The following is a 144,179-nucleotide window of genomic DNA, read 5'->3' as shown; positions in this document are numbered from 1 at the left end:
AAATTTAAAGTATCAATACACCCTTCCAGTACATTGGACTGTATTGAAATTTTGAACTTTGCTAGAGAATCCCCCCAGCCACTCGTACTAATTATGGGGCCAATATTCTACTATTTTTTATTTATGTATTCTAAAAAAAAAGTGTGAGGCCCATTTTTTATATTGTAAATTTAGGTTATCATTTTATTTGATATATAAATTTGTTATTTATTTTAAGGGATCAAAACGAGTTTTATTTCTAAATAACAACCCACTTTAAGGATCCTACAGTAATTGAAATGAGTTTAGTTTTTTTTTTTTTCCTTTTTAGTGGAGGTAACTACCACTAACCTTTTTGAAAATGGAGGTAACTACCATTTCAAGCTCATACTTTCTTTCTTTTTTTTTTTTTTTCAAGTGAGTAAAGACATGTATGAGGAAGTAAGTTTTGTTTGTAAGTGGAAATATTCACTTTTGAGATTCTTTCTTGAGAAAATAAGATGCCACTTATTTAGGGGTCAACCTTTCTATTATGAGTGGTGGACTTAGGTTGTGTGTTTACCTATAGGAGAATGATTCTTTTGGGTGTATCAAGATAGCTATACTTTGGTTTTTGTTAGTAAACATAACAAAACAAATTCATGTTTCAAAATAAGGCCTTGTCTCTTTGGCTCAGTTTGAAAGGAGTACAAATACAAATATGTACAATACAAATAGATATAAAATAATAAAAAATACAAGGTTTTGCACTATACATATTTGTACTCCTTCCAAATGGAGCCTTGGAAGAGAATAGGAGGGTAAAATTGGATTTCTAAATTTTTTATGTGTTTAATTACGACCTTTCACTAATGGAGGGTATGCTTTAGTCCAATGGGGTTAATCCACAAGGTGTATTTAAGTTTATTTTAAAACCTTGGGGTATGTTCAAATCAATTTTGAAAATTGACGGTATGTTTAAGTCTTTTACCCTTTTTATTTAAATACCTATTTTTTGAGCTAGTCCTACAGTTCTTACCCTTTGATCACATCATGGGTTGATCCATTTGACTTGATTGGTTGAATTGCTTAGCTGCCACTAAATGAAATAATAATTCCATTTTTTTGATTGGTTTAAAAAAACATGAGTTTTATATTGTTAAAAGTATTGTACATAGATATAATTAATAGAATTTATTGGTGATAAACTACATTAAATATAAGATTTAATGAGAGAAAATAGAGATTAAATACCTTAAATATAAAACTTATGAGAGGGAATTGAATGAGGTATGTAGTAGCTCAAATTACAATTTCTTTCCTTAATTCAAAAATAGGGGTATTTTGGCCAAGATGTCAAATGCTCATTCGTACTTTTAATAATAGTGCTAATATAGATATAGATCGTATCTGTGTCATCAATTGTTTAAGGAAGGTGGTGGATCCCGTGTGGAGACCAAAGATTGTGCTTGATGAATGCCTTCAAGGTTCAAAGTATTGACACAATATGCTTGAAATAGGGTGTATTATATTGTACCTTTGAGTGTTGATACACCTATTTACAAGTGTTGTCAAGAACTCATTTTTTATTTAATAATATATATATATAATTATAGTTAAAGGTGAAATTTGAAAAAAAAAATAATAAAACAAAAGGCACATCAATTAAAGTATTGATACACAAAAGTGCATAAATACTTCGAACCATGCCTTCATCTATGCAGCCTCATGGATCGTAGAGTGATTTATTGTCATGTTGTCCACGAAGCCAATCAAGTAGTTGACTAGTTGGCACATGTCGTCTTCATTGAGTCTTTGTTGAGTGTTTCTAGGTTGACTTGGTATTAGCACCCGATTTTTGCTTGGTCCTCTGTCATAACCCCCAATTCACCATCAAACACCAATCAAACCTTTCCAACCTTGCCAAAACCTAGAGAATCCAAAGAACTCAAGTCTCAACCACCCAAATCTTGAAATTCCACTATTGATCTCACCAAATACTGAAGATGCACATTTTGGCAACTCCTGGCTGGAAAGTGACTTGGATGCTTGGCTGAATAATCCAAAGAACTCAAGTCTCAACCACCCAAATCTTGAAATTCCACTATTGATCTCACCGGATACTGAAGATGCACATTTTGGCAGCTCCCGGCTAACAAGTGACTTGGATGCTTGGCTGAATAATCCCTACCTGGAATGTGGCTTGAACGCCTAGCTGGATGGTGACGAGCTAGAGAGGTGGCTCAGATGCCTCGTTGAATTGTGATGAGCTAGAGAGGTGGCTCTAATGCCTAACTGAATGGTAACGAGCTAGAGAGGTGACTAAGATGCCTAACTGAGTGGTGACGAGCTAGAGATGTGACTTTGATGCCTAACTGAGTGGTGACGAGTTGGACCAAGCTGCAAGTCAGAGGACTAGAGAACCCAGGGTGGCTAACCCAGCAAGGTCGTGCATACCCTGTGTCATTAAGGTTGGTGCCTTTATATAGGCATTGTTTGGTGTAGGCTTCACACACCGCATCCAAGGTTTTCAAGAGATTGTGCCTTACTGGTCCAAAATCCTCGTAGGTAACCACTATGCATGTTGACCATCCTCCGGAATATTCGGTACGTGGGCCAACTTCAAAGAAACCTAGGAGTATCAAGGTATGCATGCCAAATTTGTTGGCGAGCAAATCTATAGGTCACCGCCTGGTCCTCAGTTAGGTCGGCAAGCCCTCGAGAGAGGTCACACCTTGCGTCGAGGTCACTTCGGTCAGGGACGAGGTGCTACATGTTGGCCCTGGATGAGGTGTTGCAAACTGACCTAAGTTGTGGTCAAGGTCGCCAGGTCGGGGCGAAGATGAACTACAATCTAGGACTCAAAATCATCGCTTAGGTGGCATCTGGGTGTCATCCAGCTGTTTCAGGATGCCATGTGTCATGAGATTTTTGGAGGGCCAAATTCGCCCACATCAATTGCGCCCCACTCCCGAGCTGAGGTCAGCTCGATGAAGGGAGTAGATTGTTCCTTTGGCCCGAAATGACTGTTTGATGAGCTCGTAGTCGTTGGCATCAGTCCAATTTGTTCCTCAGGTCGGAAGAGTACAAGTGTTTGCAGCCTTATGCAGGACCTCGCAGTCTTGATTACTGGGGCACAAGAACAAGTACCCCAAGTACATCTACCTTATTAGGGATGCGACCATCAAGGGGTTTTGTAATCCGACTAAGTACCTCAAGAGCAAAGCTCATCATGCCATCCTCAAGAAGAGGTTGTGTGTGACTGCTTTATCAGGTTGCTCCACCTAGGTAGATGTTGTGCAATTTATGCATAGTTAAATAAGGCAAATGTACCTTAGTCAAATGTGCGTATAATGATGAGAAAAGTATCGATCCCACAGAGACTAGATCACAGTACCAAATCAATTTTAAACTAACATAAGTTGAACTCGTGAATCAATTGAATGAATAAAAACTAAAAGAATTAATGAAAATCCAAGAACTTAATAAAAACTGGATTGATGGATGAATGCGGTTAAGGTTTAGATTTCATTAAATCAATGTTACATTACCTATTTAATCCAACTCAATACCGAAATTATCCAAAGATATGTTAAAGTTATTTGCATGTGTTGGTGGATTTCCCTAAATTAATAAATAAGCTTTCTCAAATCATATTAATCCTTTATTAATCAAATTCTACCATCAAATTTCTAAGTGGTTGTCAAAAGAAAAAATAAGCACTAAATTCTTTGGAAAACTCTAATCGTAAAAGGAGATTTGACTCACTAAGCTTCCTTGATTCCCACACATGAGCTAATCATCTTTCGATATCATAGTCTATCAGGCGATTTTTATTGCCTAGGAATCTAATTCAAAACAATCATTTGGTTAGTCATGCATGAATCATCAAATCATTAAAAGATTGGCTAATTCTTTTAAATCATTAAGCGTAGCAATAAAAATTCATCATGCAAATAATAAATGTATTGAATTGAATTAAACAAATAATTATATAATCTTAAGATCAAAATCCATATAAACCCTAGCTAAGAGAATTTAGATAGACATCGTTAAATTCAACATTCTCAAAAAAATTTAAGGGAAAACACAACAAGAACACATCAAAGAATAAATAAAATAACAAGCAAACTTTAGCCTTTAAAGGTAGAAGACAAAGTGCAACAACTAAGCCTTTCTCCCTCTTGAATTTGGATTCTTCATCTCATTCTCTGGCATGTTGAAATTGCTTCCTCTTATCTTTTGATGTGTTGGGACTGCTTTCTCTTCTATTCTCTATTGAATTCTCTCTAAGGATGTGCCCCTTTGCCTTGAGTCTATGGTCCTTTTTATAGTGCAGACTCTCCTCAATTGTCTTTCAATGTTGACTCCTAATTCAACACAAAATGGGTCTCTTAGTCTTTATCTCAGTTGAATTCCTATCTCTTCTACACTGTCAATTGTTAGACCCAAAATTTGTAGCTCGAATTCCTCTTGGTTGGCGAAAGAATTAGGTTAAGTGATACACATAATAGTTATAGCCCTATCTCTTACTTTTAATTATCCATTTGAATCACCTCAATCCGAGTAGTAGGCAGAAAGTTATGCCCAAAATATGGAAACTATATCAAAACAGGAAATTTCTCGATTTTTATGCATACATATCAAATCCGATTTCAATGGATTCTCTCCTTCATGAAGCCACTGGTAGTGTCGCCGGTCATCCACTGGTACTACTGAATTTATGTCACCTACTCGCACGGGGAGCCTTGTAAGGCTTGACCTGCAAGGGCGTCCATGCTGTTCGTTGATTGTCGGCTCTCGTGGGAGCCACAAAGAGCTCAACTTGTAGAAGCGACCTCGCAAAACGGGGCTGATGAGGCCTCATCCTGGATGATTGTTAGTGAGTATGAGTTGAGGTTGTTTTGCTGCTATCTACATCGGGCTTCTCCCATGCTCAAATCTGGAAATTCATGTTTCGTCTCATAGAATTTCCATGCTTCAATTCCGACAAGAACCGTTGATAACTCTACCGCGGGAAGAGGGGCGTTCACATGCGGTAGCGGTATATTTATCTAAGGCACTAGGAATGCTGGGTTCGGCCTGAATATGTTTGATTGTCACAGGGGAGTTCTCAAGGTTCGTCACAGATGTTATTGCCCCCTAGTAATTGATATTTGTTTTGGATGTTGGTGCTGCTAAAAAATGCTTTTTTACTTCATAAAAATGGAAATTAGAGAGTGAAAACTTAAATTTTTAAAAGGCGAGATCTTAAGTTTCTAGAAGATGAGGACTTAGCTTTTTAGAAGGTGAGAACTTAGCTTTTTGTAGCATTTCCCACAGACGACGCCAATTGATGATGCACGTTTTGGCAGCTCCCGGCTGGCAAGTGACTCGGATGGTTATCTCAATAATCCCTACGTAGAAGGTGTCTTGGACACCTAGTTGGATGGTGACGTGCTAGAGAGATGGCTTAGACGCCTAGCTGAATGGTGATGAGCTGGAGAGGTGGTTCTGATGCCTAACTGAATGGTGACGAGCTGGAGAGGTGACTTTGATGCCTAACTAACTGGTGACGAGCTGGAGAGGTGACTCTGATGCCAAACTAAGTGGTGACGAGCTAGACCAAGCTGCAAAACAGAGGATTAGATAACCTTGGTGGCTAACCCGACAAGGTCGCTCCGATGCTTAAGTTAGTACTAGGTTGTGCAAGCTAAAAGTTTGTATGTTAATAAGCTAGTAAACAAATAATTGCACGTACCCTGTGTCATTGGGGTTGGTGCCTTTATATAGGCATTGTTTGAAGTAGGCTTCACACACCACATCTAAGATTTCTGAGAGGTCGTGCCTTACCGGTCTAAAATCCTCGGATGTAATCGCTATGCACATTGACCATCCTCCGGAACATTTGGTACGTGGGCCAAATTTTGAGAAACCTGAGAGTGTCGGGGTATGCATGCCGAATTTGTCGGTGAGCACATCTCGCAGGTCACCGCTTGGTCCTCAGTTAGGTCGGCAAGCCCTCGAGAGAGGTTACACTTTTCGTCGATGTCACTTCGGTCGGGTGACAAAGTGCTACAGGTTGGCCCTAGATGAGCAAGCCAACCTAAGTTGTGGTCGAGGTCACTAGGTTAGCGATAAAGGCAGGTCGCCAGGTCGGGGCGAAGACGAACTACAATCCGAGACTCCAAATCATCGCTTAGGTTGCATCTAGGTGTCGTTCAATTGTTTCAAAGTGCCATGTGTAATGAGGTTATTGTAGGGCCAAATCCACCATCCAATTTTTGCTTAGTGTTAGCACCCGATTTTGGCTTGGTCCTATGTTCAAACCCCCAATTCACCCTCAAACACCAATCAAACCTTTTCAACCTTGTCAAAACCTAGAGAATCCAATGAACTCAAGTCTTAACCACCCAAATCCTGAAATTCCACTATTGATCTCACCTGATACCAAAGCTACTAAAATTCTCATTCTTTCTAAATACCCAAAATACCCCTATGATTGGAATTACCAAAGTACCCCTTCTTCGAAATTCCCAAAATACCCTTTCTTTCAAATTCCCAAAATATCCCTTAACTAGATTACCAAGATCCCACTGCCCAAATCCCCCAAAATGCCCATTCTTCCAAATTCCCAAAATATCCCTTAACTAGATTACCAAGATCCCCTTCCGCCAAATTACCAAATTACACATTCTTCTAAACTCCCAAGATATTTTTCATTCCAAATTACCAAAATACCCTTGACCAAACTACCAAACACCCCTCCTTCCAAACTTCCAAAAATACCTATCATGTCAAATGTCCAAAATGCCCTTCATTCCCATAAGTATCCATTTACAAAATTACCAAAATACCCTTTAGACATAAAATTACCAAATGCCCTTGTGCCTCAAATTACTTGAATGCCCCTCTAAGCTTGCCCTTCAGACCCTAAATTACAAAGTTGCCCTCTGAATCCAAATCACTAAATTTTCCTTTTATCCCAAATTACCGAATTATCCCCAAAAATTATGAAATTACCCTTTGGACCCCAAATAATTGAACCCTCCCATCCCTTTAAACCCCACTTGCTAAAACCCCTCTCTCATTTTGAGAGTTGTCTGAACCTCCCCCTCCCTCCTATTATAAAAATGAGGCTTCATTCCGAAGAACAGAGGTCGTTAGGAAAAGGGAGGAAGGGCCCGAATTGAACCGATGAGAAGGGTCTTTAAGAAGGCTTTTCAAATAGAAGGGGCTCGAGAAGATAATAGAGAGGGGAGAGACCGAGGAGAAGAGAGACACTTTTCGAGAGAGAAAGAATTAGAGAGAGATCGTGAGAAAAAGGTTCTTTGAGGAAGAAAGAATGGCGAACCAAGGTTAAGGGAGTTCTGCTCGTCATTTCTTCCTCTAGGTTTTCATCAAACCCTAGAAAAAGAGCCCTATAATCGAACGCTTTAGTGGAAAAAGGGATTATTCTCTTCTTCATTTTCTTTTCTCTTGCTGCATCTTGCTATCGATGGCTCGATGGCTCCATCTACACAGCTATTTTGTTCGAACCCAAGCCAAAGTTCACTACTGAAAAGAGCTCACCAAGAGACTAAACTTTCCAAACTATTATGTAGCATTGTTATTTGTTTTAGGCCACATGAGGTAAAATCGATTACCTCATATCCCCTTTCGAAGATTGATTTAGCCGTTAATATTGTAGTTATTTCTTTTTCTTTCTTTTCTTTTTGCTTATCTGCTTTTTTATCTCTTTATATTTCACGGTTGCTTCTTGTTGGTTTGATCGTGTTTGGCCACTTGATTCGAATATGAGGATTGTTATGTTCTTTGAGGTTTGAGGGGCTAAGTGTTTTTTCTATCTTCAGACCAATCAGCTGAGTTCGAAGGTGGGGGGTTTTGATAGAAAAGGGATGGGATCTCTCACCTTTTTGTTTAGACCCCTGCCTCCAAAAAGGGATTGGTTTGGATAGGAGCACTTATGTCCTTTCGAACCATTGGAGAATCAGCATTTTCCAATTTGAATCCAAATCCAAGAAGGCAATCCAGTACCCACACGGACTAGAGAGAGGGGCTCTCTCCTTACCCAAATTAGTATTGTCGTGGACAAGGGTTTTGGAGTGGCTACTAATTTTAAATATTTCACGAAATGCAAATCCGAGATGCCCATCGCTCCTCCTTATCTATTTTGACGGGTGGCGACTCCATCTAATTGGCCACGAAGTAAATCGTCGAGATTTTTCCGACGTTTACACATGGCCTCTTGCTTTTATTTGTTTTCTGTGATGTTTGGGTCATGCTACCCCAATCTTGTGTAGCACAATTTTTGGTTTTACAAAAAAAAGGATTGTATTTGTGTGGGTGCAAAATGGTCAAGTTAATGCAATGGACCTTTGACAATCTAGGTTATTTTGCGCTTAAGGGCCAATAACGAAAAGGGTTGAGAATGGCAACATGACTTTGGTAGTTTCGTTATATTACACTTCACAAAATTCTCTCTCTAGTGGGTGTATTTATGGTCTTATTTGGTGCTGTTTGGAGAAGATCTCATAACAAACCAGTAAAAACACCGTTTGAGAATTTCTTAGACCAAACCAAATCGTTTTCATATAAAAATCAAACCAAACCAAAATATTTTATTATAGTTTAATATAATTTCTAATAGAGTTTGGGCCATTTTATTGGACTTAACCTAATTAGAAAGTCCAAACAATATTTTTGCATGCATAAATAACAAATATAGTGTAAGTCATTGGATCATTGTTATTAGTATGTTATGTAAGAATCAAATTTGGTTAGAATAAAATATTTTTATGACCTTAAGGTCAAATCTAGACCTAGCAAAAAGTTGATCCAACCTTAAAAAATAGGGTTAGGGTCTCATATTTAGCCATGTGAATTTGAGAATGACCTGACCCAACCCAACGTGAAAAAATTGGGTTGGGTTGGGTTGGGTCATGGTTCAACCCAATGACCCAATTGTCAGGTTTAATTGAGACACTTTATGTATTGTTAGAAGTTTCCACTATTCTAACCTTTATTATTTAGTCTTTAGTCTTTACCATTTACTATTTGAATTGTTGAATTTTTATTTTTTTAATGTTTGGAACTTTAAGGTTAATTCCTTTAATTTTGATTTTTTTTCATATTTTTTCATTATTTTTTGAAGTTCTAGTTATCTTTAGGGATGACTCGAAATGACCCTTGGGTCAACCCTGATCCGAACATTAGCATTTATCGACCAACCCGACCCAAAATGTATTGGCCCAGCCCAACCCAACCCATCGAGCCCAATTGCTAGGTCTAGTCAAATTCATTAATCATCAAATATAGTTTAGAGAATTATATATATATATATATATATATATATATATATATATATATATATATATATATATATATATATATATATATACATATTGTTCGGGTCATGGCTGAGCTGGTCCTGCGATACACGTGGCCGCCTAGCTATCACCCTGCCACGTTGTCCTAACTTGGCCATGTCGGCCTAGTTTAGCCGAGCTATACTATTTCTATGCCCCTTGGTCTTATCCTTTCAGTCACGTCAACTACACGTCATGCAAATGAGCACAACTATAGATAAGGAGGAGTAAGGAAAGACGACTCCGCTGGGGAATAAGACTCTATCCCGAGTACCTCGGCGGCTAACCCCATTTCGACAACCCCAGAAGCCCAATCCAACAAGGACATGGATCTTCAGTTATAAAAAGACACTCCATGCTCAAGGTAAGGGATCCAACTTCTGACACCCATATTGTTACTCTGTTTGGACCAACATCCTTATAGTTCGGCCCGACCACCCACCATCTCTATTGACTTGAGCGTTGGAGTATTTACCCGGGGAGAACTCTTTGGGCCTCTGACTTCTTTCTTGATCACAGGTCTTGAAGCGCAGTCTCATCTTTGTAGTTTGGCCTCGCCCTATCAGCAAGGACTATCTGGTTTCTCTCCTTAGTTCATGCACCATCTCAGATTGAGCAGCATCAGATTGGTGCCGTCTGTGGGAACGCACAAAAAATCACCCTAAAAATCTTTCCTTACCGCACAGTCAAGAAAGCGATCAAGATGCCCAAGAACCAGTTCAAGCGTTCAACAGGCCGATCCCCGTCTCGGGAGTCTCGCCACCACATTTCTCTACATGGCCAAAACAAATCTGCACATGGAGGAATTGCGACCGTAACTACATTCAATATGCTGTGGTCGGTCTGTTGTAGAGATCATGGCTACGACACAGAGAACTGTTTCAACTTGCGCAACCACATTGAAGACCTAATCAGGCGTAGATACCTTGATGGATTCATCAAGAGCGAGAAGCTGACACAAGTAGAACAGTGCATGAAGGATGCTCGACCGTCGCCCCGAGCTCCCCCTGCTGGTGTGATCCACGTCATATCAGGTGGAATTGCCATAGGAGGGGAGAGTAGCTCGGGTGCAAGAAGAAGCGCGACCAGACCATTACATTCACCGATGATGACCTCTGGGGGGTTCAGACCCAGCATGATGACGCCTTGGTCATCACGGCTGAGGTGGCCAACCTCGAGATAAGACGGATCCTGTTTGACACAGGTAGCTTCGTCGATTTACTCTTCGAGGACGCGTTTGAAAAGCTCGGCATCGACAAAAAGCACCTCATCCCCCATCAAGACTCCCCTAATGAGCTTCTCTAGGGAATCCCTCCTGCCCACTAGGAGAATAACTCTTCCCTTACTGATTGGAGACGGTGACGTTATTGTGACAACCATGATGGATTTCATTATGATTTGTTGCCCTTCTTCATACAATGCCATCCTTGGTAGGCCGACCATTAATGCTCTACAAGCTGCAATCTCTACATTTCATTTCGCTATGAAGTTCCTCGCCGAATATGGTATAGGGGTAGCACATGGATATCAAAGAACTGTGCGGCAGTGCTACTTGCTCTCCTACCGAGGACCATGGTCGGCCACAGAAAAACTAATGACAAAAGCTTATGACTTCCGAGATGAGGTGAGGACACAGTGCGGCCAACCTGTTGAAGACCTCATCCAGGTACCGCTTAATGAAGGAGACCCCGAGAGGACAGTCTAGGTTGGCTTTCTCTTAAACGACCACCTCCGGGAAGAGCTTATACAACTACTGAGAGACCACGACGATGTATTTGCCTAGTCGGCAGTAGATATTTCAGGGATCGACCCCGAAGTCATCACACACCGTTTGAACGCTGACCCCCGCTACCGACTTATCAAGTAGAGGAAGAGAATTTCGCAACAGAACGATGATAGGTGATTGCAAACAAAGTACAAAAGCTACTAGACGCCATCTTCATTCAGGAGGTCAAGTATCTGGCTGGCCAATGTAGTAATAGTGAAAAAATCCAATGGGAAGTAGAGAATATGCATCGACTTCACCGACCTGAACAAGGTCTGCCCCAAAGACAGCTTTCCTCTACTAAGGATCGATCAATTTATCGATGCAACGGTGGGCCATGAACTCCTGAGCTTTATGGATGCCTTCTCAGGGTACAACCAGATCTGGATGCATCCCAGTGGCCAAGAGAAACAACCTTTATCATTGACCGTGGCTTATTTTGCTACAAGGTCATGCCCTTTGGCCTCAAGAATGTCGGTACTACTTACCAATGGCTGGTGAATGAGGTGTTCAAAGATCAGCTCGGCCGAAACGTAGAGGCATACATCGACGACATGCTAGTGAAGAGCAAGAAGGCCGATAAGCACCTTGCCGACCTAAAGGAAGTCTTCAATACCCTCATAAAGTATAAGATGAAGTTGAACCCAACAAAATGTGCTTTCGGGGTCGGCTCGGGTAAATTCCTCAGGTTCATGGTGACGCAATGGGGGATTGAGGCAAACCCAGAGAAAATACAGGCCATCATCGACATGCAATCCCCCCAAACCCACAAAGATGTACAACGGCTCACCGGTAGAATAGATGCCCTTTTTCAAAGCCTTCAAATGACCGAATGACTTCCAATGGACTGAGAAATGTGAACGATCCTTTCAATAACAAAAGCGGTACCTAAGTTCGTTGCCTCTCCATACTAAGTTGAGCCTAGGGGATGAGATATTGTTTTACCTCTCAACCGGGGATGAGGTCGTCAGCTCGGTACTAGTCAAGGAGGAAGACCAGGTATAGATGTCGATTTACTATACCAATAAAGTCATTGGCAACATAGAAACCCGATACTCCAACTTGGAAAAAATGGCTCTGGCTTTGGTCACCTCGGTCAAAAATCTTAGACCGAACTTTCAGGCCCACACTATTTGAGTGTTCATCGACCAACCGCTTAGGCAAGTCCTCTAGGCCGAAAGCATCTGGCTGCTTAATCAAATGGAGTGTGGAGTTAAGTGAGTTCGACATTGAGTATTCACCCTGGCCTGCGATCAAAGCTCAGTCCCTAGCCGACTTCATTGCCATGCACGTTCACCATCGATGATCCTCTCCCGCCACTGCAAATATGAACCCTACACATGGACGGCTCATCCAATCAGCAAGGCAACGGAGCTAGTCTTATTCTCCTTGGCCCGGATAACATGGTGTTAGAGCATGCCCTCAGGTTTGAGTTTAAAGCGTCCAACAATGAGGTTGAGTATGAGGCTTTGATCGCCGGCCTACGCCTCGCCCTAGACCTGGGAGCTCGGAGAATAGAAGCCTTCATTTACTCTCAGCTGGTAGTCAACTAGATCCATGGACAATTTGAGACGAGAACACCCACGATGGCAAGTTACCTACAGAAGGTGCAGGAACTCATCCACCGACTTGAGCACTTCAAAATCTAGCATATTCCTCGAGCCGAGAACATAAGAGCCGATACACTATCCAAGTTGGCCAACTCCCCGAGAACCGACCTCGGCAAAACAGCATGGTTGAACACCTTGGCCCAGCCGAGCATCACGCAAAAAGCTCTCCTCGTCCTCCCGGTATAGCATGACCCATCCTTGATGGACCCTATAACACAATACCTTCGCAAAGGCACACTTCTAGAAAATCAAACAAAAGCAAAGAAGCTCCAACACAGATCAGCCCGGAATTGCCTTATCCAGGGTCAACTCTACCACGGATCACATACTCTCCCCTACCTGAAATGCCTCTCCCATCTGAGGCAGACTACGTCCTCAGGGAGATCCACAAAGGCATTTGCGGAGACCATCCTGGCGCACACACGCCGGCACACAAGGCACTCTATCAAGGTTATTTTTGGTCGACAATGAAACAGGATGCGGCCCAGTTGGTTTGAAGATGCGACAGTTGCCAGCGACACTCCAATCTCCACCACCAGCTTGCAGTGCCCCTAAAGCCAATCACCAGCCCATGGCCATTCGCACAATGGGGGATGGACATCCTCGGCCCCTTTCCCATTGTGGTTGCTCAGAAGTTCCTCCTGGTGGCGATGGTTTATTTCACCAAATGGGTAGAAGCAGAAGCTCTAGCACGCATTACTACGCATAATCCCGAAACTTTTTATGGCAAAGTATTGTTTGTTGATTCGGTATTCCGCCCATCTTCATCACAGATAATGGGACACAGTTCATCGATCGAAGGTTTGAAGCCCTATGCTTCGACCTGAAGATCGACCACTGGACCACGGTTGTACACCGACCCTAGAGCAATGGGCAGACCGAGGTGACCAACCAAACCTTGTTACACGGCCTGAAAACTCGACTGGACTATGCCAAGGGGAGGTGGGCCGAGGAACTTCCGATCATACTTTGGGTATATGGGACTACTCCGCAGGCAGCCATCGGTGAGCCCCCCTTTAGCCTGACCTATGGAGCCGAGGCTATGGTTCCTGTAGAGATTGGCTCCCCAACCCTCCGGATTGAGCTCTTTGATGAGGACCAGAACGACGAGGACCTCTGCACAGAGTTAGACCTGATCGAGGAAGCCTGGGACCGAGCATATGTTAGGATGGTAGCACGTCAACAGAGGATGGTGAAGTACTACGGCACTAAATTCAGAAGACGCGAATTCAAGACTGGCAACCTCATCCTCCGCAAAGTTATCCTACTCACGCCCAAAGAAGGAAAGCTCTGACCAAACTGGGAAGGGTCGTATAAAGTCACTAAGGTCTTTGGCCCAGGCACCTACAGGCTCGAAGACCTGGATGACCGACAAATATTGAGGAGTTGGAACTCAGGAAATCTCAGGATGTACTACCAGTAGACTTGCAAGCAATATAAGTTTCATTTCTTTTAAGCTACAGCTCTGACCCCAAGGCGCGCACACGTCCACTGAACACACCACACATACACATGTTGGGTCACACTACCAACTGAGTTGACTCCGTCAATCCCCGAACGGATGAGCTCATTTTGCCTAGCTCGGTAGTGTATCACCGACTAAGCTACACGACTCAATTGACAACGACTGAGCCTAAACGTGGAGGAAGAACGCCCCCGCCCACCAAGGCCTGAGGGCGGTCGAGGAACTCCGCACAACTGCCGACTTAATGATTGAGCTAGCTGGGAAATGGCTAGCCCTAGAAGGGACCTCAAGGCTCCCGAGACCGGAAACTGAGCGTCCCATGGCTGAGAACTTGGGAACTAAAAGATCTCAGCCAACTACACCTTGGTCGGGACAAGACTGGGGATGTCGAGGCATAACCCGGCCGGCTATGCCTCGGCTGACTACACCTCGGTTGGCACAAGACTAGGGACGTCGAAGTGTAGCTCGACCGACTATGCCTCGGCCAACGAACTAAAATCGCACAGGTACAAAGAGGTCGCTCAAGGGACAACCTACCTCGGCTTGCACAGTAGCCCGGTTGGCCACACCTTGATCAATAGAAAATTGTACAATAAAATGTTGAGGCATAGCCCAGCCCGACACACACAATAGCCCGACCAAACATGCCTTGGTTGGGAAAAGGAAAAGGCACTAGGATAGCAACACATGGGCAGACAAAAGAAACACTAAATATTCAATTTAAAATCATTCATTACATCACTTAAGGCTTGGCATACCGAGCCCAAGAGAAAAAAAAGAGATAGAGAGAGAGAGAGAAGGCAACTGCTTAATCCTCGGCAACAAAGTCAGCAACACCATCAACGGCTTCGACCTCAACATCAGCTCCCTTGGTGGATCCTTGTGGAGAATCTGGATCGAAAGCACCCCAACCCTACGACTCATCGGCCAACTCCGGATGGCGGTGAAGGACCCTTCGAAGAAAAAGGTTGAACCCAGCCTCAAAGGAAGCTTTGGCGTATTCGTCCATTTGTAGCTGCATCTCCTCCGACGCCTTGTACTGGTTGACTACCTCTTTGACAGCCTCTTGCCTCAACCTGTCTCGCTCCGCCTTAAGCTCGGCGATCTCTCACTTCAGCTCCCGGACAAGGCTGGCTTGCTCGACCAGCTGTACCTTTAGCTCGGCCACCTCCCTTTTAAGAGCGGCTGATCTCTCCCCAGTAGCTAGTAGCTCGGCCAGCTGGGCCTTCTACTGCAGATACCTGGAGTGTTCTTGTTCGTACGATGACTGAAGGTCTCGAAGACAATCAACCAGCGCGACCCTCGCACAAGCATTCTGTAGACGAATATGATAAGTATACCAAGAAAGAGAATGAAACACAAGGAATAAGAAGAGGGGACTTACCTGGGCCATAGTCTGTAGCAGCGCACACTCCAGGGCTCCGCTGCTAAGCCCAATTGATTCCCGAGCTATTGACACTGTCATGATTCCCTGCAGTAACTGCTCGGGTACCCCAGGCGAATCTAGATTGTCGTCCACACGAACCAACCACCTTAGCATGTGCAGACTCGAGCCGCTGCCTGCCTTAGTTACCGACACACCTACAGGACGATGAACCCCTTCAGGGTCGACCACAACAACGTCGTCTCCTCAACATCCCATTGCGGAATGTGGCCGCTCTCCTATCTCGGGAAGAGCTTCCAGTTGCACACCGGCTCATTCCTGCCTTTGTCGAAGTGCCTTCATCCAATGAACAATCTCTTCCTCGATGGCCATACTTATACTTGCAACACAAGATACCCAAGGTAAGTAAAAGGCAAATAAGATAAATTTAACTCGACGAATGAATAGTAAAGGAAACAGACCATCCACCCTCTCGGTCAGCCTGACGAGCATTAACATTTTCGAGCATGTGTATGCGATAACGTCGATTTCATGGATCATGCTCATGGCCGACCTCTCCTCCCAAGTGAGTGCCGATCATTGGGGTTGCGGCAGAGTCCTCCTCTGCAGGAAAAGGGGAACCCCCTGGAATGCGCACGAAGAAGAACGACTCCTTCCAATGCTTCACAAAGGAAGGGGCCTCGACCAACGATCGAATATTCCGTAGAGTGGATAAGTAATGGTTCCCCTACTGGCGGTGTTTCAGCTAGAGCATAAAGTTCACCATCCCTAGGGTCAGCTTGACATCGTGGACGACACAGAAGAACATAAGGCCGAGCAAGAACCTAAAGGAGTTCGACATCAATTGCATTGGCAACACCCTGTACCAGTTTAGCACCTCGGCGAACCCCTCGCTCAACAGGAACCTCATCCCAACCTCCAAGCTGTGCTCATAAATGCATAGTTCATCGGTAGACCTGTTCATGGGCCGGGTAGCCTGACTGGCCGGCCCAGCTTGGCCCAACCCCCGAACGGGCTTGCACATGAAGTTTAGCTCGTGGGCTTGACCTTGGGACTAAAAGCTTGAGCCCGACTATTTTTCGGGCCGGACTCGGGATTTGTCACAAAAGCTGGCCCGAGCTCGGCCCGACCCGACATTTTGTATTTTATTGTCAACCTTAGCCAATTAACCTTTCCTATTCCCTCTTTTCATCTTTTATCTTTCTCTCCTCATTCTCGCTCTCAATAACCAGCGCAAATCCAAGCAAGCAGCCACTGTTCTCAGTCTTAGAGGTGACAAGCAAGCTCAGGCACCAGCAGACTCAAGCAGTAGTTGTCTCTCTCTCTGGCGTTGAGTCTTCTCTCTCTCTCTCTCTCTCTCTCTCTCTCTCGTCTCTCTCACAGTTCTCACTTGCATGCACTCGCATATTCTCAGGACTCAGGAACCAGCGAACTCAGGCACCGGCGCCAACCGCGCAACTAGTGAACTCAGTCGCCCCTCTCTCCAACGGTGAATCTTCTCTCTCTTTCCACCATTCCTCTCTCTCGCAGTTCTCATTCTCATGCATTGTTGCATATTCTCAGGAACCAACGAACTCAAGCATCGGTGATGGCGAACTCAGGCACCGACGCCAGCCGCACCACTAGTGAACTCAGTCACCCTACATTTCAGCCTCTGTTAGGTCGAGCTTCAAGCTCGGGCCCGAGTTGTAGGCCCGTTGGTGGAGCCGGGCTTGGGCTCGGGCCTAAAAAAATCTTGTTAATGTAAAGCAAAAGCCCGACCCGAGCTCGGCTTGGCCCGACCCATGAACAGGTCTATTCACCGGTTGAGAATCAATGGCCACCTCCCTGGGAAGCAGATACCTCATTTGGTATTCTACAAGAATGGCGTACATAGCTCGGATCCGAGCCATATCTCTGGGCACCAAGACGCTGGGCGTGGTGCCAAACCGGAGACCTACTCGTAGAGGAAGCTCCGCCTCCATCCCGGAGGGACCAACCTCAGCCTCCTCAACTTCGACAACCACAAAATCTCTCAGCTCAGGCTCGTAGTTCGAGCCGTGAGAAGAGCTGGAATCGGAACTACTAGAGGACCCGAAAGAGGAAGAGGACCGATGAGATGAAAAGGACATACCGGGCAATTTAAAAGAACTGAGTAGCGATGGCTACCGAGCTATCCACCGTGCTATCTGCCAAACAATCTTCCGAGTAGTGAGTGCCAAACACCTTCTTGCAAGCAATACTGAGGATAGGGGGTCCCCCTCCCCTCCTCGTCTTCCCTTTTATAACCATCAGGGGCACAAACTGAGGAGAGATCAACGGTGCAGATGAAGCACCTCTTACAATGCCTCAGAAGACTAACTGACGCAACCAATAACGTACGATGGGAAGCTTCAGAAATCGAAGCTCCATCCTCTACAAGCAGTGGTTACGCCTATTAATTGCGCTGATTCGACTATAGTACCTATCGGTCCAACCTTTGATGCAGAGACCCACAGTACCAGTCCAACCTTTGATGCGGACCCTCGGCTAGGCCACTTAAGGCTACAAGGCTGCGTAGTAGTCTGGCCGAGCACTCCTCCTTCTCGACAGCATAACTGGGGGAGTGGTTCGGGAACTAAAACTTTGGTTCTCATTTAAGTTTTGCAGTCGACGAGCGGAAGACTCCTCGGCAACGACTGGCATGGCACGGACGAATCGCAATGACCTTAGTTTCATAGCTTGGCAACCTCGAAGGAACCCGTCTCCGCAGCCCGGCACCCCGTGGCCGAACATCACAACCACAACTTCGGAGCTCGGCCTCTGACCATCAGCAAAAGGCCTTTCCTTGGCATACGGACGGGCTAAGCCCCAATTTCGGAAGCTCGGCACATCAAAGCCGAGCATGACACAAACCCCAACTCTGAAATACGAATCCAACTCCAAAGCTTGGTGCACCATGGCCGAGCATCACCACGACACCAAAGCTCGATTTCCACTTAGAATCAGAGCCGTTCCTTGGCCCCACCAGGACGGACTCGGAAGCTCAGTTCGACACCTTGGCTCCCTGCCAAGCTATGTAACCGCACAACACTTCAGGCCAAGCACTCCCCATCCTTAGCTGTAGGACTGGGGGAGTGGTTTAGATTCCAAAGTCTGAGCTTTTAGAGTTCTGCAGCCGGCAATGGGAAGATTCCTTGGCCATTCGCCATATTGCCCGGTTCTCAAGATTGCGAAAGTCACCAAGGAACACCAAAAGGGCTAGACGCTCATCCAGACATCAACTTGAAGTCTTCAGCCGAAGAACGAATTGGACTACTTCATTCATCGACTTCAGAAATGGGGGGAGTGTTGTTCGAGTCATGGCTGAGTTGGTCCTGCGAAATACGTGGCCTCCCAGCTATCGCCCTGCCACGTCGTCCTAGCTCAACCGAGCTATATTATTACTGTGGCCCCCGGTCTTATCCTTCCAACCACGTCAACTACACGTTATGCGGATGAGCACAACTATAAATGAGGAGTAAGGAAAGATGACTACACTTGGGAATGAGACTCTATCCCAAGTACCTTGATGGCTAACCTCATCCTGACAACCCCGGAAGCCCAATCCGACCAGGACATGGATCTTCGGCTATAAAAAGACACTCCGTGCTCGAGGTAAGGGATCCATCTTCCAACACCCATATTGTTACTCTGCTCAGACCAACATCCTCATAGCTTGGCCCGATCACCCACCATCTCTTACTAACTTGAGCATCAGAGTATTTATTTGGGGATAACTCCTCGGGCCTCTGACTTCTTTCTTGATCACAGGTCTTGAAGCGTGGTCTTGTCCTTGTAGCTCGACCTCGCCCTATCAGCAAAGACTATCTCGTTGCTCTCCTCAATTTGTGCACCCCCTCGGTTTACCATTTACAATTACAATTTGATTTGATATCTAAAATTAAGGAAACCAAATCAAAATCATAAACCAAAATTTTAAAAGAATCCCAAACTGAACCAAATTGTTTTTATGCCTAAAACAAACTAAATCGTCGATTTCAAATTGGTTTGATTCGGTTTGTCGGTTTTGACACTATAATGAACACCACTACTCTTTAGTCATGTTTGACCTCGCAATTCTCAAACAAAGTTTCAAAATTTGTCTTGTAAATTCATTATTTTGCAATTTTATATAGTGAAAATGTATGATGTAAAAAAGATATGGTATGGAAAGAGTTTTGACCAATCAAAAACCACCCATAAATTTTGATAAATAACGTCTGATTGACTACCACATTTATAATTCCAGTAATGTATCGCTTTTAAGTTTTATAAATATCATAATTTTCGAGATTTCTATAATCGAAACCACAAGAGTTTAAACCGGGTTGGTGTTGGGTTCAACCGCATCAACCTCGACCAGGCTCCCATGGGCTCATACCCAGTTCATATTCCATCGCCCCGGTTCGATGACTCGTTTTAGGGTTTTATCAAATTTCTTCCCTCTCTTCCCGCCTCTTCCCGCCGATTGCAGGAGTCCCCACTCCCCACTACGAAACTCGCCGGATTTATAGATTCGTTACTGTCCAACTGTGAAGTGTCAACCCACCCCTCTCTGGCTTACAGCCATTAATGGTGGAGTAAGCGGCCGATTAGCCTGTCTAGGTTTCTGTCCAAAATTTGAAGCCTTCACGTTAGATCAAGTGCTTCTCCTTTTTTCTTTCAGATTATTTGTCTTCCACAGAAAATCCCTTTTCCTTGCGTCTGTTAAATTTTAATTTTCTTTAGCATCCTTTACTTGCAGGAGGCGGAGGTTGTTTGATTTTCAACAATCTCAACCTCTTAACATGTCGGGGAGGAACCGTGGACCTCCGCTTCCAATGAAGGGTACGCCACATGGTGGTCTCCCCCCTATTCATGAACTTCCATTCGGCAGAGGGCTCGGTCCGATGCCTCATCCGTCGCTTCTGGAGGAAATGAGGGAAGCCCAGTTCGGACGGGGTCCCAGGCCGTTGCCTCTTCACCCTGCCATAATCGAAGAGAGGCTCGAAGCTCAACATCAGGAAATCCAGGGGCTTCTGATTGATAATCAGAGGCTGGCTGCCACCCATGTCGCGTTAAAGCAGGAATTGGCTGCTGCCCAACACGAGCTGCAACGTGTGGCTCATCTTGCTGGCACCATGAATTCTGAGAAGGAAATCCAGCTCAGAGAAGCCTATGACAAGTCCATGAAAATGGAATCTGATCTCCGTGCTGCAGAGTCTATGAGGGCTGAACTTCTGCAAGTTCGCGCTGATATTCAGAAGCTCACTGCCGCTAGGCAAGAGCTTATGGCTCAGGTCGAAGCGCTTACTCAAGATTTGGCTAGAGCTAATTCTGATTTGCAGCAGGCACCCGCACTGAAGGCTGAAATCGAGAGCATGAAACAGGATCTGCAACGAGCTAGGTACTAAGGGGAGAACGGTTCATATCTTGATAAATTGATGATGGGCTGAGCGATATTTGATGCTTACATCTGTAGGTGCATTTGCTGGCTTTCAGGGTTGCCATTGAGTACGAGAAGAAAGGACATGCTGAAAATTATGAACAGGGTCAGGCAATGGAGAAGAATCTGATTGTCATGGCTCGTGAGGTGGAAAAGATGCGTGCTGAGATTGCCAATGCAGAGAAAAGAGCACGTGCTGCTGCTGCTGTTGGGAACCCCGGTATGTGTTCTCAGAACTTGAAGCTTGTTGAACCTGATGGGGGGGGGTGAAATCTTTGTCGCCCTGGCTCCTTAGTTGATTCTTATTTTGTGGTTTTGTTTTTCATTTCCTTCTTGGGACTTAGTTAAAAAATCAGAAATAGAAGGCTTCTTCTTGGACAGATCCAAATTCTAACATTACTTCGTCGGGGAATTTAATTATTTATGGAGTTCAAATTGTGTAGTATCACGTTTACTTGCTAAAACACATCTAAATTAGAGGCCATAGACTTGGGTCTGCATTCTACATGGTACCTTGATGTGAGTTGCTGATCTACATGAAGATAAAAACTGATGTGGTCGTTATAATCAAGAAAACCTATAACAGTTGGGTCAATGATGATGATGACGATGATGATTATCATCAAGAAACAAAGAAATCCGTGCATTTTGTAGTCCCCCATTCCTGAGCAAAATTAGAGGCCACAGAAAGAGAATCAGTGACCAATAGGAGAGTAAAGAAGTGGACAACATATAAATGTAATTTTTCTTGTAATAAAATGCATACCTTACCAATGGAACCTATAAAAAATGGATATATAAATGGAGATGACAGACTCTATGTCCCTATATTGAGATTTTCGCTACGAAGCTTACAGCATGTGTGCACATCAGTGGGTTAGTGTACAGACAACCACAAAGTGCTTTTCCTGGAACATTTTTAACTGAAAGTTTGTTTAAATGCCTTTTATTTTCTTCTCAAAAGTCCAGGAATAAGGGGAAATTATTCGTACCCTAGAACTTGTGATATTTAGTGGAAAGCTATTTCATTGCAAAATCTACTTGGTCTAGGTTAGGAGATTCAAATGGCAAAAGATTCTTGGAGTGGTCCAGGGTAGGAATCAGAAACTAGACCTGAAGATGCTTAAGAACTTTGTAATTTGCATGAATATATCAATTTAACATTTTTTTGTTTACTTAGAGTTACTTATTATGCTGCTGAATAAACAAGGTTTTCAATCTCAAGTAATCTTACCTTCATTTGTTGTATCTTATTTAGTTTATAATCCAATAAATTTGATCAAATATAAATTATAATATTGACACATATATCACATGTGGCAGATCCCCCCTCTTTTCTCCCTTTCTAGGTCCATCCTTTTCTTTCTTGTGTTCTTTGGTTATCATTACCAATTATTTTTCGATCTGAGGTTGGCTGTTGGTTCTGCAGGTGCAGGTTATAGTGGGAATTATGGTAATCCTGATCCTGGATATGGGGGAAATCCTTATACTGCTGCTTATGGCATGAATCCTGTATGTTGTTGGCTTGTTATTATGTTACTTCATTCCATGGATATGCTTCCTTCAGAATTGACTGTAACATGTTCTGCTACTTGTGTGTCAGGTACAGGGTAGTGTGGAAGCTGCTGCACAATATGGACTTGGACCTGGTTCTTGGAATGCATATGATATGCACCGTGCTCATGGACGCAGATAAACTAGTGTGCATGCCATGCCAAGTTGTGGGCCCCTCATTTTGCTCACCCACATACCGGTACCTTAGGATGCAACTTAGTAGATAACTAGGTTTGGGGTTGGAAGTTTGTCTCATGAATGACGTTTTAGCAGATATGCTCAGTCCTGTTAATTTTGGATACTAAAATCCTATTTGAAATATTGACATTCCATATTATCAATATTGTGCAATTATGGTTATGTTGTTTTGGTGCATTCTAATGCAGAGTTGTGGTATTGGCAAAAAAAAAAGGCAGAGTTGTGTGTATTACTGCTTTGTTCTGCAGAGGGTTTTAACTTTGTGATCTATCCTAATTGTTTCTTTTTCTTAACTGTTATCTTTTGTTATCCAAAGAACAAATCTTCCTTCTCTCTTTCAGCCGTCAGCAGTAAACTTTTTAACTTTTAAAGCTGCAGAGATGTAATTCATGTAAATCTATCATGTTTGAAGAGTAAATTCTGAGCGTTTCCACATGGGTTCTTAGGGTAGGACACCTAGGAAGTTTATTTTGTCTCTTTTTTGATAGATAATGGAAATAATAATACTATTGATTAAAGAACTAAGTATACATCATACAATTCCCCACTAAGAGGTGCGAGGTGCAGCCTCCTAACTACATCATAAAGCTTATAATTGAGCCCAAAAGAGCTGATTTCTATGTACTCCTTGTTTAGCTAGGAGGTCTCCCAGCCCATTTGCCGATCTTCTTTCCCATTGAACTGTGACTGAAATATTTGAAGTCAGCCACTTAAATCTTCCCAAAGTCCCCCTGTACGGCCAGGCTGCCATCTCTGGTTCTTTTAGCCATCCAACAACCAATTTGGAATCACCTTCAATCATTAAATGCTCCACTGCCAACTCTCTTGCATATTCTGCTCCTTGTAACACAGCTTGGGCTTCTGCATTTACTGAGTCTCCCCACCCTATAGGACCAGAAAATAGAGCTACAATCTGACCTTCTTCATTTCTAAAGACTCCCCCTATTCCAGAAGGCCCCAGGTTGCCCAAACTATTGCCATCAAAATTTAGTTTAATGACGCCTGCATCCGGAGACTTCCAATCCACCACCAGCTTGCTTCTGGCTGCAGAACTTTTGGCCAGTTGTTCCCAATTTCAAAGTGTAGGAGGAGAACAGATCCAAGGATTTTACCCAACTTATGGCTCAACATAAGATGCTTTGAAACACACATGTTTGATCCCTCTCCTTGTCATTAAAGATTCTAGCATTTCGTTCCTCCCACAAAGTCCACACCAAAGCAGCTCTCACACGCCTCCACAAAACTCTTCGTCTTCTCTTTGGCCACCTGAAAGTTGTAGGATAAAAAAGATTGCAAATCTGCACCGGTTCTGTCCACCTGCACCCAAAAAGATCAAAAAGCTTTTCCCAAAGGCCTAGGAAGTTTATTTTGTCCTTTGGGTAATTGAATATCTTGTGGGTTGCATTAAAATTAGGAGCATTTAGTGGGAGTGTCTCATTGTTCCCAGGGAGAGAATGACACAGATGGTACCAGTACAGTAATTGGAAATTGTAGTATTTTATTGGAAATACTACAGGGTGACTGTCAAGATCATGTGTTCCATTTCTAGAAATGTTTCACAGTTTTCCTAGTCACTTCTTCAATAATCAACTTCTGGTCTTAATTTTTTTTTTCTATCCTCCCCTTAACTTTCATAATCTTGATGTTTATGTAATGTTGAGGTTGTGGAGTTTCCAGTAAGATTGATGAGTTGTTTGGAATTGTGGTAACCATACATACATTTTGTTATGGATAGTGGCACTCTATTTGACTGTACAGGTTAGTCTTTCATTGGGATTAGAGGTGGTCAAGATGCATTAGGTCATTTCTATCTTGTACATCAGCTTCAACCACCTTGGGCTCACTCTACACCTTTGGAGCTGGTATTTATCTACTTCTTTCCTGCTGCAACATGTTAAAACTTTTACCTACCTATTGATAAAAAAGAAGAAAAAATTACCTGCTTGGTCTATTCTTCCAGTCAGCAAACTCATGCTTAACATGCCAGGTGCTTCGAATCAGTAAAGTGATTGTAGTTAACTTTAACATACTACTGGTTTAGTGGAACCATTCTCAAATTCGAAAGAATTGGTGTGTGGAGATATGTATTGACACAAGCAGATTCTGGAGTAAAAAAAAAGGCTATTACCCAATATTGGTCCCAACTATCTAGGGTTTAGGTAGTGACAAGAGAAAAAGAATGACACTCACTATACTAAACATTAACATGGTATATGTGCAAATGTGTCAGTAAAGGATTACCATAGTTTGTTGAACAAGGGTACATTTTCTTTTAACCATCAACTCAACATTGTACAATAGTAAAGAAAATGTTATATCATAATCTTTTCTGATTCACTTTCTAGGCAAATAAAAAAATTGCATAAAAAAGAATATGAAACTATCAACTTCCTAGAGTTTTGGTGGTGAAAAGAGTATGTGAATTGTGAAGTCAAGAGTCTAAAATTAAATACAAGTACAACTCTATGAATTGGAAATTTTGATAATATTTTTATTCATATTATTGATGAAAGTAGAATAATTTTATACCTGTTAATTCTTATTTGATTATTCGTTTAAATTTTACAGGAATTATAATTAAGTACTTTAATACTTAGATAGATAGATACTTAGCTGTAAATCTAAAAACCAAAATAAAGAGGAGAAACAACCATCGCATGCGAACAACACAGAAAAACTCAAAAAATATAATCACCACTTGTTAACAGTGCAAAAAAAAGCCTCAAAAAAATCTAAAACAAGAAAGAAAATAGATAAAAAAACTCATAATCCAGAAGAAAGAAGAAACGGGAGAGAGAACAAAGGAAGAGCAAGAAATCTTGGATAATGACCCCAATTGAAGTTTAATCTTCAGAAGTCCTGTTGTCTTTGATAGAAGCTGGTTCTCTACACTTTTCATCCTGAGTGCCAAAACAAAAGGTGTTGTTGCAGAAACTAAAATATGGGAGAAGGAGCCGCACTTTTCATCCTGGGCGTTAGAACGAAAGGTGTTAAAGAAATTAAAGAAACTAAAATACAGAAAGATATAGAAAGAGGGCTTTTGGTATCTCGGTAAATGAAAAAGTTGAAAGGCTCGTCAATTAAAGTGGTTGTAAATCAGGAATAACTTTTGTTTGTCCTTTGTAGTAAGTAGATACAAATGCCGCTTTGGGTCATGTGTAGTACCACAAGTTAGTCGAATTAGAATATAATATATTTATATATATTATAATTATCTATTATCAAATCGAATCAATATGTATTCGAATTCGATCCGATTAAATAATCGGTACAAAAATTATATTTGAATTCGACCGTTTATTCCATCTGAATCATTCAAATTTGATTTGTTTAAGTCGAATCTCAAATTCGAATTCGAATTGTATTGTGCAACAACTGTAGCAGTGTCGCCTTTACTGCCCCCTTCCTTTGGAAAAAGGTCATTTACTTGATGCTGACTTCAGCAATTTAGGTTCTTGGGAGGGGTGGATTATTTATGGTCCTAAGTCAACCTCTGGCATTTTTGCTCATAATTGCTTTCTAATGACTTGTACCTGAGTTCTGACATTTGTCAGTCTAGATTCTAGAAAGCACTAAGAAATGTCTCTGCCTCCTTTCTTTGACCAGGTCCCCCCGGCCCCACCAAAGTCATTTCTTTCTTTTTGTTTTAAACAGTTCTCTTCTTTCACCCTAATGATAAATGTGGTTTCTCTAATGACTTGCAACCACACTTCATAGCTGTGAAGCCAACAATGCTGTTGCCTTCTTAGGATCAGTATATGTTTCCTTTTACTCCTTCAATAATGATAATTAGGTTTAAAGTTTCATTTCCAAGTCTCCTGATTTTTTTGGTATACTCTAGCTTACTGATTAGAATAACTTGTGGCAGTTGTTAACCATTATTTTCTGTTTTAAAGGCAGCATTCTGCTGTTTAGGTCCATTAGTTTTGTCCATATATTACAAAGAGGATTAGTGGTTTGATGAGTAAACCAGTTTGGCTGCTGCCTGTAGCTTTGGATATTTAGCAGGCTTTTTCCCATCTTAAATTCTGATTATGTTCTTTGTGGGATTAGTGTGTGGACCTTGGGGGTGTAAAGAAAATTTATTAGGACAAGTAGGATACTTTCCAAGTCTATCCTGTGTAGATGAAGAGCAGCAAGGAAAGAGTTCATTCCATTGATTGCATTGAGAAGGACTCTGGGTCGTTGGCAATACCTTTCCATCAGTGAAGCCGCAGGATGAGTTTCATTGTCAAGTAAGTCTGTAAATATCCATACCTTTTATTACATTACTTAAGTTGTAGTTAAGCTGTCTGCTTGTGCTTGTTAGAGAATCAACCATTTAGTGATTCTTTCCTGGTAGATTCTGTTTTTATAAGTTAAGGTCTTGGTTTTTGATATTAGAATAGGTGACCTATGCTCTTAATAATCCTTTCATCCTTTGTTATTTTCAAGGAAGTATTGTGGACAAGCTGTGTGGCTGTTAACTACTTGTATCTGAGGTTGTTTCAGTAGTTCAGTTTACTGGCAATATATTGCTTTCTTGGGTGGAAAATGAATTGGAGATTGAATAGTAGGGTATCTTTTCATACTTGTCACTTTGATGTTTTTTCTTTTTTTTTTGCTTGGATCTTCCACCTTGCATCCTGTTTTCCTACATTAAGAAAAAAGAGGAGAATACAAGAACTGGTGATAAGGAATTGCTAGAGGTACTTAATATCTATGTTTTATTATGCTATTGCCATGTATGCATTTAATATCTATATTTTTATGTGATTGATATCTAAGCAATTTTTATGAGATACTTCTCTACTACATAACAGTAAATTCTTGGGCTGTCAAGCATGAGAACACTGGTTCAAGTCTAAGAGAATCCACTTTGAGTGAAAATATGCCAGAGGTTAGGACTGTATCCAGTCCAGCCCTCTCAAGACCCTAGATAGCTGGGACCAACATTGGGTAATGGCCTTTGAACAAGATGGGGACTGCATGTCAGTAATAGTATATGTTAAGATCGTAGGCTCCTAGCATAGAAATCTTTTAGTCATGCCATGGTGAAGGTTTGCTGCAACAAGCGATGCATGTGGAATACTTGTGTAAAGGTTTGCCATCTATTTGAGGCTAGCACCGCAATGCATTGAGAGAAGTCTTAGAGAAGTATATTTTAGAAAAATGGGAAAGAAATTGGATGAGCTAACAATAAATGGGAACATCATAGTATGGAATTTCTCTCTCGTGTTATGGTTCTAATTTTTGAAGGCAGCTGATTCACCTTTGGTGTGACAAGAGATGCATGTGGAAATGCAAGATCTCTTCTACCACTTCACTAAGCCAGTTTTGGTATGTGACTGTCCCCCTTGCTTTCTTATGTGAAATTTTCAGATTAACAAAACAATGTACTATGATAATAGTTTTGGAAAAGTATGTCATAGAAGGATTAATAAGCAAGAAACAGCAGACCTTTTTATCCAATGCTCCTTTAATTCAGAAAATGGATGCATTTGCTTTTGACCATGAGGTTCTGTTGGTCCTCTCCTAAATCAGTTAAAGAGATTCTACATGCTTGGTGGGTAGAGGGACTCTCAAAAAGAGGGAGAACTATTTGTTGAATGTTCTGGCTGATATCAACGGGTCCATTTGGACTGAGAGACAATAGAATTTTTGAAAAAAAACTTCACAAGAAATAGAGGTGCTGAGAAGGGTGGTGGGGAAGAGCTAGGTCATGGACCTCAGAATAGAAGTTTCCAAAATTCTTCAATGTGGGATTTCCTTGTGGGACATAGTCTCTTTAGAGGGTAGTTGGGTCTTTTTCTCTTGTTTTGGTGCCGTATTGGGTTTTCAGGAGATACATTTCTTCACTTCCTTGATGTTGTACCCTTTTTACTTTATGTCTGGAATAAATGATTCTTGCTTTGCCTTCTTCAAAATAGAACAAAAAAAAAAAAACAATTCTATCTTGTGGACACAGAACTGGATAATGTTTCAACTTGATGGGATTTTTTTGGAACCCACAAAGACAGATAGTAGGATCTGGTCTTTGTCTCCCTCTGGATCCTTTACTTGTGCATCCTTCTTTAAAGCCCTGATACAGCCAGAAATTCCTATTGGACTGTCATTCCCTGTCAAGGAAGTGTGGTGTAAACCTATTTGTTGGGAAGTTTTCCTTGAAAGGATCAACACAGATGACCTACTTCAAAGAAGAAGACCCAATAGCTGTTTATCTCCACACTGGTGTGTTTTATGCAAAGCTGCTGGTGAGTCTGGGTACCACTTACTAATATTTTGTGTTTTGGCAAAAAATATTTGGGATTGGCTTGCTTCTTTATTCGGGTGCAGGTGGACATCTTCAACTAGTTGCAAAGCTTGTTTTCCTCTTCACCTATTGAATGTTCAACAAAAAGATCAAGAATTATGTGGTGATGTGTGAGAGCTGCTGTTTGTTGGACATTATGGGAGGAAAGAAATGCAAGGATCTTCTTGGAAAAGGAGAGAGGCTTGGAAAATATGGTAGAGTTGATTCATAGAAGAGTAATGCATTGGCTGAAGACAATGAAGGAGTTTACAGATTTTTCAACAAACGATTTGCTAAGAAAGTGGAAAGAAGTTGCTAGCTTTCAAGGAAGAAGACTTTGAATCTCATGTGGAACCCTCCACTGGTTTTATCAAACTAAAATTTGATGGCAGTAGCATGGGGAATCCAGGGCCTTCGGGTATTGGGGGGATCCTAAGGGATGAGAGAGGCAATGTAATAGTTTTGTTCTCTAGTCCAATTGGAGTGGGAGACTCCTTGAGGGCTGAGGTGTTAGCAGTGTTGGAAGGGGTGCAAAGGGCCAAAGAAATTAAAGTTAAGAAATTGATTATAGAAGGAGTTTCTGCGGTTGTTGTGGATTGGTTGAAAGAAGACACTTCCAAGATGTGGAGCTACAGCAATGAGAAAAGAAAATTCAAGTGGCTGATTAAGGATATGGGAGGTTTTTTAGATTTGAAGGAGATGGGAGAGTTTGTGGAAGTAGACCGCTGGAGAAAAGCCTTGAAGATTGAAACTAAGAAGCTGCTATTTGAGGAGCTGAGATTAAATGGTAAGCTGAGCTTGAAGATTAGGGAAGCAAAGAGAGGGATGGTGCTGTTAGATGGGTTGAGGGTAATAGAAGGGTTCAAGGAGTTTGTAGAAGGCGCAAGTAACAAAGGCAAACAAAGTTGTTGGAAAGAGTTTCTCTCAGAAACTGGAATAAGATTTGTTGTAGAATGTAAGGGAAACCTTAAAGGTTATTTTATATGTTTGACAGAATTCTTTGGCAAAGGAAGAAAGCAGATGGTTTGCCTACCAGAAGGAAGGAAGAGTCAGGGTTGGAAGGCAGTCCACGGGGTCTTATGTGAACTGCTGCAACACTTGGGTGCTAAAAGAGAAGAAACAATAAAAAGGAAGATAAGCACTTCTACTAGTCTGGTGAGAAATAATAAGCAAGAGACTCTATTAGTGACAGCTGGGGCAGGCAAATACAGAATGAGAGTAAACGTACAGAGAGGAGATTGGGAAAGTAAGCTGATAGTTAAAGCTTCAGCTCATATACTAGACTTGAGGAAAGTTGCAGATCTATTATTAGCAAGTTTAAAGCTGAAGAGTACGTTTATTTTAACACCCTTTGAGAAGGATAAGTCTGTGCTGGATCTGCTGGAGAATAGAGTAGAAGTTGAGGCATTAAATATCCAAGCTGCTCTTGGAAGCTTCACAGTATCAAGATGGTGTCCAGGATTAAACTCCTAAGATTTCTTTGTTGAAGATGGAGTGATGGTACGTCTCTTAGGCCTTCCCTTTAACTTGTGGAAGCAGGAAATTGCTGAAGCCATTGCTTTGATGTGTGGAGGATCTTTAGGAGGTGCCTTTTGGGGAGACCTTTGTTCGGCCTCCATTTTATTGAATGGTGTAAAACCTGAGGAGATTCCTCGAAAGATTGAGGTGCTAGTTGAAGGGCTTTGCTATTCGGTGTGGCTGGCTTCATCCTTTGAATCGTTGCTCTGGAAGGAGGCTCGTAGGGAGGGAGATGAGAAGGTTGAAGAAGTACTGCGTGGCAAGAAGGGATTGGTTGATTCAAACAACAAAGATCTTTCATAAAAATGGAAAAACCAAGATTGGAGAAACAAAAGGGTAGCATTCAGGGGGTGGGTTTTATGCGTGTGGGAGCAGTGAACAGTCTGGAAGGTGGCAGGTCCTTTGCACAGGTTGTAATCGGCGCCAACTTGACCTGTTTGAACAAGGAAATGGAGCCGGTCCAAGGAAGAACTGGATCTAGACTGGATAAAACCAAACCGAGTGCATGTGACACTTTTAAAAGTCACGTGAGGTCGCAGTGGTTTAAAAATGGGCCAAAGCCAAAGCCCATTCGAAACGTCTTGGTTGCATTTAAAGGCCCTTTGGGTCAGCGGGCCCGATCTAGTGGTTTACGAAGGCGTGTGAGCCTTTAGTAACTCACGTGACTGGGGACACGACTAAGATAGACGATGCTAATGGTCTATCATCATCCCCAGTCGCGAGACAAGGGGGGGAGCGTGCGCAATGCCGAAAAGCAGAGAAGAAGCTCGACTTGTAGTGGATTTCCCGACAAAGGCTGAAGGAGTTTAGCCCTCTGCGGCGCTTCTCAGAGAAGCCGAAGCCAAGTTACGTTAAGGGAAGACCTGAAGAGAAGGAAGATAAGGATGAAGGCTGGGCGCCGTGCAGTGAAGGTGATGAAGGCAGTTGCGCTGGAGGTGACATGGATGGGTGGAATATTGTAAGTTGATTTTAGGGTGACGAAGGCAAGCGGTACAACCCGTTACCAAGACCACAGAGTGTGCAAGGAGGATCAGAAGGGGTAGACTGGGAGAACCGGAAGCAGAGCAGGAACTCACCATCAAGGGGTGAACCAGGGGTAGAATGGAAAGATCACCAGGGTGACCAAAGGACATAAGTACTTCCTAACCAACCCAGGGAGATAAATATTTACCAACCTCTGGAACAAGAGAGGGAGGCAGGGAACAGTCCTTTTCCAGCTTGTTCATCAGTCCCAGGTAGCCAAGTGATTTCGGTTTGTGCTACTAATGTGTCTCCAGTGTCTTTGGTTCCAGATTTCGTTCCTGCTCCATGTCCTGTAGCTCATGAATATGTAGTCGAGCCAGCAGACGGGCTCTCCGAGGAGGGAGAGACCGGAAGGAAGGAAGGTGGGAAGGTGTCGGAAGGAAGGTTTAGGAGTGAAAAAGTATGGGAAATTATTGAAAGAGTGCTTAAGGAAGTGGAAGGAGAGCTGATCTGGAGAGGGGAAGGGGAGGTAGGAAGAGAGGAGGGGTTAGTGGAGAGGAGGGAAAGGAATGAGGGTAGAGATGGAGAGGACTACGAGGAGAGAGCAGGGTTGGAGGGAGGTAATAGGAAAGGGAGGGTGGATGGAGAAGAAAGAGTAGGGGTGGGACCAGAGGTGAGGAAGAAGGGGCAGGTGGATAGAGATGGAGGGGATCCTGTAGGAAGGGTAGGGCTGGTGGACTAGGTGAGAGAAGACATGATAGTAGAATTTGTAGGGAAGCTAGGTTGCAGATTGAAAGATCTGAATGCACTGAAAGAAAACTTACAGAAGAGGAAGGAGAAGATCAGAATAAAGAAGATGAGATTGAGTGAAATAGATAGATTGAAGAGAGATGTAGAAGGTGATAAGAGGCTCGGGGTAAAGGGAGACAGGAGGAAAGGGGAAAGTAGTGGTAAGTGGCAAGGGGTTCACCAAGAAGCGGAATGAAGATTCTTAGTTGGAATGTGAGGGGAATTGGGAGTGCAAGGAAGAGGGAAACAATAAAAGAGGTAATAAGATGGTGTGACCCATACATTGTGCTGCTACAAGAGTCTAAGAGAATGCAGTTTAATGATAAATGGGCAAGGAGTGCATGGAAAGCCAGGGGAATTAGTTGGGTGGTTGCTCCCTCGTGGGGTGCTTTTGGGGGGATTGTAACAATGTGGAAGAAGGATGTGGTGGAAGGTCTGGAGGAGTTGATCGGAAAGTACTCGGTGTCTCTGAAGTTTAAGCAGCAAGAGGATGACTATACATGGGTGCTCACAAATGTTTACGGACTGAAAGACTAGAGAGAGAGAGACGAGTTGTGGGAGGAACTGGCTGATGTTGGAGGGTTGTGGGATGGGCCTTGGTGCATGGGTGGGGATTTCAATGTGATCAGATTCTCGGAGGAGTCCAATAAGGTTAACCAGAGGGTGACAAAAAGCATGAGGAAGTTTTATAGTTTTGTGGATGCCTTTGAGCTTAAAGAGATTCCCTTAGTCCGTAAGACGTTTACATGGTCAAACCTCCAATCTAGACCCATTTGCTCTAAACTGGATAGATTTCTGTTCTCTTTGGATTGAGAAGAACATTGGGGAACCTTGGCTTCTAGAGCTCTCCGAAGGGTGACCTCAAATCACTAGCCCGTAGTATATGTAAGGAGGAAAGAAGGTGTGGAGGTCCTATCCCCTTTAGATTTGAAAATATGTGGTTACGTCATCCAGGGTTTACTAACAAAGTGAGGGAATGGTGGCATGACTTTAACCCACTGGTGGAATGGGAGGGGATGAGGTTTCATAAGAAATTACAATTCTTGAATGCAAGAATCAAGGAGTGGAACTTGATGTAGTTTGGGAGTATAGAAGAAAGAAAGGGAGATTTGATGGATAAGATTGAAAACCTTGACTCTAAAGAAGAAAGGGGAGAATTTGGAGAGGAAGACAATGATCTCAGGAGAGATTTGAGAAGACAGCTAGAGGATTGTCCGCACAAGGAGGAAATTAGTTGGAGGCAAAAATCTCGATGTAAGTGGTTGCAAGAGGGAGATAGAAACACTAGGTATTTCCATTTTCTAGCAGATGGTAGGAGAAGGAAGAACTTTATCTCCAGATTGGTAGTAGATGGAGTTTAGTTAGTACAACAAGAGGAGATTGCCAGGGCCTGTGTGGAGCACTTCAAATCTATTCTAAGAAGGCCTGTGAGTAGAAGGGTGTGGGTAGAAGGTTTGGACTGGCCAGATGTAGGGGGTGGAGAACAGGAGAAGGCTGGAAAGAAGCTTTACTCTAGAAGAGATCAAGGAGGTTGTGTTTTCTATTGATAGGACAAAAACTCCAGGGCCGGATGGGTTCACAATGGCTTTTTATCAGGACTGTTGGGATCTCTTGAAAGATGATCTCTTGCGGGTGTTTGAGGAGTTTTTCAGGAGAGGAATTGCCTATCCGGGTGTGAACTCTATATTTATAGCTTTAATTCCAAAAAAGAAAGATGCATCCCACCCGAAGGATTTTAGGCCAAGTAGCCTGGTTAATAGCTTGTATAAGATCATTGCAAAAGTGTTGTCTATGAGGTTGAAGAAGGTATTGCCCGATATCATTGCACACTATCAAGGAGCCTTTGTGAGTGGAAGACAAATTATTGATCAGATTTTAATTGCTAATGAGAGTGTGTAGAACTTTAAGAGGGATAAGAAGAAGGGAGTGGTTTGTAAGTTGGACTTGGAAAAGGCTTATGACTTGGTGGACTGGGATTTCTTGAGAGTTTTGACTAAATTTGGGTTTGGGGCTACATGGTGCAAGTGGATCATGGGTTGTGTCAGGAGTTGTCATTATTCAGTACTAGTGAATGGGACAGTGGTAGATTTCTTTCTAGCCAGTAGGGGTATAAGACAAGGAGACCCCTTGTCTCCTTTATTGTTCATTCTAATTGTGGAGGTTCTGGTGAATCTGATTCACAGAGCAGATGCTAAGGGGCTCATTAGAGGCTGGAGAGTTGGGAGGGTGGAAACCCCCCTCATTCACCTACAGTTTGCTGATGACACGATTCTATTTTGTAAAGGCGGTAATGTGAGCTTGATCAGGAACTTGAAGTTGGTGATACAACTGTTTGAGCAAATGTCTAACTTGAAGGTTAACTTTGGGAAAAGTTGTATAGTGGGGCTGAACCTGGAGGAGGGAGAGCTCAGGGAGAGTGCTGAAATGTTGGGGTGTGAAGTTTCGGGGTGGCTTTTCAACTACTTAGGGTTGCCGTTAGGTGATAATCCCATGCGAGAGAGCTTTTGGAACCCGGTGGTGGAAAGGTTTGAAAAAAGACTGGTATCCTGGAAAAAGAACTACCTCTCTCTCGGTGGGAGAATTACACTAATTAAGGCCACGCTTGCTAACTTACCCATCTTTTTCCTATCGGTGTTTAAAATCCCAATGAAGGTCGCTAATAGATTAGAGAAGTTTATGAGAGATTTCCTGTGAGAGCCAGGAGAGGAGAAAAGGGATCACAGAGTTAGCTGGGAGATAGTGTGTAGGAGTAAGTCTTGTGGTGGTGTGGGGCTTGGGAGTATCAGGAGAAGGAATATGACTCTGTTGGGGAAGTGGTTGTGGAGGTTCCCTATGGAGAAGGATAAGCTATGGGCTAAAATAGTGGCAAGTATACATGGGCTGGAGGACAATGGATGGGACGCTGAAATCAGAGCTAGGACCACAAGCAACTCTCCTTGGAAAGCCATTCATTACCTGCTACCAGTTGTCTCCCCTAATATCAGGTATGACTTGAATTCCAGTAACTACATAAAATTTTGGGAACAAAACTGGGTGGGGAGTGCCCCTTTAAAGGATCAATTTCCTTCTTTGTATGCTCTATCTGATTTGAAAAATGAGCCGATCTCGTCTTTCATCACCCCGTCCTCTTCCACTTCTAGGATTGGGTGAAACTTGGGTTTAAGAAGGGATTTGAGGGACTCAGACCTTGACAGTATTTCGCGTCTTATTGCTCTTCTTGATAACGTTGTCTTAGACCCCACTAGGGAGGACTCTAGAATTTGGACACCTACCCCCAATGGCATCTTCTCTTGTGCCTCGTTCTTCAAAGTCTTAAGTCAGTCCACCAGTCCTACCTTTCCCCCTTTCTCTGTTGGTGAGGTTTGGTGCAGAGAAATGCCTCCTAGGGTTGGTAGTTTTTGTTGGGAAGCCTATCTGGAAAGAATTAACTTTGGTGATCTACTCTAAAAGAAGAGACCCAATACTTGTTTGTCACCTCAGTGGTGTGTTCTATGTAAAGCGAATGGGGAGACTGGTTTTCACCTACTGGTGTCTTGCCACTTTGCGGGGTCAATTTGGGATTGGGTTTCCTCCTTATTTGGATGAAGTTGGAATCCCCCATCAGACTTGCAGGGCCTTTTCTCCCCTACATTTTTCAGGTGGCGGATAAAAAGGGGAAGGATAATGTGGAGAGGACTAAGGGCTGTAGTATGTTGGACATTGTGGGAGGAAAGAAACTCTAGGATATTTCAGAAACTCAAAGAGGAGCAGCAGATTTGAGGGCTATCATACATATTAGGGCGGTAAAGTGGTTGAAATATTTGGAACTATTCACAAATTACACTGTGGATGACATGTTGAGGAAGTGGGGTGAAATTGCAAATTGCACACAGACCAAGTCAGTAATGAAAGTGGTTTGGACTCCCCCACCTAGAGGATTCTTGAAATTAAACTTTGATGGATGCTGTAGAGGAAATCCGTGGCAATCGGGGATTGGAGGTGTTTTTAGGGACGAAAATGGGGTCATCTCTGCCATGTTCTCAGGCCCAATTGGAGTGGGTGACTCCCTTGGAGAGATCTTTGCAGTTATGGAAGGAGTCCGAAAAGCTAAGGAGTTGAACATCAAGAAACTCATAATTGAAGGGGATTCAGAGGTGGTGATAGAATGGCTGACTAAAGATCAAAATGGTTTATGGAAGTATAACAATGAGAGGAGGAAATTCATGTGGTTGGTGCGGGAGATGGAAGTTAAGATATGTTGGGTTAAAAGATCGGTTAATTCCCTAGCTGACGGTTTAGCTAAACAAGGGGCAGAAAGGGAGTCACTGTTTTGGGCTTAGTGTATTCTTTTCTCTTTTTCTTAATTTTTCTTTCTTTTATGAGGCTCTTAGTGACTCTTGGAAGATAAGTGTGCTTGTCTTCCTCCTGTAAATTTTCTACCGATGATTTAATGGAAGCGTTATTGATCCAAAAAAAAAAAAAAGGATATGGGAGTCCTATGTACTTGGGTTAAAAGTAATGCTAACTCCTTTGCTGATGGAATGGCTAGGCAAGGAGTTTTTAGAAATTCTGGGTTTTGGGTTCAATTGTAAGGTTCCGAGTGTTTAAATCAGATGTATTTCTGTACGGGGGAGTTAAGAATTTTTAGCTCCTCTTCCCTGAAAATTTTTTCCAATTTTAATTAATTCTGTGGTTATTGATAAAAAAAAAGTTTGGCGGACATCTGCCACTTTTTCTCTTTGCACAACATTAGATCTGGATGTGTATGGAGAACTCTTGTCTGCAGCTTCAAGAGTGTGCTCATTTTCTCGAGTGGTGGCACACCTTCAATGATACAAGGGGTATATTGTGCTCATCTTTTATGCCTAAGAAGTCTTGATGTCTCTGGTGGTTTCATTTTTTTCTCATTAGATACTTGGAACTAAATTACATTTGTATTTTATTACTCTGGTCAAATATTTACTAGACATCTGTTTGAATTCATTATGTACTAGGATCCTGCGGCAGTTCACATATTTGTGGTTTGTTTATTGTATATTGATTTATACATTTTGTTGTCTATTGTCTGTCTTTTATTCACAATTGTCATCGCTATTTTGTTTATTTTGTTACTTTTCTAAAATTTAGGATAGTGCTATCTCTTTTCTTAATTTAACTTGATTAAAGATAAATTTATTGATTAAAATTTTGCTTTTTGCATTAATCATTGTAATCACCCTTGCTATATTGTAATTTTGTATACTATCTTTGTTGACAGGGGGTGTCTATGCTTGACCATAAGTTCTGGTTATGTCATGCGCCTCTCATCTCCTCAAGGTATGTGTTTCCATGTGTCTGCTTTAATTGTTTGTTATAATGGAAGTACTCCAACCATTACATCTTCCTGCAAACATGGAAAGGTGAAGCTGAACTGAGTCCCGATCACCTGCCAACAAAATATGTTCCAGCACCCTACCCACATCCGACACCACACATCATGGCGGGTCCTACTTTTATGTTGGGCCCCAGTTTTATAGCGAGATGTGCGGTGTCAGATAAGTTGGTAGGGTGTTGGAACTTGTTTTGTTGGCAGGTGATCTCAATTCGAACTGAGTGGTGTCTGGTGTGACTGAACTACTTGGTGGGAAGTTCTGACATGCTTGGAAAATTGTTGCACTGCCGTTCGAATCAGCACCAGAAAACTTGAATTTGGCCATTGGCACAGCAAAAAACCATTGTTTACAGTTTGTTTCTTTTACATGGAATCGTGTCTCTCTGCCTCTGCGTGTTGCGAGCATATTGCTCAGACTCTTTCTGGAACATGGGAGTTCCCATTTGTACCTGCCCTGCAACAAGAAGCCAGGGTTGGAGGAAAGTTGTCTCTTGTGAAATTCAAAAGGGCAATTTTTTGCTCAGGCTGTCAATATTTCTTATTTGTTTCTTTGTTTTGCAAGGTGTTATATTTTTTTTCTTGAGTAATTTTGTGGCAAGAGTACAGTTTCCATCATGTGGATTGTGGGTGTTTGTGAATGGGCTGCATTTACATTTTCCGGTATGCCAGACTGCCAGTATTTGTAGTTAAGTTCTCTTCTGAAGACCTCTCTGAGGGTGTAAGCAATAGGATGGTTAGCTTAGTACCTTGAGGATTAGAAAACGTTCACAAAAAAACACCCCATATGATAAATTTGAAGCAATACTGAGACATCATAATGTATGTGTTTTGTATAGCTTCCGTTTGTTAAATAAATGTTTGTACTTGATTTGTCTTTAAAACCGAGAAAGATACTTGATAAACTGTTTATGGACAACTAGGCACCATTAGGCGCCACTAGGCATCACATCAATGGAATTGTGAATAAACACTCAACCATTGGGGGAAACGATAAAATGAAGTTTCACTGTGCACGGATGAATATGATGGGAAAAATATTGATTTGGCGATGAAATGGTTGCGTTTTGATAAACGCCTATCATGAAACGAAACGACCACAAAACAAAACACACGTAATGTTTGAATTTATTTCGCACTGTTTGAATCTCTTAATCAAGGATTTGGGTTGATTTTTTTGAATTTTTGTTCTTGTCTCAAATCGGTTTGGTTGTAGTTGGCACGATACCAAACCAAGGTTCTGAATATCGACACGGACCAATACGTTGGTATCGTCGATGTTTTTTTTTTTTTTATGTTTCACTTATTTTTTTTTGAATTCGGTTTAGAGGGGTTGGTTTAAGTTCTGACTATCCTCTGGACCAGTGGCTGACCCGATACAACCCCTATAAGTGCGTATAGGGAAGCCACCGACACAATACGTATTGGTCGATATGTGTCAATACTTTGAACCTTGCACCAAATGTAGCAAGTATAGGCCCGACATGAACACTTGGGCCATGTTGGGTTGGGGGTTTTTAGGCCCATGGTTTGGAACAATATGGCCTATATAATTGTGTCATGCTAGGCATGACCCATGGCCTACCATCGCACGAAACTGTCGGTTTGTACAAATTGTTCACCTTTTTGGGGGGTTTGAATAGAAATTTCTCCCAAGAACTATAAATATTTAGTTTAACGGGTATTTATGTATTTTGCCTTAGGGGCAAAAATTGACTTAAATAACTCCTAACAATTATATAATAGCTACTTTTGGGGCATTTTGATAAAGATGAAATTAATGATTCATTATTTGAAATGTATAATTGATAGTAATAAAAAACACTAGGAAATAGACTAACTTGTACAGGCTCACTATTTGAAACTAGAGGTTGTAGTGCCATAGACAAACTTTGGTCATTAATAAACAAATGCTAGCAACAACCAATTACCTCTTCATTATGTTCATTTATTAAGCTTTATTTTTATTTGCAATCCAATTTTATAAAATTTTCAACAAATGAGAAATTAGAAAATTTTGACATTTTAGTTTAGTGGAAAAACATGAGAAAAATTATGTGTTTGTCATCGTGGTATGTGATCTAATAACCCCTACTCCATTGTTCTCAATTCCATCGTCATGTTTTGGTGTAAGTACCTGGGTATTGGACAAGAAGAAAAGATATATGAATACTTGGTCTGGAAATGTGCATGTGCATGGAGGATTGTCTAAATGTAGAGGACAAATTGCAAGTCCAAGGAGAACATGACACTTCACCTGATGATTCACTAGATGATGGTGATACAAATCATGGTGTTAGAAGTGGAATTTGAAGAAAATATTGAAGTCTTTTTTTTTGAATATTCATTAATTGTATAATATTTTTAATATTATTTGTGAATTTTGATTTTCAATTTTATTTGAAAGTTATTTGTATTTTTTCCAATCCCATTGTAAATTTTTATTTTCAATATTACTAGTATTATTTTCAAATTTCATTATATTTTTTCAATTAAATTTTATTATTTCATGTGATTAAATCAATTATATACATTAAATTCAAATGTTATAAAACTTTTAGATATTTTCTTTTCAATTTGTTAAGTGTTTGTGTTTCTTTGTTAATTTTTTTTTTTTTTAAATTGTCATTTTTACCTATCAAAAAAAAGTGAAAAAAATTAAAAAAGGGCAAGCTCGTGTTGGGTAAGTGTTTGTGCTTTTGTTTTGTTTTTGTTTTTTTTTTGTCAAGTTTTACTTGGGACAGCAAAAAAGCAGGCTCGTGGGTCGGCCTGACCTAGCATGGGCCCACTAGGTCTCGAGCCTCAAGTCATGGTGAGTTTCCCTCGTGGAGGATTTGTGCTGAGTAGGCATGGGCTGCCAATGCTCATGTTCGACATGGCATGGCCTGCTATAGTGTGGGCGGGCCGCAAAATTGGTCGTGCCATGACATTACAACTTTAAGCGTAGCTTTTGTTTACTCACTCTCTAGGCGGAGTTGAGAGATGAGAACTGAGAAATCCTAACTTGAAAGTTTTATTTCTATAAATACGAAGAGTTGAACCATGAGTGTTGTTTCTATTCGAATTGTATCATTATTGGGTTGAAGTTGAGATTTTCCAATTTGATCCTATAAATAACTAATCCCTCATTTGGAAACCATTCAATCCGATTAGGATTAATGGGCATCCAAATCCAATTTAATTATATTTGTATTGGACTAGATATTGATCTAAATTTGGTTCATTTGCACGCCCTCCAGTCATGTTTAACCTTGTGATCTTTTATGGGGGTTGCCTTCACTTTGGCATTAAACAATCTTGAGATTGAAGTATTGTCAATACCATAGGTGTCTAGCCAAGATTCACTAGGTGTATGGCATTGAGAAGTTTTAGCACTAGGTGTTAGAGAGTGCATGCCCTTAGCTTCAATCGGATTGATATGCAAATATATTTATTGTAAATGAATAAAAATACATTATTTTTTCATATTATCATTGGTGTATTTCTGTGTAATTACTTTTTAAACTGGGCATTTATAAGACTCAGGTTAGTTTATAATATTTTCAGCTGTTGGATATACTTGAAGAGTTTATCTTGCCAATGCTGACATTAATCATCACTTTAGAATTCCTTTTAACTATATAATATCTTTCAACATGATGGTTCAACATTCCATCTATTAGTTTTTTTTTTTTCTTTTTCTTTTTTTGATAAATAACAGAGTTTCATTAACTAGAAGCAAATAAAGAGTACCAAGTCCACCACCACATTTTCCCAAACTAGCAACACCAAACTAACAAAGAAAAGAACAAAAAAATAGGGAAGATTACAAATTAACTCCCAACCTGGGACAACCCTAAACAAAATGATCTTTGACATCCCCAACCTTAGCTAAAGCATCACCCAATGTGTTATTTCTCCTGATAACCTGGTTGAACAAGCTATTTTTCTAAAACTTCTCAACTTGAGGCATTACTCCTCCAAAGGATGGAATTATTGATGCTTTAAACTTTAATTTCATTGTAAATAAGCCCTCCCAAGATCAATGTTTTGTTGCAAGCAATTTGCAGACCATTGGATATCAATTTTACACTTTCAGAACCTATACGAGTGATTTTGATTTTTAGATTTGATTTTCATAGAAGATCTTCCATTGGATCTCAAATTCAGCTAATATAGGCAAGCGTGAGTAATTTGGACCGCTAGATCGATTAAATGGTACTCAAGTATTAAGAAAATATGCCACACTGAATCATTCATGTGGTTGTTTCTTGAAACACCCCACCAAACAACTAAAGCTCAAGAACGTTTTATTAACGCTGATGTGGAAAGTAACTTTATGGGGTGTTTTTTGAAACACTCATACAATGTCCAACCAAACAATAAAAGTGAATAAAACGTTTAAAGCAACATTTATCAGATAAATGCCCCCTCAAGAAACTGTCACGAAACCAAACATATACAAAGATAATTTGGCCAAGGCAGCGAAAAAGATAAAGAAACGGGTAAATCAAGATAGGTGGTCTGTGGAGATTTAGGTTAGAGATCAAGTCTTGTTGAAGCTAAGCCTCCAAGTTTGGAAGAATATCAATGGCAAAATAATGCATAGAGGTAGGGGTGTCAATTGGGCTGGATCTGGTCCAATCTAATCCAGTCCAGTGTGAGTCCATTATAAATGGACCAGGTCTAGTCCAGTCCAATGAATATTTTGGACCAGTCCAATTCAATGTCTGCACCATCCAATTTGTTCAAATTCATTTTGGTTTAGGTTGGTTTCAACCCAAACTTGGTCTATTGACACCTACATTCTTATCTTATATCAATGGACCAGTTAATACGATATGAATTTATTACGAACAGATCAGGTCCAATCCAATCTAATAAATATTTTGGACCGGATTGGTCCAATCCAATATGTCTTGTTGGTCCATTCAATCCGTCCAAATTGATTTTGGACCGGATAGGGTTCAATCCAATACCGGTCCATTGACACCCATACATAGAGGCTTGATACCTAGGTGATAGGCCATTTGAAATTATGCAGTGTGTAGGTGTGGTGGTTTATAGGCTGAAGCTTTTAGATAGGCTAAAGATATACCCCACATGTTAGTTTTTTGAAGAAGTTCCACCCTAACTTGTTGGACCAGTCTAGGCAAGCACAAAGGTAGGTTCTACTGGTGATTAGGAAACGAATCATGAATGATGTAGAGAAGATATTGGACCACAAATCTTTTGGATAGAGCAAGAATAATTAGAGGACACAATACTTGGTAAAGTGGAGAGGACTTCTAAAAGATGTGGCTACCTAGAAACAGGATGCGAAAACTATAGTAATTTGAGAAACAAATCCAACAGTATCTACAGGCAATTCTGTTGAGGACATTGGGTTCTTTTGGTGGGAGTGGTTTGTTAGCCCTATAGGCATCTAGTTGAGACTCAATAGGCGCATTGTGCTTACAAGTCTGATGCTATGGTTAAAACACAGGTAGGCACTAGGCTAAGGTAAACTGTTGCTGTTGGATGCATAGGTAGATGGGCCTTAGGCCAGACAAGGCAGACTTGGGTACGCAATAATGCACATTGGTTGCAAGCATGTAGGCAGAAGGGCTTGATGCCACATACTTAGACTTGACACTTAACATAGATGTTATGGCAAAGTGTGTGACGAAGGCAGTGCTATGCATCTAATTAGGGCATGGGTCGTGTGTGGGTGGAGTGCTAATGATGTGCGATGGTGTCCGATGATGTGATTTTTCAACTATAAAGCTTAACATACTCTTTAGGAGAGGGTGATGACTCTCTCATGGGTAGCACTTGCTGGGTGCCCATTAGACCTGTTCATGGGCCGGGCTGGGCTGGGCTCGGGCCAGGCTTTCACTTGTCACTAATGAAAATATATTAGGCCCGAGTTCGAGCCCGAGCCCGGCCCTAGTAAAAAGCCCGAAACCCGAGTTCGAGCCCAAAGCCCGATCTAATTGAAAAAAAAAAAACAAATTTCCCTATTCAAATTAGAAGTAAAAATTTAGATAGTATTTTTTTTCTATTTAAATGAACAATGGGCCTACAAGATGATATTTTTTCCTTTCTTTTAAATTTTAAAACACAATTTTACATTCTTAAATCAAAAAATTTATTCAAATGGACATAATCGCATAACTATTTTTAAGTTTAATATTAGGTCGGGCTCAGGCCAGGCTGGGCTTGGGCCGTGCTCTTTTGACAAAACTCGAGCCTGGCTCGAATTTATTGCAGGCTAGGCTTTTTGGCCCGAATTTAAGCCCGCAGGCCTATAAGCATGTTCAAGCCCGTTTGAGGGTCAGACCAAACTGGGCCGGCCCATCGGACCACCCGACCCATAAACAGGTCTGGTGCCCATGCCCCAAGGCTAGATGGGCGAGTGATGATGTTGGTGATGTCATGCAGTCAATCAAGGCACTGGACTGATGCACTTTGCAGCAAGATGGGCTTAGTTGGCTACATAGTCATTTAGTGCAAGCTGATAGGCGAGCTGGGAACTTCTGTGTGCAATGAGCATTTCCCCAAAGTGTGCAATGATAAAATAATTGGGACGTTAGCCTTTTGATAACTTCTGTTGTGCATTTTTACATTCATTCTTTGTTGATTAGCTGGCCAAGGTAGGGCACTTGGCCCCACATGAGGGCTTAATGGGGGAAAAACCTTCTGTGACTAGTATCACGATGGAAATGCATTTCATTTTCCTATCTAAGAGAGGGCCTTGAGTAAAACCAACTTAAGTATTTTATACCATATGATATTAATTGATACTTCCTATTCGATTACATACTACATATATATCGATATTTTTAGTGAGGTGCACTTGGGGCCCATTAGCCATATCATCAAGAACTTGTAGTTTTGTGGGTTTGACCTTGCACTTCCTATTTGGAGGGGTATCAAGCAAGGTAAAAAATATACACTTGATTTTAGGTTGGATTCCATTCACATTAAAATCCATTTGGACAGATTGAATGGACCAATAAAACATATTGGATTAGACTTGGTCTGTCTATAATGAATTTATATTGGATTGAGCCAATATCTGGTCCATTGATAGAAGATGAGAACATAGGTGTCAATGAACCAGGTTTGAATTGAAACAAATCTAATTAGCAGGAATTTGAACAAATTGGACAGTCTCTCTCTGGACTGGTCCAAAATGGTCCAAAATATTCATTGGACTGGATTAGACCAAGTCCATTTGTCATAGACTCACATTGGACTAAACCGAATTGGACCAAATCCAGTCCAATTGACACCCTATTTGAATACATGGACATGTGACAAAGGTGGAATGACACAATGCCATTGAGAAATTATAGTGTTGGTTATAATTGCCACTAAAAATTTTCAAATTATAAAAAACAATCTTTTATATGTTTATAAATGATTTTCATTACAAAATAGAACTATAACATGATCCATTAAGTGGTACTTATATTTTGAACCTGGTACCAAGTGACCTCAACTACTGGCAAAAGGAATATTGTCATCACATCTAAAATACTTACATAGGTAAACTTCCCCCAATTTTATATTTCTCTTTTATTTTCTATTAAAACCAAATACAGCCTTAGGTTAAAAATTTAATATAATTTTCTAGTCCACATCAATTGAATGGAGGTCCTAATCATCATAACGTAACTAGGACAGGTGGCAAATTACATTATTCATGTAGATACGATAAGCTTTCTCAGTTTCTCTTGGTTGTTGCCGTGTTGGGTTACTCCACGAGAGGTTTAGCGTGGTCTAATACAAGATCACTTCTCTTCTTGTTAAAGAAGTTAGGGAGATATTCTGAATGTATATGTCTGTAAATTTTACTGTTGAAAGGGGCTTTGCACTGACTGAATCGATCTCAAATTGAGTCTGAATCTTCTCCTCACACCGATCTTACATGCTGTAAATTTACTGTATGTCTGTAAATTTTATATGGGGAATATCTTTCATACTTGTGTATTATTATTGATGGGAGATATTCTCAATATAGGGTGGAATGTGCCAAAATGACATATTAATGGGGCTACAACAATAAATCAAAGGCATTGATTTTTTAGGTTTTAAAACTAGCCCTGTATTATAAGAATTGGCTTCCAGGCGTTAGAACAGCCTTTACCGCCTTGTAATGAAAATATCTACCTACTTATATGTTTTATTTGATAAGGAGATTTTCTAAATGGAAAATTGCAAAAGGCTGTTAGAACGGTGTGGGCACAACTTTACCCTCATGGATGCCGATCTCTGACGACACTGTAGTCGTAGTGCAAAATCAGCCCTTTGTGCATATGGTGACTTTTAACCCATTGGATTCCAATCTGACGTGCTAAAATCCGGCTCCAATTTCATCAGAATCCATCCTGCCGAAACATCCACGTGACCAAATTTTTTAATGTTCCCGTCTTGGTCGGAGATGCAAAGCTCAGTACTCGCTTCCTCATTTAGTCATTTCTTCATTTCTCTCTGTCTCATCAATAATGATCAGCGATTTCTAGAGACCGAAGATGCAGTCCTCACTCTACCTATGTCTAGGGGGAAGAAGCATTATAACACCTGAACCGAAGCCCTTCACAATCACAACCAATCCTACAATAAGTAAATCGCGACTGTCAGTCTTCACTCCTTCCAGAGCCGTCCTTTCCACTTTAATCTCCTCTTCCCAGTCTTCTTTCGGATGGGAATCTTTTATTCCACACAGCCAGAGATTGTTCATCTGTGCTCCAACAAGTAGATTCATCCAGAGAACAAGGAAAACAGTTCCTTTACCATGCCCACCTTATTCTGCCAATTCATCAAACACCATCAGCAGCAGCGGTGAGGGTGGTCATCGTAGTCTTCGGGGCTGGATAGAATGGGTGGGAGAAGTCTTGTCGACGTTATTCCCAATATGGGTAGCTCTGGGTTGCCTTCTGGGCCTCCTAAAACCAAGTTCCTTCAATTGGGTTCAACCCAAGTTGACGATCCTAGGCCTTACCCTCACCATGCTCGGCATGGGTATGACGCTTACTCTTGATGATCTCCGAGGCGCATTGGCAATGCCGAAGGAATTGCTCACTGGTTTCGTACTCCAATACTCGGTCAGTTCCATCCCCTACCCTCAGCCACTATTCTTGCCCCTCATTTCCTTTTATTTACACGAACATTTGATTTATCGTATTTCGGTTCATCTTTTCTTTTTATTATGGCGGTTTTCAGATTAATATACATAATTATGATCTACTCTTTGCTACTAATGACTCTTACTGTTTGTCTTTTTGAGACCTCACAACAAGACTAAACATCACATCTTTTGTTACTGCTTTTAAATGGAATTTAGTAAAGATTTCTAAAGGAGAATTTTCCTTTTATTTTATTTGGTTCGCCTATGGATAGGTTGTAGCCTTGTAGGGCCACCCTCTTAAGAGGAAGTATCTCTTGATACAGGCAATGGTGGCACCGAATGCACTGATCTGGCCCAAATGATTGGGATGACGGTTCAGGCAGTGGTGGCACCGGTGTCAATCTAAATTTTGATTGTCATTGAAATGGATTTTTTCTTCTTTCCATTTCAATTTTCAGAACATGTTAGTCATACTTTATATTTGGTCGTGATAGCTTACTTAACTCATGGGGTGATAATATGATGGGTGATCACTGATCAGCACTGTGCATCCATCACTGGTCAGCATTGTGCATCCATCTCTTGTAAGTTGTGATCACAACTCACAAGCAACTACATTTCTGCAGTCACTTATCACAATGTCCTAGAGAGAGATTGATGCCCAATATACCTCCTTACTGTCTAGATCACATTTTCCATTTGACAGATGACCCAAGTTGGGCAGAGACCATCTAAGATATTCTAAACTATTCAGAATTTCATTTATGGATATACTAATAGCTTGCCGAATGACACCAATAATGCAGATTCTCCAGTCTCTTTGTACTCCTACAGCCATGATCTCAAATTTTATTAGGTTGATGCATAGAACCTAAGAAAGCAGCTTCAAACTATTGGAGTACAAAATGGAGATCTAACAATTGATGCTTTAAAGTGCCACAATAGAATAGGGTATTCAAAAAACTGTAACAAATTGGTTTAGCAATATTACCTTTTGCATCAAAACTGTCGTTAAAGCCACCTTCCATTTTCCTTTTAGTCAGTTGTGTACAGGCTTCTGTGATGCACATGAGTAGGAGGAAAACAAGATCTCCCTGGTGTGCTCCCCTTGAACTTCTGAAACAACTTCAGGAAACACCACTGTGGTGGGACTCAATTGTTGCAAAGGGAATCAAATCATAAGATCCCCAGTGGTGGGACTCAATTTGGATCAGGATTTGAAGCATGGATCATAAGGTTATATAATACTAAGGTAATAAACATTGTTTTTTGCCATAAATTTATGTGGACTATGAAGGATATGTTTCTGCTCAATCTCTCATCATGTCAATTTACAATTTATGGATTCATAAACCATTGCCCCTATAGGTCTGCAACATGTAAAAATGATTTGCCCTATTTAGTTTGCCTCCATCATGCAAGTAGTTGAACCTCATAGTCAATAGACCTACATATAATGGTTCTTTAACCAATGTATTGCAGTATCGGAGGAAAATAAACTGAAAAAGATCCTTAAATAGCTCAAATGAGTTTTTAATATAGTAAGAGCCTTAAGACAAAAGCCCTTGAATAAAGAAAAGGAAATGTTAAGATACGGAACCATTATATGTGGGTCTATTGACTATGAGGTTCAACTAATGTGAATTTATAAATCAGATAAACCATTATATTCATGAATTCAATCATAAGATTTAGGCAATGTTTGGTAGATTATTATTATTTTTTCAGAATTGGATCCAATGGTAAGATTTGAACCTGGACCCTTGGTTTTCAGGACTTGGATCAAGAATTATATCATAAATGGTAGGATTTTGACAAAATTGTTGATGAATACAAGAAATGCAGTGCTTTTTAAAATTTCCTTCTTTTAAATGACGTTTGAACTGCTTCCCTATTCAAAAATCAAACTACCAAAGTACCTCATAGCCCTATGATGAATGTCTTAAGCCCTTCGATTCCCTGTGCAATTAGTGTGTTGCACAGGGAATGTTTGGTAGATTATTATTATTATTTTTTCAGAATTGGATCCAATGGAAAGATTTGAACCTGGACCCTTGGTTTTCAGGACTTGGATCAAGAATTATATCATAAATGGTAGGATTTTGACAAAATTGTTGATGAATACAAGAAATGCAGTGCTTTTTAATTTTTCCTTCTTTTAAATGACATTTGAACTGCTTCCCTGTTCAAAAATCAAACTACCAAAGTACCTCATAGCCCTATGATAAATGTCTTAAGCCCTTTGATTCCCTGTGCAATTAGTGTGTTGCTCCATGCACTCAATTAGAAGAAGGATTTAGGTGCTATCTTTTCTCATGACCTAATAGTGAAAAGAAACAGAAAGGGTGTTGCCTCAAAAGTTCAGCTTTACAGCTTTAGTGAGAGATACTCTTTTTAAAAATCCATTACCTAATACTGGTCCCAGCTATCTGGAGTCTTGGGAGAGATGGATGTGATATGGATACGATTTCTGGCATCTTTAGCCTGAAGTAGCCACTTCACAGTTGACAGCCATTGCAATTTTCCCATCACACAAAGTGGTGGTCCTTAGAGAAGGATATGCTTATAATGATTATTTTTCTTGTTGACCATCATTTCTAGGACATTCAGATTTCTAACTAACTCAGAAATCTGAAATCTTTGTATTGAGTGGATGATGTTTAGTACTTTTTTGGATTGTTAATGTCACTTGCTGAACAAGAATATGAAAAATAAGACAAGCACAACTTCAAATCTGATTTCGGATTGAGTCCAAGTACATAGATAGTATGTAGGGTTTTTTATATTTAGAACATACTTGTCAAGGCTTTGTCTAGGCAACAAGGTGCCCTTTGGGGAGCACCAAGGCTAAGCATCATGAGTTATATTAAAAAAGTTGTCTGTCTAGGTGAGAAGGCATCCAGCTAGGTGACAAGATTTACAAGGTAGGCACCTTATTGTAATTTTATCAGTGTGATTGCATCTTATTATTATTTAATGCTTCCTGACATATAATACAAATATTACTTATGTTTTACTTTAGAGTTCTACTGTTCAAATGTAAAGGATCCAAAGGTTTTATGAAATAGCGCCAATAAAAAAAGGTTTTGTGAAAGAGAAAGAAAGAAGAGGACAAAAAAAGGACCCCTTCAATTTTCTTTTCCTTCATTTTCTTCCTGCAAATTACTTATTAAATAGAAAAGGGGCTCTCCCCTTCTCTCTTAACTTCCAACCAGGAAAATACCAGGACAGGTTAAACAGTTGACAGAAATAAGAGTATATCTGTTTCACTGGTTTACACTTCAGAGACAGGTGATCAGAAGATTTCCTGTCAGTCCCACACATCACACACCTATCTGGTTGTATTTTAACTCCTCTTCTTACCAGATTGTCCCTGGTTAGACATCTGTCAAGTGCCACCGACCAGACCAAAAAAGCCACCTTGGAGGGGATATGTGTTTGCCAAACTTCCTTATGTAGGAAATTTGCATTTGAATTGGCAGTTTACTTTGCATACAAAGATTTAACAGAGAATATACCTGATTTTTCTCATTTCAAGCTTCTAGCATCCTCCTGATCTGGATGTGGTGCAGTTCTATTTATAAGGCTTGACAGAGCAGCCAGTTCATCAAATTCCCAGTCATTCATTTTCCTTCTTAGAGATGGGCACTAAGTTTCTATCCCATCTTGTACTTGATATGAGTCAATTACTCTAGCATCTCTATTTTCTGCAATAATGAATAAGGAAGGGAACCTCTCCATTAATGATATCATACTTGATATGGGTACTAAGTCTATCTTTTTTTTTTTTTTATGCAAAATGATATCATTTTTTTTATGAATAATAATGGAATTTTATTAAAACAGAATCTGATTCAGGATTACAATCTCATACAAGATCCCTTGGAGAGGCACAAGCTGCACCCTCTCCTGACATAATGCAAAGAAACTAGGAAAAGAGTACAAGAATCACATCTGAGCCCAAAACAATTTTTCCCTATTTTCCCCTTGCTTGGCTAACACATCAGCCAAAGCATTTGCTGATCTCCCCACCCACTGAATAGAAACCGACATATTCCTTGTTAGCCATTGAATCTTCTTAACTTCGTTCTTATAGCACCAAACAGTCTCCTCAGGTTTCATTAACCAGTCCACCACCACCTTTGAGTCCCCTTCAATAATTAGTTGCTGACTGCTATACCCCCATTTGGTTTGCAAACTGCACCCTTGTACAGCAGTTAGCATTTCTGCTGAAACAGAGTCACCAAGTCCCAAAAGAACCCAAGTACGACAGAAAAGCCTCTCCAAGCTCGGCCCCCCCAATTTCAGATGGCCCTGGATTGCCCAAACTGCTCCCATCAAAGTTCAGCTTCAGTAAGGCCTTCAGCTGGAGGACACTGCCTTGGGATTACCCTGTTCTTGATGGAAGAGTACCTCACTATTGCCAACCAGTTTCTCCAAAATTCATTAAAGGAGAACTGATGGAACAGGTCCAAAGTCTTCAACCATTAATGCTCTATCTTTACACGAATTTTATTATGTCACTCTTTCCCACGTTTGGCTAAAAGCCTTGTAGGAAACTTTCAATTCCCTCTCCAAATGGAGCATCCGTAGGGGCCTTCAGCAGCTCTTTGGTCTTAGTTGAAATTACTAATACCTTTTCTTTTTCTGAAATTATTTGCTTCCACAGGAGATGTGGTTTGGAGGTGAACTTCTCTCTCTCTCAATTCTTTTCTTAGTAAAAAAATTATAGTATTCTTTAGTTGCTACTAGGGGTATCAACGAACCGGATTTGGGTTGGACCTGTCTGAATCAAAATCAGATTGAACGGATTGGACGGACCGATAAGACATTGAACTGGACCAGTCCAGACTTAATTGTTCAAAGTATTTTTTTATCAATATTAATTGTTCAAAGTATTTATTGGATTGGATTGGACCTGGTCCATTTATAATGGATTTATATTAGACTGGGTTGGATTGAACCAATATCTGGTCCATTGACATAAGATAAGAGTACGTGTGTCAATGGACCAAGTTTGGGTTGGACTGAATCTTTTTTTTTTTTTTTTTTTGAGAAAAGTTTAACCAAATTTCATTAAACTAGAAGAAAATATGAGAGAATGTACAAAACAGGGAGGAACCCCAAAGAGTCAAGGGAGGAATTCTGTCACTATACAGATTTTCTATGTGAGCACCTAGCATGGCTAAGCCATCTGCTATAGGATTTAACTCCCTTGGGATCCAAAACAGATTTGCATTTAGACAATTCAAAGAGTCCCTTACTTCTGCCAGGTAATGGTTCAACCTCCAAGGACCCCCTTCCTTGTCCTTTAGCCATTTGATGGTATTTGATGAGTCCCCCACTATGGACAGATTCTGAATACCCAAACTTTTTACTTTCTGATTCCAGTTAGAGCAGCCAGCACTTCAGCCTTGGTTGAATCTGTAAATTCAATTGGCCCACCGAAAACCCAGCGAATATCACCTCTTTCATCTCTTAAGATGCCCCCAATTCCAGCTAAACCTGGATTACCTGCAGCACTCCCGTCGAAGTGTAAGATCATCTCACCATCCCTGAATACTACCGGTTGTCTTATGGGAGTCTGAGTGAAGTGTGGAAGAAAAATAATGGTTTGAATATTTCTGCTAAGTTCATCATTTGAGAGATCTAGGAACAGCTCTGAATTAGCCACCCAGAAGTTACAGAGATAGAAGTTATCTGAAATTAACTCATTGAGAGATCTGAGTTTATTTTCAAATAATATCTTGTTCCTTTCCTCCCAAACTCCCCACATTACTGCATGTAGCACCGTTTGCCAGTAGACTTTGCCTCTTCTGCTTAGTCCATAACCTTGCCACTGATGAGTAAGGTCTTGAATATGTTCTAGGAAAACCCAATGATAGCCTATCAGGTATAAGAAGTGTTGCCAGATCTTTTGAGTGAAATTACAGTGTATAAGAAGGTGATTGGCTGTTTCTCTATCTTGTAGACACAAGCAACAGGCGTGAGGAGAAATGTAATGTCTTCCTAAACTCTTCTTCTGAAGGAGATCACAGGTGTTTACTCTTTGAAGGCAGGCTTCCCATACAAAAAAGCAAACTCTAGAAGGGATGATGCTGAACCAGATTTTCTTGGAAGGGAATGTTGATCTGTCTTCCCCAGTGGTTAAAGCCTTGAATAACGACCTGGAAGAGAATTCGCCATTCGGGTGAAGGATCCACACTTAGGTATCAAGGGAGTGGGGGGAGATATAGATCCCTTTTATGGCTTGGAAGAGGGACACAAGATCAGAGAATTCTTGGTCCCTTAGGGGTTTTCTCAGCTGTAAACTTAGATTGTTGACAGCAGGAAGGTCAGGAATGCAAGAGGAAGCACTTGAGTCTTTATCTAGGGAGAGGTTGAAAAGTCTAGGGAAGGAAGCTGCTAAGGTAGAATTCCCCCATCAAAGGTCTTTCCAGAATTTGATTTTTGAACCATTCCCCACTCAATATCTAACAAAAGAAAAGAAGGGTGTGAGGAGAGTTTGAAGATTTTACCCGGTTTGAGAGGAGATTGCCATCCCATCCGTTGTTGCTTAATTCATACTTGCTTGTGATGACAGCTGTCCAAAGAGCATTGGATTCAATGGGGAATCTCCACAGCCATTTACCCAGAAGAGAAGTGTTTTTTCTTTTAGATGTCCAACTCCAAGACCCCCTTCCTCCCTTGGCTTACAAACATGATCCCAACTTACCAATTGATTTCTTTTTTCCCCTTCCCCGTCCCACAAAAAGTTTCTTTGAATTTTCTCAATTAAGTTTTTTACTTTCGCCGGGATTTGGAACACCGAAAGGAAATAGATAGGCAAATTAGCTAGGAAGGCTTTTAGAAGAGTGAGTCTTCCCCCTTTAGGTAGATAACATCTCTTCCAGGATGCTAGCTTCTTCTCACACTTCGCCACTGGCCCCCAAAAGCTAAAGGATCTTGGGTTACGTCCAAGGGGCATCCCTATATAGGAAATAGGGAGGTTTTCCACTTTGCTTTCCAGCACTGAATTGAACTATTCTAGGAGATCTCCTGTTACAGAATTTATGGCTACTATGATTCTACCCTCAAACCCATAATCAGTTCAAAACATTCAATTATCCTTTTCGCATTGGTGATATTCTCTATGGAGGCATCTAGAAACAAAATGATGTCATCAGCAAATTGTAGATGAGAAATAGGAACCGAGTTCCTCCCTATTTTGAACCCTTTCACCAAGTTCAGATGATTGGCTTTCTCAAAGAGGTAATTAAAAATATCCATTACCAGAGTGAAGAGGAAGGGAGAGAGTGGGCAGTCCTGTCTGAGCCCTTTACTTGCTTAAGTAACCTTTAGCTTCCTCGTTAACCATCACTGAAAACCATGAGGAGCTAATGCAACCTTTCGTCCACCTGATCCATCTGCTACCGAAACCCCTCAGTTTTAGGCAGTCTAAGATGCAATCTCAATCTACTTTGTCATATGCTTTTTCAAGGTCTAATTTAACCAGAACCCCAGGCTTCCTAGAAGCTTTTCTATCTTCTACACACTCATTTGCAATTAGGATGTTGTCCACAATTTGTCTTCCCTTGACGAAAGCGAATTGATTTGGGGATATCAACTCTTCTAATACTTCTTTGAGCCTCCTTGCTAACACCTTGGCCACAATTTTGTAAATGCTTCCCACCAAACTTATTGGTCTAGAATCATTGACCTCTAAGATTCCCTCTTTCTTTGGGATAAGACAAAGGAAGGTTGAATTTACTCCTTTGTTTACAATGGCAGAGGAGTGAAAATCCCTGAAGAATTCTATTAAATATTCTTTAACAGTATCCCAACACTTCTGAAAGAAGAACAAGGGGAAGCCATCTGGCCAAGAGCCTTGTCTTCATCCATGCTAAAAATAGCCTCTTTAATTTCTGATACTTCGAAGCTTCTTTCCAGCCATGACTTCTTTTCTAAAGGCGGGGTTGAGCCTTCCCAGCTCCTTAAGAAATGACTGCAATCTCTCTCCTTAGAGTACAAACTTCTGAAGAAGGTAAGAAAAGCTTCTATGATCTCATCAACATTCTCCACTTCCCTTTGGTCCACTTTCAATTTGGAGATGAAATTTTTGTTGCGCCTTCCTGAAGCATAAGCATGGAAGAATTTAGAGTTAGTCTCCTTCCTTTAGCCATCTCACTCTCCATCTCTGCCTCCAATAAATTGCCTCTCTTCTGACTACCTTCTCCCACAATTTCCTCAAGTCGGCTCTCCTTACTCTGCCTGAGTTATCTAGAGAGCCATTTTGTTCCCTTAGATCTAACTCTTCCAACTCTGAAAGAATTCTCCTTTTCTCATCTTCAGAGGCTCTGAACTCTTCTTTTCCCCAAACTTCTAATTTCCCTTAGATCTAATTTCCTTTTTAGTAATTTTAGCTTCCGTAATAGTTTGTAACCAGCCCAGCCCTCCACATTGCATTCCTTCCACCAATCATCTATCCTTTTGGAGAAATCCTTGTGTAAGGCCCACACTTTTTTCCAGTCTGAAAGGGGATTTTCTTTTAGTGATTAATTCAGTATTCAGCACTAAGGGCCAGTGATCAGAAGTGTTTCGAGGCTGAATTTCCTGGAGTAAATTGGGAAAATTCTCAATCCATTCTTGAGAGAAGAGAAATTTATAAAGTCTGCAACTGATGTTATTTTCCTGCATATTTGACCGAGTGAATTGTCCATTCTTGAGGGGAAGATCACACATGTTGTGTTGGGAAGTGTAACTGGAAAAATTTCTCATGGTTCTAGTTGAAGCTCTACCCCTTGAGTGCTCTTGGCTGAATCTTTTTTTTTTTTTTTTTGAAGAGTTAAAAGCTCTTGGCTGAATCTTATGACGTTGAAATCTCCTGCTATACACCACGGAATGTCTTCCTCTTCATGCAAGGAATCCAACTCCTCCCCAAATCTTTCCCTCTCATAGGGAAAATTAGGACCATACACCCCAGTTAAGATCCAGTTGAATCCATCTTTAATGTTGGTGAAGAGGACCAAGATTGAGAATTCTCCTTTGTCAATCTCCAAGCCCGTAAGTTCATCTTCTTTCCAAGCTAAGATGATACCTCCTGAAGATCCCACTGCAGGAATGACTGTCCATTTCGTACCCCTTATCCTCCATATTGCTTTCATTAGCTTCTTGTCAACTGTCTCTTTTTTTGATTCCTGTAGAATGGCTATGTCCGGGTTTTCTCTTTTTAAAGTCTCCTTCACTAAGTTTCTTTTGAGCTGACCTCCCAACCCTCTGAAATTCCAGCTTACCAATTCGAACAGCTTTTCTTTTGGTAATAAAATTAAATTTTATTAAAAGAAAAAAGAAGTACAGGGAAGGTGATCAAAGTCACCCTAGAGAGAAAAACAAAACAAAACCACTCAAACCTCAATACCTTAAATAAACCACCATCCACAAAACAAGTATTACAACCAAGCTCCCCACCTAGGACCCAGATGTCCAAACCCAGGAAAAAGAAATTCTAACCATCAAAACAGAACTCTTCACAGTCAGGCCTCTCACATAAAAGCACAGCAAAGCATCCCAGAAAATATCTCCTCCAACATTCCTAAGAAAGAAAAAGTAGAGCATAATCCTCTATTTCTTTTTTTTTTTTTGTTATACATGTATTTCATCACTTTTTCATGTGGTTCAATCCCAAATAGCCCTCCTTTAAATCTATCAAATACACTTGACACCAGAACTGGATGATACTTTTTCTGATGTTTGAACCTTCCCACTGCCACAAAATCCTTCCTAAGTTCCAACAAGTCCCTAGTCTCCTTGTTAATATTTTCTAGTTCTAGAACTGTGTTCTTCTTGAACACTTGATCTGCTTCCACAGTTTCAAACTCATAATGGATTACTCTTGTAGATCCATCTTCTCTCTGTTCAGTTCGAAACTTAACTCTATGGATCTTGGCTTATTTTATTCAGAGTCGATATATCTAAGTCCCTCGAAAGAAGGAAATCTTCCTTCCAATTCCTCACACATCTTTCTTGTAAAAGCCTCTCCACCTAACACCAATAAACCCAGAGCTTTGTTCACTTCAGCTACTGTATCAGGCTATCAGCTACCTTTCTCATATCAACTCTTTTATTAATTTGGTGGGTTTCATCCATACAAACTTCCTCCTTGCTTGAATTATTTATGCTTCTTCATCAGTTCCACTGTCTTCCTCTTGTTTTTTCTTTTTTTTTTTTTTGATAATTTTCCTCTTGTTCTTTTTCCTCCCCTGTTAGTATCATAGTTTTCAAGGTGCCAAGGCAAGGCGAGGCGACCAAGGGGCGCCCAGGCGCCTAGGCCTTGCCTAGGTGATGAAATCAGAAAATAGTGAGCCTACGTGTTTCTACCCTTCATGAGCTAGTTACTTGGTTTTATACATTAACCTACTAACTTTTAAACTAAATTTTCTACTTATGATTCTTGTAGTTGTGCTTAAAGCATGCAACACAGAGTATTAGAAGTAGAAATTCGGACTTAAAAGAAGAACTGAAGAGAGCGTAGCCCGTGTTTGACCAAGAAAAGAAAAAGAACTTAAGGAGAAAACAGGGGGCAGAACCCTGTTTTAGACCAAAAAAGAAAACGAACAAGGGGCTCCACTATTTTTTTAGACCAAGAAAACTAGGTAAACACTAAATAAAAAAAGAAAATGAAAAGGAGGCAGAGCCCCTGTTTCAATCACCAGGGAAGAGGAAAAAATGATGAAGAAACTCAGAGAAATGAAGAAGAAAAGGGGGCGGAACCCCTATTCCAGATTACCATCGAGGAGGACAAAAGTGCAGGTAAAAGGGTGAAAAGCTTGCAGGAATATGAAGAAGAAACGAAGGGGGCAGAGCCCCTGTTTGATTCCAAAAAAAGTCGTGCTAAAAAATATATGAAAAAGACAAAAAAAAGGAAGAAAAAAAGGCTGAAACGAAGAGGGTAGGAGGAAGAATAGGCGGACTGAAAAATGAGAAGAAGAAGATGATTCATTTGACTACCTGGCATATTCGAAGTTGTTTATACTTCTAGTTGGTTATGCAGCATTGCAGCAACAGTTGGAGTTGGACTGTGTGTGAAACATACTTGACTGAACAGCTCAGCCTCTTCTATTCAGTTCTGCCATGAAAATAAAACCCTAAAAGGACAGCACTCTTCTTCTAATAAAAAGAGTGATAATGTGTGATAGGTTATATTGTAATAACAAAAACAAACCAATAAAAACTATTTGCAGCAAAAGAAAAGTAAAAAACAATATAAAAATATTAAAGGATCAAGGGATGTATATCATGTATTAATGTGTCTTGCATCTAGTCTAGGCATGCGCCTTGGAGTTAAGCGCCCACTTAGTCGCCTAGGCGTGCGCCTAACTGACTGGGCGTGTACCTTATACAAACTTTGCGTGGCATCTGGGCGAGGCAAAGTTTGAAAACCGCCTAGTCGCCTATGCGTTGCCTTGACAACTATGGTTAGTGTTGTTTGGTAAGAATGTTTCCTATTATAGTTTTTATCCTAAGAAGCCTTTGATTTTCTTTCTTTAACAATTCTTCCTCCCAAAGCTTCATATCCCTCCAAATCTGCAGATGGGTTTAAGTTAACATGAATCCTTTCATCTGTCGCTATCTTCTCCCCTTCTCTTCCAGAATTGAACTCCTTTGATTCATGAGTCTACTGCCTTCACTTAAACTTTTTCATTTTATAAAGCAGCCTCAATATTCAAATGAAATTGCTACTCCCCCTCCATCAAATTTCTCCAATTCTATCCTTTTTTCCCCAATTCAAACAGTTTGGATGGTTCGAACATTGAATTGGACCAGTCCAAAGTGGTCCAAAGTATTCATCAGATTGGATTGGACCTGCTCATGGACTCATATTGGACCGGATCAGATTGGACCAATATCTGGTCCATTGACAGCCCTAGTTGCTAATAGTTTTTGACTTGCAATTTCTCGATTACATTCTTATTATGTAATGTTGTTCTTGAAATATTGATATTATATACTTAATATGGTGTTGCCTTTTGATTACCATGTTTTGATATGAAATTCATCATTATTTAGTGAAGAGCATTGCTACTTGTCAATTCTTATGCTTACTGCTTGGTATGTTAGACTAGGAGGTTAACCTAGAACTTAGGTTTTTTCTTTGTAAAATCCACCACTTAGGCAACTAGGTGCTCAGCTGCTGCCTAAAATTGTCTAAACATCTTTACAACTATGATTTGGAGACATTTGTAATGATAACCCCATTTTACTTCAATTAGTTGAAGTTGAATCTTGAATGTGCCATATGCGTAATAAGCTGTCATTTTGTCATCTTTGTGTCATTTATTCTTTTGTCATAGTTTCAGTCTGTCTATTGTTGTTTTCTAGAACACTAGCCAGTGACATGGAAGTATGCTACTATACTTTTGGTTCTTGTAAGTGATGGCCCTTTTAGCATTGCTTGGTCTACATAAAGGGGGTAATTTTTGATAAATTACATGAAGGGGGTATTAAGCAATTAAATTTCCTTCTTTTATTTATTCTTGTTGTGGGTTTTATTTTACTTTCATCTTTGAATCTCACTGATCATTATCTCTGAAAGGGTGATTTGGTATTTGTGTACAAGCATTATAAACATTCAGACTCACCATGGCATGGTTTTCAAAATTGGACCGGACTGGACGGTTGGACTGGAAAACTGGGAATCGGTCAGTTCCGTTTTACCCCAGAACCGTTATTTTGCCAAAAACCGTTGATTTGGTCAGCAAACCACTGACCCAGGTGGTTGAACCATTTGAACCGTCCAACAGTTTTGGCGGTTTTTATTTTTTTGTCAGAACGGGCTGTCTGTTCGGTTTGAACAGTCGGACTGTTCCTGGGAACTGGACCCCTAACCAACTCGTCCAGTTCGGCTTTAAAAACCTTGTATAGAAGAAAGTTATGTAATGAATGCGGTAAAGCTTTCATTCTCTACTTCACTTGCCTAGTTATAGAGTGTCCAATGGACATAGTGGTACCTTTCACAGCATTGTGATTCTGCTTGGCCAGTGTCAACTGGGAGATGGTAAAAATCTCCTGTTAAGGTCTGGTTTCACTATTCCTGTATTATTTAGTTGCCTCATGCACTTCTTGTTAAATTCCGAGGATGATGCTGTTATAATCAAGATTGTTGTTATTTCATGTTTGTTAGAATGCTCGAGTTAGGGGTATTTTGGTCATTCTAGTGTATCTTATTGAAAGTGAAATGTCTATTGTATCTGAGTTTAAGTTATGTGTCCCATCTTCTATGAGGGACAACATTGTCTTTCTTGTAACTTAAGTTTTATGAATAAAAGTCAAGTGGGTCGGCTAGGAGAGTGTGACTTTCACTTTTCTCTCTTCTAGTATGGCCGAACATTCTTCTCCTTCTTTCTCTTTTCTTTCTTCTTCCTTCTTCTCTGCTTTAACCTAGAATCAACTAGGGTTTAGTCACATGGTATCAGAGTTGTAAGGTCGTATCCTTATTTTTTCTTGTTGCTGTTCTCTTTCTAGGTTCGCCGATAGCTTTCACAGTCGTCGTCATTTTCGATTGACCTGAGTGGAGGTTTGATAAGGGGCTGAAAAGGAGTTGTCGTTTTGTGGGTCTAGAGGTGAGAATGCCTCCAGTCGTTGCTGTGGTGATTGTTGAAGTGGTACACTAAACCCTCTATTTAGTATCGAAGAGGGCTGAATGTGGATAGGTATGAACACTACTGTTGTTTGTCCAAGGGACTTTTAAATGTTTTCTTGTTGCTTCAAAAGTTGGTTGTGGTGATACTTGGTGTGACTGATATGCATTTCAGTCGTATTCCTCTGCATTCTTCTTCATATGTATGTTGAAAGAAGAGTTGTCGACTGCTGAGGTTCACAACAACAGTAGTTTGGTGGTGGTTGTGTCGTGGTGATTGGTGGTAGTGGTGGTTGGGTCCTAGACCTTGTGTGTAATCAGTTCTGCAGTGTGCAACCCAAGTGTTTGATGTGAAGACTGAGTGATTTCAGTCTTAGTGTGTGGTGGTGAATGGTTTTGCAGTGTGCAGCCCAGGTGTTTGATGTGAAGACTGAGTGATTTCAGCTTTAGTGTGTGGTGTGTAATGTGTATTTAAAGCTGGGATTGGTGGTGCTATAAGTGAGATAAGCCGTGTGAAAGAGTGTGTGGTTGTGTTGTATACTTGAAGGTGAAATAGTGGAGATGGCTTCTTCCGTAGATGAGAATGACAACAAAACCAGCATCATGCTTTCTTCAAATTATATAAGTGTTCAAATGACATCCATCAAGTTGAATGGTGAGAACTATGTACCATGGGCAAAATCTGTGGAGGTGTTCTTGAAGGCCAAGAGGAAAGTAAAACATGTGAGGGAGGAGAAACCTTTATCTAATTCTCCTGGGTTCAGTGATTGGGAACAAGATGATGCACAGATAATGACATGGCTTTGGAACAACATGGAACCAAATATTAGTGTGAACTTCATGTTCCTAGATACAGCCAAAGAGATCTGGGATCATGCTAAAAAGTTGTACTCCGGACAAGACAACACAACTAGGGTATATCAGTTGTACCAGGAGTACTTCAATTTGAAGCATGGAAGTCAAAGCTTAGAGGAGTACTATGCAAGTTTGAGGAACATCCGCAATGAGTTAAATGTGTATCAACCTCTAACATCAGATGTCCAAATCCAACAAAAGCAACGTGAATAGCTTGATGTGACTAGGTTTCTTGTGGGCTTAAAGGTTGAGTATGAGCCTGTCAGAGTACAAATATTGGGGGGATCAGCTCTCCCTTCACTTGAAGAAGTTTTTGCCCGTCTCAAAAGGACATCCATTGAGCTGGTGGAACATTCTTTCTTCTCTGATAGATCTGGTTTGGTAGTGACTAAAGGGAGTGGCCGTGGAAGTAGAAGTAGCAGTGGCCCTCCAAGCAACCGTGGTGGACACATATTTAACCGGGCTAGTGGTCGGACTGGAGGCCGAGAGTCAGGGGGAGGCCGTGGAAGAGGAAGGAGTAATGCTCAGAGAAAATGTACACATTGTGGCTTAGAGGGGCACACAATTAATTTTTGCTATGATTTGCGTGGTCCACCCAACACTTGGGCTAACCATGCTACATCTAAGAGTAGTGGCACCATTACTGAAAGCCAGCAAACTGTCCCAACCCCCTCCACACCCGCTTGTGCTTCCGGGCAGGAAATGGTGAGTGTACCACGAGCAGTGTATGAGCAGTTCCTTCAAACATCTTAGCAGAACACAGCTACACTTGGCCATTCAGGTATGGCTTGCTTGACTTCCAAAGCCTCACCCTGGATCATTGATTCCGGAGCCTTGGACCATATGTCTGGGACTCTTGATGTATTTTCTTCCCTTTCTCGCTCCTCCACATCTCAGTCAGTTACTCTTGCAAATGATTCTACATCTCCTATTTGTGGCGTTGGTGATGTTGATTTCTCCTCCATGTCTTTAGCATATGTTTTACATGTTCCTAAGTTTTCGTTTAATCTTATGTCTGTTAGCAGATTAACCAAGTCTTTTGATTGTTCACATCTCAGTCAGTTACTCTTGCAAATGATTCTACATCTCCTATTTGTGGCGTTGGTGATGTTGATTTCTCCTCCATGTCTTTAGCATCTGTTTTACATGTTCCTACGTTTCCGTTTAATCTTATGTCCGTTTAATCTTATGTGTTTTAGGATCTCAAGATGGGGAAGAAGATTGGTGGAGGGCATGAAGCAGGTGGTTTGTATTACCTTGATGGTGGTGCCCCCCAGTGGCTTTTCAGTCGTCTCTTACTCCTCTCTAATGGCACTGCAGACTCGGTCATCCCTCTCTCAAGTCTTTGAAGCTGCTAGTCCCTTCGTTGAGTCATCTTTCATCGTTAGATTGTGAGTCATGTCAATTGGGAAAACATCATCGAGTCTCATTTAGTCCAAGAATTGATAGTTGTGTCTCTAGTCCCTTTGCTTTAGTTCATTATGATGTATGGGGTCCAGTTAAAGTTGTGTCATACAATGGGTTTAAGTACTTTGTAATCTTTGTTGATGACTTTTCAAGGATGACATGGATCTACCTTATGAAAGACCGTAGTGAATTGTTCTCTATTTTTCAGAAATTTCATGCTAAAATACGCATTCAATTTGGTGTTCATTTGAAAATACTTCGCTCCGATAATGCCAAAGAATACATCTCCTCACCATTTCAGCAATACCTAGAACATCATGGAATAATTCATCAAACTTCTTGTGCCTACACCCCGCAACAAAATGGTGTAGCTGAACGGAAAAATAGACATCTTCTTGAAACTACTCGGTCCTTGATGATCAATATGCATGTCCTAAAGCATTTTCGGAGTGATGCTGTTCTTACATCCTGTTTTTTGATAAATCGGATGCCCATGTCAATCCTTGGAAGTCAATCCCCTTTCTCCGTGTTGTTTCCCACTTTGTCTCCCTTTCCTCTCACCCCAAGAGTCTTTGGTTGTGTTTGTTTTATTCAACACTTGGGGCCTGGAGTAGACAAGTTAGATGCTCGAGCTACAAAGTGTATTTTTCTTGGCTACTCGAGGACTCAGAAAGGGTATAAGTGTTACAACCCAAAATTTCATAAATCGTTTGTGTGCTCTGATGTCACCTTCTTTGAATTAGTTCCATTTTTCTCAGATGTCGGGGTCTCTTCTTCTCCCTCTGTGGTTCCTCTTCCTGTATCGGTTATGGACCCTCTTCCCGTAGCTCCCATTCCTACTACAAATGCACATCATATGTCTGTTACTACAGAGAGGCTGCCAATTACTCAAGTGTATACCCGCAGAAGTGCTTCGGCCCCTCCTCCACTTCAGCACCTGTCGGCAGATCCTGCTACTGCTCATTCTCCTTCAGATCTTGATCTTCCTATTGCTTTGCGGAAAGGTAAACATACTTGTACTTCTCATCCCATTTCAGACTATGTTTCCACTGCTCACCTTTCTGCTTCTCATTGCAAGTTTATATCATTACTCTCATCGGTTCCCATTCCCAAGACTGTACAGGAAGCCCTTACCTCCCCAGGGTGGAGGCAAGCCATGGAAGAAGAACTCTCTGCTCTACAACATAATCACACGTGGGAACTCACCACCCTTCCTCCTGGTAAGCACACTGTTGGGTGTAAATGAGTCTATACAGTGAAGCATCTTCCTGATGGCAGTGTGGAACGATTGAAAGCACGGTTGGTGGCCAAGGGCTATTCTCAATTATATGGTGTGGACTATATGGAGTCATTCTCTCCTGTGGCTAAAATTGGTTTAGTTCGGGTGTTGATCTCATTGGCTACTATGTATGATTGGCCTTTCCTAAAACTTGACATAAAAAATGCCTTTCTACATGGTGATCTTGTTGAGGATGTGTATATAGAGCAACCACCAGGGTTTGTTGCTCAAGGGGAGACTAGTAAGGTGTGCAGGCTCAAAAAGGCAATCTATGGACTGAAACAATCTCGTCGTGCATGGTTCGGCAGGTTCAATGAAGTGGTGAAGGCCTTTGGGATGAAACAATGTCAGGTTGATCATTCTGTGTTATGCTATAACTCAAAAGATGGAAAAATCTTGCTAGTCGTGTATGTGGATGATATTTGTCATAACTGGAAGTGACAACAGTGGAATTGACAGACTGAAACAAATTCTTACAGGATCACTTCCATATGAAAGATTTGGGGAAGCTAAAGTACTTCTTAGGAATAGAAGTTGCGAGGTCAAAACAGGGGATCAACCTATGTTAGAGGAAATATGTTCTTGATCTACTTGAAGAAACAGGGTTGTTAGGTGCTAAACCAGCAGAGACTCCTATGGAACTCAATGCTAAGCTAAGTGTGGATGTAGGTGAAGAGTTTGATGATCCTGGAAGATACAGGGGGTTGGTGAGAAGGTTGAACTATCTGACCATTACCCGACCAGATATATCATTTGCTGTGAGTGTGGTGAGTCAGTTTATGCAACATCCCCGGGTTCCTCATTGGGAAGTTGTTCTGAGAATTGTTAGGTACCTAAAGGGTGCTCCAGGTCGTGGTTTGTTATACCAAAAGGGAGGAACTCTTGAGATAGTAGGGTACACAGATGTTGATTGGGATGGCTCTATATCAGACAGGAGGTCAACCACAGGGTATTGTACCTTCCTGGGTGGCAATCTTGTAACATGGAAGAGCAAGAAGCAAACAGTGGTGGCAAGAAGTAGTGCGGAAGCAGAATACAGGGCTATGGCCCATACCACATGTGAACTAGTATGGCTGAAGAACCTACTACAGGAGATGGGTTTCTCAATTGACAAACCCATGAAACTATACTATGATAATCAAGTTGCTGTTCACATCTCATTCAATCCTGTCTTCCATGAAAGAACTAAACATATTGAGGTGGATTGTCACTTTGTGAGAGAGAAAGTGATAAGTGGGGTAATAACTACATCTCATGTGAGCTCAGGAAATCAGTGGGCAGATCCCTTCACAAAGGATTGTCTCGGGGAAGAATAGATTACATTTGTAACAAGTTGGGACTATATAATATGTACTCTCCAGCTTGAGGGGGAGTGTTAGAATGTTCGAGTCAGGGGTATTTTGGTCATTCTGGTGTATCTTATTGAAAGTGAAATGTTTATTGTATCTGAGTTTAAGTTATGTGTCCCATCTTCTATGATGGACAACATTGTCTTTCTTGTAACTTAAGTTTTATGAATAAAAGTCAAGTGGGTCGGCTAGGAGAGTGTGACTTTCACTTTTCTCTCTTCTAGTCTGGCCGAACATTCTTCTCCTTTCTCTTTTCTTTCTTCTTCCTTCTTCTCTGCTTTAACCTAGAATCAACTAGGGTTTATTCACAATGTTGTCATGTCTTGTATGAACATGCTATGATAGATTCTGGAATCTGGAAAACTGTCAATAATGGCAAAAACGTAAACGGATAAGATTTACATGGTACAGTGCATCTAGTTTTGAGTTAAGGCCATAGTTCATTTTCTTTTGGTGGGTGAGAGTTGGGTTATATTGGTCTGACTGCCACAGAATCTGAAAGTGATGAATTGTTGAATGTAGAAAAAGGGGAATCTTTAAGTTTAGCTTGCTTAGCTTGTATATTTCTAAGACCAGGTAGATGGGTTGATTGATTGTAGGTAATGCCGTTATCAGGATTTTTTGTGAGCAAGCTCTTAAAGCTGCCTTCCTATTATGCTGCTGGGTTGATATTGGTTGCTTGCTGCCCTGGAGGTCAGTGTGTTTTCGCATGTTTGCTTCTCTTGTTCCTATTTCTCCTTTTACTAGTTTTCTCTTTTTGTTCTATGGTGCAGGAACAGCAAGTAATATTGTCACCTACATAGCACGGTATGCAATTACTATGGACTGCATTGTTCATCTCTTCCTCATTGGCACAATTGGATTTTCTAATTTCTTTTCTTGTTTTCAGAGGAAATGTGGCTCTCTCAGTGTTGATGACAGCTGCAAGCACACTATCTGCTGTGGTATTGTACCATCCATCACCACCTTCACATATTTTCTGCTTTCTATGTAGTTCAGGTCTATCCATCTTGTGGAGATGCAGCATTTACTTCAAATTTGTCTTGCAGGTAATGACTCCTTTCCTCACAGCCAAACTCGCAGGGCAATTTGTTGCAGTAGATGCAGCTGGACTTCTTATGTCTACATTGCAGGTAAGGCTGGTAATCCTGTTTACTGTGCAAATGTGCTATTCCTACTTCTATGAGCTAATTGTCATACACACAGGTTGTTCTTCTTCCTGTATTGTTTGGTGCTGTTCTGAATCAGTATTGCCAATGGGTGGTTCGTTTGGTTTCTCCCTTGATGCCAACTATTGCTGTGGGAACCGTAGCTGTTCTATGTGGTAATGCAATTGCCCAGAATGCTTCTGCCATCCGTATGTCAGGTCAACAAGTGGTTCTTGCTGCCTGTATTCTTCATTCATCTGGATTTTTCTTCGGTTATATACTTTCAAGGGTACTTGGGGTTGATGTGTCATCCTCACGCACCATCTCTATTGAGGTTGGCATGCAGGTAAGTTATTGGGTTTTATTACATGATGATTATCTTGTTATTTCTTATTTGGCTAATTCCAATATACTGTATCATTATTTACATTCATTCTGAATTTCAGAACTCAGTGCTCGGTGTAGTGCTTGCTGGTCAGCATTTTGGAAATCCCTTGACTGCTGTACCTTGTGCTGTTTCCAGTGTTTGTCATTCAATCTTTGGTAGTCTTTTGGCAGGAATCTGGAGATCCACTGCACCAAAGCACAATCAGGATTGACATAACCATGTCTAGATGAGAGAAGAAAGAAATGTAAAAAAATCTCCATTCTATCTGTGATGTGAATCAACTCTTTCTTAGGAAATGCAAAACATGATCCTTAGAATTGGCAATACTTTGCCATCCAATTAGTGCAAATTTGCACCAGTTGCCACTTGCCAACATATGATTTAAGGATTATTTGGTTTGAAGTTTTTGTCTGCTAAGTTTCAGAATGTATAAAGATTGTGACGTCGTGTACTGCTATTGGTTTTCTAATGTTCTAGGAAGTAGGAATAAGCATTCAGCTTGCATATGGGAGATAGAAAGAGTCCATGTATTATCTTTTCTCCCTTAATTCAAGTACATGCTGGGTGCCTTGCAATTTGCAAATGCCAGTCCCTGTTTAACTTGGGTGTTGGGCAAATCCTTAAAGATTGTGTTCAAACTTCAAAGACAAACAACCTGTTTGTTGAAACTTGTCTGTCACCATATTGAAGGCTTGGGATGATGTTGATTACAGGCATTCAGCATGGAGATGTTGATTAGATTAATGGATAATATTGGAGCTGAAATTCCATGTATTTGGTTGGTATTGTTGCGAGTCTTGTGACCATGTGCTTAAAATTGAGCCCTTGCCAACCTGGAATCTTTGTCCTGTATGCTATAGCCCATACAAGTTATCTCATTCATTGCTCAATATAATGCAATTTTGGATACAACATCAAGTAGGGTGTATGGGATCAAAGTATTGTTCAAACTTGATGGTCTGCAGGATGGAATTTGGCATTATTTTGGTGGATAAAACCAGAGATGAAAGATTATCAGATGGCAGTTATAGCCTAGATGGTGACTTGGTTTGGATTATCTCATAACAAGATAAGGGAATCACAAAAGCAGACTCTTGTGAAGCATGATTAAAAGCTGGATTGTGAAGATGGGTTTCAAATTCTTAAGGAGAGATGTCGTTAGATTAGAATCAATTTTCATCTCGTTCCCTAAAACCTGAAAAAGTTAATTCGTGATTTTGAATTTTTGATCATGGGACCAAGGTTTAAAGTATCGACACATGCCAATACACCAGTAGGGCGTATTGGCCTGTATTGATTCTTTTTTATGTTTTATTTATTTTATTTTTAAAACCGGTTCAGAGGGGTCGGTTTAAGCCCCAACTACCCTCTGAACCATGGTTGACCTGATGCAAACCTTAGAGGGTGTATTGAAAAGTTATCGGCACAGTACGTATCGGCCGAAGTGAGTTTATGTCTGGATTCTACTCCTTTTTTATCATGGGAGTGAGTTTATGTCTGGATTCTACTCCTTTCGTGATTTCCAGTTCTGAATCCCCATTGGTCAAATTCCATACCTCGCAACACTCCTGTATTATATGTGCAGATTCTGAAGACGTCTCCTCAAAAGAAATGCGGTGGCCGACCTCTCAACTTAAATCATATAACCGAGTTCGATAACGTTATTGATGATTGTAACTTGTTGGACCTACAAACAAGAGGATCCAAATTCACGTGGTAAAACAGCTATATATTTGAAAAAATTGATAGAACATTAGTAAATAATGAATGATTGATAAAATACCCGCATACTTGTACGGAAAATCTACCATTCTTTCGTTCAGATCACGCCCCGTTGCTATTTCATTTATATCAAAATATAAACTCCGTTCAGATTTGAAATAATGTGGGGAAATAACCCGGAATTAGAATAAATAATTGGAAATTCATGGAGACAAAGAGATTTTGGATATAAAGGCAACTGATGGTGAGTGATTTGGTGCTCCATAGTTCGGACGTTGAGCTGATAAGGTTGGCTGACCGAGTTGCAAGAAGATAGTAGTCAGATTTCTCGGGGTGGAGTACTCCGATGCTTAAGTTATCGAAGAGTTTGTGAATGTTAGAAAGTGAGAGAGTTTGAGAGTTTGAGAGCAAAATTGCGGGTACTTTTTCGGGTTGAAGGGGGCACCTTTATATAGGCACCAGTAGTCGTGAGCCTCACGTAACGTGTCCGTGATAGAGCTTATCCAGTTACCTCCGAAGTGAGCGGCATGGGAGTCAGTTCCACCGGCGAGGCAATATGATCCTGGAGGATTCAAAGACGATAAGTTGAGTAGAAGAGGTTGGTCGCCATATCATGCAAGTCACCAATTGGCCTCAATCAGGTTGGTGGGACCTCAATAGGAGGTCACCCCCTTGTGCCGAGATCTTTGGTTCGGTCTTGAGGTTGCCAGCCTAATCCTACCAAGGTGCCTACAAGTCGGCCCTGCCAAGGTGGCAAAGAAGCACTCTCAAGGTGTATGAGGTGTATTTGAGGTGCATCTAAGGTGGACCCAAGGTGCATCCAAGGTGGATTCGAGGTGGATGCGAGGTACACTCGAGGTGGATCCGAGGTACACGCGAGGTGGATCTGAGGCCACCTTGGTGACTCCAAGGTGTGTTTGAGGTGGCTCCAAGGTGAATATGAGGTGATTCTTACTAACTTGGTAAGGACCAATGATTTAAAAGGTGCGCCTCAGTAGAGGCAAGGCACATTCCAGACTAGGCGCCAAGGCGGTCAGACTTTAGAAAGGTGCCCGCCTCAGGCCAGGCGCTAGGCGGCCCAGGCAAGTGCCTATTTAAGCTGTCCATTGTTTTTTTATTTATTTTTAAATTTAACTTTATATATCATTATAATTGTACATGAATGTATCGAAATATTGTATATCGTATGCCAAAGTTTGAAAGAGAGAAAACACATGCCATATCAAGAGAACAAATGACTTGCCATGCAAGGCTTTCAACAAGGAACCCAAACGTCTTGGACTCCCACAATCTCAGTTGAACGACAAGTTCAGCCTCCAGATTCTTCTTCTTCGATCATCAGGTTCAGGCCAAGCCTTCAGTAGTTCGGCACAAGGTACTTCTTGTTCTTGTTCTTGTTCTTCTTCTTCTCGCCCTTTCCATTCTTTTTTGTTTTGATAGTAAAACAGGGGCTCCGCCCCTTGTTTCTTTGTTTCTTTTTTATTTCTTTCTTTGATTATTTCACTGTTTTTTATAGTATAACAACAACAACCCACTTATTCTTTTTCTCCACATCTTATACAAAAATAGGGGCTCCATCCAACCTTTTTTTTTCCATTTTCTTCACTTTTTACATTGAAAACAGGGGTTCTGCCCATGGTTCAAAGTATCGATACGTATTGGTCTGTATCGACTAATATGTATCATACTGGTAGTTTCCCGATACGCCCCTACAAGGGTTGTATCGGGTGAAACCATGGTTCAGAGGGTAGTTGGGATATAATCCAATTAACCAACATAGGACGATATGCCGCATATCGACCCGTGCCAATATTTAGAACCTTGGTTCCACCCCCTTCTTCTTCTTCTTCTTATTCTTCTTCTCCTTTCCTTGCACTATTTTACACTAAAACAGGGGCTCCACCCCCTCTTTTTTCTAATATTTATTTTAGCTTTTTACATTAAAGGCAAGGAATCCACAATCCACCCGGTCACTATTTTTACACTAAAACAGGGCTCTGAACCACTATCACAATGTTTTCATTTAAAAATAGTAAAATAGGGCTCTGCCCCATTCTTTTTTTTTTTTTTTTGGATTTTTAGTTTTAGACTTTTAGTTTATTTGAGTTTTAGACTTTTAGTTTTATTCTATATTTTTATTTTTGATTAATTATTAAATATTAATTTAGTTTTCCTCCTTTTTTGTACAACTAGATATGGATGAAGGCAATACTTCTTGTGAAATTAGTAGGAGAGATCTAGTATCGAAGTATTGCTCTCTACAAGACCCTAATAATACAAACTCGGTCACTTGCAAGTTCTGTGGAAAAAGTGACTAATGGAGGAATTTATAAGGCAAAACAGCACATTGTTGGTGGTAGGAGTAATGTTAAAAGATGTACCAAGTGCCCTAACGAAGTTAGGGAATAAATTTTGGCATATATGCAAAAGAAAAGAACGGTAAAAGAGAACATGGTGATGGAAGAAAGGGTTAGGATCCTGATTTTGATGATCATAAGAATATGATAGAAATTGAAGATGATGATGATGTGCAAGTTCATGGTGTTGGTGGTAGTTCTAATTCATGTCATAGGCCTTTTATATATGTTGGATCAACTTCCAAGCCATCCATTAAAAGATAAAAAAGGCTTATGGATAAATTTTTGAGAACACCTAATCCGGAACAAGTTGTAGAAATGAGAAGGAAACACAAAAGAATGAAACAAACTACCATCAGTGAAACATATAATAAAGAAAGGAGGGAACAAGTTTGTATATGTATTTCTAGGTGGTTATATCAAGCGGGTATTCCCCTAAATACTATCCTCTTGAAAGCTTTGAAGCTATGGTGGAAGCAATTAGGCAATTTGGGCCTGAATTAAAGATCCCAAACTATTATGAAGTGAGGGTTCCTTTCATGAAAAAGGATGTTGATTACACGAAGACATTATTGCAACATCATAAGGAGGCATGGGAAAAGTGGGGGTGTTCAATAGAAAGGATAGAACCTTAATCAAAATTTTGGTTCATAGTTGTGTTGGGATGATGTTCATAGAAAGCACCGATTCATAGGGTGATATAAAAACAACTGAGAAGTTTAATTTACTTGAAAATATGATTAAGAGGATTGATGAAAAGAATGCCATTTAAGTGATTACTAATAATGCTTCAAACTATGTTTTAGCAGGTAAATTGTCTAACATGTTTATTTTTTGTACACATTTTACTTAGTTTTTATTGTCTTGTTTCTTAAATTGTTATTAGGAAAATATTTGATGGTTAAGTATCCTCATTTGACTTGGACGTCGTGTGCTGCCCATTGTATAGATCTTATTTTGGAAGACATTGGAAAATTACCTATTATCAAGAGGATTATTGAGAGTGTTATAGCACTAACAGGATACATATACAACCATCCGAGCCTGTTGAACTTAATGAGAAAGTTTATAAGTCAAAAGGAATTGATTAGGCTAGCCAAAACCCACTTTGCTACTTCCTATCTTACATTATAAAGCATTTTTAAGCAAAAGAGGAACTTGAGGGAGATGTTCAATTCTATTGAGTGGAGTGATCGCAAGTGGGCAAAGGAAGCCAAGGGTAAAAGGGTTGCAAAGACAGCAATGATGCCTTCATTTTGGAATAACATTGTATATATTCTTAAGGTTAATAGCCCTCTTGTTCGTGTCTTACGCTTGGTAGATCATGAAAACAAGCCGGCTATGGGTTACATCTATGAGGCTGTTGATAGGGCAGATGAAGCAATTCAGAAGGCATTTGATGGTAAAAGGGAAAATATCTTAGAATTTGTTTATATTATTAATGGGAGATGGGAGTGTCAACTCCACCAACCATTGCATGCGGTTGGTTTTGGAATAACATTGTATATATTCTTAAGTTGTGTAGCCCTCTTGTTCGTGTATTACGCATGGTAGATCATGAAAACAAACCAGCTATGGGTTATATTTATGAGGTTGTTGATAGGGCAAAGGATGCAATTCAGAAGGCATTTGATGGTAAAAGGAAAAATATCTCAAAATTTTTTGAGATTATTGATAGGAGATGGGAGTATCAACTCCACCAACCATTGCATGCGATTGGTTTCTATTTGAATCCTCAATTTTATTATGATGATGCGGAAAGAATTGATTTAGATAAAGAGATTATAAATGGCCTTTATAAAGTAATTCAGATGTTCGAAAGTGATAAGAACAAGTCGAATACAACCATTGATGAATTATCAAGGTCTAAGAATGCAGAAGGGATTTTTGGTAATAACATGGCTATTTGATGGCAGAAAAAGTAAAAAGCACTGGGCAAATGTTCATATATAGTCAATTAATATTTGTGTTTAGTTATTTTAATAATTGCTATTTTTATTTAGTCAATTTGCTAACTTAGGTAATATTTATATTTTCGGTCGATTGGTGGACAACATTTGGCGCTTCAACTCCAAATCTACAAAAAATTGCCATCAAAATTCTAAGTTTAACATGTAGTGCATTTGGTTGCAAGCAAAACTGGAGTGTGTTTGAGCATGTATGCCTTTATTAAATTTACTTGTGTAATGATTTATCTTATATTTATATTTTACATTTAAATTTTAAATGTTTTAGTAATTCAATTCTATTTTATGAATTCACAGATTCATATTAAAAAGAGGAATCACTTGGATCAAAAGTGATTAAATGATTTGGTGTTTATTAAGTTCAACCAGATGCTAAAAGAGAGTTTTGATTCACGCAATTACACCGATCCCATCTCTCTAAAAGATATTGATGAGAGCAATGAGTGGTTATTGGGAGAGATGGATGGGGCTGAAGATGAATTGGTGTTTGACGTGGGGACATGTTGCTCGTGCTTCTAGGGTTGAAGAACCACTAAGATATACAAGATCTAGGGGCTCAAGCTCAACTTCATAGTTATGAGCCAAGTGGCCCAAATGCAACCAATTCCAAAAGACCTAGAAGAAGAGAATGTCGACATTACAAATCTGATGAATATGAAGATGATGATGATTTGAAATTTCCAAATGAAGAAGATGAAAATGATGAGGAAGAATGAATGTTGGATTCTTGAAGAAATAAGAATCAAGAATGGATAAATGGAGTCAATGGACATTTGAGAAAATTATTTTGAGATTTTGTATAGACACTAAACTTGCTTTTTGTATAGGTTGATCTCTGTGAATGATGATTGATGGAAGAAGTCAAGAACCTTTTTTTAATATTAGAAAATGGATATTGACATATTTAAATACTTAATATATAGCTTGTGAGTTTTAATATTTTTCAAATATGACTAATTCCTTATTTGCTTATTACAATAAATGATTAATTTTTATATTGATTTTGTTATGTATGAGCCATGGTGAGGATGTCGATACCAAGAGGAAAGTGTCTTTTAACTTTTTTAATTATGATTATTTAATGTTGCATAGGTTGTGCTCATAGTCATATTCTTTAATTCTTTTTATATTTTATATTGAATCATTGAATGTGTTATACTGTTCTGTTATTGTCTTTTTTTTGTAGTCTCCTTTAATTATATAATGCTGATTTCTTAATTCTGTAGATTGTTGATTGCATATTTTGCTGATTAACCAATTGAACTAATAATTGATTTTAGATTTGTTCATTGATGATTGCATACTTTATCAGTTATCTCTAATTTTTATTTCTGTAGGCTTAAGATTGATGATTGCATATTTTCCTGATTAACTTTAGATTGCTGATTATATACTTCACCTAATGTCTAATAATCTAAGTATCAATCTAACCAATTTAACTAATAGTTAACTTTGTTTTTGAAATTTTCCTGATTTCTTATAATTTCTACATTTTTTTCTATTTTAGTTTTTTTTTTTTTAAGTTTGTGTGCCTTTTTGAAAAAGGTGTGTGCCTTGCCTTGCGCCTTAGGCACATTTGAAACCTGTCGTTTTTTGTGCGCTTTTCGCTTTTAAAACACTGGTAAGGATGCATTATTGTCGACATGGTGACGAGGTGTTATGCAATGGTTCAGAGGTGCCACATGGCGCAACGTCACTAGAGGGCCAAATTACTCCTCATCAACAACCAATTTATACAAAAAAGAAACCACACAGTTAAGAAATAAGGATATGGAACAAATAGAAATTCGACAATATATTGGAAAGGAAAAATAAAATAATTAATAAGATAAAAGAAGTACAAGAGAGATTAATAGAAAATCCTACGAGAAGAGAAATCATAGACCATGAGGCCAAAAAGAATCTAGAACAGATTGGCTAAAACTAGGGGCAAAAATACAAAATTCTTCCATACTACCAGGGAGAAGTAGAAACTGGATTTATAAAATAAAGAATGACAATGGCAACTGGGTTTAAAATATTAGTGATATTAAAGAATTATTTACTAAAAAAATATGAAGAAAGGTATAGAAAGAGGAGAAATGGAAAATATTGATCATGTACTAGAGGAAATCAATACCATAATCAACGATGACCAAAATGATTATTTAATAAAAGAAGTCATGGAGGAGGAAGTTTGGAGTGCACTCAATTCAATGGGAGATGTAAAAGCTCCTGGCCCTGATGGATTAAATGCATACTTTTATAAAAATATAAGTCAATCATCGGAAACTTTGTGAAAGAAGTAGTGAATGCTTTCTTTCCTTCCGGGAAAATGACAAAAGGACTAAATATAACTTTTGTAACACTAATCCCGAAAAATGATAACCTAGGTACAATTAACAAATTCAGACCAATAAGCCTATGTAATATTATATATAAAATTATTGTAAAAATTCTTATAAATAGGTTGAAACCTATTTTGGGGGAAATAATAGGCCCATACTAGAGTGCTTTTGTTCCAAGGAGACAAATAATGGATAATATTCTAGTAGCTCATGAAATGATGAACACCATGAGAAAAGAAAAAAAAAAGGAACTCAGGGACTCATGGCTTGCAAAATAGATATGGAAAAAGTGTACAATGGATTGGAATGGACTTTTATTAAAAAAATTAAGAAAATGGGGTTTTCATGAAAAATGGGTTAATTGTATTATGCAATGCATAAGTATAGTATCCTTCCAAATTCTAATAAATGGGTCTCCAACAAGAAGTTTCAACCTAAGTAGAGGGATTAGGCAAGGAGAGACCCCCTATCCCCATACATTTTTGTTCTATGTAGCGGAGCCCTTTCTAGGATGATTGGTAATGTAAACCATCAAAATAAAAGAAGGTCAGAATTCAAAGCATCGAGGGGACCCACTATCCCCCTACTCCAATTTGCAGATGATTGTATAATATTTGCTAAGGCCAATATTGACAATGCCCTAAGAATCAAGGATATCATGGAAAAATATGCTAGGGCATCTGGACAAAAACCCAACTATGATAAGTCCACATTATTTTTCTCCAAGAACATGCACAAGGGGTTACAAAAAGTAATCTTGAGAGTTCTAAAAATCCCTATAGAAAAAGAAAGAAAGAAACCTATTTGGGTGCCCCCATAATTGAGGGGAGAGTTAAAAGGAAATATTTAAGAAAATGGAGGAGATTGTCAATAAAAAACTTGTAGGATGGAAGAAAAACACTCTCTCACTAGTTGGCAGAGTAACCTTACTGAAAGTATCTATTTTCATGATGCCCCAATTTATAATGACAGTTTTTAAAATACCCAAAAATATGGTGTCTAGTTTGGAAAAAAAAAACAAAGTGAATTTCTCTAGAAAAAGAAGGACAATAATTGTATTAATCTAAAAAATTGGAATGTGCTTTGCAAGAATAAGGATAATGGTGGTTGGGGTTTAAGAAAACTCCAATGGGTAAATCTAGTAAGCTTGGCTAAGTTAGGATGGAGAATATTAATCCAACTTAAAAACCTTTGGGTCAAACTAATACAAAACAAATATTTAAGAAATGAAAATTTTTAGCAGGCTACTCCAAAGAAGAATTGTTGTTGGGCATGTAGAAGAATTTTGGAGTCCAAAGAAATCCTAAGAAAAGGAATAGGATGGAAGGTTGGAAATGGGGAAGCGATCAATTTTTGCGATACTCCATTAGGTGAGTATCGCAAACCAACCCAAACCAAAACCGAAAAGTCAGTGAATTTATTAGATTGGATAAAGCATGGAATAAAGAAAAAATTATAGAAGTTATTCCCAATAATATATTGGAGAAAATTAAAACCATCGCAATCAATACACTAAATAGAAATGACAAAATGATAAGGAGACCAGACGCAAAGGTAGTTTTTCTATAAAATCTACATACAAATTTTCTAACCTCAAGTTTATTATTGAAGGGAACTCAAAACTCATTTTTGACAGCCTTAGGAGCCATGTGGAGCCTCCGTGGAACATCAACAATCTCATCAAGGAGTGTCAAAGATATCAACACCAATTTCAACACCAACATTTCTTATGGTCATATCCTAACAGAAGCAAATTTTGTAGTGGATCAGTTAACCACCTTGGGGCATCAACACACCCTATCAAACTCAAAATTTCAAGATGTAAAACTGTATTTTATTTATGGCCTAGTAACTGATAGAAACTTTGAGTTGTAGGTCTTTCTATTTTATAAAAAAAAAAATCAGTTCGGATGAACTGGAGGAGTCCGGATATGCTCTTCACAGAGTGTGTCTCACGATGACCTCATAACCTGTCTTGGCCACGGGATCCTCTCCCTTATTTGTATTTATTATTCATGGAGAAATGTTCCCAATACAGGGTGGGATATGGCTGTGCAGTGAGTGTGAGGCACACTCTATAGAGAATAGATCCCAATTCGAAATGAAGACAAAATAGTACACAATGGGCTGTGCTACCTATGAGCCCCATCTGTACTGAACAAGATCTTGCAGAGTTAAACAAAGAATTGCATAAAGAGGTGGTTTGCTAAATGCTAATTGCTACCTCTTCTCAAAATAATATACAAATATTCTCACCTTATGGTTCCATTCACCTTTCAGTAAGTTAATTATCCTGATAAATACACTTACTTGGGTAAATGTTTTGTAGGAAAGACTCATTTACCCATATTTTTTTATTTCCCATATAAATAAAGCAATGATCATTTTAGCCATAGAAATCTAATATTAAAAGGGGGGAGGGGTATTTTTGTCTCATTCAAGTGTTGACAACTTCCATGCATGTGGGAAATTTATTTACATACTAAAAGATGGACAAAAATAATTTTTCCCTAATCTCCCCATAAATATGAAAAAAGAACATGAATTTTTTTGTCAATAAGAATCAAAATCCAAGACCAACTTTCTTAAAATCCAAAAAATGAAATGTTCTTGATGCAAAGTTTTGCAAGAATTGCACAATACCGACATTTACGCATTCCTTGTTGAAATAAATTATGAGGGTGTTTAGTTATGTTTACATTTATTGAGTAATTGATGCCCCATCAGCAAATGCCTCATTATGTGCATCCTTACGTAATTGATGCTGGCAAATCTATGCACTTTTCCCATTTTAGGAAACTTCATTTTGGAGCTTCTCCCAACGGGTGGGCGGTGTCTAATGTTGCCTCATTAATTGATTTTTTCGATTTTAAAGCCATACAAATACAAAACATTTACTCAATAAATGTAAAGGAACCAAAACGCATTGCGAATTAAAGTGCAAATCCAAGAGTTCACATCAGCGCCCCACATCCGGGCGCCCACAAACGCCCCATACAATCAAACGGGAACACCTCCCGCACGAACTCCTTCTTAATGCGTGCGGACTCAACTTTCACCCAAACCAGTGAAAAAACCCAAACGCCCCATTCCGGCCCTCTCTTTCCATTCGACTTCGAGTCTTCGAGTACCCCTGTTAAACGTCCTTCCCTCTCCACTTCCTTCTTCGGCGTAGGCGTTCGTTTCAATGATCACACCATTCAAAGTAATCAACGCCAGGCGAATCAGCACCTAATTCCCGCTCGACCCTTTCTCTCGATTCAACTTTGGAGTACCCTGTTCACTGTCCTTCCATCTCCACTTCCTTCTCCGGTGCCGGCATTCGTTCTGGCGATCATACCGTTCGAAGGTAAAGTTCCTATGTTTTGAAATAAAAAATAAGGAAAGTCGAATGATCGCTGAAATGGCTAATCAGAGTTCCCACAGAGAAAGTCTTGAATTGGCAGCCTATCTATTCAGAGTCGATTTCACATTGCTTATGATCACCTTTACCGGTGCAGAATTAACCTAAAAAATTCAGCTTCTTCCAAACTATCCAACAAATGGCAAAAAGGAAGACAGCTCCATATGAATTTTCCTTTGCTTGAGAATAGGCACGCTCTCTGAGTGAGGGAGAATCCATTGGATCTCCATAAAGAAGTGGCACCATACCAGATAAGTAAAAAGGACAATAATAACAGATCCCTGCACTTGCATTTGGACTATATGTTCTGTTCGTAATGTTTGAGAGGCTTCTTGCCCATGCTAGAGGGAAGAAGCAAAAAAACCTTCATGTTCGCTAGTGATGTACAATACAGAACATTATAATAGGTTCGGGAAAATATAAAAAAAACGAATGGAGGTAAGAAGAAGAAAACCGGCATCTATTCAATGGTGCCGGTAGTCGCCGGTGATGTCGGAATGAACGCCGGTGCCGGAGAAGGAAGCGGAGACGGAAGGACACTGAACAAGGGCCCTCCGAAGTCGAATAGAGAGAGAGAGAGGGGGGGCTGAGCGGGAATAAGGGTTTTGGTTTTGTTTTTTCACTTTTTTGGGTGAAATTTGGGTCCGCACGCGTTAGAAATAGAGCTTGTCCGGGGGACAGATGTCCTTTATTTGATGGTGTGGGGAGTTTTTGGGGCGCCGGTAGTTGGGCGCTGATGCGAACGCCAAGTACAACCAGTAGAAGGAGAACACGTATCCAAACAACCTTCTGTGCTGACGTGTATCGCTCTATGTTGCACAAGTAAAGATTTGTTCGCGGGCCGGGCTTCGGGTCCGACTTTACACAGTTTCGGGCTCTGCCCACTCAAAAAAATGTCTTCCGAGCCCGGTCCACACGTCCAATCATCTTTGTTCTCTCTCTCCGATCAGTCTGTCTATATAAAGCTAGCGCTCGCGGGTCTCGCTTCTTTCGATTTTTCCACATGCGCGAAAGGCGAAATGCTTCCGAAATCCGTACTCCCCAAATAGACTCAAGCTAGACTAGAGTATATAGTAGTCTCAGTGGAGACGCAATCGAAACAGGAAAAACCCCAAATTAAAAAACCAAAAGAAATAGAGAAAAAAACAGAGAAATAATTTGTAGGAAAAAAAAAGAAAGATAAATCATAAAACCCTAGTTAGTAGCGCTAAACTAGTACTACTACTACTGCGACAGTTCACTTCCACGGGTGAGAAAGCTGAGAGCGGAAGCGAGGAACGAGGAGGGGCAAGCCCCTTTCTCTGTTCTCCTTTGCCTATCTTCTTTTCTTCTTCTTCTTCGTGGAAAGGGGAGGAGTTTGTGTTTTGTCGATCAATCAGATACCGAGAGGTCTTCTCCAATCCCCTCGCCACCGCGTCGATTTATATGCGTAAGCTCTTCTTCCGATTTTAATCCCTTAGACCCTCTAAAACCCTAGTTTTTGAGAACCCCCACTAAGAGTTCTTTTTGTCTTTTCGTTCGTTTCGTCTTTTTTTCTTTTCTTTTCTTTTCCCATTCTATTCTGTTATTCTTGATGAAACAAGATTTGAATTCGATTTGTTTCGTGTAACGCTTGTTATTGGTTTGGTTTCGGTTACTTTAGGTTAGCAATCAACGTCGTTTCTTGTTTTAATTTGTCCTTTTGATGCTTCTTCTTTTGTGTTTTTGTTTTTAGGGGGTAAATTGATTATTCTTGCTTTTGGGTTTTGGTTGGTTCCCTTCTGCCCCCCACCCCCCTTTTGTCGTCCACATCATTGACTCGATTTGGAGTTTTTTTTTTCTTTTAATTTTGTAGTTTTCTTCAATTTATCGGATATGAGGAACAACCCATCTTTAGATTCCTTGAAGTATGCTGTCAGAAGACAATTGAGCATCTTCAATATCATCTCGTTGAAACTAGTTTAATACTGGAATAGCATATTTTTTTTAGGGAAAGAACTCCCTTTTCTGTGGTCACGCAGTTTGTATTATCGGGTTACTTTACTCATTGTATAGGGAGGGAATAGGGCTTTTTCAAAGAACTTGTTAATTGTGTTATACCACCTCGGTTCTACTTATAACATTTTACTTTTGGCCCATTCATTGAACTGTTATTGCTTTTTACTGGGTCTTGTTGAGTGTCCCAAGCTCTCCGGGGATGAGTAAATGAATGGTGTTAGTTTGGGGAACCCAGCTGTTGGCATATCAGAATCAGAGATAACGTGTATGTTATTTATTAATGATACGGTTTTTGGTAAAATTTGGGGTAAACATAAGATTTGCAAGCAGAATTGAATGAACCTATCAACTAATGAGATGTCACTGTACAGTTTTTACCAGTTATAACAGAAAAATGCATGGGATATGGTTGAATCAGTCCATGGGATAAATCTCTCTGACCTAAAGTGTTTTAAAGATAGAGCATTGAGATATGGCTGTTCTTCCTTGTGAATTGGTTAACCCAGTAGAACTTCTCTCAGTTAGACTTAAAAGGAAAAAAGACAGAAAAATTCAGATTGAGTGGCTTCTTTGTTCTTTGAATTAGATGAAATAGATGGAATGGATGACCTTGTCTCAGATGAACTACTGAATTACAGTGGCTGCATACTTCTTGAGTCTTTAGAACGATACCTGTAAATTCAAATGGATTTTATCTTTATATGCTGACATCTTCAGAAGTTGCATTACATGACCACGTTACTCTGCTTTGTTATGCTGGCTGACTGTTAGCTAATGCATGAGTTCAGTAACATCGTAGAATATTTTGGACTTCTTGGAGAGTAATGGAACTTGAGAATTTTGAGTTCTATTTTTATCAAAGGAATCATGAAAAATGAAGTCATTAAGATTGGAATTCTTTGTATAGCATCTTCAAATTTCTAATACAATAGAAGCAAGAAACACAAACAATTGTTACAAGATTTTGTTCTCAATGTAATATCTGGAAGGAAAGAAATTGTATTTTGCTATGATAGCTTGCATGGTTCAAGGTGTTGGTATTGTGTTTGGAACACCTTGAACTTCTTACCATTGGGCAACTCATGATTAGAAGGCAACCAGTGGGCCCTGAAACAAAGAAAAGGAATTACAAATTACAACAGAAAAAAGGAAACAAACAGATTCTCACTCTGAGATGGATGAATCCCGAATTCCCGATATAACTCAGTTGTTCTGATCTCAATGTCAAGCAAAGTTGTCCTTCACAGAGTTAGCTGACCTAAGGAAGTAACTAAATGACTTAAGGCCAGGGCTTCTGATGTGACATTTCAGCAATCAGGGTGCCAATCGTTGAGCCAATTGTCACTTGAGAGTTCAGCTTCTCTGCTCACTAAAAACTTATAGCCATTGAAGTAGGGACGCAAATGGTATCCTCACCATCACCATCATCATCATCATCATCATCATCCATGTCTTATCCCAACTATATGGGGTAGGCTGCAAATGGTATCCTGTTTGTCTGAATTTGAATTCAAATTTGATCTTCTGAATTTGACTTGCTTAAAATTGGATCGGATATGGACCAACTCTGTTAGATCTGATATGATCCGATTTAAACATATGCTTATGTATATTTAAAATTATATTGTATATATCAGTAGAGCTGGTTTTAATGTTTTATTTTTACTAGTCATAGGTTCAAGTTTCAAACAAGTAATTTTCAATTTGTTTTGTTTATGATATACAATATCAAAGTCATTTTTAGTTCATTTTATTAATAACATATAATTTTTTATCCTTTTAGTATAATTTATTAATTCTATTCAATACTTCATTGCATCTGAATTTTATATAAACTCAAAGAATAAAATTTGATTTCAGTTTTGAGTATTAATGAATCAAATTTGGATCTAGGTATATCTGATTCATTCTGATCTGTTTGCATTCCTACATTGAAGAGGTCTAAGGTTTAGTGTATGAGTGGTTAGTCCAATTTATATTTGTCAAGATCTAATCAAAAGTCCTGTTATCATTATACTTTCTATGAAATTCCTACAAAAACTTCTATGGTTTGTACAATATTATTTGCCAAATCCAAATAAGAAATGCTTATTATTATGAATAATTATAAATATCACCTCTTTTAATACAAAATCACATTTCAAAAAAAAAAAAGAAGAATTACCAAAATTATCCTTGGATTTTACATTTTGCTATTCAAATATGTTGCTGGAAATGACGGTTAAATATAGTATGTTGGTGACATGTTTTCCCTTCTTTTTGAAAGAAAAGTCAATAATGAACTTTGTTTCCTTTTCCCCATATATCCTGGAATTTTATTTTCTTTACAAATCTTAGAGAGGGTAACAATGCCTCTTCTTTGCTGTGGAATGTCTGAAATATGCATCCTAAAGTCTGATGGTAATGGAATTGGAATCTATCAAAAAAAAGATGGTAATGGCATTGGAGGCTTGCCTGTGGAAACGAATGGGCTATTTTGTTTCACCTACTTTGAGGGTCTAAACAAAAACTCAAATACCAAAATTCCCTTTGGGTACTAGTGCCCTATACTAAATTTTGATACTGTTAACCAACTGAAGTAGTTGGTCATTGGGTTGAGGTGTTGAAACTTCTTGCATTTCAGGGTACTTACCCTAAAATTCAAAATTTCATGTTGTTTTTCCCCTCTTTCTCTTATTTACTTATTTTATTGTAGGGAAACATGTATTATATTACTTCTTGCTTGTGGTGCTTACCAGCAAGAAAATATCATGCAGGTTCTTGTGCACCACCTTGTTCAGAAGTTCTATTGCTTTGGCTGTTCTTTGGTGTCAGTGAAAAATCAAAGTTACTTCTTCACTGAGCTTTTCTAGTGCTCCTTACTTTGTAAATTTGAAGAGGTTCATGGTCATGGTCACTGAAAGTCAGTTTATAAATCTAGACAGTGCCCCTTATCAATCCTTTCAGCTATCAACCATGGTTGCTGCTGAAAAGCTGGCACTGAAGAAGAAGTTGAAGCTTGAACTTGCTTGTGTTAGGTCTGCAACAGAAAGAATTGGAGTAGAGTTTGAAAAAAGATCATGTGAGTTTAATCAGCAGGGTTCTTTAATTGGTGAAAGTGGTAGAACTACTTCTGGTAAAGAGCAGAGAAGCACAGAGATGAGCAAAGTGCAAAAAAGTACCAATTGTCATTCTGTTTATGTAGAAATGGGTGTTGCTGACAAATCTAAAGTGGAATCTGGTGTCCTTTGTGCTAGTAAGCGGGGACCTCCTAACAGATTGGAGGTTCAATTGGTAAAAAAACAGAGAATGGACACAGGTATGGTGCAACAATGTATGGCCCTGCTGAAGAAGCTGATGAATCATCCGGTTGGTTGGGTTTTTAACCAGCCAGTTGATCCTGTAGCATTAAATATTCCAGATTATTTCTCAATAATATCTGAACCCATGGACTTGGGCACAATAAAGTCTAAACTGCAGAAAAAGCTGTACTCTTGTGCCGAAGAGTTTGCGGCAGATGTGAGGCTAACATTTTCCAATGCCATGCTTTATAATCCTCCTGCAAATGATGTGCATAAAATGGCCAAGGAATTAAATAGGATCTTTGACATGAGATGGAAATCACTAGAAGTGAAATGGGGTGGGGAAAGCACAAAGGTTGGGCAGCAGTCAATTTCCAGTGAGGTGAAAAAGAAAACTCAGAATAAGATAAGCTCTAAAAAAGCACCTACCTCCCATGTAAATTCATTGCCCAGGAAGTCAATGCCATCTGTGGATAAGCAGAAACTGAGAAAGGATCTAGTGGAAATATCAAAGGGAAAACTTCCACTTCCCTTGCTTCATTTCTTTCAGAAATTGGGTTTGGTTGGCCAGGCTGAAGAAAGAATTGAAGTGGATATTGATGCATTTGATGATGAGACAGCATTGGAGGTGCAGAGACTCATAAGGAATTACCTTGATGCAAAATCTGCAGATCCAAATAGATTACGTGTTAGTGCTTATTTTACATCCTTTTCTTTTGATTGATTATTGAATACTTTTTTTTTTCTGCCAATGCTGTTTCTTTTTGAATTGTGCTATTTTCTAATTATTTGCATTGCATGTGCAGGCTGCTGAGACAACTAATACTTCTGGTCATGAGTCCTTACAGAACGAATTTCAAAAAGGTATGAAGTGGCAGAGTAACATTGACATTACGGTTTCAAAAAAATGTTGACATTTTCTGCCTTATGGCTTGTACAAGAGTTAATTGTCAATATGTCACACAGGTACTAGCAATAGTAATAGACCTATATCTGTCTCTGCTGGTACCAAGCCACGTGTGAGTCCTGGAGCCTGCATAAATTGTTCATGTAACAGCATTACTTCCCAGTGCAGCCATAACAATGATTTCACCCAAGCTTCCTCGAGTGGTTAGTTGGTCTTTGCTGTCTTCTCTTACTGCAATATTTCTTTATTGGATTTTTATTATTAAGCATATAATAGATTTATTTGCCATTGAACATGTAGTAATATACAATATTACATTTAATCTTGTGCTACAGACCTTGACTCAGAAAGATCATCGGGCAGAAACAACCATGCATACAATGATGGTGTATCAAACCTGGTATATATGATTGCATTTTGTTAACTCTCATGAACATTGTCAGTTGAGCTCTGTGAACGAAAACATTGCATTCTATGCTAACTGTGATTGAAGTGTTGTGCTTGGTTCTAGGGTCATCTTGAAAATGACACAGAAAAGGCACGGATGAGCAAGTCAGACCCTGATTCTGATGGTGAGAAAGGTTTTAGTAATGTCAGGAACAAAGCATTTTTTTCATTTCCTTTATTTGCGAACTGATAAATATTACATTTTATATTATTGATAGGTGCTGTAAGTATTGTGGATGAAGAAAATGGTCGACCTAGTTCTCGTCCTGCAACTCCTGCCATTGTTGCTGCTCCTGGAGAAAGTTAACTTGTCTACTCATATTCTTCTAACATTATTTTATCTGACAATTTCCAGAATCTTATTTTTATCCCCCTGTGGTTTAGGATGGGAGGATTCTGTTTATGATGGACAGTTGTCACCAAACAAGGCCCTCCGTGCTGCAATGCTAAAGAGCCGCTTTGCTGACACCATCCTGAAAGCACAACAGAAGACACTCCTAAACCATGTAAGTATTTTTCTTACCATTGGATATAGTAAATTGGAAGGCTGTTTTATGGCTTGTTTCCAAAAATGTGCTTACATGTCTAACCATTCAGGGTGAGAAAGGTGATCCAATCAAAATGCAGCAGGAAAAAGAAAGATTAGAAAGGAAGCAGCGGGAAGGTGACCTTTGCAACTTTGTAGTCTAGATGGAACTTTAACTAGAAATGCATACATGTGTATGTATGTCTAACCATACATGTGCCAGTTTTGTTGTACTTGTACATGTCTTCTGTGAACTTGCACATTTGCAGTGCTTCTTACTGAAAGACATGGCATGCCCATACATTTGTGATTGACTGTAGATTTTAGTTGTTGGAAGTTTCTGTCACATGGTAAATATGCCCAACGCTCTCTCTTTAATTGGATGATTCCGTAAACATATTCTCTGTGTATGCTATATACATGCTGATAAAAAGTGAGAAAGGTTATGCTATTTTCATGTAGACCATGTGTTCATCATTAGGGGTGGATTCGAGCCAAGCCGAGCCGAATACTACCAGGCTTGAGCTCGGTTCGAGCCAAAACCTTGAGCTCGAGCTCAGCTGAGTAAAAAATTCATAAGCTCGAGCTCGGCTCGAGCTTGATTTTGAGAAAAAATATTTTATAAAAAAAATTATATATAAAAATATTTTTATTTGATATTTAAAAAATTAAGAATTATAATAATTAATAATTATAATATTTTTATTATATATATTAAATATCAAATATATATAAGCTCGAGCTCGGTTCGAGCCAAAACCTTGAGTTTGAGCTCGGCTTGAGTAAAAAATTCATAAGCTCGAGCTCGATTTTGAAAAAAAAATATTTTATAAAAATAAACAATTATATATAAAAATATTTTTTATTTGGTATTTAAAAAATTAAGAATTATAATAATTAATAATTATAATATTTTTATTATATATATTAAATATCAAATATATATGAGCCAGCTCGCGAGCCTCATGAGACGAGCTTGAGCTCGGTTGAAACCGAGCTGAGCCGAGCTCAAACAGCACTTGAAAAGCTCGGCTCGTTGCCACTCCTATTCATCATTTCAGATGATTTTGTTAACTGCTCACATTGATGAACATGTTTGCCACTGGCATGTATGGGGGCCCGTGGGAAATGGTTTTATTAATTCCTGCATGCAGACTGCATGTCGACTAAAAATATATCTTTTTTCACTCTTCTATTATAATGTTTTTGGTGTACTTGTTTATATATGTTGATCAGATTTCTTATAATTAGAAAAAAAGAAAAAGAGAATGGTTGGAAAACTCTGTTGTTTTATTAGATTTTAGCAAGTACATGCCGCTGATTGCACTTTTGCATATGATCGAACCATCCAGAGTCTTTGTTATTATATTACATTTAAATGTGATAACTGATAAGTATAATGAATCTTACTAAAGCTCAAGGTCTGTGACTTCAGAAGATGAATAAGGTGCCATTCAGTAAACTAGTTATGAATTATCTAGGGAGAATACAGTGTTGGAATACAGCAAATGGCAATAACTAGTTAGTTCAAGTCTAGGATTATAAATTGAGATATTAAAGAATTAACTCATTGTTATAGCGAGGGAATGTTATAGGAACAATTAGTGAACATATTTACCTTTTTTTTTGATAATTTAGTGAACATATTTACCTTGATAGAGCTGATTCACATCAGGGTAGTTCAGTGGCTGAAATCATCAGACCTATTCACAGATTTTAATGTGGATGATTTGCTAAGGAATTGGAGAGAGATTGCTAGCAGTGCCCAGGTCAAAACGGGTCTAAGTATGTCTTGGACCCTTCCCCCCACTGGATTTATAAAGCTGAACTTCGATGGTAGTAGTAGAGGGAATCCTGGGCAGTCAGGCATAGGGGGTTGATTTACAGATGAGAATGGGACTGTTTTAGATCTGTTCTCAGGCCCAATCAGGAGCAGTGACTCTCAGGGCTGAGATATTTGCAGTCTTGGAAGGTGCCCAAAGAGCAAAGGATATGAACATTAGAAGGCTTGGATTATGGAACTACAACAACAAAAGGAGAAAATTCAGATGGCTGGTTAAGGACATGGAAACAAAGTTCAGTTGGGTGAAGAGATCTGCTAATTCGTTTTCCCTTTGTGGGGGGTTCATGCCTCTGCTGGGGAGTTAAGAGAGTTTATCTCCCCCTTTGTATAATTAATTATTCTGATTGATTAATGAAAGTTTTTTTATTGATAAAAAAACATATTTGTCTTCAAGAAATGAGAAAGTGTGCGCTCTTAAGTGTTTCTTTGTGTTTATAAGGTATTAGTGACTTCTCTATTTTTTCTTTTTACATTTTTTGACAGTAAATGTTGAAATCAACTTGTGCATATTTGCCTGGTTTTTCTAATTAAAGAAAAGTTGAGTGTGCTTCAAAACCTGAAACCTGCATGTGGAAATTCAGAGACAAACATCTCTTATGCAGATATGAATGCGTAAATAAGTGGTTATACATTCCAATCATGGAAGTGGATGTGTTGTTGGACTGTTAGCACCACGTGCATATGGGAACGAAATGAAACCTATGATGTAGCACGATGCCCCTACTAAACTATGAATCTATCTGATAAAGAAGGGGATTCAACTATTTATTTCTCTGTCACTATGTTTCTATAAAACACTTGCGTCAAATAAATTTTAATACGTAGAATATGATGGTTTGGTGCACGTGTATGTGGAATAACACAAGTTACATAGATGTCTACTTCAAGGGCAATTGATGACTAAAAGACTGTTCTTCCTATAAAAAAAAACTAAAAAAAACTATGAGACTGTTGTTTGCCAATGGAATGATGAAGCTTGTTACAGTCTTTAAGATTTCATGAGTGTTCTTTTGCCCCTTATATTCTTTTTATGTTTTTTTTGGAGGGGTGCGGGCATGTGGGGTGGCTGGGGATTGTTCTGACTTCTTGCCACGTCTTGTCCTTTTTCTAGTTTGATGTCACGACAAGGTTGTGCAGTTGTGCTTTCTCTTGTTCTTTTTTTGGGGGGTGGGTGTTGGTCATGGGTGTTTGTCTGGAGCCATATTTTGAGTAATCTTCCATGGTAAGTTCATTAAATAATTGTGTTTGGCTTTTGTTGTTGTATCCTTGGAAGGGGGGAGTGTCATTGTGCTGGGTGAGGCTTTTGGGTTTCAAGATTGATTGTATTTCAGATATTCCTTCATGTTATTTGGTTACGTTTTTCTGTGGCTTATATATCATTCTTTTCTTCAATAGCATTTAATTGCCTGTTAGAAAAAAGCTACATATGCATGTACACCAATAAAATACCAATGGTTACATGATAGCATTGTTATTTGCTTGTGTTTCTCAATCTTTTATCCTTAATTAACTACATTAGAAGGCATGGTTTTTCAAGTATATTAGTAGGTCATTCATGTGATTGGTTCTTGACCTTAGACATTTGGAATGATGACCATACGACATTGCACTTTCTGTTGTTACCCAAGAAGATATCTAAGTTTTTTTTCAAGTATTGAAGTCGTTTTCCTTTCTAAGACTTGGCTATATTCTGTTCTGGTGAGCAGAAAAGGCTAGGATTGAGGCACAAATCAGAGCTGCTGAAGCTGCATCACGTATGAGAGCAGAAGCTGAACAAAAGATGCAGCGGGAGAGGGCAAGAGAGGCGGCTCGAATCAAACTGCAGCAGGTTGTCCTTGTGGTCTTAAATATTTTTATCTTCAATGAAGTGTTTAAAAAAGAAACTGAAGTCCCTCTTGTTATCTTACTGTTTGTCTTCAATTAGATGGAGAAGACTGTTGAAATTGACGAGAATCAAGCCATTCTGAAGGATCTTGAAATGTTTGGTGGGTATACTCAACCCAAAGATGCCCGTGGTACTGAAGCACCAAAATGTGGAAATGTGGATGAGTTCGCTGATGACTTTTGTCATGTACTTGGAACATTGGAGGGGTGTCACCATGGCAATCCGTTGGAACGGTTAGGTCTCTTCAGGAAAGATGATTTTATGGAAGAAGAGGAAGAGGAGGCAAACTTGAACGGGGATGTGGAAGAAGGGGAGATTGGTTCATAGTAAGCTCATTTCTTGCTTGACCCTCGGGGGACTATAATCTGTTGTCGTTTTTTTTCCTCCTTCCTGCGTCTACCTCTGCAATCCATGACAATCGGGTGTAAATAAATCATTTTTGAGAGCGTGATAAACAAAGGAGACAAGGAATTTTGGGTAGCTGGTTATAGGTTGACGGATTTGGTAATGGTTAGTTTAGTTTCTGTAAGTACAACTTCATATATAAATTATATGAAAGGGCAAATTATTATATGATGTCTTCATTTTCAGTCGTGAACCTCTTTGAGTAAAACTTTTTCTCAGTTTATCTCCTGTTTTAGGTTATGTTTGGTGATCGAGTGGTTGTTAAGATAAGTAAGTGCTTATTTTAACAATCACTTGAGGTTGTTTTGTGATCCACTTGTCAAATCACTTATTGATTTTTAAGCATTTATTGAGGTGGGGATGTTTGATGTTATTTTTTTGATTTTTTGGGTGAATGTCATTTTGTTTAATTCAAAATTTTCAAAAGTTTTAAGCATTTTGGAGTTGTTTTTTATTTATTTTTATTTTTATTTTTTTGCAACTGGTTCAGAGGGGCCGGTTTAGGTCTCCTCTACCCCCACTATACGGGCTGATATGTGTTGATACTTTTAACTTTGCGAGTTTGGGTGAACTAACCTTCATTCGTCGGTGGTGTTGCTGGTAACACCGGAGGAGGCCTCAACATTTGTCAATGATGTTTCCACTTTACAGGTTTAAGTATCAAAATCGATAACTGAGGTTTAGATCAAGCATGATTAGGATAAAAAAGGAAAGATGCTTAAATTCGAATGTATTTGGTTTGAATACTGCCTTCAAACATACGATGCCTATGAAAACAGGGAGTCGTCCTTCATTTAGGCAGTATTTGGTTTGAATACTGCCTTCAAATAACCCTTCAAAGTGCTTCAAATAGAAAAATAAATATGCACAAAAAGAGTCTAACAGGTTTGTCGGCCGTTTTTTTGCACCGTTGATTACCCCGGTGGACCTGCAACTGAATTCATCGCCCCTTACGCGGCTACATCTGCTGTGTTTAAATAGGGGAAAACACAAAAGTACTTCTTGATGACTTTTACCAAACACAAGTATTTTACCATTTAATGTGTGGTTTCAACACTTAAAAAAATAAGTACTTGTTAAACAAGTGTTTATTATAAGTGAAATTAAACAGGGTCTAAATAATTTATTCCACGTGTTACCAATGCCAAATTGCCGGGATCGAATCAACTTTAGGGTGGGACCTATATAGAATCAATTCTCTAAATGCCAAATTGCCAAGACCTAAGATGATCAACCGCCAAGGACCGCAGGGGAGGAGGGGGGGGGGGGGAGGGTGTGTGTGCAAAGGGGAACGCCGCCTTTTTTTTTCCACTATATTCCTGGGTTTTCTTTCAAAAGCTCTCTCCGACCAAAAGAAAACGAACACGAAAATGGAAAACTGCTTTCGCAACCTACCTCTATTTTAGAGTTTCAAGTTTACCAGTGAGGATGAAGGCCCAAATTCATCCAACCTTCAAGCCAAGAGGAAGGAGCCTTGGGGCCCTCTCATCTACTTACCTGAAAAAGAAAGATGATTCTTCCAGTCTAGTTGTGTTGTTTGTATAATTACAAACTGCCATCACTTCATTCCAGTGATTTGTGCAGATCTTTGTCCAAGAAGCTGTTCACTGTTGCGAAGGTATTTAACATTTATAATAATAACGAAGCTATTAATGAATTGTGTTATTGATAAAAAAAAAATAACGATGAGCATTTGGGGTACTGTTTTTCAGTGGCGCCACGGCGCTGAGTCTGGATGTCTAGTAAGCGTGTGTTATTGGTTAATGAACCGCCTTCTCTTTCTATCAATTTTGGAAGAGAAGCTAAATTTGGACTTGGAGAAGAGGAAAGATATTGCTAATTCATGGATTTGACAAGCGACTTGAGTGAAATGGCTGACGAGGCAAAACTTCAAAGTCAATCCCCATATCAAACAAACAAATGAACAATATGCCCGGGGGTTATTGATCATCTTTTTCACTACAAATGAAATGATTTCTAGCAAAAGTCCAATAGAAAAGAATGGTAAAGGTCTCTGATTCTGCTGATCTGCAGCCATGGGAGAACCTGCAGAGGCAAAAACAATCTTTAGTAAGCAAACATTTCAATTTCTTACAAACTTCATGGGTCACCAATTACACATACCCTTCTGTTTCAACTTGGTTTTGACAGTGTACAAGGACGCCAGTTCATATGGAATAGCGATTTTTGGCAAATCTATCAAACTTCTTTGCATCTTCCTGGAGTTGTTGAGCAGGATATTATACAAATGACCATTAACTTGTGATGAATTAGGCAATAGGGATGTCGAAATGCATAAATTATAAGTCTTACATGAAATATGAAGCCTATAGTGTCATTGTAATCAAGACACTCCTTCCACTGCCTCCCAATGCTCAACTACAAACAAGAAAGCAAGTTCTCTGATTAGGATTAAGGCAATTATAGAGAAACAAGAAAGCCATAACACAGAAACATGTTTCTTCACTTTCTGGCTGGGATCCATTTACTTGGGGACCCACCCCTTGTGTGGACCATGGACAAAAACTTCGTAGGAATCCATGAATCATCAATAGTTGCTTAATTGCTAATTATAAAGTGAAAAAAAAGGTTGATAGCCAATAAATTACTAAAAAAATTCTATGATGGCCAATGGCCATCTTTATGTCCCAAGGACATATATACCATCACTTTGACACCAAAAGAAAATTTATAAATGTGCAGGGAAAGGAACTACCACAATCATATTTCATTTATAAGCAGTTAATCATTGGTTTGATGAAGATTAATGTTTGATCCCCTGAAGAAAACATTTATACAAATCCATTCAATTCTGTCTAATAAGAAAGATGAGAGAATGATGTAAAGTTGGAAACACGAGGCTTTCTATGTCAGGGAAGGAATAGTTAATTCACCAAAGGCTTGAGCGGCATCAAACTGCCCTTCAGTGCAAAGTCGAGGTGTAACCAGTAGGGGAGTGTCTAATTCTCAAGCTCAACCATCCTCTTCAACCTCAGTATATTATCGAATCTTTGGAAAATGGATTTTGTGGGTCTAGTTCCAAAACACAAACATTTTGCAGCAGTCCTTCAGCTAAACTCTCTTCTCCAGGTGCATTAGTTCTTGATTTTAAGAATACTAATGAGCTTTCTGTGTGTGCAACAGATGTCATCCAGCCCCAACCATTGTCTGCCTCAACCCAGCAGGTTATAGTTAGAGGAGTGGAAGAAAGGTTTAAAGGGACGGTGAGAAGGCCGAAGGTAGGGAACAAGGTGAAAAAATCTGGGAGCTGGTTTGTGAATCCTTCGAGGAGATGATAAGGAATGAGGCAGAGGCTGAAAACAGTGAAGAAAATTTGAACCCACATGAGGGCAACCAGAGGAAAGGGAGAGAAGGGGATGAGGGTGAGGGAATAGGGAAGCAACCAATGAATGAAGTGGCAGAACAAATGGGTCTGAAACTGAAAGAAGTAGAGAGTGTTATAGTTTATGCCAAAAAGAAGGGGAACAAGGAAAAGGAATGTCCAAGAAAGAGGAAGCTATGGAAGGTTGAAAGATTAAAATCAGATGTGGCAGCAGATTTAGAGTTCAGTGCTAGGGGGGAAGGAAGGAAAGGCTTCAAGTAAGGGATGGTTGTTTCAAGGGTTGAATTTTTTGTAGTGATGCCATGAAGATACTGAGTTGGAATGTCAGAGGATTGGGTAATGCTAGGAAGAGGAGGGCAATAAAAGATTTGATTAAAAAGGAAAATACAAATATAGTTCTGCTTCAGGAAACAAAAGTGGCAGATTGGAATAGAAAATGGGTGAGAAGCGTTTGGTGCTCTAGAGGATTAGGATGGTCTTTTATGCTTTCATGGGGGACTTCAGGAGGTATAGTGACAATGTGGAGAAAAGATGTTAGTGGAACCAATGGAAGAACTAATAGGTCGGTTTTTGGTCTCTTTGAAATTCAAGAGTGTGGGAGAAGAGTTTACCTGGGTGATGACGAATGCCTATGGCCCAAATAGATATGGAGAGGGGTGAAATGTGGGAAGAACTCTTTGATACAAGGGGTTTGTGGGAGGGTCCGTGGTGCTTAGGTGGGGACTTTAACGTAGTCAATAATCCCAATTAAGCGACCACAATCATCATGAAGAGGTTCAATGAAATTATTAATGAGTGAACTTTTAGAAATCCCCCTCTAGTAGTTTGTCTTCACTTGCTCAAACCTACAATCCCCCCGAGATGCAAGTTGGATAGGTTCATCTTCAATTAGGATTGGGGAGATCATTGGGTAGGGCAGTCAGCCAAGGCCTTGCCAAGAGTCACTTCAGACACTTGGATGATAAGCATTGGAACTAGCAATTTTTTGGTGGGCCTAAACCTTTCAAATTTGAAAATGTTGTCCAAAAGAAAAGAAGAGAGAAGAAAGAAAGAGATTTGGAGTCACCTAAGAGATGCTGGCGGCACCAGCTTTTTATTATTTATACTAGGGCGGCACAACTTAAAATAAAAGGTGCTGAAAGTACCAAAGTACCCCTGCAGTACTAAACTTATAGAATAATAAACTTTCAACACACCCCCTCAAGTTGGGACATAGATATCAATCATGCCCAACATGTCACATAAATCATAATGTCGCAAGTGATGTAACCCTTTTGTGAAGATGTCTGCAAGTTGGTCTTCAGAACTGACATAGGGAGTACAAACTTCCCCTGTGACAACCTTTTCTCTGATATGTTTGTCAAATTCGGTATGCTTAGTTCTATCATGGAGCACAGGATTAACAACAATGTTTATAGCTGCTTTGTTATCACAGTAAAGAGTCATAGGTCCATCAACTGGAAAGCCCAACTCACTCAAAAAAATTTTTAAACACATAATTTCAGCTACTCCATGAGACATTGCCTGATATTCAGCTTCAGCACTAAACCTAGCTACCACATTCTGTTTTTTGCTTCTCCAGGTAACTAAGTTCCCTCCTATAAAGGTACAATAGCCACTGGTTGACTTCCGATTATTCAAGGATCCTGCCCAATCTACATTGGTATACACTTCAACTTTCAAATGCCCATGCTTTTGAAACAACAAGCTTGCACCTGGGAACTTCTTAAGATATCTAAGAACTCTTTCTGCTACTTCAAGGTGGGTAGTCTTAGGGGCATGCATGAACTAGCTAAGAACACCCACTGCATAAGCAATGTCTAGCCGAGTCATAGAAAGATATAGCAAGCTTCCTACAAGTCTCTGAAACTATTTCACATCTTCAATGGGTTCACCTTGACAGTCTCCTAATTTGTGGTTAGGATCAATAGGGGAATCAACAGGCTTCACTCCCAATTTTCCTGTATCCTGGAGTAGATCTAAGACATACTTTCTTTGGGAAATGAAGATACCCTTTTGTGAGTGGGCCACTTCAATCCCAAGGAAGTACTTTAGAGGACCTAGATCCTTCACTTCAAACTGGGTAGCAAGGAAACTCTTCAACTTTTAAATTTCATCATTCCAATCACCAGTGATAACTATATCATCAATATATACTATCAGTGATAACTACTGAACCAGGCTCTCAGTGACTATTTCAAGCCATATAATGATTTTTTTTAACCTACACACTTTCTATTCATTACCTTGAGCCCGAAAACCAAGGGGTTGCACCATGCACCATGTATACTTCCTCTTCAAGGTCACCATTTAAGAATGCACTATTGATGTCAAGTTGATGAAGGTCTCATTCAAGATTAGCAGCTAAGGAGAAAAGAACTCTAATGGAGTTCATCTTAGCAACGGTTGCAAAAGTTTCTGCATAATCCACTCCATGCACTTGTGTAAACCCCTTTTCCACACTAAACGAGCTTTATACTACTCCACTGTGCCATCAACCCTATGTTTTACTGTGAAAACCCATTTACACCCAATTGGTTCCTTCCCCTCGGGAAGATCTACAAGTTCCCATGTGCCATTTTTATGTAAAGCATTAATCTCTTCCTTCATAGCATCTGTCCATTCAGGTATCAAAGAGCTTCTACCACATTCTTAGGAATAAGAACACTATCAATGGAAGAGAGAAAGGCCTGTAAGGAAGGTGAAATGTTTTCACAGGAAACAAAGTGGGACATGGGGTGTTTAGTGGTGCAAGACCTAGCACCTTTCCGGTGAGCAATAGGAAGGTTAAGGTGATCAACAATAGAGGTATCAATGGCAATAAGGTCAGGAACATCAATGGGAACCAAGGTACCTGGTTGGGAAGGATCCACCCCCAGAGAGTTTGATGGCATTGGTGGTACAGCTTCTGGATGCTCCACAGCTCTTGGAACTTGGCTGGCCTTTGTAACATCGAAAGAATACAAGGGAGGAGGATCAGGAAGAGGAGGTAACTGAATCAATTTCTCCTCATTTCTACACCCCCCTTGAGGAGAAACAGGGAAGAAAGGCTCACTCTCAAACAAAGAGACATCCATAGAAACATAATATCTCCGAGAGACAGGATCAAAGCATCGATACCCCTTTTGAGTGAGGGAGTACCCCAAAAAGATGCAAGGAATAGCACGAGGATCAAATTTTCCACGGGTGGGCGCCAAATTTTGAACAAAGCAACGACAACCAAACACACAATGAGGAATAGAAAGAAGATGAACTTTAGGAAAAAGAAGCTGATGTGGGGCTTTGCACTCTAACCAACGAGAGGGCATACAATTAATGAGATAGGTAGCACAAATAACAACCTCAAGCCAAAAACGTTTCGGGACATTCATATGAATGAGTAAACCCCTGGCCACTTCAAGAAGGTGTTGGTTCCTTCTTTCAGCAACACCATTTTGTTGTGGTGTTCGGGCACATGAGCTACAGTGAAGTGATCCATGCGAAGCAAAGAATTCAGTGAGATCATTATGAAAATACTCTTTGGCATTATCAGATTGGAAAATTTGGATCTCAATTTGAAATTGAGTGAAGATCATTTGGTGAAAATCTTGGATAATTTTTGGTACTTTATCCCCGGTTCACATGGGATATATCCAAGTGTATCTACAATAATCATCAATAAAGGTAATAAAATATTTGTAGCCTCTCGAACGATAAAGTAACAGGGCCCCAAACATCAGAATGAATAATATGGACAGGAAATCCATATTTATTATTCTTTGAAGAAAAATGAGTTCTACAATGCTTACTCAATCAACAAGTTTGACATGTGAACTGTGACATTGACACTGACTTAAATAACTTTGGAAACATCAATTTTAAAGACTCAAAAGACAAATGACCAAGACAATTGTGCTATAAATAGACCTGACTCATACTAGACTGACTCTTAGACTCTATGACTGTAAGACTAGCCTTATTCTCCAGCATGTAGAGTCTAGCCACCATACGTCCTCTACCAATCGTCTTCCCCGAGGCCAAATCCTGGAGTACACAATAAGAAGGGAAAAAAGTTATGAGCAGTTTAAAGAATTAGTGATACTACTAATAGAGAACAAATTAATAGGGAATTTTGGAACATGTAAGACATTAGTCAGGGTGAGGCCAAAGGGAAGAGAAATGATTCCTAGACTAGCTATGGTAGAATATGAACCATCAGCTAGTCTCACCTTGTTTCTTCCAAAGAGGAGGTGGTAGGTCTGGAAATAAGTGAACTTACCAGTCATATGTTTTGACGCTCTAGAATCAATTATCCAAGGAGAGTTGGGGAAATGAGACGATACATGGAATGTTGTGGCAAAGTTACCTGATGTAGACACAAATGAAGTTGAAGGAGGAGAAAAATCCATTTGACGAATTGTTCTACCATAGAGTTCTAAATGGTCGTGGAAGGAATCAATAATATCCTCCCTTGGGTCGGAACCAGAAGTGTGTTTCTGAGTCATAGTAGTAGTGGGGGGTTGATTCTCCTGAGAAGCCATATTTGTTGTGGTGAATTTTCTTGGACCTTGTTGTCATGACTTCTTATTCGGATCTGAACCTTGCTTCTTGCTTAATTCCTGGGCCCATTTTGACTTCCCATGAAGATCCTAGCATGTTTCACAGGTGTGTCGGGGTTTCTGGCAATGGATGCACCATAGTTTGTCTTTGTCTTCCACCCTTTTTTGAAGGTCCCCCTTAAAAAAATTTCCCCCACTTGTAGTAACATTCCCTTTTGCTGCCAACACAATTGCATCCCCTTCGAAGCTGTTCATTAAATTTCTTCTACTTTCTTCCCACTGTACTAATGCATAAACCTCCTAGACAGATGGAAGATCCTTGTTGCCTAGGATCTGGACTCCGATGGATTCATATACTGGATTCAAGCCATTGAGAAATGCAAACACTCTTTATTGGGAAACAAGCTTCCTATATGCTTTTGCATCTTCATCACACTTCCAGTCTAAACTCTAATAGTGATCTAACTCTTTCCAGATGGAGGTCAAATTTGAATAGTACACAGAAAGGTTCCTCTCCCCTGTTTACAAGTGGATGATTCTACCTGTAACTGAAAGACTTTTACATAGTGACGCAATTTAGAATAGATCGATTTTGCTTGCTCCCAAATCTCATAAGCAATTTCAGCCCACATAAAATTCCTTCTTACCTAAGGTTGCATAGACACCAAAAGCCAGGACATAACCATGCTGTTTTCTTGGTTCCATCTGTCATACTCAACACTCCCGGAATTCGGTTATTTAATTCTCTCATTTATATACCCTATCTTTCCCCTTGCAGTAATGTATAATTTAATCCCCCCTCGACCATTCTAAATAATTCAAGCCATCTAGGGATATAACAGCCATAGGGAAGGATAAATCTATACCCCCACTTACTCCGTTCTGCATTGAGGAGACTCCAGATGTGGCAGAGTCTTCACCACTCATGATCACAACTTCAGGTTACACTCCAAGTGAACACAAAAAACCCAAAAAGAACCAGTCAAACACTCCAATAAACTCTTTGCACTAGGGAATTAGAGACAACCACTCCCCTCCTTTCCCCCCTTTTAAATCTCAGTTTTTCAAACAAAATCAGTTGTTGTTACAGAACTCACAGGTCATCACTAGCCTACCATAAACCAGGTATGGCTGCTGTCGCAGCATGTACAGGTTCTCTCTTAACCTACAAATCAAGTGTGGCTGCTGTCGCAACATATATAGGTCATCGCCTGACCTACAAATTCATCAGAAGGCTGTTGTCGTAGCATATAAAGGTCATCACCAACCTATAGTCTATTACAGGGATCACCCGATCCCACAAAAAAGGAAAGAAGAGGGTGCTGCTCACCTCACATTAACTAATTGAACCTATTACAGGTTCTGTTCTGGCACACGACTAGAAAAAATAAAAAAGGAGAAAGGGAGAGAGAGTACTTCAGTCCAATTTGAATCAGTGTTTTAAAAGCGCAAGGCGCAAAAAAGGCACAAGGCGAGGAGTATGCCTTTTTACGGTGCAAAATTACAAAAAAAGCTAAAAAATAAAATAGTCAGAAAATTCAAAAAATTGCCAAATTTAAAAAAAATGTAAAAATTTCAAAAAATATTAAACATAATGTTAATAAAAAATATAAACTTAAATTTTAAAAGAATTTTTTTAAAAAAACCTATTATCTAAAACTAAAATACATAAACATAACATGTAATGCGTGTTCAAATGAAAATTTAAAAATAAAAGCAAACATATAAAGCATTTTCAAGCATGTAAAACCCACAATCTCTTTTTCTCCTTAATTGCATTGCTTCAAGTAGCATGTATAACATATTGCATTCTTGATTCTCTGAGTTGCCTTTGTACCATGCCTCATAGACTTGTTCGGGCTTGCCTTGAGGGGTGTGGTCGGGGGTCCGGGGGCGGAGTCCCCAGCCTAGCCATTAGACTAAAAAAACAACAAAAAAGCACAAAAATTTAAAAAGGTGCACGCCTGGGCTGAGGCGCAAGGTGCATCAGGCGCACTGGGCATGCGCCTTTTGAAAGGGGTGCACCTAGGACCTGGGCAAGGCGCATACCCCAAAATGCGCCTCAGGTGTGCCTTTTAAATCACTGATCTGAATCTGGATCTGGATCTTCAATAAAATTCACTGTAGCTGGCGAAGGAAGAAGACAAAAAAGGTTTGCTCGATCTCTTCTTTTAGATCTGACGGTCTTGCTCTAATACCATGTTATCCAGAAGAGAAGGAAGAAAGGAAGAGAGAAGAGAGAAGAGAGAAGAAAGAAAGAGATTTGGAGTCACCTAAGAGATGCTAGCGGCGCCAACTTTTTATTATTTATACTAGGGTGACACAACTTAAAATAAAAGGTGTTGAAAGTACCAAAGTACCCCTATGATACTAAACTTACAAAATAATAACCTTTCAATAGAAAATGTGGCTAACACATCCAAACTTTATAATTATCAGAAAAAACACACACACATCCAGACTTTATTCATAAGATTAAGGAGTGGTGGAGTGAAGAAATGGTGGGAACTCTCAGGATGGGTGTCAAATTCCATAGGAAAATTCAAAGGATGAAAGGTAAAATTAAAGACTAGAACAAGGAGCATTTCGGGAGAGTGGAGGAGAAGAAATTAAGTATTATATCCCAAATTGAACTTCTAGATGAGAAAGGACATGGCTCTTTGTCAGAAGAAGAAAGGAACTTAAGATGGACCCTAAAGGAGTTAGAAGAAATAGTGCATAGGGAAGAGATTTGTTGGAGGCAAAAATCAAGGCATTAATGGATTAAGGAAGGGGATGAAAATACTAAATTTTTCCATGTTATTGCTAATGGAAGGAGAAAGAACTTTGTCGAAAAGAGAGATCAATGGTGAAGTTGTGGATAATCAAGATGAGATTGCTAATGTTTTCATGAATCATTTTAGGTCAGTCTACAAAAGACAAGAGATGTGAGGTTTAGAGTGGCCTAGATTGGACCTTGAGTTGGTAAATATACTAGAAAAGGATTTTGACCTGGAAGAAATAAAGGGGGCCGTGTTCTCAACGGATAGATCTAAAGCACCTGGACCTAATGGCTTCACTATGGCTTTCTTTCAGGATTGTTGAATATTATCAAGTTAGATTTGTTGGTAGTCTTTGTGGAGTTTGCAGCTGATCATTTTATTAGTCCAAGGATCAACTCCACTTTCCAGACCTTGATACCTAAAAAGGGAGATGCAGTCCAACCAAAAGACTTTAAGCCCATTAGCCTAGTGACTAGCATTTATAAGATTATGGCCAAAGTGTTGTCATTAAGGTTAAAACTAGCCCTTCCTAATTTAAAAAGCCAATCACAAGGGACCTTCATTCAAGAAAGACAGATTATAGATCAAATTCTGATAGCAAATCAATGCATGAAGGACTTTAAGAGAAAGGGGGAAGAAAAGTTTTGTTTGTAAACTAGATATGGGGAAAGCATATGAGATGGTTGGTTGGTTTTTTTTTTGTTGGAGTCCCTCAAGAACTATGGTTTTGGAGAGAAGTGTTGTGGTTGGATTGAGGCTTGTTTAAAAACTTGCCATTATTCGGTTATAGTTAATGGAGTGGTTAGGGACTTCTTTCCAGCTTCTAGGGGGTTGAGACAAGGGGACCCCCTTTCTTCCTTCCTTTTCACTCTAATAGTTGATGTGTTTAGTAGGCTCATTTCAAGGGTTGATAGCTTGGATCTGGTTAGAGGCTGGAAGATAGGAAGAGAGGGTACTGTGGTAACACATTTACAATTTGCAGATGATACAATCATTTTTTGTGAGACTAGAGACCCACTAAAGGCTAGGAATTTGAAACGAGTAATAAGTTGTTTGAATGTGTATCGAAGTCAAAGCTTAATTTCGAAAAGAGTTGTGTAGTGGGGGTAAATTTCGAGCTGGAGGAGATAGAGTGAGACAGTAGTGTCCTTAGAATGCCCTACCGCTAGCTGGCCTTTGAAGTACTTGGGTTTGCCTTTAGGAGATAGTCCAAGGGAAGGAATATTTTGGAACCCAATTGTAGAAAAATGCACAAAGAAGTTGGTAGTTTGGAAGAGAAACTACATCTCCCTCGGAGGTTGTATCATTTTAATAAAAGCTACTCTAGAAAACTTGCCAAGTTACTTCCTCTCGGTATTTAGAATGCCACAAATGGTGATTTTGAAGGTAGAGAAAATTATGAGGAATTTCTTGTGGGAGTCAGGGGAAAGGAGGAAGGATCATGTGGTTAGGTGGGAATTAGCGAGTAGGAGGAAGGAGCAGGGGGGATTGGGCTTAGGCAATCTAAGGAAAGAAAATACAGCTTTGCTAGGCAAATGGCTATGGAGGTGGCCTCTAGAAAGGGAAAGACTTCGGCACAAAGTTGTAAGGAGTGTGCATAGTTATGTAGGCAATGGTTGGGATGCTGGTGTATCGCGACAGGCTACGCTGAATTCTCCATGGAAGGCTATTCAGAGCATTCTTCCTATTTTCTTGAACCTAATCAGATATGGTGCTTGTACTGGAGATAGGGTTTTGTTTTGGGAGGATGTCTGGGTTGGTGGTTTCACCCATAAGGACCTTTTTCCCTCCTTGTATTCCATTTCATGTTTTAAAAACAAGCCAATTCAAAGGTTTGTGTCCTCCAATTCTTCTGGCATCAACTGGAATTTGGGTTTTAGAAGAGACTTAAGAGATTCTGAGCTTGAATAGATTGCTTTGCTCCTTAAAATTTTTTATCCTGTTTGCTTGGACCCTTCTCCAGATACCCGCATTTGGAAGCCTTTGTCCTTGGGCTCCTTTTCTTCGCTTCCCTGTGCTCCTCTTCTTTGCTTCAGCCTTTTCATAACAAGGAGGTTTAGTCCAAACCTGTCCCTCCAAAAGTGGGAGCCCTCTGTTGGGTAGTCTCTTGGAAAAATAAACACCTTGGATGTTTTGCAAAAAAGAAGACCTGGTCTTTGTATCTCTCCTAACTGGTGTACCGTATGCAAAGGTTAATGAAGAAAGTTGTTACCATATACTCATCACTTGCCCCTTTGTTGTAGGCCTATGGGAGAAGCTTTTTGATCTTTTTGGGTGAAGGTGGACAAAATCATAGCAGATTTGCAGACTTTTTGACCCTACAACTTTCAGGTGTCCAAAGAGAAGAAGAAGAATCTTGTGGAGATGTGCTAGAGCTGCTTTGGTGTGGACTGTTTGGGAGGAACGAAATGCCAGAATTTTTAATGATAAGGAGAGGGATCAGACTTGTGTGCTGGAAAGTATTTTATGTAGGACCATAAGGTGGGAAAAATCCTTGGACCTGTTCTCACCCTACTCTTTTGATGAAATAAAGATGAACTGGGAGCAAGTAGCCAAGAGTTCTGCAGGCCAGATTGTAGCTCTTTTTCCAGTCCTATAGGGATGGGAGATTAAGTTACTGTAGAAGTCCAAGCTGTACTACAAGGAGCAGAAATTGCAAAAGAGTTGGCAGTGGAGCATTTAATGATTGAAGGTGACTCCAAATTGGTTATTGGTTGGGTAAAAGAGCCAGAGATGGCAGCCTGGCCCTACAGGGGGGCATTGAGAAGAATTAAGTGGCTAACGTCAAATATGTCAGTCACATTTCAATGGGAAAGAAGATCGACAAATGGGTTGGCAGACTTTCTAGCCAAACAAGGAGCACATAGGAGTCAGCTCTTTTGGGCTCACTTTAAGCTTTATGTTGTAGCTTAGAGGCTGCACCTCGCGCCTCTTTGTGGGAAGTTGTATGATGTATACTGTGTTTTCTATAATAATTAATAAAATTACCATTACCTATCAAAAAAAAAAAAAGATGGGCCCCTATCCTCTGCATGCCTAACAGTCTACCACAAGAACATATGTCTGGTTGTCTACCATATGCCAACATAAAAATGTGCACTTCTGTAGATGTGTTTAGGGATGGTCTAAAACTCTAAATAACTCAACTCATAATTTCCCATTATGTAACCCTATCTTTGATGTTTGTCTTTTTCTTTTGAGAAAAGTATAGATTTGTATTATATTGCTGTATCAAAACAAGGTTACATCAACCCGAAGTACACTAGAGGAATGTACAATGGGGATATACAAAGACCTTCACATCACTTGATACCTTTTATGCAAAAAGAATCTCCTTCAAAAGAAAAGAATTGTAACAAATCCCTTTGAATGGTATTAATCCTCTCCCTCCACCACCTAAAAAAATAGCAAAAGGGGTGGTCTTCCATGCCACCCTCTCCCTTCTACTTAAAATTCTCAACTGCAAACTGTGAAGGAAGGCTTCAATTGATTCCAGGCAGCAATCTTCCACACCAAATATTCATCTTATCCATGCTCAGTAGCCCCTTGAGATTCTTTGAAATTTGTCTTATTAGAAGTCAATCAATATTAATGTGTCTAACATGTACCACATTTTACACACATTTATGGGGATATACAAAGACCTTCACATCACTCAATACCATTTATGCAAAAAGAATCTCCTTCAAAGAAAAGAATTGTAACAAATCCCTTTGAATGGTATTAATTCTCTCCCTCCACCACCTAAAAAAATAGCAAAAGGGGTGGTCTTCCATGCCACACTCCCCCTTCTACTTAAACCTCTCAACTGCAAACTGTGAAGGAGGGCCTTCAATTGATTCCAGGCAGCAATCTTCCATTGTTCCGCCCCAAATATTCGTCTTATCCCTGCTCAGTAGCCCCTTGAGATTCTTTGAAATTTGTCTTATTAGAAGTCAATCCATATTAATGTGTCTAACATGTACCACATTTTCCTCCAAACAAGATTTTATTAAACATGCATGTCTTTTCCCCCAACTATAGATCAAATAACATCTATGTGATTTTCACACAAACTGATTAAGTCTTTAGGTATACTCTTTGTATATTGAATGGATAAACATACTTTGGATGGAGATCTGATAATATGGAAACTAACTAAGATCAGAGTTGGACACTGACAAGCATATTCAGGAAAGTGCTTATACACAAAAGTTGTACTCAGATCAAGAACAAGTCACCTACACTAAAAATGGAAACCTTAAGTTGTGGGCTGCATTCATAATAAATTATTTACCAAGATCCACTCCGCATACCTGCAATGCTGGTTATCATACTAATGATTTTTAATAATATAGTTTAGTAATGCAAAACTTCTCTTATAATACTAGTCTATGCAAATTTTTGTTCCATTGTGATCTTTTCAGGTAAGGAGCTCACTAGACAAGCATAATATCCAGGAAAGAGCTGCAGGTGAAACAAGAAAAAACAAAATCCTATAATCAGACTGAAAGATCTAAGACAGGATTTACAAAGTTTGAGGTGATGATCTCCACAAGCAGCTAGCTATTCAAGGCAAGAAGGAATTACAACACTTGATAGAGGCCAAGCACAATCACCAAAGTGCAACTTGAACAAGAAAGACAGGATGTGCGTCAAGGGAAGAAAAATGATAGATAGCTATGTTCAGAAGCAATTGAACATAGGAAATAGAAGACTTTGATGGAGGATTTTATCTTGACATACAAGCCACGAAAGATGTGCATCAAGAAAAGGGATTTCTATTTTGATTGTTTTGGCAACAGTAATGGCTGATGCTATATGCATTTTTTGTCAACTTGGTGCTTTATTGGTTGAAATTCAAAATGATATGATTGATCAAAAAAAAAATCAAAATGATATGTGAAACTGAGAAAGCATGAAACTAAAACTGATACTTCAAGTGGCTTACAACCTGGCAACAGTTTTCATAATCAGAAACCTGGCAATGCAGGGGGGTGAGAATAAATAGTTAGAGAGATGAGGCATGGATGAAGGATGGAGTGAAAATCCAAAAAAAGGAAAAGAATGAGAGGTCCATGGCAGCTGCTTCCCTACTGGAGGTCAAAATGGTTATAACAGCAGGTTAATAATGGTACAAATAGTTGAGGTAGATGTGTCAATAGGTCATGTCTTAGCTGGATCGGGTTGGATCTAGTTCTGAACTGATAGGAAAACACAAAGATCTGATCCCAACCACAACCCTATAGGGTCTATATATTAAAGGCCCATAAACTGACTGTACTATTATTACTATTAATCAGGCTCTTTGAGATTGACCCTTTAAGACCCAATTATAACTGGTAATTCTTTCTTTGGTGTCTCTTTCCAAAAGATATTATATCATCATCCAAGCCTTATCCCAACTATATGAGGTTGGCTACATGAATCCTGTTTCATCATATATAAAACATCTTATATATCACTAAAAATATTATTTATATTCCCTGACAAATGGTTTATTTAGACCAATCATTTGAAGAAATTGCATATAAACCATGAAAAATGTATTGCTGTATCTCTTTCATATAATAATATATTTTATATACATATATAACATGTATATTAGAATATACTTAATGGGTTCAGGAATCAGAACCAACAAGTCCGAATCCACACCCTGTATACTAAGGTTGTATTGGTTGAGGACTGGTGGGTTAACCCAGCCTGTTGCTGAGTCTAAATTGTGGTGTTAAAGGAGGGAAAAGATGAGTTGAAAGGAGACAAAAAAGACTAAAATGAATCTGCATTTTAAAAAGTAGTGGCAGCAAACTGAAGCAATAGTGGAGGAGCAAGTAAAAAGAAGACACATACACAAGAAGATTATTTGAACACTATAGTGTGACTATGTTAGAAATAAAAAGATTCTTCCAAACTAGCTTTCGCTCAATCAACCTTCGTTATCTGGTTGTTGACAGGTAACAGGTATTTCATCAAATCATTAGGTAACAAGAAATTGTTCACTGTATTGACATATTGCATCACATGGCAATTAATGAGCAATCCTTCAAATAGAGTGGTAACTCAACTTATCTTGGAAGAAAAAGTTTTGTAAACAGCACAAAAGATAAAATTGTAACTTATCTAGGAAGGCCCTTGGTGTTTAGGAGGAGATTTCAATGTCATTATATTCACAGATGAGACTAATAGTGTGAGGAGAAGCAGTAGCACTAGCATGAGAAGGTTTAACAGCTTTATCAACAGTTTTGAGTTGAACGACTCTCCTTTGCTGTATGGTCTGTTCACTTGGTCCAACCTCCAAGAAAACCCTATATGCTCTAAGTTGGATAGGTTCTTATTCACAGCAGATTGGGAGGAGCACTTGGGGGCTACTAATTCTAAAACATTGCCTAAGGTAATGTCAGATCATTGGCTGTCTCACCTTGGATTTATTGAGTTGGTGGAATGACAACAACCCAAGGGCTAATTGGAAGGGTATGAAATTTCACTGGAAGTTGAAGGAGCTAAAAAGGAAGATTAAGGATTGGAATATACTACAATTTGGACGGATTTAAGAGGGGAAACAGGTAGTGATCAATCGATTGAGGAGTTGGATGCCAAAGAAAAGGGGGGGGGGGGTGTAATTTTGAAGTGAGAAACAAACAAGAAAGATGGGAGTGGAAGCAGTTAGAAGACATCCTATTCAAAGAGGAAGTCGGCTGGAGGAAAAAGTCTAAACACAAGTGGGTGAAAGAGGGTGCTAGAAACACTAAATTTTTTTATGCAATGGCCAATGGTAGAAGGAAAAGTCTGATTTCTAAGTTGGTGGTTGATGGGGTGTCATTATCTCAGCAGGATGAGATTGCTAAGGCTTTTGTGGAGAAGTTTGAGTCATTATTTAGAAGGCCTTTAAATCAGAGAATCTGGGTAAAAGGGTTAGATTGGCTGAAATTGTTTGAGAAGAAGAAGAGGTGGCTCGAAAGGAAGTTTGGGATGGAGAAAATAAGGGAAGCAATTTTTTCAATGGATAGATCTAAACCACCAGGACCGGATGGATTTACCATGGCTTTTTTACCAAGGCTGTTGGTAGATACTAAAGCAAGATATCCTTAATGTGTTCAATGAAAATTTCCAGAAAAGAGTGATAAATCCAAGGCTAAACTCAACTTTTATTGCTTTGGTCCCAAAGAAAGTGGGAGCAAGTCATCCAAGAGACTTTAGACCAATCAGTTTAGTTAACAACTTGTATAAAATCATTGTGAAGGTCTTGTCTAGAAGAATTAGAAAGGTGCTTCCGGAGCTAATTTTACAGAATCAAGGGAATTTGTGGCAAATAAACAAATTGTGGATCAAATTTTAATTGCCAATGAGTGTGTGGAGGATCTGAGGAGAACAAGGAGGAAATGGATTGTGTGCAAGGTGGATTTAGAGAAGGTAGACAATATGGTTGATTGGTCTTTTTTTATGCAAGTGTTGAACTATTTTGGCCTTGGGGAAAAATGGTGTAAATGGATCCTGGGTTGCACCGAGACTTGTCATTACTCCATCCTAATAAATGGAATTGTAGTGGATCACTTCCCGGCTATTAGGGGAATTAGACAAGGGGACCCCCACCCCTCTCTCCATTCCTTTTCACCTTGATTGCAGAAGTGTTGGGTAGGCTAATTGAAAGAGATGATTCGAGAAGTCTTGTGAGAGGGTGAAAGGTCGGAAAATACAACATTCCTATCACCCACTTACAGTTTGCTAATGATACAATTATGTTTTGTGAGGGGGAGGATGTGAGATGGGCTAGAAACTTGAAGCTGGTGATTCAAGTGTTTGGACAAATGTCAAATATAAAGGTGAACTTTGATAAGAGTTGTGTGGTGGGGGTCAATATAGAAGAGAGAGCTATAATGGAGAGGGATGAAGCTTTGGGTTGTATGGTGTCTCAGTGACCTCTGTTCTATTTGGGGATAACCCGAGGAAAGAGAGATTTTGGAGCCCTGTAGTTGATAGGTTTACTAAGAAGTTGGCCTCTTGGAAGAAGAATTATTTATCTCTAGATGGCAGAATTACTTTGATTAAATCTACATTGGCTAGTTGTTTGTGTTACTTATCAGTTTTTAGGATCCCAGTGAAGATAAGTAGGGTTTTGGAAAAGTTGATGAGAGACTTCTTGTGGTAACCATGGGAGGAAAGGAAGGATTACATGGTGAATTGGGAACTAGTCTCTAAAAGTAGGGCTGGTGGAGGGCTAGGTTTAGGTAACATTCAGAGGAAAAATGAAGCTTTGTTGGGGAAATGGCTATGGAGGTTGGAAGGTGAGAGGGATAAGTTGTAGACGAGGGTAATTCTGAGTATTCATGGTTAGGCAAATGATGGCTGGCACACTGAGACTGTGGCAAAGTCTACTAGTGCCTCTCTTTGGAAATCTATACATGCCATTCTTCCTCCTTTTTGTAGCACATCAAGTATGACCTCTGTTCTAGGAATCAAGTAAAATTCTGTGAGCACATTTGGATGGGTGAGATACCTTTGAAAGACCAATTTCCTTCCTTGTTTTCCCTCTCTCGGTATAAAGACGAGGTTGTGTCCAGTTTTCCAGTTCCTTCTCAGTCTAACTTTGGGTTTGATTGGGATGTAGAGGTTGAAAATGTCATGAGTCTGGTTCAGATATTAAATAGGGTGGTGTTGGATCCCTCTAAGAGGGATAAGAGACTGTGCTTCCCTAGCTCCCTCTAGAACTTTCTCTTGTGCTTCCTTCTTTAAGTCCCTCTTGCCTTCAACCAGTAATTTTGCACAGAATTGTCCAGTAAAGAATGTTTGGGGTGAGCCAATTCCTCTAAGGATTGTAGCCTTTTGTTGGGAAGCTTTCTTGAAAAGGTGTAATACTTCTGACTTGCTCCAAAGAAAAAGGCATTTTTGGTGCTTGTCTCCCAATTGGTGCATTCTTTGCAAGGCTAAAGGCGAAAGCTCCTACCACTTATTAATTTCTTGCCCCTTTGCTACTGATCTTTGGGAATGGTTTCTTTCCTTTTTTGGTTGTAGGTGGACCCCACCACCAAACATTCAAAGTTTGTTTAGCTCTTTGCTCCTTCATTGGCCAAACAAAAGAGGAAGGATTATGCGGAGGTGTGTGAGGGCTGCTATTTGTTGGACTCTATGGGAGGAAAGGAACACCCGAATTTTTTCTGAAGTGGAAAGAAGTAAAGAAAGTCTTACTGAAGTAATAACAGTTAGGGTGGTGCATTGGCTAAAATCCTTGGACCTTCCTATTGATATTTCTACAGATATGTTGTTGAATAACTGGTTGGAAGTGGCAAATTCTGCACCTGCCCGCTCCTCAGTTTGTCTTGTGTACTCACCAACAGGCTGTGATTTTACAAAGCTAAATTTTGATGGAAGTAGTGAGGGAAATCTAGGTCCATCAGGTGTAGGAGGGGTCTCCAGAGATGAGGATGGGAAGGTGCTTGCATTGTACTCAGGTCCCATTGGGGTTGGGAGCTCTCTTAAAGCTGAGGTCTATGCTGTACTGGAGGGTCTAAGGAAGACTAAGAATTGAATATACAAAAGTTAGTTGTTGAAGGGGACTCAAAGCTGGTCTTAAGCTGGTTATAAGAAGGTAGTGGACTTTGGAAGTTTGCTAACGAGAGGAGGGAGATTAAATAGCTAATAGAGGACTGGGAATCCAGTTTCAGTGGGTCAAGAGAACAACAAATGCTTTGGCTGATGCTTTGGCAAAGCAAGGGGTGGGAAGAGATCAAATGTTTTGGGTTGTTCTGTAATTTTTCTTTCTTTGTTGTCCTCATGGAGAGAGTTAAGCCTATTTATCTCTCTCTGGAGTGCTGTAACTAAAATTTTATATATTTTTTTTGATAATTAGTAACTAAAATTTTATATTAATCTAATGGATTCCTGTTATTGATCAAAAGAAAAAGAAAAAGAAAAAAAATGCAACCACTTTAAAGTTATTATTGGTATGAGTGGTCAGGTGCCCTCGATTGGAATAACCTTGGTGTATGGAAACTATGGATAAATCCTATGACTGATGGCTTAGCCTACACCAATGGGTAATAGTGTTCCTACTGCCAACTAAAACACCAACTTTATTTTCTGCTTATGTTATTCATTGTTGTTGCTGCTTGCTTTACACTTGTCTCTATTTGTTGAACAGCCTATTGCCATGTCAGCACAACACTTGCTTGGCATGGTCAATAGTTTGGCTAGGTAGTTGAGAAAGCTTGGGCAGATAATCCTACCTAGGGGACACTTGTCCCTGACCCAACAGGTTGAACAGGTCCAAGTGCGACTAAATCCAAGTTGTTTTTGTTACTGTTGGGACTCTCTAACAGTTGTTTTCTTTAACGTTAGAAGAAGCCTATTTATAAATATGACTCTGTTCTAATGTTAGCATAGTGAGTTCCAGTTATCAGTCTTGGAAGAAAAAGCCGCATTGGATCTCCACCAAGTTGGGTCAAGTCGTATTATTTGGCCCTGTGTCAAGAGTCGCCAAGTTTGCTGCCTCTTAGATCGTTTCTCTGTTTATTGTATAGACTATCAGTTATTGTGTTTATGGTCTAATTTAATAGTCAACGTATACTGAATCCATAACATATAAACAATAAATGATTAAGGAGCAGCTGATATAACATGCAACGTTCACTTGTCACTGGATAGATGAGGGTACTATTTACCTGAGCAGTATCATTTGAAGCATTCTTGGTCCATAAAGATATCTTCTCCTGCTTTGCTCTAACATTAATAACTGCTCCACAAATTTCTTCACCATGCTCAAATTGTTCCCCAATCATTGCCAGCAACTAAAGATATTCACTCAGGATATTAGCAGAAGCAATACATACAGTACTTGGTATTAATATAATTCTACTAGTACCAGAAGCATACCGTATATAACCACCAAGTATCTGACTTTCCTCTAGGAAAGCTTATGGTCCACTTCCCTCCATTAGAACAAACAGGATCCTCCCACTTTGGCTCAATTTTGTACTTGAAGCAATAGAAATCCGCTCCCACAGCTAACTTGCTTGGATGGACTATATTGTTATAAACACTGAATGCAGAATATATTTGTCAAAAATCATCATAGATATGCAAAGGAGAATCCTAACAAAAAGAAGGTGGTGGCAGTTGCAGAAGTAAAGCAAACAACTTGGCCATTGGGAATCAAGAAATAACATTATCATAGAAAGATGATGCTGATGAAACCAATGAAAAGTTGTTCCAAGATCATAACATTGACACATTAGACCATACAATACAAAGCAAAGAAGACAAAAGGTTAAAGCTATAGTAAATACACAGCAGAAACAAATGAAATCCCAGAAGCAATGCTTGTCCAAGTAGAAAAATATATCATCAGTAAAGGGCCATTTATTTTGGGAGTGTTCTCCAATGTTAACTGTTTTTCTTGTTGTGACTTGTCAGTTCCAGAAACTGTTTATTTTGAAAGAGTATTGATTCTCAAAACAAAAACACAGAAAACATTCTCTTGGTTATATAGCATATTTCTTATTTCTGAAACTAGAATGAAAAATGCATGCTTGGATGTCTGGTTTCAAAAGCATGGTTGCTGGTTGTTTAATATTAAGCTTCAATAAGATACAATATTCACATGGAGATTCTGATAAAATGGATATCAACTCACCTCTCTCTTTTGTAATTTTTATTTATACTTTGGACCTAAATTCTTTTAAAAGTGGGTTTGTATGATCCAAAGGGCCAAAGAAGCTTTAAAGCAGAACTTCTAAGACGGTGCATAGAATATTTTGGGGTGTGTATGCGTGTTCCACACACAATATCATCCTTATGTTAGTGAAAACATGTTAATTCTTGCGTGTTTTTAAAGCATCTTTTGTCAGTTATTGAAACAAGATTTCGTTTTTTTTTCTTTATTGGAAACAAGATTGTTTTTTATCAAACTGAAAATATTTTCACTTTTTTTTTTTGAAAAAAGAACACACAACTAAGAAAACATTTTTGTGATTGCTGGTGCGGAATTTCTAGGAATGATAAAAAAAATGATAGCATACATGATGGAGAACACCCCCATAGTATCATCAATGCAAAAACAACGAAATTCCAAAATGGAACAAAAACAAATGCCAGCTGGCCCAACTCTCTTGTTTTTTTATCAGCCCTATGGAAAGAATCTATATGAAACCAAATAAGGAATCCAATAAAAAATTGCACCTTACTGTCCTTACCTGTTAAGTTAACTACAAGAAACCCAATCAAGAATTGTCAGTCAAAAAAGTTTCGCCCTACTGTCTTTACCTGTTAATAGAACCTGGCAGTCAAGTTTATTATTAAAAAAAACCCATTAAAAAAATATGCAAATCAAATCAGTGGCATAGATAAGGGTTTCACAAGAAGGTCTATCATCTTAGTTTGCTTTCAATCAATCAAATAAAGAAGCTATTCAGAGATTATGAACGCCAACTTTGGTAAAGTCCATGACATTGATTCATGAATATTTCCATAGGGAAGAACACACTTCCTTTTCAAACCCCAGTTGCAAATTATCTCATAGAATAAGATGCATCTTACTAGAACATGAGATGCGAAAAATCTAGAAAGAATAAAATGCGAGGACAACTAATCCATATTCAGCAGGGTATGAAAGATGGATGTTGATGAAAGTTCAATCAGAATTCAGAGAAGAAAGAAAAGAACCATTTCTTTTTCACACAAGGAACATAAATCATTGATTACTATGAACCTATCCCGAATCTGCGATTCAGTGCTAATCATTCTTTAATTCATTTTCATTCAATTTTAAAGTTCTTTTCTTTTCTTTCGGATCATGGAAGAGGTTTTGAGCATTTCTTGTTACAATGAAGCGAGAATTCCAAAAAGAAGTGAAGAAACGAGAAGCAATCAAACGAAGATGGAGACAATGATTGAGGAACACCTCCAGAACTCCTCGACGGTGGCGAAGGTGTGAATGGGGCGAATGGAGGCACCCCAAGCAGCTTGCTTGGATTTGGAGGAAGGATTGTCGAACCAGAAAGTCCATGAGTACTCCAAGGGGTGAGGTTGATACATGGCCGTCGTCGAGGACTTCTCAAAAGCTAGATCGTCGCCTACGACCTCTCTCTCCTCAGGTTCTTCAACACCACTACCACCACCGCCAACGACCCCATCATTCTCCTCTTCTGTTGCTTTTGACCCAACCACCGCTATGACGCTCTCTACTTCCTGTGCCATTGTCGTTGTTATGATCCTTCGCCTTCCTTCTTCTTGTTTCTATTCTTTCTCTTCGCGCTCTTGCTTATGGCCTTGTTCTCGAAAGGCTCAAATGACCCAGCCAAGTATTTTCAAGGGTAAATCTCTTAAATAAGCTTTAAAAAGGAAAATTTTAACTAATTCTACCTTAATCTTTATATATTGTCTTACATTACCCTTAAACGTTTTTACAATTCTCAAAAACATCTTTTACCGTTAATTTCCCGTCACATTCCGTCACATGTGACATCACATACCCTTTTGTCTAACTCGATTCCATCTCCATCTCTCTGTCTCCGTCTCCCTCACCGGCAAAGATCCCAGAACAACTTCATCTTAAGATTGGGGTGGAGCACCGTCTTCATCTCTGGAATCACCGAAGGTTGCAAGAACAGAGACAATCACCGTTGCTCACTCTCGAAGTGATGGTTGATGGCTGGAATCAAGCTAGATTCGAGAATGGAGACCGAAGATAATCATGTCGTTCGCCTCTGTTGGATTTTAATCTCATAAGAGATTAAATCCAATGGGTTTGATTGGTCAATTACATGAGAAATTGCACCTGTACGTTTGTTTGAAAAAATCAGTTTTTTCTCTTACAAAAACCCAGTTTTGAACTTGTTTCACATTGGAAAATTATAAGTTTTGTTTTCAATATTTCAATAGGAGTTGATTTACACTCCTTAGAATTAGTAGAGGAGAGTATGGGGATTCAATACCACGCAACGCATGCGCACGCGTGTGTGTGGCACAATGAAGCGCTTTAGAGGCGCACTTTGCTCGCATGCACCCTTGTGGCTCGCGGTGGGCGACTCTGGTTTTGTTGCGTTGATGACCGTTGATCATTGATCATGATTCGATCGGGTGTGATCAAGAGGCACAATTCAAAGTTAACAGTCACCAACTGTTAACAGCTTTTTAAACAGTCACAATGGTTGAAATTGTGACTGTTCAAGGTGCCTTCTCTAAACCAGCACCTAACTTTTCCTCATACCTCTTCACAAATTATTTAAGGAGCATGAATCAGACTCCAAAACACACAATTTTAAAATTCACTATCTCTTTCTCTTTCTCAGTCTGGTCTGCTACAGTCTCACAAAAGGTTTCTTTGGAGACTCTTCAACTTTGCTGGTTGCAGATTCTTGCCCAAGGCTCTGTTGTATCTTGGGAACGAATTTGCCTGTAACCCAACAGCAAACTCAGTAAAACTGAGTGGGGGCAAATAACGTTCTAAAGACAGTGTCTTCAGGCGCGCCTTAGAGCTTCTCCTCCTAAGTTACAATGACCCCATCTTCCCTAAACAATTTTTAGAACGTTATTCTGCAATGGAGGCGGAAGCAAGCATGACTTTGATCAAAATGATGAACCAAGATCTTGTTCGACTAGACCAGTTCGATGGAGCAAATTTCAGCCGATGACAAGACAAGATGATCTTCTTTCTGACCACACTAAAGCTATACTATCTGTTGGACCCAAATCTGCAATCACTTCCTGAACCCACTGACAAAGACTCTGAGAAACTAAAGAAGGAAAAAGCAAAACGTGAAGATGATTCACTTCTGTGCCAAGGACACATACTGAATGCCTTTATCAGACTGGCTCTACAACTTTTACAAGGAACTTACATCTCTAAAAGAAATCTGGAAGGCCCTGGAATTCAAATACAAGTTGCAAGAAGCAGGTACGAATAAGTATCTTATTGTAGAATACTTTGACTTCACCATGAACGACCATAAACCTATATTGGAGCAAGTTCATGAACTACAAGTGATAGTCAATAAAATTCGATCCCTTAACATCATCATTTCTGAATCTTTCCAAATGGGAGCAATCGTTGTCAAACTTCCACCCTCTTGGAATGATTACAGGAAGAAGTTTCTACACAAGGCTGAAGAACTTACCTTGGAGCAAATTCAGCAACACTTTCGTATTGAAGATGAGTCTCGATTTAGAGACAGTAGGGAGAAGACCCTGACCGGTATGCTGAACTCTAAGGTAAATTTTGTGGAAAATGGATCGAAGAAGACTAACCCTGCATTACAAGTAAAGAAGAAGGATGGGAACTTCAAAAAGAACAACAATAAGAAAGGATCCTGCTATGTTTGTGGAAAGAATGGGTATTATGCCCGAATCTGCCAACATCGGAAAGGCGGAACCAAGTCTGCAAACATGGTAGAAGACAATCTCGTGGCCATGATTACTGAAGTCAACATGGCAGAATCGTCTCTTGGATGGTGGTTTGATTCAGGTGCCACAGTCCATGTTTGTAAGGACAGGTCCTTATTCAATACATATGAAGAAGTGACTGATGGCCAGAAGGTACAAATGGGAAACCAAACATGTGCCAAAGTTGTTGGAAGAGGCAACGTAGAGTTGAACTTCACCTCCAAAAAGACATTGACTCTCCTGAATGTTCTCCATGTTTCTAACATTAGAAAGAACTTGGTCTCAGTAAATCTTGTTTGTAAGAGGGGATTCAAAGTTGTCTTTGAATCCGACAAACTAATCATATCAAAGAATGGGATGTTTATTGGAAAGGGATATGGTTGTAATGGTATGTTCAAATTAAGTATTAATGAATGAAAAGTTTCTGCTTATATTGTTGATTCTTTCTCTTTATGGCATGATAGATTAGCACACTTGAATTTTAAATCCATAAAGAACATGAGCAAACTAGGTATAATTACTTACAGTAATGAATCAATTGAAAAATGTGAAAATGTGTAAAATCTAAAATAGCTAAGAAACATTTCCCTAGTGTTGAGAGAAATTCTCAACTTCTAGAACTAATCCATTTTGACATCTGTAAACTCAATGGTGTATTAATTAGAGGAGGCAAGGGATACTTCATAACATTTATAGATGACTTTTCTAGGTACACCTATGTCTACCTTATGAGAACTAAGGATGGAGCCTTTGACATGTTTAAACTATATAAGACTGAAGTTGAAAATCAACTAGAAAAAAAATTAAAATCCTTAGAAGTGATAGGGGTGTTGAATACTTAAAAATAAGTTTAATTTTTTCTGTGAAGAATTTGAAATAATACATCAGTGTTCTACTCCCTATACCCCTCAGCAGAATGACTTGGCTAAAAGGAAAAATAGAACACTTACAGAAATGATAAACTGCATGTTGTTAAAAGCTAATGCACCCTTGAACCTGTGGGGGGAAGCACTCCTAACAGCCTGCCATTTACATAACAGAATCGTTTCTAGAGTTAATAACAAATGCCCATATGAATTATGGACAGAAAGAAAACCTAATTTAGCGTATCTAAAGGTGTGGGGGTGCTTAGCATATTATAGAGTTTCAGATCTTAAAAGAACCAAATTAGGACTCAGAGCTAAGAAAAGTATGTTTGTTGGATATGCAGAACATAGTAAGGCCTATAGGCTTCTAGACTTAGAGTCCAACATAATAATTGAAACTAGAGATGTTGAACTATTTGAAAATAAACTGTGTTATGAACCTATAGAAAATGAATCCACAGGAAATGACAGAGAAACTCAGATCTCAATACCTGTTGATAATAATGAGACTGAAAGAAGAAATGACACAACTATAACACCTACAATAAGACTTAGAAGAAGTCAAAGGCAAAGAATAAAGAAACACTTAGGTTTAGATTTTATCTCTACTCAGTCAATTGTATTTTTGGTTGAGGTTGATACAGAGAAGATTTTAAATAAAATACCCATTGTCCTAAATATTGAAAATGATCCAAAAACCTATATTGAGGCCATGACCTCTAGAGATGCTGCCTTTTGGAAGGAAACTATAAATGATGAAATTGATTCAATAATGTCAAATAACACATGGGTGCTAGTAGATCTGCCTCCAGGATCAAAACTAATAAAATGTAAATGGGTGTTTAGAAGAAAATACAACATTGATGGAACTGTGCAAACTTTTAAGGCTAGATTGGTAGCCAAAGGATTTAGTCAAAAGGAAGGGATTGATTATTTTGACACCTATGCACCAGTGGCTAGAACAACTTCTATTAGAACACTTATAGCATTAGCATCAATTTATCACTTATCTGTTCACCAAATAGATGTTAAAACTACTTTCTTAAATGGTAATTTAAATGAAAGGGTTTACATGGAACAACCGGAAGGATTTGTTCTTCCTGGAAACGAGAAGAAAGTCTGTAATCTGGTTAAATCACTATATGGATTAAAACAAGCACCTAAACAGTGGCATGAAAAATTTGATTCTTGCATTCTAGCTTTTGGTTTTAAACATAATAGTGCTGATAGATGAAAGATGGTTGGCATGATATGCTTATTGTGGGTACAAATATGGTTGGCATAAATGAAATTAAAAACTACTTATCCTTTGTTTTTAAGATGAAAGATTTAGGAGAAGTAGATACCATCTTGGGAATAAAAGTTAAAAGGCATAGTAGGGGCTATGCACTAAGCCAATCACATTATATTGAGAAAGTACTTGAGAAATTTAAGCATTTAGATTTTAAAGAATATAGCACGCCATATGATTCTAGTATAAAACTACTACAAAATACTGATAGAGCAATTGTACAACTTGAGTATGCTAGTGCAATAGGGAGCTTGATGTATGCTATGCTTTGTACCAGACCTGATATTGCATTTGCAATAAGTAAACTCAGTCGGTTTACAAGTAATCTCGGTGCAGAGCACTGGAAGGCAATTGGGAGAGTTCTTGGGTATCTCAAGAGAACCTTGGAACTTGGCTTGTTTTATTGTGATTATCCAGTTGTACTAGAAGGGTACACTGATGAAAGTTGGATTACCGGTAATGGAGATAACAAGTCCACATCTGGATGGATTTTTGTCCTTGGTGGGGGTGCAATCTCTTGGGCATCCAAGAGACAAACTTGTATATCTCATTCAACCATGGGATCCGAATTCATAGCCTTAGCGACTATTGGAAAAGAAGTAGAATGGATTAAGAATTTATTATTGGATATAAAACTTTGGCTTAGTCTTATGCCTCAAATTTCCATTTACTGTGATAATGAGGCAACTCTGTCAAGGGCCTACAGTGGTACCTACAATGGTAAGTCCAGACATATAGTCTAAGACATGAATTTGTTAGGCAACTGATTCAAGATGAAGTCATCACTATAACCTATGTAAGGTCAAGTAAAAACTTGGCTGATCCTCTTACCAAGGGTTTAGTCAGAGAATTGGTAAGAATGACAACCAAAGAGATGGGATTAAAACCCTTTACTTAGTCACCTGTAATGGTAACCCAACATGAACTGAAAAGCTATCAGTATTGGGTTTAATGGGTAACAACAAGTTACAGCAATGTGACTGTTAGCACTGACATTGGGAAATTTCCCATCACAACATAAACAATGATGTCCGTTATGATGAGAGGTTGAGATAAACTCTTAATGAAGTTATGAAATGTGTCAAATAATGAAGCACATAGTGGAACTTCACCTATGTGAACATAGAAGTGGTGCCACTTCTCATGAGGGTTTGGGTTTGCTCTTGGGATTGTTCATGAAACCAAGAAAGAAGCACATGGCCATGACAATGCTGAGCAAAATTTGAAACTCTTGCAAAGACTGAACATTCTTATGTGTATAGGTGTCTCTGGTCTGTCTTGAGAGTAGTTGGTTTAAGGTCTTACCACCAATAACTTTGATAAGACTCTGAGATAACTATACTAACAAGAGGTTTAAGTTGATAAACACCTTTTGTATGCATAACTGTGTCATAGTAGTTTGGATTGAGAGAGAACTATGTAATTGATCAATCAATGTGGGGGATTGTTGAATTTTAATCTCATAAGAGATTAAATCCAATGGGTTTGATTGGTCAATTACATGAGAAATTGCACATGTACACTTGTTCGAAAAAATCAGTTTTTCTCTTACAAAAACCCAGTTTTGAACTTGTCCCACATTGGAAAATTATAAGTTTTGTTTTCAATATTTCAATAGGAGTTGATTTACACTCCTTAGAATTAGTAGAGGAGAGTATGGGGATATGATACCACGCAACGGGCGCGCACGCGTGTGTGGCATAATGAGGCGCTTTAGAGGCGCACTTTGCTCGCATGCACCCTTGTGGCTCGCGGTGGGCGGCTCTGGTTTTGGTGCGTTGATGACCGTTGATCATTGATCATGATTCGATCGGGTGTGATCAAGAGGCACAATTCAAAGTTAACAGTCACCAACTGTTAACAGTTTTTTAAACAGTCACAATGGTTGAAATTGTGACTGTTCAAGGTGCCTTCTCTAAACCAGCACCTAACTTTTCCTCATACCTCTTCACAAATTATTTAAGGAGCATGAATCAGACTCCAAAACACACAATTTTAAAATTCACTATCTCTTTCTCTCTCTCAGTCCGGTCTGCTACAGTCTCACAGAAGGTTTCTTTGGAGACTCTTCAACTTTGCTGGTTGCAGATTCTTGCCCAAGGCTCTGTTGTATCCTAGGAACGAATTTGCCTATAACCCAATAGCAAACTCAGTAAAACTGAGTGGGGGCAAATAACATTCTAAAGACAGTATCTTCAGACGCGCCTCAAAGCTTCTCCTCCTAAGTTACAGTGACCCCATCTCCCCAACAGCCTCCAACTTTGTTACCAAACATTCAATCAAACAACTTATTGGCAAAAATTGAAAGAACAAATTTCTGGCAATCTCCTTAACCAAAAACGCATCAAACAATAAGGGTATTTCTTTTCATTGACCTGAAAGTGTTAAAAAACAGAGGAGAAATCCCAGTTTCTTGTGATCATCACCGACCCCGACTACTTAATCAACTTGCAGTGGACACTCGTTGAGATTAGAGTTCGACCCAAACGGCGTTTTCAGCAAATACATAGAGTGCGTGTCATCTCACACGAGAGAATATCTCACACTACCTTCCACCCCGTAGCAAACGCCGATGCTGGGCTCACCTATATGGATCGCTACCTTCTCTCTATCTCTTTCGCTTTTAACATCTGTATTCTTTTCCTTTTAATTTCCTTACTACATCTTTTCTTTTTTCTTTGCCCTAGTTCTTTCTTTGTTTCTTCGTTTACAACCATCTGAAGTTGGAATTCTAAAACCTCATATCTCTGTGTGGGTGTCTGTCTGTGAGCATGCATGTAATTTGGGCTTCTTTTTGATGCTATATATGTTAGTAAGCTTTAGTTGTTCATGGATGCAGGAGAGTTTCTTCTTGAAAGCATATTCAAGAGAGCCAATGTGATTGCTAACCTTTGAAAACTCAGACACCTCCTTTGAGGTATCAACCTTTTGATAACTTGAACAATTTAACAGAGAAGGGAGCAGAGATTGTTCCAGAAATTCAGGCCAGTCCAGTAATAGTTATGACTCTTTGCAGTGCTAATAGAGTCATGTTGAAGAAACATTCTTCAAGTCAAGTTCTATCTTCGAGGAGTAGGAGGCTATGGTGGAAGTTGTTCCTCTGGAGCCACAGGAACCTACACAAACCATCCAATGTAAAACTAAAACTAAAACTAAAGTTGCCAGGTGGATGCTCTGGCAATCAACCGAGTTTTATCATAGAACCAATCAAGACAAAATCTGTAACTCATTTACCAAGTAGACGTTAGAAGCAAAAGAATATTGTCTTCTTCGAAGGATGAATGAAGGTTGGTCGCTGTCTCACTGAGTCAATGCCTGTGGCTCTGTGCGTGTTAGAAGGATGAATGAAGGAAAACAATATAGAGCATTGTCCCATAGCATCTATATGTCAATAATGAGGATTCACAAGTTTAGAGAAATGTAGGTGATACGGTGTCACAGGATGGAAAATGAGAAGAGAGAAAAGGAGGGCGGTTGGACAAATCTGAATATCAGAGTATGAGATATTATCTCATATGACATGGTGCTGCAACATTTCACAGAGCAGGGCATTTAACTGCAAATGTAGCTGAATCATTAAATTCCTAGATACTTTACGCCTGTGATCCGCCAAGATGCCCTCTCCATCTCTAGTCAATAGAAGGCCATGTTCCGACAACGAATGGAATCACGTTCTGGTCTCCCTGCCTCCGCCCTCCCCTGTTCCATCATTCACCGCCACTGCCGATGGTATCCCTCTCTCAACCTCTCTCTCTCTCTCTCTCCTTTTTCCTACTAAAATAGTCTCTAACAGCAAAGAGGTTTTATACAATTGTAAAAAAAACTTAAGAGGGTACTCGAAGAAAATATATAAACTATAAGGGTAGAATTAGTCAACTAACTAAACTATAAGATTAGTTTAAGAAAATTTTCCTTAAAAAAAGGGTTAAACTTAGGACCATGCCATGCATAGGCTTTATTAAATGGTATCTATCTAAGTTCAATTCAAGTATTATTTTTTAGGGTTATGTCTTGTCTATCTAATTACAATCTAAGTTGTGCTTTAGTGAGAGTGGCCAATTCCCTATTCTCTAGATAAATTTGTATTATTTTTTTATATCTTAATGCTAATTTTTATTGGTTTATTATTATTTTTGTATTATTTTTAGGTAAAATTACAAAAAAAAAACCTCTTATAACAATTCTATAAACCACCTTTGTGTTCTGATCCTGACAAAGGCATCTCCTATAGTTTTGAGAAAAAAGTGCAAATATCTCCTTTCCCTTTTCGATAACAAATACCTTTATCATTGTTAATGCATTATCATACATAATTTAAAGTTTCAACTTTACCCTTCACTAGTTTATTTTGCCAAACAACTTTTAAAGAATAATTTTCCTTAATGGTTTTAAATTAATAAAATTTAATTATAAAACTAAGGAATGTTTGAGAATTTGTATTAACTATAAATTGGCATTAGTTTTTAATTTATCTTATTCCTTTTATTATATTAATAAAAATATTTTATTAATAACAATAACAATAATTAATAAATATTTTTATTTTATTTAAGTAACTTACTAAATTATTTTATTATGGTTAATTAATTTTTATTATTTTCAAATGGAATATAAATGGATTATAATTTTAAATGGAATATTAATTAAATTTATATAGTTAATATATCATTGAGTATCTCAATTTCAATGTAATTATCCTTTACTAATAATTATAGTTTAATGCAAGTATATCTAATATATAAAAAAATATAGTTAAGTTGAATATTATATATATATATATATATATATATATATATATATATATATAATATTTTTATTATTTTCAAATGGAATGTTATATATATATAAAGTTTATGTATTTTATGCAATTTAATGGAGTAATGGAGATGAGAGAGGATTAGTGGCATGAATTATTGAAGGAGAGAGTTAATAGTATACTTAATGAGAGATTATTAAAAGAGTTAATGGGAAAAATGAGAGAGAGAGAGAGAGTTAATGATGTATTAATGAGGAGTGTTAAAAGTCTTAAAGGTGATTGGTCACTTGAGTTATTTTGTTCAGTTTGAAAATAAAAAAAAAATATAAAAAATATAAAAATGATAATCATTGAGAAGAAATTGGGAAAAAGATAAATGACTATGAAAATAAACCACAAAGTAGGGAAGTGCCATTTGGAAAATTCCATTTTAATATATAGATATAGATACTTGAAGTACCCTATGGTTTAGCAAGTGGATACAAACTTAGCCACCTATTTAAGAAAAGCAAATTTCTTAAACTACCCTTATGGTTTAGTTAATTGACTAACTTCACCCTTACTATTTTCATATTGTCTTAAAGTACCTTCAAGTTTTTTGACAATTGACATCATTGTATATGTTTGGTTCCATTTACATTTATTGAGTAAATGTTTATTGATAGTGCCACATAAGCGCCCCATCAGCAAATGCCTCATTAATTGCATTTGTGTGTATCAAAGTTTGCAAAACTTCGGTTTCTATTTGGAGCTTCCTGAAATGGGTAGGCGTTTATTGGTATTTTGTTGATGTGGTGCCTAATGGTGCCTATATGTCATATATGCCCTCATTAAATGTGTTTCTTGGTTTTGCAGTCACACAAGTACAAAACGTTTACTAAATAAACATAAATGAAACCAAACAACCTCATTGTTAAGTACTAATGGAAAAAATGAAATATCGAATTTTCCCTTCACTACTCAAATTTTCAAAATAAAACTCAACTGATGAAAAATTTCAACCTGCATCAGCATTAGTGTTGAAGGTAAATCAACACTACTGTGTCGACAAAATAAATAACGGTTGTTGGTGTTATGCCAGTGTGAATACATGCAACCAACGTCAATAGCCATGGATCTTGACCCCTTGTTTTCACTATTATAGTCAAAACCACTACTCATACCCTTTTATGATATTAGGTTTCCTACAAATCCTGGTGGGAGAAAATTGGTTGATTCCTAGTAGGGGACTACAGATGAAAAAATGGAAACTAGAACCCTAAAGCTATAGATGAAAATTGGCCAGTCTCTCAAAAAAACATGATAAAACCAAAACAGGATCTAGTGCCAAAGTCACTTAAAAGAATGAGTGCTATTGTCGGTAAATGGCAGTAGGAGGTATGCTAGTGCTATTTTGTTGCCTTTAAGCAATGGAAGAACATTGCCATTTAAATGGAAAGACGTAGAAAAGTGGATTTTCAATCTAGTATCAAGACATGGAGCTAGCCGATCTTCAATGCCCCATCCTCAAAGGTGGCCTAAGTCCAAGAGTGGCTCGCTTAGCACACCAGTTGATCTGGTGGTAGGAATTTTGGGAATTTTATGGCAGGTTCCCCTTCTAGTCGATCTGGTGGTGGTCGTGATGGTGGTTCTAGTTGAGGCTCTTTTCATGCACAGATGAAGCCCTATCTTAGCTCGAGGTCTTTCCACGTATCTTCATTGGAGAGCAGGACGAGCTGAAGAAGGTGGTGAAGCTAATGTGTGCCACTGCTAAAAAACGGAATCGCACCCTTGAATTTGAAGTAGGGAGTTCGTGTTGAAGCAGAGAACGAAGTCACATCCCTGAATCTTAATGGCGATGACCATGAACGAGGCATTCATGCTTGATGACCTCGCCTACGCATCCGACCTCGGAACTTTTGACAGTTACCTTGTGGCATCGGGAAGAAAACAAAAGGGAGGGGGAAGAGGGGGAGTTCAACAAGGTGCTTTCTACTTGATGAGTGTGATTCTGTTTCTTCCTCTTCCATTTAGTCATTTTGTGTAAGGGTTGAATTCAAAGTGTACCTTCAATCCCCCCTGACACTGGCTCTTCCAAAGGAATCAATGGGAGAATATATGCTACCACCAGAGACCTTATTTGGATATCTTTCCCTTCCTAACCTCCACTTTTTTCCTAACCTGAACTAGACCTATGCTAACCAGATTTGAGAAGGATGCCCAGGATTTGAGGAGGAATCTATCTACCACAAATGTCCTAGAACCCTTCCTATTTCCAAAACAATCTTAGAGTCATGTCTCCAATCCGTCATTGTTAGATCATCAGACTAACCATCAAGTTGCAAAGGGTATTTTAGGAATTTTTAAAGATATACCAGCTGTGTGATGTCACATGTGAATGGAGTGTGACGGAAAGTTAACAGTAAGGGAGACAATTGTCAAAAAACTTAAGGGTACTTTAAGACAATATGTAAACAATAAGGGTAGAATTAGTCAATTAACTAAACCATAAGGATAATTTAAGAAATCTCCCTTTAAAAACTATTTAAGCTATTCTTAAGTTTTCTGACCCATTAAATATTGATACAAAAAAGCAAAATGTTGAATTTACACTTCATTATTTCTTAAATTTTCAAAACAAAACCATTAAAACTTAGACTCCAACACTGGGTGGGGGTCCTTGGCCCCCCAAACTTTTTCCCACCCTATATTTTTAACTAGGGGTAGCCCATCCCATATACCAATTGTTAGACAGTTTTGTATGCCCTTAGCTTCAATCAAAATTGATGTACTTTATGAGTTTATTGTAAATGAATAAAAGTACATATTTGATTCATGTTCCCTTGGTATGTTTTTGTGTAATACCCTTAAACTGGACACTTATTGAGACTCGTGTTAGTTTAGAATATTCACAGCCAGTGGGTCGGTCTGGGGAGACCTATCCTGACAAGGCTGACACTGTGGTGCCACCAAGTCGGTTGGGGTGGCTTGTCTCAGCTATCGGGGTGAGACCCTAGGCACATATAGTGTGGGATTAATTGAATCTTTGAACTGGACCAGATTTCCAGTATTGCCCTGGACCTTGGAGATTGATGGGCAAAACTTGAAAGTGCAACACTGTTCCTTGCTGCCGAGGGAGAGGTCCTCTCTTGTCGGGCAGTGTATGATCATTATGGGCTGAGAGGTTAAGTGTAAGACCATTGAGGATAATACCTGATGGGCTAATCTTGCATCTGCCCACAGTCCCTGGGTGTTACAAGGTGGCTTGGCCCAGGGACCACTTAGGGTAAGTGTTGGGCCCATAGAGCCCATTTGATGGGTTTCAGGGGGTGCACTGTCTTTAATAGTGTATTCGACCAGGCCTTGTAACAAAGGCTGGGCTGAACCCATGTGGCTGATGTGTAAATCAATGCTTGGGTCCCACGCCATACAAGGAAGCCCAACTGGGCAGCAGTTAGGAAGGTTAAGTGAGCACATAAGCTTAATGGGCCTAAAGCCCATTTTGAACTGGGCTATTAATTTAGTTAATTAAAGGGGCGAATTCTGAGATGGATTATTAGTTAGGATAGGGTCTTAATCCTATCCACTCAGAGAGTTCAGATCTGAATGTGATTCAGATCTAGAAACCTCCTAATAAGATTAGGATAAAGCTAATCTAATATGCAGATAAGATAAAGGTTTATCCTTATCATTAGAAGAGAAAGTTGATCCAAATATGATTTGGATAAACACCTCCTAATGGGATTAGGAGTTGATCTTTTCAAGTTAACAAAAGGAAGGAGGGGGTGGCAGCCTTGAGAGAGACGAAGAAACACATCAAATCCTCTTTAGTGCTGAAATCAAGAAGAGAGAATTCTGCACCCTGCGAATACTCTCTTGCCGCCTCCCTGCTCTTGCCGCCCTGTTTGCCAGTTCGATCTCCAGATGTGGGAGAAGTCAAGATTGGTTCTTGACATCAATTCTTTGAGAAAGGATTGAAAAGGAAGCTGTGCTCACGTTCCATCCTGCTGTTTCTTGCGAAGGACACAGTTCTTGGGGAAGAACACTGCTGATTCTGCTCCATCCTGCACTGCGCCATATTCAGTGGGAGCAGTCTTTGGATCCTTCCTTGGGCGTGAACACCTTCGTTGGGAGATATTATTTCTCCGTATCAGGTATCATTCTCTCCCATTCCTTTTGGTTCAGATCTGGTTCAGTTTAAGGTTCAAGATTGATCATTGAAAATATGATTTTCTAAATAGGGAATGTGATTCCCAGTTGAAGGGAGAGAAAAATTTTTGAATTTCGCCCCTTATTCCGCAATCTTTGGGTGTCCATGTGATGGATCTCTCAACACTTCACCAATAACTAGGTTGGGCTAATGTTTGGTCCCCCAAAGCATTTTAGAGAAAATGTTATTGAGTAGGTAGAGTTACATTAATATTGATTATCTTAGCCATGACCCAAATTGATTTCTTGAAATCTTAATTCTAACTTTAACAAAATCTATTATTTTTTAATCCAATTTGTTTGAATTAGATTTTTAAGGTGGGACTTGAATTAGAATGACTTATTTACTTATATATTATAGGGTTGGATTGAACAATGTCTCAATCTTAACGTAGTCCGAAACTTAATAGGATTCATATTTGTTAACTTTAACCTTAACAGAAATTGTAAACTAAACTTTCTAGTTGGATTTTAGTTATAGAATACATCTCATAAATGCACTTTAAAATTTTCCACCTAGTCTCCATTCTCCATTCTTCCTCATCTCTCATTCTCTTGCCCCCTCCAAGAGAAAATTCCTGGCTCTGCCACTGCTAATACTATCGACTTGAAGATGCGATAATGCATATCCGCTAACCCAAAAGATGTTTTCAGATATTGAGGACAGTTCCTCTTCTAGTACCTGTTACTGATAATGTTATCCAATTTCTTAGACATGAGCAATAAATTAAGGTTACGTATCCAATCTGCATAGTTGGGTTCCTTAAGTTTGTTGTCATTTAATAATTTAGCAAACTACCCTTGTGTCATTTCTGATAAAAGGCACAATTAATTAGTCCATAACATTAATATTGTTTCATGTTATCTTTCATAGAATTGACTTTTATTTATGTTCCATCTCCATTTATTCATCTCTGAGATTTCCCTCCTATCTTAATGATGAGGACATAGTTCATGTCTCTAAAAATATTGAAAATCACAGGTGCACGGGGCCAACTGTTTCAACTGTATAACCCCATCACTTTTTATAAATGATTATATATCCACCCATCCAATGAGCTTTTCCTTGGGCTTCCATCAGACAAGGTTCATTGTCATTTTAGGTTACACCTTTCTAATTGGTAAGTACAAACCCATTATATCGGGAGCCCCAAGGTACTGTGGAAGAATCTTCCATTTTAGGATAGGCCCCTCCCACTAGTCTATAATGCCACTATCATCTCATGAAGCAATCCCACTAACCGTCTCAATGAAATGGATAACCCAATTTTATAGTGCATCTCTACCCACTAATTTAGTCTGTTTCATGCTAATGAAGGAAGGTCTTTAGAGACATCATCTTATGATATTCCATATCTCATTGCACTTATATTAATAATGAGGGAACATGTATATCAGTCCCTAGGTCAGATTTAGGTCATACCATAGTGGCTCCCATTGATTTTCATAAAGTCAGATTCAAATGGACCTTTAATGTCTAGGGTTTCCAGGAGGTTTCTCTTGGAGATGAAGCTATTGAGGGGGCCCATTAGAGAAGGAGATCATGCAATGATCCATGGGCATCATGGAAATTATGTGTGTTCATCCATGATGTTCGTGGAGAACCACATAAGTCAATACATTGGCCAAGCACTTATGCCCCATGAACAAATCACATTCATTCAACACATCACATACACATACATAATTGATCCATATCAATTTAAAATTTGTAAAACTCAGATCCATTTAGATTAACACATGATCAACCCATTAATGAACCAAATTATCTAATAATTTTGTCTTAGTATATGGGCTAAACTGCAAAAAGTAGTTCGACCCATGTAGCAGTCCATGCTAAAATGGGCTAATCTTACTTTAATCTAACGTAAAAGGGTTTTTCAAGTATGGGCCGAATTGGTCCATGTAATGGGCCATCAAACCCCTGGCCTAGATCGATTTTAGGTCACTTTAATAGTGATCCAAGGGATTGTAATCAGACCCCAAAGAACCATATGTTCGACCCAACAAGATTGGACCAAAATTAGGTTAGATCAATGTAGGGTTTATTGTCCAAAACATGCATCAATTCACGTAGGTAATGATATGAAATTCTCAGTTATGATTCACAATCATATCAGATATATATATATATATATATTTCAGATTATTGGCCTACTCTGAGAGAGAGATTTCTGTTAACTGCTCAAATAAGTTAGAGTAGTTCTTGTTGATTTGAGATTTGGTTCAAATCCAATTTGGTTCAGTCCAAGGGTTGAACCTAGTGCTTTGGTACCACTATTGGAAGGGTTAAGATCCATCATATGGATGACCGAACCATGCTAGATGGCTTGGCAAAATTTCAAAATTTTTCTAATCCTTTTGGGAATCGAATTCCCTATGTCTTGAAAAATTGCATTTTCAAGATTGGTCTTGCACTAAACCAGATCATATTTGAAACCAAACAAAGAAGAAGATGTATACCTGATACGAATGTGACAATTCTGTGATCTGCGATTTTGCAAATATCAATTTTGCAATACACGATTAACTATTCTTTGCAGGTTTGCAAGATATCCAAGAAAATCACAATGCAGCCCTCTGATTTTAGTTTCTTGATAATTTGATTATCTTGAATTAATTTATTTTTAGATCATTATTCTTGAATTAAATCTTGAATTGGACACCAAAACTTGGGCTGTTTTACACCAGATTTGGTCCAAACTGATTGGATTGAATTGTTGGTTCGACGAGGTTGGCTTTTCTAACTCTAATTCGATTTAGGCCAGAGGGTTGATGGCCCACTTCAAGTTTTAATTCGACCCACCTCTGTAAAACCTAACTTTAATATGATAAAATTGACTCAACCCTAATTTAGCTACATGGGCCGAACTGCCTTTTGCAGTACAACCCATGTACTTAGATAATGTTATACGATAGCATTGTGGGCTCTATTGGGCTGATACTAATTTAAACTAATTAATTAAGGGTTTTATAGATATTTTAATTAATTAGATCAATTTGTTTCATGCATGTGATGTGCTCCGTACATGGACCATAAGTACTTGGCCCATGATTAATTTGATAGTGGCTCTTTCGCATATCATGGATGAATGCACATCATTGCCATGGTGTCCATAAGATCATTGGATGATCTCCCCATTTGGTGGGCCCCACATCAGCTTCCTTCCCAAGAAGAACCATGCAGAACCCTAGTCGTTTAAGGCCCATTTAAATCTGGCTTTGAGAAAGTCAGTGGGAGCCACTTTGTTTTGACCTAAATAAAAATAGGGCATAATATTTCGTTCCCTCTACTGAAATATGAGTGCATGTGATAGGGAGATTCATATGATGAACTCTCTAAAGACCTTCCATCATTAACATAAAGATGGGTCCTTTAGTAATGAGGAGATGCACCATAAAATTGGGCTATCCATTTGCTGCTGGATCTGTTGGACTGTTTCATAAGATGATAGGGGCATCATAGATCGATGTGGGAGGGGCCTATCCTAAAATGAAAGACTCTCTCACGGCACCTTGGCATTCACGAATATGATGGGTAAGCACTCACTGGACAGAAAAGTTTAACCTAAAATGGCAATAAACCTTGTCTAACAGAGGCCAAAGGAAAAGCTCATGAGATGAGTGGATGTGATATTTCATAGAAGGTGGTGAGGTTATGCAGCTGAAAAAGTTGGCTCCATGCACCCTATGTGGTTTCCCACATTTCCAAAGACATAGTTCGTAGTCTCCGTCACTGAGATAAGAAGGAAATCTCAGAGATGAACAAATGGAAGTGGAACATAGATTAAAAGCCATATCTATGTAGATAACATGAATCAAATTGGGTTGTGGACTATATTTGTTTTACCTTTTATTAGAAATGGCAAATGGACAATTCACCAAATTGTTGGTCGATAATAAGCTTAAGGGCCCAAATTATGCTTACTGGTATCATAACCTTATGCTGGTTCTGACATTTGAGAAATTGGACAAGGTTGCTAAGAACCCTGCTTCAGATCGTCCGAGTGATAGGGCTTCTGAAACCTATAGGAGGGAATATCAAGAATGGGAAGAAAAAAACTCTCTTGCCTAGTGCTATATCATAGCCTCTTTAGACAATTAGATACAACAACAATTTGATCAGATTGAAGTGTCCAAGGATATCTTAGATAGTCTAAGGATAATGTATGAGGAGCAAAATTGTTCTACTCTTCAGAATGTCCTAAAGCACTTTATGACCGCACAAATGTCCAAGAACTAGCTAGTTCATGACCATTGTTTTAAGATGATGGGATATATCAATGAATTGGAGGCTCTTGGATCTGGGCTAGATCATGTCACCAAAGTTGAAGCCATCATGAACTCTTTGCCTCATTCATTCAATCAATTCATAATGAATTACAATATGAACAAGTTAAATGTTAGTTTTCAAGAACTCAACAATATGTTGTAGAGGGCTGAAAAACTGATAAAGAAGGATGAGCTCATTGCCATGCTTGTTGAAGGTGGCAAATCAGGCAAGAAGAAGAGGAAGGCAAAGAAGAAACCTCAGAAGAAAACTAGCAAACCTAAAAAGCAAAGGAAGGACAAGGCATCAAATGCCTGCCACTTCTGCAAACAGACCAGCCATTGGAAGAAGAACTGTCCTCAATATCTGGAGACCAAGAAACAAGGTAAATTCAAATCCTTTGTCATAGAAACCAATATGTTGGTGACTTCTGCTTCCTGGTGTATTGACTCCAAGGCTTCTACTCATGCATGTAACACATTGTAGGGGTTCAAGACAAATAGAAGACTGAGTGATGGTGAAGTGATTCTTTACTTGGGGACTTCTGCAAGTGTTGCAACTACAACCATAGGAACTGTAGAATTGTATTTTAGAGAAGGAATAGTTACATTAAACGATTGTCTTTATGTACCCAATTTGAGAAGAAATTTGATTTTTGTTTCAAAATTGTGTGCGAATGGTTATTCTGTTCTCTTTAGTAATGTGATTAATATCAAAAGGAATAACAAATTCCTCGTGGATGGAGAACTTGAGAATGTTCTCTATGTTCTCTATTATTCTCTGAAAACAAATATAACAGAAACTATGTCGGATAATAAACCCAAGAAAAGAACCTGTGATACAGTTAATCCCACGTGCCAGTGACATTACCAACTTGGCCACATTAACATAGATCATATCACAAGGTTGGTAAAGGATGGTCCTTTGGATTTTCTAACTGTAGAAGATCTTCCAACCTGTGAACATTGCCTTCAGGGTAAGATGACGAAGCGACCATTTACTAGTAAGTTTGAAAGATCTACAAGCACACTTGACCTTATACATACTAATGTATGTGGTCCCATGAATGTTAGGACACGTAACCAGCACATTTATATATATCTTATAAAATTAGATTTTAAAACACTAATGAAATTCATTATTGGTAGTTCAAGTTTCCATCAAAGAGAGTGTAATCCCTATCATTCACTTTGTCTAACAAAGAGGCCGATCCTTCTAGATACCCCATTTTTACGCTCTTCAGTCTTTTTGCAACACTTTGATCTTCAAGCATGCTTTAGCTAACATTGTGGTCGACCTGGGGGTATTTTTGGAATTTTACAAAAGTTGGGGCCTCAAGGATCCAAAACCATGGGTATGTAGAGACCGAAAAACCAAACCCAATGACACCAATGTCACCCAAATTCGATACTGTTTACCCCTTCATCTTTAGACCCAAAGGCGGAACTGATTCTAATCGTCCGATCGGAGTCATTTTGACCCTAAACCACATTTCACACCAAATCAGAAATCCAAAACCATAGCTATGTAGAGCCTGAAAATCTGAATCCAACGATACTAAGATCTCCCGAGTCTGACATTGTTTACCCCATCATCCTAAGACCCAAGTAGGAATCCAACGCCACCAAGATCACCCGAGTCTGACACCATTTAACCCATCATCCTAAGACCCAAAGCTGGAACCGATTGCGATTGTCCGGTTGGAGACATTTTAGTCCTAATCCTCATTTAACATAAAAGCCAAAATCCGAGACCATAGGTAGGTAGAGCCCAATAATCTAAATCCAACGACACCAAGATCACTTGAATCCGACACCGCTTACCCCTTCATCTCAAGACCCGAAACCGGAATCAATTCCAATTGTCTGATCAGGATCATATATGATCTAAATCCTAACCCCCATAAAATCTGAAATCCAAACTTTTATATGAATAGTGCTCGAAATTCCGAGTTCAACGGTACCAAGATCGTCCAATTCCGACACTGTTAGCCCCTCCATCTTGAGACCCGAAGCTAGACTCGATCTAGGCCCTCCGTTTAGAATCCTCTTCACAATAACTTCAAACCTAGAGAATTCCACGACCAAAGCTTCCCTTAAGCCTCTAGAAACATCTTAAAAATCTAAGATTTGACCAACTATAGCTTCCAATCAATCAAGCCAATCATTTAAACTTGGAATGTCCAATTTAGGTAAATTGGTGAAATCTTTCACTCTTTGTCTTGATTGATTGAGAGAATCTCTCACAAAGCTGTTTTGACAACCCATTCTCTCAATCAATCTCCCTCAAAAAACCATTCAAATATCAGCCATTGATCTCTCTTATCTTCCATCTCAGTCCTCCATTCCCCTCTCAAAAAATCTATAAATACGACCCCTTTCTCACATCCTAGACACACAATCTAACCTACACAAGCAAGCTTAGGGAGAGAGCTCAACTCCCACGGCCATTACCCATATCCCAAAACCTCCCCACTAATTCTCCATCATTCCTAGAGTTCCCCATATCATTTTGAAGCCAAAGAACATCCTTGGGTCGTGCCTCAATTCAAGAAAGAAGCATGAAACATTCTTGAAGCAAAGATCTTGTTGCAGAAAAGTTACAGTCACCCAGCATGTTTCCCAACGTTTGAGCTACAATTCAAACCCAAGAACAGCCAATAAATGATCAAGAGCACATACTACGAAAATCTCCAAGTAGAAATCAAAGAAAATGTCTACGCTGTCATAGAGAATGCATCAGTGAAGAGAAAGGCCATTTCAGCTAGTTAAGTTTTGAAAAAGGTATGCCCGTTAGCACCCCATCAACAAAATTTCTATTCATCCTTTTTTCTTCTCTTTGTAAGTATTGAGTAGGATTAGTCAGCAATCTATCCGAAGATGGACTTTGTTGTTAAGGTTTCAAGTTTCTTCTTTCGATTAGTTTATTAGTTCAATCATCATTCATTTTAAGATTGGCTAGCTTGTGTTAGATTTCATTTTTAACGTATATTCTTTTCATTCATTGAGTTTTTTTCTTTGTTTTGTATTTCATTGGTATGTTTATTTATTTGTTTACCTTTTTTTTTCCACTTAAGTGGCACTGTACCTAGTTAGATAATTTGCATGCATCATGTTTAAACTTATTTAGCTCCATTGCTCTCCCTCTCCATCTTTTTCTATTTGTATTTGGACAATTCTCTCATCTAGTGTCGTGGCTGTTTGTTTTGTTCTTTTTTTTACTTCAGTTTTGTTAAATTACATGATCGTAGTCTGATGTCCACGATATGACCATGTTACTAGTTGCACATTTAGCCATTTCACATGTTTTCCTACCATTCCTTATTAGTCATCTAATTTGCATTAGTTTTTCAACTCTTTTTTCTTATTCACTTGTTATTATAGTCTTTGTGACCTATCATTTCTTTAGTTTGTTCATTAATATAGTCCTTTTATCTCTCACTCATTTTCTTATTGTCAAGTCTGCACCTAAGAGTCACACCATGACTCATTGGAAAAGAATTGGTAGGAGGTTAACTAGGGTAGAAGAACTAGAGACACTGAATTTTGTGACTTATCTAGAGGTGGCCCCAACATCCCCTAGGATCCTTGAGAGCATATCGATGGTTGAGCTGGTACCTATGACCAACAACTTGGGCACTAAAGAAACCACTCCCACCAACCAAAGTCAAGGGATGGACTTGATCCAATTCTTAAGGGCCATGGATTAACTCCAACATAAACAAATAGAAAAAATAGAACTACTCTGTTATGAAATAAGTCAGCTCTGGGCAAAACACCAAGTCCAACCCTCATCTAGCCAGAACTTGTATCCAATAGACAAATACTTGATCCAGCAAACCCATCAACCCAGACCCCAATCTTGATGACCCACTCATTTGTTCCAAACCCATTAAGCCAAGGGAAAGTTCCCCCCCCCCCCCCCCCCCCCCCACTTGCAGGGAATACAAGATCAAAACCAACAAGCTCAGATTAACCCAATACCCACTACTCTGAGAGAAACCACTTCACCCTTAGTTCCCTCCTACCAACTATGCAAACACTAGAACTAACCTGATCCAATCTCTCTACCTCCAGCCTAGGGGAAAGCTTGCAAGCCCAAACCCTTTGGACCTCATCTACACCTATCCCTGCACCATCACCATCACAAAGCACCTACTTACATCCAATTGGCTCTTAGAGGCACCTTCATCATACTCAAGCATCATGTGTTCCTCAAGCCTAGGATCCCAACTCATATTCGGCTTGCTCTCAGGGACCTTCTCAACAGGTTCAGACCTAGGCACAACCCTCGACCACTGAAGGGATGATAGATCCATCACATGGACGCCCAAAGATTGCGGAATAAGGGGCAAATTTCAAAAATTTTTCTCTCCCTTCAACTGGGAATCACATTCCTGATTTAGAAAATCATATTTTCAAGGATCAATCTTGAACCTTAAACTGAACCAGATCTGAACCAAAAGGAATGGGAGAGAATAATACCTGATACGGAGAAGTAATATCTTCCAACGAAGGTGTTCACGCCCAAGGAAGGATCCAAAGACTGCTCCCACTGAAGATGGCGCAGTGTGGGATGGAGCAGAATCAGCAGTGTTCTTCCCCAAGAACTCTGTCCTTCACAAGAATTAGTAGAATGGTACGTGAGCACAGCTTCCTTTTCAATCATTTCTCAAAGAACTGATGTCAAGATCCAATCTTGACTTCTCCCACAGCTGGAGATCGAACTGGAAAATAGGGCGACAAGAGTAGGGAGGCGGCAAGAGAGTATTCGCAGGGTGCAGAATTCTCTCTTCTTGATTTCAGCACTAAAGAGGATCTTTTCTTGTTGGTCTCTCTCCAGGCTGCCGCCCCCTCCTTCTTTTTGTTAACTTGAAAGATCAGCTCCTAATCCCATTAGGAGGTGCTTATCCAAATCATATTTGGATCAGCCTTCTCTTCTAGTGATAAGGATAAACCCTTATCTTATCTGTAGATTAGATTAGCTTTATCCTAATCCCATTAGGAGGTTTCTAGATCTGAATCACATTCAGATCTGGACTCTCTGAGTGGATAGGATTAAGACCCTATCCTATCTGCTAATCCATCTCAGAATTCGCCCCTTTAATTAACTAAATAAATAGCCCAGTTCGAAATGGGCTTTAGGCCCATCAAGCTTATGTGCTCACTTAACCTTCCTAACTGCTGCCCAGTTGGGCTTCCTTGTATGGCGTGGGACCCAAGCATTGATCTACACACCAGCCACATGGGTTCGGCCCAGCCTTTGTTACAAGGCCTGGTTAAATACACTATTAAAGACAATGAACCCCCTGAAACCCATCGAATGGGCTCTATGGGCCCAACACTTACCCTAAGTGGTCCCTGGGCCAAGCCACCTTGTAACACCCAGGGACTGTGGGCAGATGCAAGATTAGCCCATCAGGTATTATCTTCAATGGTCTTACACTTAACTTCTCAGCCCTTAATGATCATACACTGCCCGACAAGAGAGGACCTCTCCCTCGGCTGCAAGGAACAGTGTTGCACTCTCTACTTATATGGATCCTGGGAATTAAAACCTTTTTGCAAACATTTTAGAAACCATAATGTATATACTTTTATATCTCATATAAAATATACTTTGCAAAACAAATTTCAACGGTTGAAATCGGCTGCCGGCAGTCTTGGTTTCCAATAGTGAGAGTGCATCCCCGATCATTACCTTTGTCCGACAAAGGGTCTGATCCTGTCACTATGATCACCCACTCAGATGAATTCTCGGATTGTCCCAACATACCCAGGTTTTGACCCCCGCTAAGGATCTCACTGATTGGTACATCAAAGACAGCCCGATCCGACACCTAGTGTAGTATCATAATCGAGTCTAGGGGTCGGGTGTAACTTTCTAGTTTCGCCCATCAATCTCCAAGGTCTGGGGCAATACTGGAAATCTGGTCCAGTTCAAAGATTCAATTAATCCCACACTGTATGTGCCCGGGGTTTCACCCCGGTAGCTGAGACAAGCCACCTCAACCGACTTGATGGCACCACAGTGTCAGCCTTGTCAGGACAGGTCTCCCTAGATCGACCTACTGGCTGTGAACTTTCTAAACTAACACGAGTCTCAATAATTGTCCAGTTTAAGGGTATTACACAGAAACATACCAAGGGAACATGAATCAAATATGCACTTTTATTCATTTACAATAAACTCATAAAGTACATCAATTTTGATTGAAGCTAAGGGCATACAAAACTGTCTAACAGCTCCCACTTGCACTTAGGTCCAATCAGGTACTAGCCAGAGTGCCATGCTTTCCACGTGTTTCTCAAACACTTTCTATGATAGTGGCTTTGTCAATGGGTCTGCTACATTTTCCGCTGACGCTAACTTCTGAATCAGGACGTCCCCTCTACCAACAATCTCCCGCAGTACGTGGTACTTCCTCTCGATGTGCTTTGACTTCGAGTGGGCTCGTGGCTCTTTAGCCTGAGCAATGGCTCCATTGTTGTCACACAATAATGGGATGGGTGATGTGTCGGACGGAACTACTCCCAATTCATGAATGAACTTCTTCATCCACATGGCTTCTTTGGCAGCCTCACTTGCGGCAATGTACTCAGCCTCGGTCGTGGAGTCTGTAGTGGACCCCTGTTTGCTGCTTTTCCAGCAAACAGCACATGATCCTATTGTGAAAACATATCCAGATGTAGACTTTCTATCATCTGGGTCTGACTGGAAATCGGCATCTGTATACCCTCGGATCTGTAGTGAGCTACCGCCGAATATTAGACAAAACTCTTTTGTCTTTCGAAGGTACTTAAGTATGTTTTTCACAGCAGTCCAATGCTCCTGCCCTGGGTTGGCCTGAAATCTGCTTACTACACTCACTGCCTGAGCTATGTCAGGGCGAGTGCATAGCATGGCATACATGATGCTCCCTACAGCAGAGGCATAGGGAATGTCTTTCATGCCATCAATCTCCTCAGAAGTCTTGGGAGACATCTTCTTGGAGAGAGTGACTCCGTGCCTGAAAGGAACATTTCCTTTCTTGGAGTTTTCCATGCTGTATCTTTTGACTATTTTGTCAATGTAGGCAGATTGGGATAATCCTATTATCCGCTTCGATCTATCTCTATAGAGTCAAAGACCCAGTATATAGGAGGCTTCTCCAAGATCTTTCTTGGAGAATTGCTGTGATAGCCATATTTTCACCATAGTTAACATACCTACATCATTCCCAATGAGTAGAATGTCGTCTACATACAGAACCAAGAAGGTAACCTTATCTCCACGGTACTTCCTGTAGACAAAGGGTTCATCCGGATTCTGCTCGAAGTCAAACGATTTGACGGCAGAGTCAAAACGGATGTTCCAACTTCTAGAAGCTTGCTTAAGTTCATAAATGGATCTATTAAGTTTACATACCGTGTTTTCCTGACCTACAGCAATGAAGCCTTGCAGCTGCTGCATATAGATATCTTCAGTAAGATCTCCATTCAGGAATGCAGTTTTGACATCCATTTTCCAAATCTCAAAATCATGGTATGCTGCTATAGCTAACAGGATCCTAATGGATTTAAGCATGGCCACAGGCGAAAAGGTTTCTTCATAATCGATGCCCTCTTTCTAGGTGTACGCTTTCGCCACCAGACGAGCCTTGAATGTCTCAACCTTACCATCGAGGCCCTTCTTCCTCTTATAAATCAATTTGCAATCGATTGCTTTTACCCTAGAGGGCGGATCTACTAGAGTCCAGACTCCATTGGTCTCCATTGAGTCCATCTCTGCTCTCATGGCCTCCACCCACTTCTGGGAATCTATGTCCAACATAGCTTCCGTGTAAGTCACGGGATCCTCCTCACTAGTCAAGGTTTCCTCCAGGTAACTATCCTGGTCATAACCATAACGGACTGGTGGCCTGGATACCCGAGTGGATCTTCTAGGTTGGTCACTTCCTGGAACTTGTGGGACATTTCCCACTGCTCCTGAGCTCTCATCATCAAGAACAACTTCCTGACGATGGGTGTCCAGGATATAGTCGGTCTCCAAGAATTGTGCATTTCGACTGCAGAACACTTTCTGCTCACTTGGGTCATAGAATAGGTAACCTACAGAGCCTTTTGGGTAGCCTACAAATAGGCAACGACTGGTCTTGGATTCCAACTTGTCTGCACTCGTTCTTTTAACGTGTGCTCGACAACCCCAAATCTTCAAGTGTCTGACACTTGGTTTCTTTCCGGTCCAAAGTTCATATGGAGTATTCGGAACCGATTTGGTTGGAACCCGATTCAGCACATAAATCGCAGTCTCTAATGCGCAACCACAAAAGGATGTGGGTAACTCTGAGTGTATGAGAAGCGATCGGACCATATCCAATAAGGTCCTATTCCTCCTCTCTGAAACACCGTTAAGTTGTGGTGTAGCAGGATGAGCTAATTGTGATACTATCCCATTGTCCTTTAAGTAGTCCCCGAATTCGTCAGAGAGATACTCGTCACCTTGATCTGATCGAAGGGCCTTAATTTCTCTCCCTAACTGTTTCTCGACCTCTTGTCTAAACTCTTTGAACTTTTCAAAGGATTCAGACTTGTGTCTCATTAGGTACACGTAACCGTATCGTGAAAAATCATCTGTGAAGGTGATGAAATACATGTGCTGATTTCGTGTCCTAACACTCAGGGGACCACATACATCAGTATGTATTAGGTCAAGTGTGCCTGTACATCTTTCAGGCTTACCGTTAAATGGCCGTTTCGTCATCTTGCCTTGTAGGCAAGGCTCACAAGTGGGAAGATCTTCTACAGTTAGAAAATCCAAAGGACCATCCTTTACCAACCTTGTGATTCGGTCAACACCGATGTGGCCAAGTCGATAATGCCACAGACATGTGGGATTAACTGTATCACGAGCTCTCTTCTTCGGGATTTCAGCTGAAGTAGTTTCGGTTATGTTAGTTTCTAGAGAAGGATGTAGAACATAGAGACCATTCTCCAGTTCCCCGTATGCGATGAATCTGTTGTTTCTTTTAATAGTAATCGCATTACTAAAGAAGACAGAATAACCATCTGCACACAGTTTTGAGACAGAAATCAAATTTCTCCTTAAATTTTGCACATAAAGACAGTCTTTCAGTACAATTGTTCCTTCTCTAAAATATAACTCCACGGTTCCTATGGCCACGGCTGCAACAGTTGTAGTAGTCCCTAAGTAGAGTGTGACTTCTCCTTCACTCAGCCTTCTACTTACCTTGAACCCCTGCAGTGAGTTACAAGCATGAGTTAAAGCCCTAGAGTCAATACACCAGGATGCAGAAGCTACCAACAAATTGGTTTCTATAACACAAGTTTCGAAGTTACCTTTCTTGGATTCCAGGTAGGCAGGACAGTTCCTTTTCCAGTGGCCGGTCTTCTTGCAGAAGTGACAGACATCCGATGCTTTGTCTTTCTTCTGCTTCTTGCTCTTAGTGGCTTTCTTCTAAGGCTTCTTTGCCTTTCTCTTTCTCTTGCCTGTCTTGCCAGCTTCAACAAGCATGGCTACAGGCTCATCCTTTCTAATCAGTTCTTCAGCTCTTTGCAACATATTGCTGAGCTCTTGTAAGCTGACATTCAGCTTGTTCATGTTATAGTTCATGATGAACGGATTAAAGGAAGGAGGCAAAGAGTTAAGGATATCATCTATCTGGGTTGCAAGGTCCAGCCCGGATCCAAGAGCCTCCAGTTCGTTGATGTATCCCATCATCCGAAGACAATGGTCGTGAACTTGTTGACCCTTGGACATTTGTGCGGTAATGAATTGTTTCAAGACCTTTTGTCGAGTAGAACGATTCTGCTCTTCATACATTGTCCTGAGACTGTCCAATATGTCTTTGGCAAGTTCGATCTGATCGAACTGCCTCTGTATCAGGTTGTCTAAGGAGGCAATGATGTAACACCGGGCAAGGGAGTTTTTCTCCTCCCATTCTTGATAGTCTCTCCTTCGGGCCTCAGAAGCCCTATCACCCAGACGCTCCGGGGCAGGATTCTTTGCCACTTTGTCCAGCTTTTCAGAAGCTAGGACCAGCATAAGGTTCCTGTACCAGTCAGCATAGTTTGAGCCCTTTAACTTGTTTTCATCAAGTAGTTTTGCAAAAGATCCGTTTGCCATTTTCTGATAAAAGAGCAAACATCATTCCACAACCTAATTTGATTCATGTTCATTTCATAGATATGGATTTTAATCTACGATCCATTTCCATTTATTCGTCTATGAGATTTCCCTCCTCTCTCAGTGTCTCTGGGAATGTGGGAAATCACATAGGGTGCATGGAGCCAACTGTTTCAGCTTCATAACAACACCACCTTTTTGTGAAGGATCACATCCACTCATCATATGAGTTTTCCCTTTGGCCTCTGTCAGATAAGGTTCAGAGCCATTTTCAGGTATACCTTTCTGTCCAGTGAGGGCTTACCCATCATATTCATGAATGCCAAGGTACCGTGAGAGAGTTCCCATTTTTTGGTGAAGCCCCTCCCACATCGGTCTATGACGCCCCTATCGTCTTATGAAACACTCAGACAAGCCCAATAGCAAATGGATAGCCCATTTTCTGGTGCGTTTCCTCATTACTGAATGACCCATCCTCATACTAATGATGGAAGGCCTTTAGAGAGTTCATCATATGAATCTCCCTATCACATGCACTCATATTATTTGGAGGGAACAAAATTACGCCCTAGTTTAATTTAGGTCAAACCAAAGTGGCTCCCACTGACTTTCATAAAGCCAGATTTCGGTGGGCCTTTAATCGGCTAGGGTTCCGCATGTAACCTCTTGATGAGGTGTGGGGCCCACCACTGAGGGAAGTCATCCAATGACCAAAAGGGACACCATGGAAATGATGTGCATTTAGCCATGGTGTGCGCAAGAGCCACTGTCGAATGAGCATGGGCCAAGTACTTATGGCCCATGTACGCAGCACATCACACATCCATACATCACATGCAGGGATAAATTGATCTAATCAATTAATTATCTGTAAGGCCCATTGGAAGCCCGTTAAAATTCCATAATATTAACCATTAATATTATCTAGGTATATGGGCTGAATTAGGGTTACCCAGTTCGGCCCATATAGCTTTATCCTTTAAAATGGGCTTTTGCAGTTTTAACTATTTAAAACTGAGCCTTTACAGGCTGGGCCGAATTAACCATTTAATTAAATATCAATCCTTAGGCCCATTAGTGGGAAATTAGGGCTGACTTTCAGCCTTGATTAAAGCCTAGAATTGGTCCAAACAGTTTTGAACCAATCTTGGTTCGAATGGGTCTAGGGTTTGATTTTTAATTAAATCCTTAATTCAAGAAAATAATCTGAAATTAAATATTGATAAAAGGAAAAATAAGAACCAGTCAAACAGGGCTGTTCGCACATTCCTTCCTGCAAAACAGAGGTTAGATCACAGAATGAAGTTTCACAAACTGCAAATCGCAGATAGCATTTCTCTCATCTGCGAAATCTCCTTCTCTGCACCACCAACTTCGATCCAAAACAAAAAATAAATAGAAATCCTATTTCTATTAATAATTACATCAAATCGAATACCTATACATTGAGTCTAGAAAATAAAAAAAAATATTTACAGACCCAAAATAAATCAAGAACTGCAAAATCGTAGGTTCCCTACGCAAACCAAGAATTCGATCTCCTCTTGTACGAACAACCCATAAATCAAGAAAATTATAAAGAACAGTTCTAAATAATAATCAGATTTATTTAAAATTAATTTCAGATTATTTTCCCATTAGTTTTGGGAACAAATTTCCCAAAAACCAAATCTGCGCAAATTGGGTACAACGCCTTCTCCCTAATTGCGCAGGTTCAGATCTGAAATAGAATGGTTCAAGATTTGAATCTGTGGCTCTAATACCACTGAAGGGATGATAGATCCATCACATGGACGCCCAAAGATTGCGGAATAAGGGGCGAATTTCAAAAATTTTTCTCTCCCTTCAACTGGGAATCACATTCCCGATTTAGAAAATCATATTTTCAAGGATCAATCTTGAACCTTAAACTGAACCAGATCTGAACCAAAAGGAATGGGAGAGAATAATACCTGATACGGAGAAGTAATATCTTCCAACGAAGGTGTTCACGCCCAAGGAAGGATCCAAAGACTGCTCCCACTGAAGATGGCGCAGTGTGGGATGGAGCAGAATCAGCAGTGTTCTTCCCCAAGAACTCTGTCCTTCACAAGAATTAGTAGAATGGTACGTGAGCACAGCTTCCTTTTCAATCATTTCTCAAAGAACTGATGTCAAGATCCAATCTTGACTTCTACCACAGCTGGAGATCGAACTGGAAAATAGGGCGACAAGAGTAGGGAGGCGGCAAGAGAGTATTCGCAGGGTGCAGAATTCTCTCTTCTTGATTTCAGCACTAAAGAGGATCTTTTCTTGTTGGTCTCTCTCCAGGCTGCCGCCCCCTCCTTCTTTTTGTTAACTTGAAAGATCAGCTCCTAATCCCATTAGGAGGTGTTTATCCAAATCATATTTGGATCAGCCTTCTCTTCTAGTGATAAGGATAAACCCTTATCTTATCTGTAGATTAGATTAGCTTTATCCTAATCCCATTAGGAGGTTTCTAGATCTGAATCACATTCAGATCTGGACTCTCTGAGTGGATAGGATTAAGACCCTATCCTATCTGCTAATCCATCTCAGAATTCGCCCCTTTAATTAACTAAATAAATAGCCCAGTTCGAAATGGGCTTTAGGCCCATCAAGCTTATGTGCTCACTTAACCTTCCTAACTGCTGCCCAGTTGGGCTTCCTTGTATGGCGTGGGACCCAAGCATTGATCTACACATCAGCCACATGGGTTCGGTCCAGCCTTTGTTACAAGGCCTGGTTGAATACACTGTTAAAGACAGTGAACCCCCTGAAACCCATCGAATGGGCTCTATGGGCCCAACACTTACCCTAAGTGGTCCCTGGGCCAAGCCACCTTGTAACACCCAGGGACTGTGGGTAGATGCAAGATTAGCCCATCAGGTATTATCCTCAATGGTCTTA

At 39.6% G+C, this 144,179-nt stretch overlaps 5 protein-coding genes across 35 annotated transcripts; 4 read left to right on the top strand and 1 right to left on the bottom strand.

Annotated features, from left to right (window-relative positions):
• The first annotated feature begins 19,944 nt into the window (after nt 1–19,944).
• On the top strand, nt 19,945–38,478 carry LOC148867055 (protein FLX-like 1). Of its 28 annotated transcripts, none has more exons than XR_016109688.1 (7): nt 19,946–20,109; nt 20,274–20,915; nt 21,011–21,174; nt 22,384–22,466; nt 22,564–22,707; nt 37,484–37,542; nt 38,160–38,478. XR_016109688.1 is itself a non-coding variant. In XM_088976935.1 (5 exons), exons 1-5 carry the CDS (start codon nt 20,102–20,104, stop codon nt 22,648–22,650), a joined length of 990 nt encoding a protein of 329 aa, XP_088833061.1. In that variant the 5' UTR covers nt 19,945–20,101; the 3' UTR covers nt 22,651–22,849. The 28 variants fall into 28 exon arrangements, 5 of the variants coding, with proteins under 5 accessions (XP_088833061.1, XP_088833065.1, XP_088833063.1 ...); XR_016109683.1 differs by having other exon boundaries at nt 22,558–22,707; XR_016109684.1 differs by having other exon boundaries at nt 22,558–22,707; nt 38,013–38,478.
• Nucleotides 38,479–45,684: 7,206 nt separating this feature from the next.
• Nucleotides 45,685–67,146, top strand: LOC148867054 (putative sodium/metabolite cotransporter BASS1, chloroplastic). Its single transcript, XM_088979727.1, has 7 exons — nt 45,685–46,665; nt 65,793–65,886; nt 65,967–66,000; nt 66,083–66,137; nt 66,243–66,326; nt 66,400–66,687; nt 66,788–67,146. Exons 1-7 carry the CDS (start codon nt 46,093–46,095, stop codon nt 66,938–66,940), a joined length of 1,281 nt encoding a protein of 426 aa, XP_088835853.1. The 5' UTR covers nt 45,685–46,092; the 3' UTR covers nt 66,941–67,146.
• Nucleotides 67,147–70,646: 3,500 nt separating this feature from the next.
• On the top strand, nt 70,647–71,942 carry LOC148867053 (uncharacterized). Its single transcript, XM_088976455.1, has 4 exons — nt 70,647–70,656; nt 70,763–70,828; nt 71,615–71,617; nt 71,695–71,942. The coding sequence occupies exons 1-4, from the start codon at nt 70,647–70,649 to the stop codon at nt 71,940–71,942; spliced, it is 327 nt and encodes a 108-aa protein (XP_088832581.1).
• Nucleotides 71,943–79,605: 7,663 nt separating this feature from the next.
• Nucleotides 79,606–89,947, top strand: LOC148867052 (transcription factor GTE12-like). 4 transcript variants are annotated; one of them, XM_088978139.1, is made up of 12 exons: nt 79,606–79,934; nt 80,854–81,967; nt 83,239–84,451; nt 84,570–84,627; nt 84,730–84,873; nt 85,006–85,070; nt 85,182–85,242; nt 85,336–85,419; nt 85,502–85,623; nt 85,715–85,781; nt 89,193–89,314; nt 89,411–89,947. In XM_088978139.1, the coding sequence occupies exons 3-12, from the start codon at nt 83,366–83,368 to the stop codon at nt 89,696–89,698; spliced, it is 2,097 nt and encodes a 698-aa protein (XP_088834265.1). In that variant the 5' UTR covers nt 79,606–79,934; nt 80,854–81,967; nt 83,239–83,365; the 3' UTR covers nt 89,699–89,947. The 4 variants fall into 4 exon arrangements, with proteins under 4 accessions (XP_088834265.1, XP_088834262.1, XP_088834263.1 ...); XM_088978136.1 differs by lacking the exon at nt 80,854–81,967 and having other exon boundaries at nt 79,607–79,934; XM_088978137.1 differs by having other exon boundaries at nt 79,607–81,953.
• A 1,690-nt stretch (nt 89,948–91,637) lies between these two features.
• LOC148867051 (eukaryotic translation initiation factor 4E-2-like) lies at nt 91,638–113,762 on the bottom strand. Its single transcript, XM_088975812.1, has 6 exons — nt 113,294–113,762; nt 111,268–111,433; nt 111,057–111,182; nt 92,090–92,155; nt 91,901–91,995; nt 91,638–91,822 (listed from the first exon to the last, which is right to left on the bottom strand). The coding sequence occupies exons 1-5, from the start codon at nt 113,587–113,589 to the stop codon at nt 91,945–91,947; spliced, it is 705 nt and encodes a 234-aa protein (XP_088831938.1). The 5' UTR covers nt 113,590–113,762; the 3' UTR covers nt 91,638–91,822; nt 91,901–91,944.
• Nucleotides 113,763–144,179: the final 30,417 nt, after the last annotated feature.

Source organism: Nelumbo lutea, chromosome 3, assembly GCF_056320005.1.
Source record: "Nelumbo lutea isolate HS-2025 chromosome 3, American lotus-T2T, whole genome shotgun sequence".
In the NCBI taxonomy this organism is placed as follows: domain Eukaryota; kingdom Viridiplantae; phylum Streptophyta; class Magnoliopsida; order Proteales; family Nelumbonaceae; genus Nelumbo; species Nelumbo lutea.
Note: the sequence above shows the minus strand (reverse complement) of the source record. Positions and strands in the feature narration are given on the sequence as shown.

Excerpts from the sequence above, each read along its gene's own strand:
- LOC148867052 (XM_088978139.1), top strand. The coding sequence starts at position 83,366 with ATGGTCATGGTCACTGAAAGTCAGTTTATAAATCTAGACAGTGCCCCT. Across the intron at positions 84,874-85,005 it reads CACCCAAGCTTCCTCGAGTG|ACCTTGACTCAGAAAGATCA; the intron begins GTTAGTTGGTCT and ends CTTGTGCTACAG. Across the intron at positions 85,782-89,192 it reads AGAAAGGAAGCAGCGGGAAG|AAAAGGCTAGGATTGAGGCA; the intron begins GTGACCTTTGCA and ends TCTGGTGAGCAG.
- LOC148867051 (XM_088975812.1), bottom strand. The coding sequence starts at position 113,589 with ATGGCACAGGAAGTAGAGAGCGTCATAGCGGTGGTTGGGTCAAAAGCA. Across the intron at positions 111,183-111,267 it reads ATACTTGGTGGTTATATACG|TTGCTGGCAATGATTGGGGA; the intron begins GTATGCTTCTGG and ends GAATATCTTTAG. Across the intron at positions 92,156-111,056 it reads CTTCAAATGATACTGCTCAG|TTGAGCATTGGGAGGCAGTG; the intron begins GTAAATAGTACC and ends TCTTGTTTGTAG.
- LOC148867054 (XM_088979727.1), top strand. The coding sequence starts at position 46,093 with ATGCAGTCCTCACTCTACCTATGTCTAGGGGGAAGAAGCATTATAACA. Across the intron at positions 66,001-66,082 it reads ATTGTCACCTACATAGCACG|AGGAAATGTGGCTCTCTCAG; the intron begins GTATGCAATTAC and ends TCTTGTTTTCAG. Across the intron at positions 66,138-66,242 it reads CAAGCACACTATCTGCTGTG|GTAATGACTCCTTTCCTCAC; the intron begins GTATTGTACCAT and ends TTTGTCTTGCAG.
- LOC148867055 (XM_088976935.1), top strand. Across the intron at positions 21,175-22,383 it reads TGCTGCTGTTGGGAACCCCG|GTGCAGGTTATAGTGGGAAT; the intron begins GTATGTGTTCTC and ends TTGGTTCTGCAG. Across the intron at positions 22,467-22,557 it reads CTGCTTATGGCATGAATCCT|GTACAGGGTAGTGTGGAAGC; the intron begins GTATGTTGTTGG and ends CTTGTGTGTCAG.